The sequence below is a fragment of the Amphiura filiformis genome, chromosome 17, assembly GCF_039555335.1.
Source record: "Amphiura filiformis chromosome 17, Afil_fr2py, whole genome shotgun sequence".
NCBI classification, from domain to species: domain Eukaryota; kingdom Metazoa; phylum Echinodermata; class Ophiuroidea; order Amphilepidida; family Amphiuridae; genus Amphiura; species Amphiura filiformis.
In genome coordinates this window covers 23182401-23304296 of record NC_092644.1, presented here as the reverse complement: position 1 = coordinate 23304296, position 121896 = coordinate 23182401, and the positions used below count along the sequence as shown (strand labels likewise).

General features: G+C 39.3%; 2 protein-coding genes and 1 long non-coding RNA gene across 3 annotated transcripts; all 3 read left to right on the top strand.

Moving 5' to 3' along the window:
* The first annotated feature begins 512 nt into the window (after positions 1-512).
* Positions 513-29876, top strand: LOC140137072 (uncharacterized). The gene is made up of 17 exons (XM_072158730.1): positions 513-1505; positions 1550-2348; positions 3583-3861; positions 4751-4885; positions 6167-6243; positions 9366-9591; positions 10547-10651; positions 11365-11640; positions 12409-12513; positions 14580-14834; positions 15710-15835; positions 23651-23908; positions 25523-25633; positions 26229-26468; positions 27251-27367; positions 28100-28342; positions 29761-29876. Exons 1-17 carry the CDS (start codon positions 513-515, stop codon positions 29874-29876), a joined length of 4461 nt encoding a protein of 1486 aa, XP_072014831.1.
* Positions 29877-38474: 8598 nt separating this feature from the next.
* LOC140138330 (uncharacterized) lies at positions 38475-62612 on the top strand. Its single transcript, XR_011856981.1, has 3 exons — positions 38475-38563; positions 60126-60407; positions 62514-62612. It is a non-coding gene; the product is annotated as an uncharacterized lncRNA (long non-coding RNA).
* A 517-nt stretch (positions 62613-63129) lies between these two features.
* On the top strand, positions 63130-67919 carry LOC140137071 (uncharacterized). Its single transcript, XM_072158728.1, has 7 exons — positions 63130-63142; positions 63271-63495; positions 64585-64725; positions 65143-65445; positions 66309-66550; positions 66929-66998; positions 67583-67919. Exons 1-6 carry the CDS (start codon positions 63130-63132, stop codon positions 66953-66955), a joined length of 951 nt encoding a protein of 316 aa, XP_072014829.1. The 3' UTR covers positions 66956-66998; positions 67583-67919.
* The last annotated feature ends 53977 nt before the right edge of the window (positions 67920-121896 follow it).

Below are 121896 nucleotides of genomic sequence, written 5' to 3'. Positions count from 1 at the left end.
AACTCAAGCGCCACCTTCCGTTACCGGCTTCTACTTTCCGGTGATATCAATCCCAACCCCGGCCCTTTCAATGACAATAGTGAGTCAGTAAATACATATTCTGGCACTCCAACCTCTGCAGGTAGTAGTAAGCAACATATAATTACTTATAGTCGTGAAGCCCTTTTCAACTTGAACGGAACTTATCGCTTGCCTATTAATGATTGGCAGAAGATCAAAGACCTTGAACTTAATGCTAGTCGTCCAACTCGCAGAAAGAAGAACCATTTATGCGTAAGCGAAACAAGAACAATTCTGACTCTAACATAAGGCCTACATGTAATGTAGGGACATCGGTCCTCAATTGTGACTTGCCTGCGCCTAACCTAAATTTAAATCCAACATCATGCTACGATGCCAACGAAGCTACGGACTGGCTAGATTGTGTTCAACAAGCCAAAGGTCTTCGAATTGCTCACCTCAACATTGTGACCGTTCTTGGAGAATTGAACTGTAAAATTGATATGCTTAGAATGGCACTTGCCAAAAAACCTATTGACATTTTATGTTTAAGTGAAACAAGACTCTCAGTAAAAATAGATTGTAATGAGATTGCTATTAATGGGTATACCATCTACCGTAATGATAGAACACGTAGAGGTGGTGGAGTTGCAATCTATGTTTCTAATGATCTCCAAAGTGTATATAAACCTGATTTTGAAAGTGACAGTATTGAAAGTGTGTGGACTGAAATTCAGTTGCCAAAAACAAAGTCTGTTATTATTGGGTCTGTATACAGACCACCATCATCTAAAGTGGGTTATATGGTGTCATTAAAAAGTCACTTATCTCATGTTGTTGATAATTCTGGCAATAGTGACCTGGTTGTAACAGGAGATTTTAATTTAGATCTTTTGAAACCTGAGAAAGCAAAAGTCGCCAATCAACTTTGTCAGCAGTTTGGATGGCATAATGTCATTAACACCCCTACCCGGATTACTGAAAAAAGTGTTTCGTGCCTAGATTTAATAATGGTTTCTAACCAAAATAAGTTGTTTACATTTGGTAATATTGCAACTGGTCTCAGCGACCACAACTTGGTTTATATGTCATACAAAGCATGTCCCATAAAGAGTAAACCAAAGATAATTAAGACTAGGACATACCGTAAATTTGATATTGATTCTTTCCAACAAGATCTGGACAAAATTAATTGGAGGAATTTGTATTCAAGCAGAGATCCAGAAGTGGCTTGGTCAATCTTCAAGGATAATTTCATTCAGGTGGCAGATAGACATGCCCCAAAAGTGGAAATTCGTATTAAAGGCAACCTTCCACCATGGTTTAACAAAGATATTTTGTCTTTATCCAATGATCGTGATTTTTCTAAACGAATTGCTCAAAGAAGTGGTAAATCTAGTGACTGGGATGTGTATCGTAATAAGAAAAATGAAACTAATAATGTTATCAAGAATGCTAAGAAATCAGTATTACAGCAGATACAATTGAGCAGAGCAAACATGATGGTAAAAAGTTATGGAAAACAATTAAATCTATTCTTCCATCAAAGACCCGTGAAAGTGTTAATGAAGTTGTTGTAAATGGTAAAAATATTAATGATCCCAAAACAGTTGCTAATGCCTTTAATGTTTTCTTTACTGAAATTGGTAATAAGCTTGCTCAAAACTTTGAGAATGGAGATGGTGATGATGTTTGCAAATCTGTTGATTACTCCACCGTTCCTTTCAAATTTAAGGAAATTGATGAGGATTTCATTCTGAAACAACTTTCCTCACTCCAATCAGGCAAAGCCACCGGCATTGATGACATTAGCTCCCGGCTTCTAAAAGCAGGTGCCAACAAGATCTCTAAACCTCTTGCCTACATTTTAAATCTTACCATCCTCACCACCTCCATTCCCAAGGAGTGGAAAAAGGCAATTGTTTCACCCATATTTAAAGCGGGGAAGAAGTCAGATTGCAGCAATTACAGACCTATTTCGGTCCTTCCTGTCATCTCTAAAATTCTTGAGCGTGCTGTCCACACCCAAGTGTACGAATATCTTCAACATAATGGGCTCTTAACAACTCCGCAATCTGGCTTCAGACCCAAACATTCTACACTTACTGCAATAACTGATGTTACTGACTATATTTTTAACAACATGGATAAAGGTGAAGTTACTGGGGCTGTATTTTTAGATTTAAAAAAAGCATTCAATACGGTGTCTCATACTGTTCTCCTTCGCAAACTCTCCTGGTATGGAATCAAAGACACTGAGTTGGGATGGTTTTCAAATTATTTGAAAGGTCGTGAGCAAACAACTCTAATTGATGGTATGCAATCTGATCCGCAACCAGTAACAGTCGGTGTGCCTCAAGGCTCAATATTGGGGCCCCTTCTTTTTATTTTATTCATAAACGATCTTCCCAACGCAATCAACAAAAGTAAGGTTGTCTTATATGCTGACGACACTGCAGTTTTGTTTAGTTCAAACAATAAGATCTGAAATTGAGCATGGTTTAAACCAAGATCTAGACCATATTTCTAAATGGATGAACACCAACAAATTAACACTTAATGCCTCTAAAACAAAGGTTATGACTTTTGGAACACACCAAAGAACTAGAAAAATGGGTGACTTGGAAATAAAAATCAATAATGAAACTCTTGAGAATGTGAATGAATTTAAATATCTTGGTATGTGGTTTGACCCATAACTTAAATGGGATAAGCATATTGAAAAAATGGCTGGCAAAATATCACAAAAACTTGGTGTTTTAAAAAGGTTAAGTTGGTATATTGATCAATACACTCGTAATATTTTATGTAATGCTATCATCTTGCCTCACATCGACTACTGTTGTACAATTTGGTCAACTGCCGCAAGTAAATATATTAATCAGATTCAAGTCTTACAGAACAGAGCAGCCAGACTGACTCTTGGGTGTAAAGTTAGGGATTTACATGTGAAGGATTTGTACAAACAACTCAATTGGATGAAGGTAAATCAGCGGGCTGATTATTTTAGAATTATTCTTATGCATAAGTGTATTAATAATGTGGCTCCTGAGTACCTGAGGGACAACATTCATTCACAAATAAACATTCACTCATACAACACTAGATTTGTTGCAAATAAAAATGTTTTTCATTCTTCTGTTCATACTGAAACTGGTAAACGTTCCTTCAGGTACTCTGGAACAACAGCATGGAATAACCTCCCTGACAATTTAAAACAAATAAGCAATATTATTAACTTTAAAAAGTCGCTCAAGGAGCACATTTTACAAACCTAACTAGTATATCCTGTTTATAGTCTCATGTGTTTTAATCTTTTAAATATTTTATAGTATTACTCTGTATATATTATGTAGTTTGTAATTTTATAATATTTATTTGTTTTATATCTTGTATTATTGGTGCAATGACTTTCTAAGTGTATTTTACATTTATTTCCTTGTAAATCATTTGTTTATGTTTTATTGTATCGAGGGCCCCTGTGGAAAGCAGTGCTTGCACTGATCAGGGTTTACCCTCGTTAAAGATGTCATTAAATAAATAAATTAAATAAATAAATTCTTGTTTTCTTGTTTAATGTAGTGCCAACTATACCGCAACAGCTGGAAACCGCACAGATACGTGTTGGTTCATGCGGGCCTACCACACCTGCAAGTACCACCCTAACCGACATCGAGCTACACGCTCAATGCAAAGAGCCTATAGGTACCAATGAAGTCAACCAGGATCGAGCTGGCTATTGGCTATTCAGGGAGTGTGATGAAAACCATTATGGACAATATGTGTACATCCTTAAGGAAAAAACAAATGCGGAAGTGACGTGGTTCTCTCTGTGTGAGCTGGAAGTATGGGGAGTAGTGCGTAAGTGTTTAAGAAATTAGTTGTTGAAAGTATAGGCACATACTGGAAGAGAGCTGTTCTCAGGGATGCCACTCAGATATGACAGCATACACATTTGTGACCAAATTTTTACAAGTTCTCCTCTGTGAGCAAAATTACCCACAAGCAAGTCATTTTGTGTGCGTAACCCCAAAATTTAACACCCTATACAAGTTTTTATCTAAATTAGACCCCCTACAAGTTTTTTTATCTGAATGTGAACCCCCAGGTGTGGACCCCTAAACAAAGGAATGTCTTTTACTCCAAACACATATGTGACCTGGCTCTCTTTTGAAAAGTGGAAATGTGTGGAGTTGATATTAAAGGAGGATTTCGTGATCATAGCATCCTCTTTTATGACATTTTTCAGTAGATATCCACGAAAAAAAGCTTATTTCCAAAATTTCAGTTGATTCCGATTTTATGCTTATGCGAGTTATGCATGATTATGTGTATACACTGCTCCATAGACAATGTGTTGTAATTTCATTCTGGTGCGCCAGAACGAAATTCAAATTTGGCGATATTTTTGCTAAACGAATTAATCTGCAAGAAATATTTGGTACATAAACATTTATGTATCCAGAGGTATCCAGTGGTGTAAAAATCTCAACTTTTTTTGAGAAAAGTGGGGGGATGAGGCTGTGGATCACGAAATGCCCCTTTAAGTTGTTCTTTCCAGACATTCAAGTCTAATGTTGATGTGGTTCTCTCTTTGATATTTAAACTTCATTGTTATCTCCCTGGCTGTAGGCATTAGGCCTAAGGGGAATTATGTGATGGTAGAGTGACATAACTGAAGATATACTGATCATTAATTGAAAAGTTATTTTTTTTGTACATTTTTGTCAAACATTTTGATTAATTTCAGTTGATGATGCTGATAAGCCTAAAATAGGCTTTACACAGGAGGTGGTTACTGATCTAGAAGCTGATATTGGAACAGTTACAGTGTCTGTGACGAAGACTGGTGGCAGTGCAGAACATCCCACTTGTTTCAGTTATAGTAAGTACAGAATTTGTCACTTGGAGAGAATATGTGACGAGTCACAACGAAAGGTACCTTTTGTTGGTTGCTACTGTTTTTCCACATTGCATGCAGGGTTGCCAAAAGATTTCAGCCCGAATCGCGGGTCAAATAATCGAAAAGTCGCCCAAGTTTTCTCTTTACCATTGGTTTCTATGGGGCAGGAAACTAGCGGAAGTCATGCGGAGCCAATGTTGAAAAGTCGCCCAATTTTTTTCTTAACCATTGGTTTCTATGGGACCGGAAATTGTCAAAAGTCGCGGGAAAAATCTTCAAAAGTCGCCCAATTGGGCTACCAAATCGCGGGTTTGGCAACCCTGATTGCATGGAGCAAAATCAATAAATATCAGATCATCAATCATAATTGGCGGTCAATTCAAATCATCCATAAATCAACAAGGGTTCAGGAATGTCCTCCCATTGTTCACGATTAGCTAATATCCGCACCTATACAAATTACAATGCTTTGTTGTCTACCACTTGAGCAGGGTTTATCCAAAGCAAATATCAGAGTTATAATAAAGACATAGACATCCTAGCTATCCTATTATCCTATCCAACAATAGGATTGTTTAAAAGGTGTTTGACATGCATTGCCAAAATGAGCTATATGTATGAACCGACAAGAGGTACCTATCAAATTAATATCAACAGTGCAGTGCTGCTTTTACATTCATTCATTGGCTGTGTCCATTATCAAAAGGATATGATGATATGTATTTTATACAGTATTGGTTGAAAGCAATGCCATTGTCAGGTGATATCAGGGTTGCCAAATCCATGATTTGATAGCCCAATTGGGGCAAATTTGGAAGATTTTCCCCATGACTTTTGACAATTTTCTGTCCAGTAGAAACTAATGGTTAAGAATAAAAATTGAGTGACTTTTCAACATTGGCTTGGCGACTAATGGTGGTTTGGGCTGAAATTTATTGGCAACCGTGGATGATATATGTATATATGTTCCACTCCTAAGACACCTGTTTTCAGCCATTTGCAGTTCTTATGGCCTCTAATTTGCTCTTCTCTGAAATAATTCACATTTTCAGGCTCTATTTGCACTAAATTTGGCTTGGATTCATCTCCAAAGGTCCTGTTATTTTGTGAAATAACAGTTTCCAAGATCCTGCATTTGAAACATGAAACATTATTTTGTCAGTTTTGATTAAGCTGACAATATTACAATTATTTTAATTATTATTCGACTGAAATATCTTACTATTTGCTTATGTTTGTTATGCTATTTTGTGATGATTTCAGCCCTTGGTCTTACGGAAATCACAGCAACAGATGGTGGTACGCCAGATGACTATGGCCATGATGCTATACTTGGAAGTGTAAGTACATGTACTATATTGTCCTTGTGGCCCTTGAACATGTTTAAAACAAAACTGCCAGGAGGTTACATAGGAGGTTTTTCTTGCCCAACGATGACATTTGACCTAATTAGTGCCTCTCCCTAATAAGAGCCACCTGTAAACTTGTCCAACATGCATCTGTTTAAAGGAAGTGTGCGGTAATCACAACATAATGTCGTCTTATATGTTAGAAAAATAATTTTCAAGCACGAATCACATGATCTTATTTCAAACAAACTCATATTAACCATAAAAACAAATAAAAACAGCCATCTCTCTCAACACGCGATATTCAAAATTCCCGAACATTTTCAAGAACATTTCGGCGCAGGAATTTTATGGTTAATATGAGTTTGTTTTAAATAAAGCCATGTGATTCGTGCTTGATAATAATTTTTTAATATATAAGACTTAATGTTGTGATTGCCGGACACTTCCTTTAAGTGCCACCTTGCAACGGACTAGTCCATTTCAAATCTACCAATCCCCTGTGAAAGATTTAAGAAAAGTCTTCAACAGGGGGAGTAAGATTTTCAAATGGAATTAGATAGGGTTAATTATTTTGAAACCCATGCACCCCTGTATAGGGCTTCACATATTTCTTCCACAACCAGGACCCCGACACTCCGGCACTAGTTGGAAGACAGAGTACAGCAGACAGTACATGTACAATTGTGATTTCCGCATTTATAATTAAGATTACGTCATTGCCAGAGCTTGTTTTATTAATGATTGACAGCGGTGGGTGGACTTATACTCTTTGTTTTGTGAGCGGTACAAAATGTGATTCCCTGATAAATTAATAAATTAGAATTCAGACCGTCTCTTCCTCAGACCTTTATGTAGGATTCTATGGTCTCTTCTCATTACACGATTGTAGTAAGACTTGGCCGGCGACGACGCTTGCGAATTACCTGTCTTCAACTGCTGTATAGCATGGTATAGGCAGTTTGTAGAGAGTGTCTTATCTCATAGTATAAAATCTCTGCCACAACTGGAGTGATTTTTTCAAATGGAAGGTACTCTAATTGTCCATTCTATTTGAAACCTGTACTCCCTCTGTGGAAGGCTTTAGCTAAATTTTCTACAGGGGGTGTGTTTTCTAATGGGAAAGCCCTGTGCACTTTATAGCATGAAAAATAATAAAAAACGCTAAATGAATCATTACAAAATTCTCTGCACAGAGTTATAATAGCTATAATTGAGTGTTATTTCTATTTCCATGAACTACAAAAATTGTTTTGCATAAAAAATGTCCAGTTTGACTTTCAAAAATGTCAATTCGTAAGCAGATGACTTCAGATTGGGGGGAATATGGCAACTCAATGTAACAGATGTTTATATTGAGTTTCATGTTTTGTCTTGTGTTGCTTTCCATACCTCATGTATCTTTGTTTCCCCATTTTGACCCTAACTGCTGTCCATACCTAGCATTACATCACCATCCTGGACGCGTAATGTTTTTCTGCAACCATAACAGGATGCAATACGATATTTATAGGTTAATGAATGCGTCTTACTTGTTGAGAGTGAAATTGTACAAAATAATGCATGCGTACTGAGATGTTGATGCGTCTAATGCCCGAGCCCCGAAGGGGGAGTGCATTCGACGCATCAACATCTCAGTAGAAGTGCATTATTTTGTACAATTTCTCGAGCAACAAGTAATGCGCATTTATTAACCTATTTCATACACAAGAAAAAAAACCTGTGATTTTTGCTAATTTTATAAGAAAATTGTCCCTAAAAATGTTGGAAAATACGAGCAAATATAAATGCATCAACCCGCCAGAAAAATGAATCAATCCTACGCGATGCAAATGCGTGTGAAAGCACTGCACGTAGTTCGTGGACGTACTGCGTGCCCGCACAATTATACAATATTAATGCACTAAGCGTATTTTTCTAACGGCTTTTCTGATTGGCTATGTGGTTCTAAGAGTGTATGAATGACACATAGTAGGCCTACATACACGTAAAGTATGAGGCTAGATATACCACAAGTTTATTACCATTATTATTTCCTCTTAATAAAATAAAAATAGATTTACTAGAATAAAAATTCTATGGATTCATAGCCCACTGCCTACACCACTGTGCTATGAGTCGTTGTGCCAGAAAGGTGTTTGTTTATCATACCAGAGAAGATCTTCTCTGATCATACTTATTGATTATGTAATAAAGTGCATACACACAATATACTATTACTAGTATGTCAGTACTAATAAATATGTATATAATCTCCTAATCCTAACCCTAACACCCTAACCCTAAGACCCTAACAATAATGAACCTTGCCTTGGACTATGCGGTTAGTGATATTTTGCATCCCGCTATGGTTGCAGAAAAAATTAAGCATCCTGGACCACCAGCAGGGTGTTAGCTAGCCACCTATCATTTTGGATGGGCAATTTGCTCCTGGTGAAAGCAAAATAAATGCCTGTGACATATATTTGTTAAATTCTAAAAAATAATGCTTGAATAAGTTCTTTGAACTCAAAACAAGACCATACTAATAAATCAAGGCTATGGCAATTGCTATTCGAACTGACTGAACTCTGATGGCGGCAGAGGTCTGGTTTAAGTTTTCAGAGTCAATTTTGGATAAGGAATTTTGTTGAAAATGATACCCCCCAAATTGTGCTACCGTAGCAAATTTAAGTCATGTCCTCTTCACTCCATTGCTGACCACTACTTAGTCACCATGATTCTCCACCATTTGTGTAAGCAACTTTTTAAATCACATCAACTTTCATTTGATCATTACTTTCTTCACCACCCAAATTTCTGTTTACACAAGTGTGGCATACTAACAAAAAAAAAACTCAACATATTCTAATCAATTTTGTTGCTTTTTGTGTTAAAAATATGATTACTCAAAAACACATTTACTTTTTGTGAAATGTTTATTATGCCTGCCAACTGATATATATATACATGGTGCCATTATGGATTCACCTGAATAGGTGATTCCATTTGAAATCTACATGTACACCCCCTGTGTGGGAGATTAAGGACATATGTCTTCCATAAGGTGTAGAGATTTCAACTAAAATAGCCCATTGATTGTAATTTTCCATATATTAATTTTTGTACCACAGGCAGTTCTACCAGGAACCCAAGGACAACGATTCCTTCCAAGTGGTCCGTACACCTACTCTTTTACAGTTACAGTCAATGATGATACAGTACAGGAAGCGGATGAAGAGTTTAATTTCTACATCGCCACAACAAGTTTAGGACTTATTGCAGGAGATCCAACTACACCAACTGATTCACCCCCACCAACCTATGACACCATTACTTTCAACATTGTAGATGATGATGGTAAAAATTTAGATAATAGAAGTATTGCTCTGAGATCCAGACGTGATATCTATCGTTTGGAAGTACATGAGATATACAATTATGCCACAGTGTTCCACTTAAAATAATGGTGGTATCTCCCATGTTATATCAGACGACTTATGGCTGGGTCTCAAAACATAATTCTACTTTCATATTCATATAGATTATATAATTCTAGCCTTCTTTAAATCAAATTTTTTGATAATTTTCATTTCATTTTTTATGGCATTAAGTGACAAGATCAAAGTGCCATCACCCAGCAAAAATGTTTAAAAAATGGCAAACTTATGGAATGCAACCAACATTTATAATATTGATAGATGTACATAAAAGAACACAAGACAGTGCGTGCATGTGTGTAATTAATTTAAAATAGCATTAGTTACACATGTACATGGTATTAATAAACCGTTCTCTATTATTCTAACAGAACACAGTAGGAACCAATGAAATTGCATGAATCTTCTCGGCTGTTTAAGAATGGGCTATAACAGTTTAAATCCATACACCCCCGTAATCTTCCACATAGGGGGTGTATTTTTCAAATGTAGTCACCCGTTCAGGTAACCCCATTTGAAATGCACACTCCCTGTGTGGAAAATTAAGGTCATGTCTTCCATAGGGAGTTTATGGATTTCAACTGGAATAGCCCAATGGGCTATTTTCAGATTAAATATGACTGTGGTTCAATTTGCAGTGACCTAGCCAGTTACCTGCACCCTCCCTAGGTCCCAGGGCAATAGTAGTTGTGTGTACAGTGATGGTAGTAGATAAGTTGTGTTAAAATATTAATGTTGTGAAATGGTGATATATAGATAGATTTACACTGCTGAGCAGTGGTGTGCCTGAAATAAGCGGCGAGATTTCCAGAATTGATTGATTGATCCCTCCTCTTCCTTACTACATCTTCTTTTTTGCATTTTGTGTTTTGCAGTCATTTTCTGTTGGGGTTTTCCCACCCTATCTGTCAGGGAGAACATGCTGCAGGCTACAGCTGTGCTGACAAGAATAGGGTACACAGCCGGCCAAAGTACTGCTTGTAAGTGGATTGATTTGCAATGAATTTGGTTGTAGCAGATTGTAGGCTTGCATATGATAAAGTTGACTATAGTTGTAGTTCGGATTATCAGGCTATGCCATTTAAAATCCACACTCCCCCTGTGGAAGATTTTTGTAATATCTCCCACAGGTGGGAGTATGGATTTCAAATGGAATGAACACATCAGGCATATCAATGTACTAACTTTCAAGGAAAATGAATAAATCCTGCAAGATGTAAACGTACATGGCATACTCCTTGAAATTGGGTGTGAGTGCAATTATTGTACAATATTTATGCATATTTTTCCAACAGCTTTTCTGATTGGCTATTTGGTTCTAAGAGTGCATGAATCAGATTTTAATTCACAAATAGTTGTTTAGTCACAGCTATTTAATTTAGACTTGTAGTAAAAAAAGCTGAAGTCGTGAAACCATAGGAAGTTGTATAGCTTTGCTTATTTTCAGCAAATCCGACTATTTACATAGCTTTAGATGTTGGGTCCTGTGACAAAAAACTTTTATGACCAATTCTCTTGGTCAGGCTGACGTCACAAAGGGGATATAGCCTTGTAAAACCAGTGTGTGCATGTGCTGTTCCCCTTTTTGAGCTGGTTGCTATGTGCGCGCTTGTGCAAAGGGGACAATGTTCCCGGATGTCCGACCGAGTGAATGCAGTCAATACTGTAAAAAAAGTTGATTTTCCTCCCACAGATGTCATGACAATGGATGACGACACTGCTGGTGCTGTCATGGCAACCGCAGATGTAGACTACCAAAGCCTACCGTCAGGAACAGCCGTGGTGTTCGAAGCAAACGAATTATCCAAGACTGTCGTGATTAATTTGTTTGATGACGATTCTTGTGAGATTGACAGCAGTATGGATGAGACTTTCAAGCTGGTTTTGGAAGCAGCGTCAGAAGGGAATCTCTGCGATACAGCCGATGCTACGGATGACTATGTGATTGTAACTATATTACATGATGATGGTGAGACTGTTGCACAATCAATGAGACACTAAAAATTTGAAAATTAGTCCCTAACTTTGTGGGTTTTTTTTCAAAATCTTTCATCCGATTTTAATATTAATTTATTAATGAATTTCTAAGCAAAAGATTGCAAACAAAAACTAAATTGTTGTTCATGTTGTTTACAAATAATATGAAATCACCAAATGTGACACGATCTTGTCCATGGGGCCAAAGGGGGCAAATTTGAAATTGAGATAAAGGAAAAAAAATGGAGAAAAAAACCCAATAAAATACATAAAAAATCAAAACTTCATAACTTTAGAACCAAGTGTGCTACACCTTTGGAGTTTTCAGTATATGATAGCCTAATATTTGTATAAGATAATAATTATAGTAATTCAATTTTCAAAAATGCTTCCTTTGGCCCCCATGGAACAGGTAGTGTTACAAATATCCTATGCAAATCAGTCTATAATTTCCCTAAAACTATTAATTTTCATCTAACCTACTTTGCACTGATTTGACAACAAATGTAAGTGATTTGTCATTTGTGGCACATGGTACCATATATCATGACTCTTAAGAATTAAAAAATAAAATAAAAATGCAGCATTTCGCATTTTGGGCTACCTACAAGGAGACAAACTTGTTATTTTTTTAGCCTCATATCCAGCACTTTTAAAAGTGGCCCAAGATTTATTGTTTCATTGCTGCATGTGTTCACTTTGTTTATGTTCATTTTTTAAAAATTACATCATATTTTGCAATGTCCTTTCTAATTTACAGCAATATTCAGTTTCCAAGTGACATCGTACCCAAAAAATGAGTCTGTAGGCCAGTTTGAAGTAGTTGTGGAAAAGATGGGCTATGTAGGGATAGCCTCAACTGTTGGTATGTTTCTTAATACTTTATCAGCTACATATTATCAGGGACCATGACTGGAAACTGCTTCTACCTATTGTACTGTACGATTTGCTGGTTTACAAATTATCTTTACTTGAGCAAGCATGTATAATACTTTAGAAAATATTTGAATATTTTGATGGTTTTGTGAAGGACAACATGAGTCAGTAATAAGAAATCAAATATATTGCCCTTGGCGCAACTCGCATGTAAAAGATAACATTAAGCTGTTTCCAGTCCCATCGTACACGGTCCCTGAATATACTGTCACATGTGACACATCCTTTGAACAAGATATCAGGATAATGAAAGTTGATTTAAACTGTTTAACTTTTTTGAATAGATTCATAAGGTTTGTTGATTAAAATATACATATGTGACCTGCCACAACAAAATGAGTATAAAGTCGCAAGTTGGTAGTTTTGAGACATCCAGGCTGACCGAGTTGATGGCTTTGTTTGCCGTGCACCTGTTCAAGCCAGAAGTGTGACTGTATGTCCTTTGTGAATGGAGGCACAATGGGCCATTCACGAAGGAAACAATGACCACCAACGCAGTAGCCAGGGCGTTTTGAAATTACCAACTTCCGACTTTATGCTCATTTCGTGGTGGAAGGTCACATATTTCCATTTTTTTTATATAACCAAGTGAATTGTTTACACACTACAATGTTTCATCCTTCACATTGGAGGACTTCTCATCCCAGGAAACCGGTTCCCGGTACTTCTAGTCTCCTTTTCAGTCTTTAAAAGCAGATCGTAAATGTGGCGTAAAAGAGAGCACAGTGATTTATAGTGCGCTACGCACAGGCACAACGCTTAAACGTTGATCCACAAGCCCCAGCACACTTTACAGGTTGTCGCTGACCACTACGGCCCCCATATCATCCACAAACCATTAAACAACAACACTGGGACTAGCAGCTAAGGAGCACACACCTTAGACATTCCACAATTGACCTTCGCAGCCAGGATCAGCTCCCCAAGTTTCGTACGGGTTACAATGAGACAATTAGCAGTAAATTCCTTGTCATGGGGAATTTCAAGCTAACTCAGTTTTCACGAGAGCATACTAACCACCGCCAAGGAAAATATGTATATCCTAAATTTTTGTTTCATACTCTTCAATTTTAGAGAAGGTATAAACTATTTCTTTTTTTTCTTGCACAACAAAGCAAGAGAAATCAGTGGGCATTTCCATTTGAAATTTACCATACCCCTTTGGAAGATTTAAGAAAAGTCTTCCACAGAATTGGCTAGGGTTAATTATTTTGAAACCCATACTCCCCCTGTATGTGACATTAAATATATCTTCCACAACTGGAGTGAGTATATCAAATGGAAGTTACCTCAATTGTCCATTCTGTTTGAAACTCATACTCACTCTGTGGAGGGTGTGGATTTCAAATGTAATACCGTAAAACCCCGTCTACAAGCATATATGGTGTTTTTTATGAAAGCTAAATTAATTCAAAGCAAGCGTAAATATACCAATACAATAGATTGGTCTTAAAATAATTCTTGTTTGTATATGCTTGAATCCGTAATTTATTTGCTCAAACACCATAATGGCGCCTGGATTAATGTAGCTTTCATCAGAAGCACTCTATATGCTTGTAGACGGGGTTTTACGGTAGCCCAACAGATGTTGATTCTACTTAGGGTAGCTAGTCAAGTTAGTGCAGTTGATAGGGTATCAAACTAGTTGCCTAATTGTCTCGGTTTAACCGTATGTTACTTGGGGGAGCTGATTCATGGTAGACTAGGAGAATGTCTATATTGAGCTGTATCCCTGAATGTTGTTGTGTCTTGGGCCACAGTGGTCAGTGTGAAAATCTGTCAGTGTATAGGGCCTGTGGTTTAGCATCATGCACTATAATTCCCCAAATTAATTCTTTCATTAACAAACAGATATCTGGAAAGGTTTACATAAATACCCAAACCAAATTCTTTTTTTAAAAAGGCTGAAATTTGACACAATCTTGAAACTGTTTTCTCATCATTTGCCAAGAGTCAGCATTTCTGATTCATTCAACATGATTTTTTTTCATGTAGGAGTGAAAACTGAGCCAGAGACACCAACCGAGAGTGCCAGTGCAGACGATGACTACACATCATTTGATAGAGTCGTCACCATTCCAATAGGTAGAACCACAGAGTCTGTTACCGTGGAGATCAATGATGACAACATGGTAGAAGATGACATGGAGACTTTTGATTTGATTCTGGTTAAGAGTCCTACTTCCTTACCAGACTGTGTGCTGGATCCTGCTGCTAATGTAGCAGAGGTTATCATTACAGATGATGACTGTAAGTTAGACTTGATTGTCACTGTCTGTCTGTCCTTGTATCTGTCTGTGTCTCTCTCCTTGTATCCCTGTCTCTTTTGATTTGATTCTGGTTAAGAGTCCTACCTCCTTACCAAACTCTGCTGAATCCTACTACTACTGTAGCGCACAGGTAATCATTACAGATGATGACTGTAAGTTCCAATTAATTGACCCTGTCTGTCAGTCCGGTGTCTGTCTGTGTCTGCTGTTGTCTCTGTCTGTCTCCATGTATCCCTATCTCTTGGATTCTGGTTAAGAGTCCTTCCTCCTTACCGGACTGTGTGTTGGATTCTCCTGATAGTGGAGCAGAGATGATGACTGTAAGTTAGACTTGATTATCTGTGTCTGCCTGCTTTTCTATATATTTCTGTCATTCCGTCTGTCTGGGTGCCCTGCCCATCTGTATGTTTCTAACACTCCCATTCTCAGTCTTTCTGTTCCTCTGCCTACTTATTTTTTTTGATATAGGCATATTCTTGACACCATACTCCACAAAAAGTCATATAGAGGGTTAAGAACCAGAGAGCCTTTTTAAGGTAATGTTTTAAACTCAAATTGAAAATCATTGTGAGTTCAGGCTTTCTGGTTGTTAACCCTCAAATTCTTACAGCTCTGTCGACTTTTCTATGACAGTAAATTTGCACACATTTTGCTGGTCTACATTAATGCTGTTGTGAATTTTAACCCGGTCAGTTTGCAGATCGGGATGCTTCTTGAATAGCGAAGAGAGGCCTGCTGCAAAACTTTCAGTGAGCACCATCAGCGAGCAGACAGCAAGTATACTTTAACATGAAATTGCTCACATAAATAGCTAACATATTCCTTTGTATATTACCTTTGTTTATGATATCCTAGGTTTATGGAGTATAACTAGTGGAGACATGACTGTGTATGAGCAATCTGGACCTGTTACAGTCACCTTCACCTGTGTTAGGCCTGGAGGTAGTGCATTAGTACCATTGACTAGACCTGTAACAGCTAGTAAGTCTTAAGTCAGTAGTAAGTTCTAAAACCATTATCATGTAGAATATTTGATAGGATAATGTTTTCTACAGAACTATATAAAATCCCTTTTATCTTAAGTTGAGAGTAACGCCATGTTGGATTTTGCTATGGCAGATTCGAATCATTGCGCTTACATGGTTGCGGCACCAGAATACGGACAAATCGCTCTCCTACATCACATATGTGTATTTGCCCTGCGGGATTAGATTAGAACTTGTGATTCAAATCTGCCACTGCAAAATCACTGAAAGTCAGTTTCAGGTCTTACCATCGTATAAATACACTGTAAACTACTGTTATCACATTTTATAAATACAACTTATTCTTTAAGCTTCATATGGAATTAGGCACATTTACCCAGAACATTAAAATGTTCTCTTTGCATGAGTGCTTGCAAGGAAAACATGGACTCAGTACACGGTCGATCTTACCGCTTCCGATGTTGATTAAGATACTTCTTGCATCGATCCCGAGATGCGGAAAAAACCAATAGTCATTTTGTCCCACATAAATGAATAAATAACAAAAACCCCCCGATCCCCCGAGTGGACTCACCCATTCGGTGACGTCACACGATAATCATCCCTTATCCTCCTTGGTTTCTAGATGAGATAGACGTGTGGATTTTTCTTTACCAACGCTAAGTATCATTACGAACCAAAGGACGAGATATACAGTTTGTTTGTTACACCTGAGGTAAAAACCAACCAGTATAGTACGCTAGGGAGATAGTTTTGACGACATTTTTCGACTAGAAAAGTGACAAAACGATCCAAAAACTTAGCTTGTATGAGTGTTTCCGTCAGATACGGGACACACGTTTTCAAAATGGCCGCCTCTTAGGACGCCATTTTATTTTTTTGATTCTCACGTAAAACAACTATAGCAGACTAGTAAGTTACAATAGATGTTTGTACAGTACTGTGTATACATGTATGGTGAGTGATTATCGCTATGTTTATGGTGTGCTCTATCGTTATATCTTTCAGTACGCCTGATGACGAGTTACTGCTAAGAGTTCGGAGGGTTTCCGAAGGGACCAGCCTGACAAATCTATGCCAAAAGGTTTTCAGTTTTTCATCCCTTTGTACATATATTTTTATATCATACCACTACATCAGCGACAGTCACTGTGCGTGTGGGTCTGTTTATTGGGCTTGAGCTTGTGTTCGGGGGGGTAGTGCTGTACGCTCCCCGATTACTACAATGTCCAGGCCTTGTCAATCATGCCCTTCCCTTGTGGCAGAGTGGGACCCGCATCCACTCTGCTACACCCACAGGGATTGCTCTAAATCAAATAAGTGTGCTTCCTTTTGCATAGGCTTATCGGACATCCACTTCGAGGATTTAGAAAGTAGCGCTGCTTGGGTCTTCGGCACAGACAGAAGACGAAGACTAAGAAACAGAAGCCTACAGGTAAGATTGATATGGTAGGTACTAGCGCCGGCGGCAAGGGCCACGCTAAGGTAACCTCTGGGGCTCCGGTCCCGGCAAGCAGGCGGACCCTCCGGGACTGCTAGCGAGCCCGAAGGCCTAGCAGCCAGCGAAAGCACTGACTTAACGCCTAAGCTAGTAGCAGGCAGCAGGGCGGTACTTGCCCTAACAGGCGAGTACCAGTCTACCAGTGAGATCTCTAGCGAGTTTCTTGCAGGTGGACACCCGCTATTGCTGGCGAACGAGCGGGTCTAGCACCCGCGAAGTAGCCGGCGACGGACAGTATGCCAAGGGTACCCGGCTTGCCTGGGTTGAATCCTAGCATACAGCGTGCAAACGGACCTCCGGCTTGCCTCGCCGGTCTGTAGCACGCAGCGTGCCAGTGGAACCCGGCTTGCCTGGGTTGATCCACGCACGCAGCACGCCTTTCGTTCCCGCAAGGGTCGAATGAAAACGCGTGCATGGGTTTAGCAGAGACGATACCGGGCTAACGCTCGGGTGTAGTCTTAGCAGAACCAACTGGGGTTGTCACACGGCAGCGTTCCATGGCGGGACCGCCGAGTGATGCCCTGGGCCTTGGAATGGCTGCCGGCTGTCCTCCGGGACTGGCTAGCGGCTATACCGGGGCTGGGCTCGCAGTCTCTCACGGGACAGCGACCCAAGTGCAAACGGTGGCAGCTACCGAGACGAGCTACGGCTCGACTTCAGTGGTAGCCACTATGCACGCGCCCATAGCTGCCGTGAGTGGTCCGCCACACACAGCGACCTTGGGCGAGGCTCAAGAGGTTAGGGTAGGTAGTTTGAACAGCCTGGCTGATCAACAACCCACTTATGTCCTCGAGAGCCAGCAGAGCGTGGTGATCCATTACAGTCAATGGGTCAATTACCCTCTTATGATCGATCACTATCTATTCAGCGGAGCATGGCTCCATTGATTGATACTGCCTATTCAGGTAGCGAGGTGACTGATCGAGGGTATACACGCCAGCTACCCGTGATACTAGGCAAGCTCCTTTTAGCCAAGGGACAGCCAGTATAGCGGGGTACCCATACACACGGCTTGATCCTCTAGCGGGAACGCTGTGAGGCATGGGTACAGTGGTACGCAGCCGGAGCCCTACCGGGCACCTCACGCTACAACCACGCAGGTACCGCAGTACTCGCCCCTGGTTACCACAGTCTCTGTGGCAACAGGGGGGGGGGGGGGAGGCGGTACTGGTACTGCCGTTCCGGGGGGGTTCCCTGGGGGCGGATCCTTTCAGGGTCAGCTACCGACAGGGCGTGGCCCGTGGTATCCGCCGCAGGGTGGTTTCTTCCACGGTCTAGCACCGTGGCAAGTGCCGCCTAGCGTTGGGCAAGCAGTACCACCAGTTGTTACCCAGCCTGGGCGGCGAGTGGCTAACCCTGATACAGCTCAGGGTAGGCCGCACGCTGCTATGGCTAGGGCGACAGCAGCGAGAGCGTCGCGGATCCCGGGTGCTATAGCTAGCATCTCGGGTCTAGCGAGTACTCCCTCTTCTGCTGGTGTTCAGTTGGCTAGCCACACGGTGGCGACACCTCCCTGTCCACCTTCAGATGCCCGTCGTCAGATCTCTTCCTCATCAGAGAGTGAGTCAGAGTCTGAAGGCGAGGGAAAGGAGTCGGAAGATGAAACCAGTAGCGACTCACAGTCTGATGAGGCTGTGCAGCTAGCTTCAGGTATCCTTCCCCCGCTTCCCCGTGAGGAACTCGCTAGCAATGGTCTGCCTGCGGACACCGCTGAGGTGATGAGCCGTGTGGCCCAAGGTTTGGGCCTGGCTTTCTCTCAGGAGGAGTCCGTTCAGGAGGACCAGGGCATCTTTTCAGTAGGATGCCCAGCTAGCGCTCCACACAAGGGTCGCCCGCACTTGCATTCCCGGCGGACCTCAAGGGTAGGTTTCAGTGGGCTGTCAGGCTCGCTGGAGCTTGAAGCCGCGTGCTTGCACGCTTCCACTGCGTGTTTCGCAGGAGGACTACTGAAACCTACCTCAGGGTCCCTGACATGGATCCAGACGTTGCCGCCTGCCGCTAGCGTGCCAAGGCGCACGGGTCGTTCTCCCCCAGTGGGAGGAGGAGCTAAAGCTCATCGATAAGCGAGCACGCCGCTTATCAGAGTCTCTAGCGCCGCTACCACGCTTGCCGAGCACCTCGGTAGGAAGGTAGCGAACGACCACGGGCAACGCCGAACTCTTCCATGAGGTTAATCTGTTAGCGGTGCTAACAGCTAACCTCAACGAGAGTTCTATGGGCCTAGCCCATAGGATGTCATCTCGCCGCCGGGAGAATGCCTGTCTGTCCCTCCAGTCAACTTACGGCTCGACTTTGCTGAAGCAATGAAGAAGTCAGACTCGGTGGGACAGGGGCTACTCATTGGACAGGCCTTTTGCGCTACGGTGGAGGACCGGGCAAAGAAGGCCACCAATGAGAGCACTCTGAAGAAGTCAGAGGCTGCCCTGACCAAGGGGAAGGGCAGTAAGGCGAAAAAAAGAAGCACAAGAAGAAGAAGTCTTCTAAGCGTTCTTCAGCGCCAGCTCCGCTTCAGCAGGACGCCAGCACCACAGACTACACCCGAGCCCGAGGTTACTCCAGCACCTCCCAAAAAATCTGGGAAGCGCAAGAGTAGTACTGGATCGTATGGCAAGCCCCTAAGAAGAGCCGTTCTTCTAAGGGTGGCAAACCAGATCGGTCCTGAGGGCACGGGCGGTCGACAGTCCATGCCGGCAGGTTTGGACTTCCCACAGGGATTCCCCTGTGGGCGGCCGCTGTTGCATTACGCCCAGAGATGGCATGCCATCTCACCGGGCGCCTGGGTATTGTCAGTGGTCAGTGGGGGTTACAGGCTGGAATTTACCAGCCACCCTCGTGCGCCTGCACGATTCAGAGGTCCACGGTAGTGCCGCCAGACGGCCCCCAGCGCCGGGCACTACTGTCAGAGGTCACTCAGCTTCTCACGGCAAGCGATTGTCCCGGTCTACCCCCTTTCACCAAGGGGTTTTGGAGCACTTTTTCTGGCTCCAAAGAAGACCGGCGACTGAGGCCCATTCTGAACCTCAAGCCGTTGAACGAGTTCATCAGGCCCAAGAGGTTCAGAATGGAGACTCGCTTCGGTGCTAGCCTGCCCCATCAAGGGTATGTGGGCGGCATCGCTAGATCTCTCGGACGATATCTGCATGTTCGATCGCACCTCAAGATCAGAGAGGTTTCTACGCTTCAAGGTACAGGGTCAAACTTACCAGTTTCGATGCCTGCCATTCGGCTTGTCCACCCCCCCAGAGTGTTTACACTCCTGGTCAGGGCGGTGGCAGCGTACCTGAAGCGCAGGGGAGTCAACATGTGTTGCTACCTGGACGATTGGTTCATTTACGGACGCACCCCACTGGAGACACAGTGTCTCGTGGAGTTAGTAGTCCGTACGGTGCGGGACCTGGGATTTCTGATCAACGCCAAGAAATCCAATTTGGTCCCGACGCAGACACCACTATTCTTAGGGGCCCAGATCAACCTCAAGGAGGGGATCGCGCGCCCTCACCCGAGAGGGTGACGAACATGGCGAGGTGTGCCCGACTCTTGGCCGAGTCAGAGGGGCACCCGCTGTGGCATGGATGAAGGTTTTGGGCTTTATGGCCAGTATGGTAGACCTCGTACCGTATTGCCGCTTTCACATGAGGCCTATACAACTACACCTTCTAGCCTTTTACAGGCCCAGTCGTCACCCAATATCCCTCGCGGTTCCGATGTCGGAGATCGCGCGAGAGAACTCTGGTGGTGGACCCATCAGCCCAATTTGACTCAAGGTGTCAGGTTTCCTGCACCAGCGGTGCGCCACGTAGTGACGACCGACGCGCACAAAGCTGGGCTGGGGGGCCACATCCACGGGACTCAGTCTCGGCCTATGGTCGGCCACGGAGACGGAGTTCCATATCAACCTTCTCGAACTTTGGGCAGTGGAGAGAACTCTCCAGCACTTCGAGAAGGTGATCGTGGGATCTCATATCGTTGTCCAAACGGACAACACAACCGTGGTGGCCTACCTCAACAGACAAGGGGGCACCAGGTCACCACGGTTGTGCCTGCACGCACTACGCCTGATAGGGTGGTGCAAGGCCAGGCAGATTACGCTGAGAGCGATGCACATAGCGGAGTCACCAACATCCTCGCGACGATCTGTCACGAGGAAAGGTGTCGGGACCTACAGAATGGTCCCTTGCTCCGCAGGTCGCCCAGACGCGATCTTCGAGGTGATGTACCACCCCTCGCTAGATTTGTTCGCATCTCATCGAAATCACCAGCTGCCGGTGTATTGCTTAATCGTCGCAAACCCACAGGCATTCGCCGTGGACGCTCTGTCCGTGAGACTGGGAGGAATGACTGCTTACGCTTTCCCCGATCTCACTGCTCGCAAGGGTGGTGACCAAGATCGGGAGGAGGATTGCAACGCCATTCTGATAGCACTTCTGGCCGAAACACCTGTGGTTTCGACCGATGGTGGATCTACTAGCGGCACAGCCGCGAGTACTCCCCGAGTTACCAGATCTACTCCGGATGCCCGGAGGAGAGGTACCAAGTCTACCACTAGAGCACCTGCAGTTAGCTGCATGGCCCTTATCAGGAACGTCGGCGGAGGGAGGCTTTTCATCAGAAGCTGCTTCTCTCATCGCCAGGGGTAGACGAGAGTCTACCCTCCGTGCGTATAGTCAGCGCTTGGCTCCCTACTACGCATGGTGCGATGAGAGAAATACATCTCCCACTAGAGCCCCTGTGCCTCTAGTGGCAGATGTTCTGACAGAAAAGTTCAGGTCAGGACTTCAGCAGGCAACGATAGCCAACTACAAGTCAGCCATTCTCTCGATTCATCGGGATTTGAAGACGGGTCGACTATCAATTCAGATGGGTCCCTAAGTCTTCTTCTCGACGGTATGTTCAACGAGCGCCGAAAGGAAGGTGGTCCTCCATGGGACCTCAACACAGTCTTGAGTATATTAAGGGTCCCCTTTGAGCCCCTGTCAAAAGCGACCCTTAAATACGCCACTCTTAAGGCGGCCTTTCTTCTGGCGTTGGCTATTTCGGACGGCGCTGCTCAGAGTTGCACGCAGTCTCAAGTCAGCCTCCGTATTTACTAACAACGGAGCGACGCTGTTTCTTCGCCCGGATTTCCTTGCAAAAATGAGCGAAGTACATTCCGACACTCGCCCTCTTCCTACCCAGTATTGGGCAGGGTTCGCAATAGTCGAAGACAGGTTGTGGTGCCCGGTGAGGGCGCTACAGCACTACCTTGGCCGAACACAAACCTTAAGAGGGGCTCATGACCGCTTATTTATCACCCACGCAGAACCGCACGGTCCAGCCGCTAAACAGACTCTGGCACGGTGGCTGGTCCAGGTGTTGGTGGACTCGGGGGCGGCAAAAGACGCCGCCCCAAGGCCCACTCAACCAGATCTATCTCATCTTCGTGGGCCTACCATAGGGGGGTCCCCATTGAAGAGATTTGTCAGGCTGTGTCCTGGAAGAACCCGTCGTCCTTTTCCACGGTTTACTACAAAAACGTAAACCAACGACCAGGCGATAAGTTCACCAGGGCTGTTCTGGGGAGATAACATGGTGGTTGGGTATCAGGTGTTTTATGGACAATCAGAATTCCAACATGGTAAGAACCAGTGTTTCTATTCTTAACCACTGCACTTTCAGTGCAGGGGTTTTTGTCTGTTCACGTAGTCTTTCTGTTTCCGGCCGTGAGGGGGGGAAATAGTTTGACCTCGCGATTACCATGCTACCCACTCTCCCGATCCTTATCAGATGCTGGCCAATCTTGTACCTCCATCCGTCGGTTACTTGCTAGATCGATCTTTCAGATGTTGATGCAAGAAGTATCTTAATCAACATCGAACGGTAAGATCGACCGGTGTACTGAGTCTAGTCCCAAACAAAAATGTTTGGTAGACTCATAACCGTGCGATCTTACCTTTCCGATGTTGATTATCCCGACCCCGCCGCCCCTACAAGTTTGGCCGAGTAGGGGCTGCCCAAGTCGGATAAGGGATGATTATCGTGTGTGACGTCACCGAATGGGTGAGTCCACTCGGGGATCGGGGTTTTTGTTATTTATTCATTTATGTGGGACAAAATGACTATTGGTTTTTTCCGCATCTCGGGATCGATGCAAGAAGTATCTTAATCAACATCGGAAAGGTAAGATCGCACCGGTTATGAGTCTACCAAACATTTTTGTTTGGGACTATTATGTCATACATAGAGGTTTTAAAGAATTCCATTTTCCAAATATTGGACCACCTTCCTTTAAGTATCTCACTCTGTTTCTTAACTATCTCTCCCTGTTTCAAGCATTTGCGGTGAATTCACAAGGTGCGGCAACAGAAGAGGGCGTCTTTCCTGCTACAGCTGCCGATGACTTTGTAGGTTCCACGTCAACCTCCGTCACAATACTTGCCGGAGAGACAACAGCTACCAGAACTATAGACATCTTAGATGATGAGATTTATGAGGCTAGTGATGAGTACTTTGATGTGATCCTTGTAGCTTCTGTTGATGGTGAGATTGAAGATCCGAGAAGCGTCCGCATCAAAATTCTTGATAATGATGGTAAGAGCAGTCATTCTCTTGCAAAATTTGAAGGACTGCAACAAAATACAGTAGTGTTTATTTTACATTTGCTCCATAGGTGTAGATCTCGACGGGATGGGGGGGGTAAATCCCCAAGATTTTGCCAGGGGGATTGTCCATACACTTATCCCCCCAATGTTGATGCCTGTATGTGTGTTTATGACCAAATTAACCTCATATTTGGCCATTTTAGCCCCAAAATGCCACATTTTGTGCGCTTCATGCGAATTTATTCTGCTTTTGAACCATATTTCACAAATTTTGCTTCAACATGGCTTCGCGCCCATTTGTACCATAAACTTATTTTGTTGCCAAAAGGTGCTGGATTCACATTACTTCAAGAATTTTTTTCCAACCCCATTCCCCCAATGTCAAAAAGAAATCTACACCAATTATTTGCTTCTTAAAACTGACCAATGGCACTCAACAAAATGTTGGTAGGGGTGTGCGGCACGGTTTGCTAAACTTTGGGAACTAATTTTCAGGCAAAATAGGGGCTGGATGAACTAAAATTTCAACATTTGCGGGTGTCTTGTGAACTAAAATTGGGCCAAATTATAGGCTGTGGAGCTAAAAAAATTCAAAACTTTTCCAAATTTGAGCCAAAGAGCTACAATTGTCACAGGTTGAGAACATGATCCGTGAATGCCGCACATACCCATACAACAACAACAACAACAACAAACAGGTATTTAGGACGCTATTCACAAGGTACCATAGCGTTTACAACAAATAAATGAATTACAAAGTTCTTAAAATAGAAAAGTCTTAAGATTTCCTTGAAAATTTCTGTAGATCCAGCAGTCCGCAGTTGTCTCGGCAAAGAGTTCCAGGCATTTGCAGCGACAACCTTGAAACTTCGATCACCAACAGTGACCAATTCAGACATTGGTATCACAAGTCGATTTGTGTCCATGGCTGATCGAAGGGGCCGGGATGGAACATAAACAGTAAATTGTTCAGCGATGTACTTAGGAGCTAAGTTGTTAAAAGCCTTGTAAAAAATACCATCTTTACATGTACATGTGAGTGATCTCCTACCAGGAACACACAATGTGGCGAAGTATCAACAGACATTTAGATCAGCTTATTTGCGAATATAATTCTTTGTAATAATTTTTATGGAAATAAATGAAATATGATATATATTGATAAGTTTGAGACATGGACATGAAGCTCAGGTTACTTATGGGAAATTCACACTCCCGGTGTGCGAGATTAAGGTCATGTCTTCTGTGGGGGTTTATGGATTTCAACTGGACTAACCCAATACATTTTTCATGAAGCAGCTATACAACTTTACTTCACATAAAATGTACTGTAGAGCAAGAAATTTTCGTACTGTATAGCAAGAAATTTTCGCGAGTTTAATTTTGGTGCTTTTCGCGGTCAAACAGACAGCCGCAAAATTTTAACCCTGCGACAATATTTATTACATATATAGTACTTAATGTGACTATATTTGGAGATGCAAATTAAACACATGTTCAGAATTGATAAAATTGCAACAACAACAAAATAAGCCCAGCAAAAATTTCTCATTATACAGTATACGTACAGTACTCAACTGACAAATGTTTACTTTCTTTACAGTGGTAGTTAGAATCAGTACATGCGACGTGACCGCAAGTGTGTTGGAGAGTGGTACCAAATATACCGTGACTGTGGAGAGAATGGGATTTCTTATGAGGTCTGATTCTATCTGTAAGTTGAAATCCCATCCATTTATTACTGGGAGAAATGAAAGAAAGTTTGAAGGCCTTTGTTTGGATTATAGGTTAAATTCATTAAAGTATTTTGTAATTTCTCAAAAAATAGAGCTGGTTTTTTAGTGTAATGTTGTAGGCTTTACATTGTAAAGACTTCATTCACAAAAAGTAACAAAGTCATTAGAGATATGCCTATAGCTTCAGAACTAGTAATCATAGTCACAATATTTTAAAAAATGGGCAACAGATCTAAAATAACATGGCAGTTAGCATTCCATAGTGGAAAAGGGGAAGGCAGCTACGTCACTGATACAAAGAGTTCATTTAGTATATTTTTCCATCTGATAAGGATTAAGACGCATTTGAATTAGAAGAGTCTGTCTCACAAAGACTCGGCGATCTTACATTTGAATTAATGGGGGTTACATTGGTAAAACAATCTTAAGATTGATGGTAAGGTTTGTGAAATGGGGCCTTGAATCTTATTTATTAAAATCATGATACAATTTTATCACTCAATTTAAGATCAGTAATTACTGGTTACAATCTTTGATTGTGTAACAAATTTTACCATAATACTTTCTATTCAGTACTCTACACCCAAGCTGGAAACGCAACTCCGAACCCAGTCACAGGAGACTACGAAGATGTGAGGTCCATTATCACATTCACAGCGGCACAGGAAACAGCCGACCAGGACATCATCATCCATGATGACAACGAACAGGAACCAGATGAGACGTTCACTGTGTACATTAAAAAAAGTGGTCATGCGACTTATATTGATCCAACAGCAGATACATGCCTAGTTACCATCTTAGATGATGATTGTGAGTACAAATGGCTATTCCACTTGTAATCTGCCTTACCCCTGTGGAAGATTTATGAAAAGTCTTCCACAGAGGGGGTGTGTTTTTTAAATGGGATTGACTGGGGTAATTATTTTGAAATCCATACTCCCTCTGCTTATGGTTTTACATATATCTTCCACATCTGGAGTAAGTATTTCAAATGGAAGTTAGCCCAATTGTCTATTCTGTTTGAAACCCATACTCCCTCTGTGGAAGGTTTTAGCAAAATCTTTAACAGGGTTGATTTCAAATAGAATAGCCCAATAGTCTACAGAAAACAAATATTGTTACAGGGTGTATCAAAATGATTGGTACCCATCAGTTTGCAGTGAAGACTGACACATCAAAATACAACATAGGAGCTGTCTTATTTGTAGAAAAATGCTACATACATTCATAAACTATAATGTACATGTAACGAAAGTCAAAAACAAAATTTATGCTAGGGCTGTGGAGAAAACTTGCACACAGCTTGGCAAGCCACAGACCCTTTACATGAATTTTCTCATTATACAGAACTTTACTTAAAAAGGGATAAATAGCACAAAACTTAAAAATGTTTGAAAACAATTATATCCAAGTGTGCTAACCTATTTTTTTCCTCGATTGTAGCTTAATACATACAAACATTATGGGTGTTTTTTTTAAAAGCATCTCTACATCAAGAACAAAGCACAATGATTACATTTTATTATACATGTACTCCTTATACCAATTGTCTAAGCAAACTCTCATATTATATCTTGTTTTATTTCCCATAGGTACATTTAATTTTACTGTGTCTGAGGATGATTTGATTGTGACAGAAGCTGTTGGAGGTGTTAATATTCTAGTGACTATCAGCAGAGGCGGTAATATAGGCAGAGCAGCATCAATTGGTATGTAGCTTGCATGCTTTTCTATCTACCTGTCTCTGTCTTTCTGTTTGTCTGTCTGTCATGTCTGTTTGTGTGTCTATTTGTCTGAGGAACATTTTGCTTGTCACATTCAAAGTGCTGCATATCATGCCTTTTCACCTGCAGGGCCACAATTCTGGAATGAGTTATTCACCACCGTCTGTGGTCAAGAAATGTCACCACCTTCAAGAACCTTTGACCCACCTCTTTCCCACTGTGTAGCTTTCTTCCTTTTGTCTTGTGTCTTTTAAAGTGCTTTACATACTCTATAAAAGGTGTGTAAGGCCCATTCAGTGATCCCAGCGAAGGGGTAAAAAACAATTGTTGTGTATAAATTGTCTAAAAAGGGAAGGATAAGTTATTCAAATTGGCATAACAAACCATTTGGCAAAAAACAAGGAAAACAGCAGTATTGACAAAGTTGAAACCTCATTAAAATAGATGAAGCTAATTTTTCTGCTTAAGAAGAGAAATTACTATTTTGTCTTGAATATATAGATTTCGACTTAACCACTACTAGTAGGATGTGTTAGCACATCTATGACACTAACAAAGGTACCAAAACCTGAATTTTGATGATTTTTACCATCCTCCTGATGAGCAATAAGTCTCATTGTTTATGTTTATATTTAAACATGTCAGTTTTCTCTTCTGCCAAAAGAGTTCATTTTTCTTAATCCATTAATCCTAACTTTCCTTGAATTTGCTCCCTAGTCTTTAGCACAAGCACCATCAGCACTGGACCACCAATACACCGTGCAAGCTCCACAGTTGATTTTGTGACCGTCTCCAAGACGCTGACCTTTCAAAGTGGTGAATCTACGAAGACAGAAACCATTCACATCCTGGATGATGACATACCTGAAGTGAGGGAGTTCTTTCATATAGGCATTACCAATGCTGACTGCAGTATTGATAGAGGGGATGTTATTAGCATCGGCATTGAGGATAATGATGGTAAGGAAATATTTTGAATGGTAGACATTAACCCTCTGGACACTACTGGTCCTCTAACAGCATTTCTGATTGGTTGATAACTTGAAATGCTCATTTCAATTGCCAATTATGACTAGGCTTTAAACTTTTTATGGTCAAACTTGCATTTGCAGATAATCTTATTAACACCCTCCGTGTTTGGTTCAAAATTGGACACAATATTCATTTTGGCCAATCGGCAGGTAGTCCTCATGGGGTTAATAAGTATTAGAAGTAAATTTCCTAAATATTCAGAGTTAAATGTGCTGTGAGTCAAACATATAGAAGCGTAAATACAAAAGTGGTAAACAGTCATGTTGATTGATTGATCTACAATCATGACATTAAGATGGTTGACTCATTAGTCATCCAGCCATTGGAAGGAGTAGAGATTTGCTCTGCTACACGCTTGATGATAACCACCATTATATTGCGTACTTGGAGCTATAAGCATTTACAAAATATACTGTAAAGCCTAGGGTCCTGATAAGTATAAATAGAGGGGCTGTTATTGCTGCATACATTGAATGATGTCATTGCAAGTAAGTGGTTGTATCACAAAATAAGTCCTAACAGACCTTCAATGGTTGTTAAAAGTGTTGGGACACTTTGATGAAAATAAATGAGCCTGCCATTCCCCCAATCAATGTTGAATCATGCAAATTTGCTCAAGCATTTCATTATAAGTGAATTTGAATGATTGAAGTGGTGCTCAGTCCTATGATTTTTGTCCAATTTTGCCTGACCATACAGGACTTTCTGAGCACTCTCAGAAATGCATGAATATAAAGTGCTGTAACTTCTTATTTATTCATGCATGATATGTAAAAATAATATGTAAATGGAGATTAGTCAAGGAATCTAAATATAAACACAGGTTTGGTGTAAAGACAACAATTATGGAAAAAATCACAAAAACCACATTTTTGCCTCAATGTTTTGTAAACACACTACAGAAAAAGACAAAAGCCAAAATATGACTTTTGTATGTTTTTTGTAATCAAAACACTCCATTGCAGGAACATATTTTTGACATTTTTTTTTTAATGATTGACCAAATAAGGCCAAAAATATAACATTTTACCATTTTTGGTTTTCTTTGGTAAAAAAGTCATTTTTAGTCCAATATTGATTTTACTTAGTCAATAAGTCAAAATGAAGGCCAATATCCAAAAAACTTTTTCTTTAGTGTTTACAAAAATTTGAGGCCAAAAATGTGTTTTTGTGATTTTCTCCAAAATGTGTGTTTTTATGATTTCCATTCCAAAAATGTATATATTTATATATCTTGATGAGTAATTAAAAATACTGGAGCAAGACTTTTGATTAATGCATTTCTGAGAGTTCACAGCTATTAGAACCAAGCTAAGAATTAATCTATTTATTTATTTATTTTGCAGATGTGATCATTTCAATGAGAGAAGCATCAATCACTGTGGATGAGACTGTGGGCTATGCAACAGTTACTTTGCTTAGATTAGGATCACTCTCTAGGACAGACACTGTCAGTAAGTAACTAACCCATAGAAATAAATGGGAGAAGTCAACCCATATAACCCCACCCAGAAGAGTAAGTCACCGTGGATGAGACTGTGGGCTATGCAACAGTTACTTTGCTTAGATTAGGATCACTCTCTAGGACAGATACTGTCAGTAAGTAACTAGCCCATAGAAATAAATGGGAAAAGTGAACCCATATAACCCTACCCAGAAGAGTAAGTCACCGTGGATGAGACTGTGGGCTATGCAACAGTTACTTTGCTTAGATTAGGATCACTCTCTAGGACAGACACTGTCAGTAAGTAACTAGCCCATAGAAATAAATGGGAGAAGTCAACCCATATAACCCCACCCATAAGAGTCAGACACTGTGGATGAGACTGTGGGCTATGCAACAGTTACTTTGCTTAGATTAGGATCACTCTCTAGGACAGACACTGTCAGTAAGTAATTAGTCCATAGAAATAAATGGGAGAAGTCAACCCATATAACCCTACCCAGAAGAGTAAGTCACCGTGGATGAGACTGTGGGCTATGCAACAGTTACTTTGCTTAGATTAGGATCACTCTCTAGGACAGACACTGTCAGTAAGTAACTAACCCATAGAAATAAATGGGAAAAGTCAACCCATATAACCCCACCCAGAAGAGTCTGTCACTGTGGATGAGACTGTGGGCTATGCAACAGTTACTTTGCTTAGATTAGGATCACTCTCTAGGACAGATACTGTCAGTAAGTAACTAGCCCATAGAAATAAATGGGAGAAGTCAACCCATGTAACCCCACCCAGAAGAGTCTGTCACTGTGGATGAGACTGTGGGCTATGCAACAGTTACTTTGCTTAGATTAGGATCACTCTCTAGGACAGACACTGTCAGTAAGTAACTAGTCCATAGAAATAAATGGGAGAAGTCAACCCATATAACCCTACCCAGAAGAGTCAGTCACTGTGGATGAGACTGTGGGCTATGCAACAGTTACTTTGCTTAGATTAGGATCACTCTCTAGGACAGATACTGTCAGTAAGTAACTAACCCATAGAAATAAATGGGAGAAGTCAACCCATACAACCCCACCCAGAAGAGTAAGTCACTGTGGATGAGACTGTGGGCTATGCAACAGTTACTTTGCTTAGATTAGGATCACTCTCTAGGACAGATACTGTCAGTAAGTAACTAGCCCATAGAAATAAATGGGAGAAGTCAACCCATACAAACCCACCCAGAAGAGTCAGTCACTGTGGATGAGACTGTGGGCTATGCAACAGTTACTTTGCTTAGATTAGGATCACTCTCTAGGACAGACACTGTCAGTAAGTAACTAGTCCATAGAAATAAATGGGAGAAGTCAACCCATATAACCCAACCCAGAAGAGTTGGTCACCGTGGATGAGACTGTGGGCTATGTAACAGTTACTTTGCTTAGATTAGGATCACTCTCTAGGACAGACACTGTCAGTAAGTAACTAGCCCATAGAAATAAATGGGAGAAGTCAACCCATACAAACCCACCCAGAAGAGTCAGTCACTGTGGATGAGACTGTGGGCTATGCAACAGTTACTTTGCTTAGATTAGGATCACTCTCTAGGACAGACACTGTCAGTAAGTAACTAACCCATAGAAATAAATGGGAGAAGTGAACCCAAATAACCCTACCCAGAAGAGTCTGTCACTGTGGATGAGACTGTGGGCTATGCAACAGTTACTTTGCTTAGATTAGGATCACTCTCTAGGACAGATACTGTCAGTAAGTAACTAACCCATAGAAATAAATGGGAGAAGTCAACCCATATAACCCCACCCAGAAGAGTAAGTCACTGTGGATGAGACTGTGGGCTATGCAACAGTTACTTTGCTTAGATTAGGATCACTCTCTAGGACAGATACTGTCAGTAAGTAACTAGCCCATAGAAATAAATGGGAGAAGTCAACCCATATAACCCTACCCATAAGAGTCAGTCACTGTGGATGAGACTGTGGGCTATGTAACAGTTACTTTGCTTAGATTAGGATCACTCTCTAGGACAGATACTGTCAGTAAGTAACTAGCCCATAGAAATAAATGGGAGAAGTCAACCCATACAAACCCACCCAGAAGAGTCAGTCACTGTGGATGAGACTGTGGGCTATGCAACAGTTACTTTGCTTAGATTAGGATCACTCTCTAGGACAGATACTGTCAGTAAGTAACTAGCCCATAGAAATAAATGGGAGAAGTCAACCCATATAACCCTACCCATAAGAGTCAGTCACTGTGGATGAGACTGTGGGCTATGTAACAGTTACTTTGCTTAGATTAGGATCACTCTCTAGGACAGACACTGTCAGTAAGTAACTAGTCCATAGAAATAAATGGGAGAAGTCAACCCATATAACCCAACCCAGAAGAGTCAGTCACTGTGGATGAGACTGTGGGCTATGCAACAGTTACTTTGCTTAGATTAGGATCACTCTCTAGGACAGATACTGTCAGTAAGTAACTAACCCATAGAAATAAATGGGAGAAGTCAACCCATATAACCCTACCCATAAGAGTCAGACACTGTGGATGAGACTGTGGGCTATGCAACAGTTACTTTGCTTAGATTAGGATCACTCTCTAGGACAGACACTGTCAGTAAGTAACTAGTCCATAGAAATAAATGGGAGAAGCCAACCCATACAAACCCACCCAGAAGAGCCAGTCACTGTGGGTGAGACTGTGGGCTATGCAACAGTTACTTTGCTTAGATTAGGATCACTCTCTAGGACAGATACTGTCAGTAAGTAACTAACCCATAGAAATAAATGGGAGAAGTCAACCCATATAACCCTACCCATAAGAGTCAGTCACTGTGGATGAGACTGTGGGCTATGCAACAGTTACTTTGCTTAGATTAGGATCACTCTCTAGGACAGACACTGTCAGTAAGTAACTAACCCATAGAAATAAATGGGAGAAGTCAACCCATATAACCCCACCCAGAAGAGTAAGTCACTGTGGATGAGACTGTGGGCTATGCAACAGTTACTTTGCTTAGATTAGATCACTCTCTAGGACAGACACTGTCAGTAAGTAACTAACCCATAGAAATAAATGGGAGAAGTCAACCCATATAACCCTACCCAGAAGAGTCAGTCACTGTGGATGAGACTGTGGGCTATGCAACAGTTACTTGCTTAGATTAGGATCACTCTCTAGGACAGACACTGTCAGTAAGTAACTAACCCATAGAAATAAATGGGAGAAGTCAACCCATATAACCCTACCCAGAAGAGTCTGTCACTGTGGATGAGACTGTGGGCTATGCAACAGTTACTTTGCTTAGATTAGGATCACTCTCTAGGACAGACACTGTCAGTAAGTAACTAACCCATAGAAATAAATGGGAGAAGTCAACCCATACAAACCCACCCAGAAGAGTCAGTCACTGTGGATGAGACTGTGGGCTATGCAACAGTTACTTTGCTTAGATTAGGATCACTCTCTAGGACAGATACTGTCAGTAAGTAACTAGTCCATAGAAATAAATGGGAGAAGCCAACCCATACAACCCCACCCAGAAGAGTCAGACACTGTGGATGAGACTGTGGGCTATGCAACAGTTACTTTGCTTAGATTAGGATCACTCTCTAGGACAGATACTGTCAGTAAGTAACTAACCCATAGAAATAAATGGGAGAAGCCAACCCATATAACCCACCCAGAAGAGTCTGTCACTGTGGATGAGACTGTGGGCTATGCAACAGTTACTTTGCTTAGATTAGGATCACTCTCTAGGACAGATACTGTCAGTAAGTAACTAACCCATAGAAATAAATGGGAGAAGCCAACCCATATAACCCACCCAGAAGAGTCTGTCACTGTGGATGAGACTGTGGGCTATGCAACAGTTACTTTGCTTAGATTAGGATCACTCTCTAGGACAGACACTGTCAGTAAGTAACTAGTCCATAGAAATAAATGGGAGAAGCCAACCCATATAACCCCACCCAGAAGAGTCAGACACTGTGGATGAGACTGTGGGCTATGCAACAGTTACTTTGCTTAGATTAGGATCACTCTCTAGGACAGATACTGTCAGTAAGTAACTAACCCATAGAAATAAATGGGAGAAGCCAACCCATACAACCCCACCCAGAAGAGTCTGTCACTGTGGATGAGACTGTGGGCTATGCAACAGTTACTTTGCTTAGATTAGGATCACTCTCTAGGACAGATACTGTCAGTAAGTAACTAACCCATAGAAATAAATGGGAGAAGTCAACCCATATAACCCCACCCAGAAGAGTAAGTCACTGTGGATGAGACTATGGGCTATGCAACAGTTACTTTGCTTAGATTAGGATCACTCTCTAGGACAGACACTGTCAGTAAGTAACTAGCCCATAGAAATAAATGGGAGAAGTCAACCCATGTAACCCCACCCAGAAGAGTAAGTCACTGTGGATGAGACTGTGGGCTATGCAACAGTTACTTTGCTTAGATTAGGATCACTCTCTAGGACAGACACTGTCAGTAAGTAACTAACCCATAGAAATAAATGGGAGAAGTCAACCCATATAACCCCACCCAGAAGAGTCTGTCACTGTGGATGAGACTGTGGGCTATGTAACAGTTACTTTGCTTAGATTAGGATCACTCTCTAGGACAGACACTGTCAGTAAGTAACTAGCCCATAGAAATAAATGGGAGAAGTCAACCCATATAACCCCACCCAGAAGAGTTGGTCACCGTGGATGAGACCGTGGGCTATGCAACAATTACTTTGCTTAGATTAGGATCACTCTCTAGGACAGATACTGTCAGTAAGTGACTAACCCATAGAAATAAATGGGAGAAGTCAACCCATATAACCCAACCCAGAAGAGTTGGTCACCGTGGATGAGACTGTGGGCTATGCAACAGTTACTTTGCTTAGATTAGGATCACTCTCTAGGACAGATACTGTCAGTAAGTGACTAACCCATAGAAATAAATGGGAGAAGTCAACCCATATAACCCTACCCAGAAGAGTAAGTCACCGTGGATGAGACTGTGGGCTATGCAACAGTTACTTTGCTTAGATTAGGATCACTCTCTAGGACAGATACTGTCAGTAAGTAACTAGCCCATAGAAATAAATGGGAGAAGTCAACCCATATAACCCCACCCAGAAGAGTAAGTCACTGTGGATGAGACTGTGGGCTATGCAACAGTTACTTTGCTTAGATTAGGATCACTCTCTAGGACAGATACTGTCAGTAAGTAACTAGCCCATAGAAATAAATGGGAGAAGTCAACCCATATAACCCCACCCAGAAGAGTAAGTCACTGTGGATGAGACTGTGGGCTATGCAACAGTTACTTTGCTTAGATTAGGATCACTCTCTAGGACAGACACTGTCAGTAAGTAACTAGCCCATAGAAATAAATGGGAGAAGTCAACCCATATAACCCCACCCAGAAGAGTAAGTCACTGTGGATGAGACTGTGGGCTATGCAACAGTTACTTTGCTTAGATTAGGATCACTCTCTAGGACAGATACTGTCAGTAAGTAACTAGCCCATAGAAATAAATGGGAGAAGTCAACCCATATAACCCCACCCAGAAGAGTAAGTCACTGTGGATGAGACTGTGGGCTATGCAACAGTTACTTTGCTTAGATTAGGATCACTCTCTAGGACAGATACTGTCAGTAAGTAACTAGCCCATAGAAATAAATGGGAGAAGTCAACCCATATAACCCTACCCATAAGAGTCTGTCACTGTGGATGAGACTGTGGGCTATGCAACAGTTACTTTGCTTAGATTAGGATCACTCTCTAGGACAGACACTGTCAGTAAGTAACTAGTCCATAGAAATAAATGGGAGAAGTCAACCCATATAACCCCACCCAGAAGAGTCAGTCACTGTGGATGAGACTGTGGGCTATGCAACAGTTACTTTGCTTAGATTAGGATCACTCTCTAGGACAGATACTGTCAGTAAGTAACTAACCCATAGAAATAAATGGGAGAAGTCAACCCATATAACCCCACCCAGAGGAGTCAGTCACTGTGGATGAGACTGTGGGCTATGCAACAGTTACTTTGCTTAGATTAGGATCACTCTCTAGGACAGATACTGTCAGTAAGTAACTAGCCCATAGAAATAAATGGGAGAAGTCAACCCATACAACCCCACCCAGAAGAGTAAGTCACTGTGGATGAGACTGTGGGCTATGCAACAGTTACTTTGCTTAGATTAGGATCACTCTCTAGGACAGATACTGTCAGTAAGTAACTAGCCCATAGAAATAAATGGGAGAAGTCAACCCATATAACCCAACCCAGAAGAGTTGGTCACCGTGGATGAGACCGTGGGCTATGCAACAGTTACTTTGCTTAGATTAGGATCACTCTCTAGGACAGATACTGTCAGTAAGTAACTAGCCCATAGAAATAAATGGGAAAAGTCAACCCATATAACCCCACCCAGAAGAGTCAGTCACTCTGGATGAGACTGTGGGCTATGCAACAGTTACTTTGCTTAGATTAGGATCACTCTCTAGGACAGACACTGTCAGTAAGTAACTAGTCCATAGAAATAAATGGGAGAAGTCTACCCATATAACCCTACCTAGAAGCATCAGTCACTGTGGATGAGACTGTGGGCTATGCAACAGTTACTTTGCTTAGATTAGGATCACTCTCTAGGACAGATACTGTCAGTAAGTAACTAGCCCATAGAAATAAATGGGAGAAGTCAACCCATATAACCCAACCCAGAAGAGTTGGTCACCGTGGATGAGACCGTGGGCTATGCAACAGTTACTTTGCTTAGATTAGGATCACTCTCTAGGACAGATACTGTCAGTAAGTAACTAGCCCATAGAAATAAATGGGAGAAGTCAACCCATATAACCCAACCCAGAAGAGTTGGTCACCGTGGATGAGACTGTGGGCTATGCAACAGTTACTTTGCTTAGATTAGGATCACTCTCTAGGACAGATACTGTCAGTAAGTAACTAGCCCATAGAAATAAATGGGAGAAGCCAACCCATATAACCCTACCCAGAAGAGTAAGTCACTGTGGATGAGACTGTGGGCTATGCAACAGTTACTTTGCTTAGATTAGGATCACTCTCTAGGACAGATACTGTCAGTAAGTAACTAGCCCATAGAAATAAATGGGAGAAGTCAACCCATATAACCCAACCCAGAAGAGTTGGTCACCGTGGATGAGACTGTGGGCTATGCAACAGTTACTTTGCTTAGATTAGGATCACTCTCTAGGACAGACACTGTCAGTAAGTAACTAACCCATAGAAATAAATGGGAGAAGTAACTTATATAACCCCATCCAGAAGAGCCAGTCACTGTGGATGAGACTGTGGGCTATGCAACAGTTACTTTGCTTAGATTAGGATCACTCTCTAGGACAGACACTGTCAGTAAGTAACTAGCCCATAGAAATAAATGGGAAAAGTCAACCCATATAACCCCACCCAGAAGAGTCAGTCACTGTGGATGAGACTGTGGGCTATGCAACAGTTACTTTGCTTAGATTAGGATCACTCTCTAGGACAGATACTGTCAGTAAGTAACTAGCCCATAGAAATAAATGGGAAAAGTCAACCCATATAACCCCACCCAGAAGAGTAAGTCACTGTGTATGAGACTGTGGGCTATGCAACAGTTACTTTGCTTAGATTAGGATCACTCTCTAGGACAGACACTGTCAGTAAGTAACTAACCCATAGAAATAAATGGGAGAAATCAACCCATATAACCCCACCCAGAAGAGTCTGTCACTGTGGATGAGACTGTGGGCTATGCAACAGTTACTTTGCTTAGATTAGGATCACTCTCTAGGACAGATACTGTCAGTAAGTAACTAACCCATAGAAATAAATGGGAGAAATCAACCCATATAACCCCACCCAGAAGAGTCTGTCACTGTGGATGAGACTGTGGGCTATGCAACAGTTACTTTGCTTAGATTAGGATCACTCTCTAGGACAGATACTGTCAGTAAGTAACTAGCCCATAGAAATAAATGGGAGAAGTCAACCCATATAACCCCACCCAGAAGAGTCTGTCACTGTGGATGAGACTGTGGGCTATGCAACAGTTACTTTGCTTAGATTAGGATCACTCTCTAGGACAGATACTGTCAGTAAGTAACTAGCCCATAGAAATAAATGGGAGAAGTCAACCCATGTAACCCCACCCAGAAGAGTCAGTCACTGTGGATGAGACTGTGGGCTATGCAACAGTTACTTTGCTTAGATTAGGATCACTCTCTAGGACAGACACTGTCAGTAAGTAACTAGTCCATAGAAATAAATGGGAAAAGTCAACTCATACAAACCCACCCAGAAGAGTCAGACACCGTGGATGAGACTGTGGGCTATGCAACAGTTACTTTGCTTAGATTAGGATCACTCTCTAGGACAGACACTGTCAGTAAGTAACTAGTCCATAGAAATAAATGGGAGAAGTCAACCCATATAACCCCACCCAGAAGAGCCAGTCACTGTGGATGAGACTGTGGGCTATGTAACAGTTACTTTGCTTAGATTAGGATCACTCTCTAGGACAGACACTGTCAGTAAGTAACTAACCCATAGAAATAAATGGGAGAAGTCAACCCATGTAACCCCACCCAGAAGAGTCAGTCACTGTGGATGAGACTGTGGGCTATGCAACAGTTACTTTGCTTAGATTAGGGTCACTCTCTAGGACAGATACTGTCAGTAAGTAACTAGTCCATAGAAATAAATGGGAGAAGCCAACCCATATAACCCACCCAGAAGAGTCTGTCACTGTGGATGAGACTGTGGGCTATGCAACAGTTACTTTGCTTAGATTAGGATCACTCTCTAGGACAGATACTGTCAGTAAGTAACTAGCCCATAGAAATAAATGGGAGAAGTCAACCCATATAACCCCACCCAGAAGAGTCAGTCACTGTGGATGAGACTGTGGGCTATGCAACAGTTACTTTGCTTAGATTAGGATCACTCTCTAGGACAGATACTGTCAGTAAGTAACTAGCCCATAGAAATAAATGGGAGAAGTCAACCCATACAAACCCACCCAGAAGAGTAAGTCACTGTGGATGAGACTGTGGGCTATGCAACAGTTACTTTGCTTAGATTAGGATCACTCTCTAGGACAGATACTGTCAGTAAGTAACTAACCCATAGAAATAAATGGGAGAAGTCAACCCATATAACCCCACCCAGAAGAGTCTGTCACTGTGGATGAGACTGTGGGCTATGCAACAGTTACTTTGCTTAGATTAGGATCACTCTCTAGGACAGATACTGTCAGTAAGTAACTAACCCATAGAAATAAATGGGAGAAGTCAACCCATATAACCCCACCCAGAAGAGTCAGTCACTGTGGATGAGACTGTGGGCTATGCAACAGTTACTTTGCTTAGATTAGGATCACTCTCTAGGACAGACACTGTCAGTAAGTAACTAGTCCATAGAAATAAATGGAAGAAGTCAACCCATATAACCCTACCCAGAAGAGCCAGTCACTGTGGGTGAGACTGTGGGCTATGCAACAGTTACTTTGCTTAGATTAGGATCACTCTCTAGGACAGACACTGTCAGTAAGTAACTAGCCCATAGAAATAAATGGGAGAAGTCAACCCATGTAACCCCACCCAGAAGAGTCAGTCACTGTGGATGAGACTGTGGGCTATGCAACAGTTACTTTGCTTAGATTAGGATCACTCTCTAGGACAGACACTGTCAGTAAGTAACTAACCCATAGAAATAAATGGGAGAAGCCAACCCATATAACCCCACCCAGAAGAGTCAGTCACTGTGGATGAGACTGTGGGCTATGCAACAGTTACTTTGCTTAGATTAGGATCACTCTCTAGGACAGACACTGTCAGTAAGTAACTAGCCCATAGAAATAAATGGGAGAAGTCAACCCATATAACCCCACCCAGAAGAGTAAGTCACTGTGGATGAGACTGTGGGCTATGCAACAGTTACTTTGCTTAGATTAGGATCACTCTCTAGGACAGACACTGTCAGTAAGTAACTAGCCCATAGAAATAAATGGGAGAAGTCTACCCATATAACCCTACCCAGAAGCATCAGTCACTGTGGATGAGACTGTGGGCTATGTAACAGTTACTTTGCTTAGATTAGGATCACTCTCTAGGACAGATACTGTCAGTAAGTAACTAGCCCATAGAAATAAATGGGAGAAGTCAACTCATACAACCCCACCCAGAAGAGTCTGTCACTGTGGATGAGACTGTGGGCTATGCAACAGTTACTTTGCTTAGATTAGGATCACTCTCTAGGACAGATACTGTCAGTAAGTAACTAACCCATAGAAATAAATGGGAGAAGTCAACTCATACAACCCCACCCAGAAGAGTCTGTCACTGTGGATGAGACTGTGGGCTATGCAACAGTTACTTTGCTTAGATTAGGATCACTCTCTAGGACAGACACTGTCAGTAAGTAACTAGCCCATAGAAATAAATGGGAGAAGTCTACCCATATAACCCCACCCAGAAGAGTTGGTCACCGTGGATGAGACTGTGGGCTATGCAACAGTTACTTTGCTTAGATTAGGATCACTCTCTAGGACAGACACTGTCAGTAAGTAACTAGCCCATAGAAATAAATGGGAGAAGTCAACCCATGTAACCCCACCCAGAAGAGTCAGTCACTGTGGATGAGACTGTGGGCTATGTAACAGTTACTTTGCTTAGATTAGGATCACTCTCTAGGACAGATACTGTCAGTAAGTAACTAACCCATAGAAATAAATGGGAGAAGTCAACTCATACAACCCCACCCAGAAGAGTAAGTCACTGTGGATGAGACTGTGGGCTATGCAACAGTTACTTTGCTTAGATTAGGATCACTCTCTAGGACAGACACTGTCAGTAAGTAACTAGCCCATAGAAATAAATGGGAGAAGTCAACCCATATAACCCTACCCATAAGAGTCTGTCACTGTGGATGAGACTGTGGGCTATGCAACAGTTACTTTGCTTAGATTAGGATCACTCTCTAGGACAGACACTGTCAGTAAGTAACTAGTCCATAGAAATAAATGGGAGAAGTCAACCCATATAACCCCACCCAGAAGAGTCAGTCACTGTGGATGAGACTGTGGGCTATGCAACAGTTACTTTGCTTAGATTAGGATCACTCTCTAGGACAGATACTGTCAGTAAGTAACTAACCCATAGAAATAAATGGGAGAAGTCAACCCATACAAACCCACCCAGAAGAGTAAGTCACTGTGGATGAGACTGTGGGCTATGCAACAGTTACTTTGCTTAGATTAGGATCACTCTCTAGGACAGATACTGTCAGTAAGTAACTAACCCATAGAAATAAATGGGAGAAGTCAACCCATATAACCCTACCCATAAGAGTCTGTCACTGTGGATGAGACTGTGGGCTATGTAACAGTTACTTTGCTTAGATTAGGATCACTCTCTAGGACAGACACTGTCAGTAAGTAACTAGTCCATAGAAATAAATGGGAGAAGTCAACCCATATAACCCCACCCAGAAGAGTCAGTCACTGTGGATGAGACTGTGGGCTATGCAACAGTTACTTTGCTTAGATTAGGATCACTCTCTAGGACAGACACTGTCAGTAAGTAACTAACCCATAGAAATAAATGGGAGAAGTCAACCCATATAACCCAACCCAGAAGAGTTGGTCACCGTGGATGAGACCGTGGGCTATGCAACAGTTACTTTGCTTAGATTAGGATCACTCTCTAGGACAGATACTGTCAGTAAGTAACTAGCCCATAGAAATAAATGGGAGAAATCAACCCATATAACCCCACCCAGAAGAGTCTGTCACTGTGGATGAGACTGTGGGCTATGCAACAGTTACTTTGCTTAGATTAGGATCACTCTCTAGGACAGATACTGTCAGTAAGTAACTAGCCCATAGAAATAAATGGGAGAAGTCAACCCATATAACCCCACCCAGAAGAGTCTGTCACTGTGGATGAGACTGTGGGCTATGCAACAATTACTTTGCTTAGATTAGGATCACTCTCTAGGACAGATACTGTCAGTAAGTAATTAGTCCATAGAAATAAATGGGAAAAGTCAACCCATACAAACCCACCCAGAAGAGTCAGTCACTGTGGATGAGACTGTGGGCTATGCAACAATTACTTTGCTTAGATTAGGATCACTCTCTAGGACAGATACTGTCAGTAAGTAACTAGCCCATAGAAATAAATGGGAGAAGTCAACCCATATAACCCTACCCAGAAGAGTCAGTCACTCTGGATGAGACTGTGGGCTATGCAACAGTTACTTTGCTTAGATTAGGATCACTCTCTAGGACAGACACTGTCAGTAAGTAACTAACCCATAGAAATAAATGGGAGAAGTCAACCCATATAACCCCACCCAGAAGAGTAAGTCACTGTGGATGAGACCGTGGGCCATGCAACAGTTACTTTGCTTAGATTAGGATCACTCTCTAGGACAGACACTGTCAGTAAGTAACTAGCCCATAGAAATAAATGGGAGAAGTCAACCCATATAACCCAACCCAGAAGAGTCAGACACTGTGGATGAGACTGTGGGCTATGCAACAGTTACTTTGCTTAGATTAGGATCACTCTCTAGGACAGACACTGTCAGTAAGTAACTAACCCATAGAAATAAATGGGAGAAGTCAACCCATACAACCCCACCCAGAAGAGTTGGTCACTGTGGGTGAGACTGTGGGCTATGCAACAGTTACTTTGCTTAGATTAGGATCACTCTCTAGGACAGACACTGTCAGTAAGTAACTAACCCATAGAAATAAATGGGAGAAGTCAACCCATATAACCCCACCCAGAAGAGTCAGTCACTGTGGATGAGACTGTGGGCTATGCAACAGTTACTTTGCTTAGATTAGGATCACTCTCTAGGACAGATACTGTCAGTAAGTAACTAGTCCATAGAAATAAATGGGAGAAGCCAACCCATACAAACCCACCCAGAAGAGTCAGTCACTGTGGATGAGACTGTGGGCTATGCAACAGTTACTTTGCTTAGATTAGGATCACTCTCTAGGACAGATACTGTCAGTAAGTAACTAACCCATAGAAATAAATGGGAGAAGCCAACCCATACAACCCCACCCAGAAGAGTCTGTCACTGTGGATGAGACTGTGGGCTATGCAACAGTTACTTTGCTTAGATTAGGATCACTCTCTAGGACAGATACTGTCAGTAAGTAACTAACCCATAGAAATAAATGGGAGAAGTCATCCCATATAACCCTACCCAGAAGAGTCAGTCACTCTGGATGAGACTGTGGGCTATGTAACAGTTACTTTGCTTAGATTAGGATCACTCTCTAGGACAGATACTGTCAGTAAGTAATTAGTCCATAGAAATAAATGGAAGAAGTCAACCCATATAACCCTACCCAGAAGAGTCAGTCACTCTGGATGAGACTGTGGGCTATGCAACAGTTACTTTGCTTAGATTAGGATCACTCTCTAGGACAGATACTGTCAGTAAGTAACTAGCCCATAGAAATAAATGGGAGAAGTCAACCCATATAACCCAACCCAGAAGAGTTGGTCACTGTGGATGAGACTGTGGGCTATGCAACAGTTACTTTGCTTAGATTAGGATCACTCTCTAGGACAGACACTGTCAGTAAGTAACTAACCCATAGAAATAATAATGGGAGAAGTCAACCCATATAACCCCACCCAGAAGAGTCAGTCACTGTGGATGAGACTGTGGGCTATGCAACAGTTACTTTGCTTAGATTAGGATCACTCTCTAGGACAGATACTGTCAGTAAGTAACTAACCCATAGAAATAAATGGGAGAAGTCAACCCATATAACCCCACCCAGAAGAGTTGGTCACCGTGGATGAGACTGTGGGCTATGCAACAGTTACTTTGCTTAGATTAGGATCACTCTCTAGGACAGACACTGTCAGTAAGTAACTAGCCCATAGAAATAAATGGGAGAAGTCAACCCATATAACCCCACCCAGAAGAGTCAGTCACTGTGGATGAGACTGTGGGCTATGCAACAGTTACTTTGCTTAGATTAGGATCACTCTCTAGGACAGATACTGTCAGTAAGTAACTAGCCCATAGAAATAAATGGGAGAAGCCAACCCATACAAACCCACCCAGAAGAGTCAGTCACTGTGGATGAGACTGTGGGCTATGCAACAGTTACTTTGCTTAGATTAGGATCACTCTCTAGGACAGATACTGTCAGTAAGTAACTAACCCATAGAAATAAATGGGAGAAGTCAACCCATATAACCCCACCCAGAAGAGTCAGTCACTGTGGATGAGACTGTGGGCTATGCAACAGTTACTTTGCTTAGATTAGGATCACTCTCTAGGACAGACACTGTCAGTAAGTAACTAGCCCATAGAAATAAATGGGAGAAGTCAACCCATACAACCCCACCCAGAAGAGTAAGTCACTGTGGATGAGACTGTGGGCTATGTAACAGTTACTTTGCTTAGATTAGGATCACTCTCTAGGACAGATACTGTCAGTAAGTAACTAGTCCATAGAAATAAATGGAAGAAGTCAACCCATATAACCCTACCCAGAAGAGCCAGTCACTGTGGGTGAGACTGTGGGCTATGCAACAGTTACTTTGCTTAGATTAGGATCACTCTCTAGGACAGATACTGTCAGTAAGTAACTAACCCATAGAAATAAATGGGAGAAGTCAACCCATATAACCCCACCCAGAAGAGTCAGTCACTGTGGATGAGACTGTGGGCTATGCAACAATTACTTTGCTTAGATTAGGATCACTCTCTAGGACAGATACTGTCAGTAAGTAACTAACCCATAGAAATAAATGGGAGAAGCCAACCCATACAACCCCACCCAGAAGAGTCTGTCACTGTGGATGAGACTGTGGGCTATGCAACAGTTACTTTGCTTAGATTAGGATCACTCTCTAGGACAGATACTGTCAGTAAGTAACTAACCCATAGAAATAAATGGGAGAAGTCAACCCATATAACCCTACCCATAAGAGTCTGTCACTGTGGATGAGACTGTGGGCTATGCAACAGTTACTTTGCTTAGATTAGGATCACACTCTAGGACAGACACTGTCAGTAAGTAACTAGCCCATAGAAATAAATGGGAGAAGTCAACCCATACAACCCCACCCAGAAGAGTCTGTCACTGTGGATGAGACTGTGGGCTATGCAACAGTTACTTTGCTTAGATTAGGATCACTCTCTAGGACAGATACTGTCAGTAAGTAACTAACCCATAGAAATAAATGGGAGAAGTCAACCCATATAACCCCACCCAGAAGAGTAAGTCACTGTGGATGAGACTTGTGGGCTATGCAACAGTTACTTTGCTTAGATTAGGATCACTCTCTAGGACAGACACTGTCAGTAAGTAACTAGTCCATAGAAATAAATGGGAGAAGCCAACCCATATAACCCCACCCAGAAGAGTCAGACACTGTGGATGAGACTGTGGGCTATGCAACAGTTACTTTGCTTAGATTAGGATCACTCTCTAGGACAGATACTGTCAGTAAGTAACTAACCCATAGAAATAAATGGGAGAAGCCAACCCATACAACCCCATCCAGAAGAGTCTGTCACTGTGGATGAGACTGTGGGCTATGCAACAGTTACTTTGCTTAGATTAGGATCACTCTCTAGGACAGATACTGTCAGTAAGTAACTAACCCATAGAAATAAATGGGAGAAGTCAACCCATATAACCCCACCCAGAAGAGTAAGTCACTGTGGATGAGACTGTGGGCTATGCAACAGTTACTTTGCTTAGATTAGGATCACTCTCTAGGACAGATACTGTCAGTAAGTAACTAGCCCATAGAAATAAATGGGAGAAGTCAACCCATACAAACCCACCCAGAAGAGTCAGTCACTGTGGATGAGACTGTGGGCTATGCAACAGTTACTTTGCTTAGATTAGGATCACTCTCTAGGACAGATACTGTCAGTAAGTAACTAACCCATAGAAATAAATGGGAGAAGTCAACCCATATAACCCCACCCAGAAGAGTAAGTCACTGTGGATGAGACTGTGGGCTATGCAACAGTTACTTTGCTTAGATTAGGATCACTCTCTAGGACAGATACTGTCAGTAAGTAACTAACCCATAGAAATAAATGGGAGAAGTCAACCCATATAACCCCAACCAGAAGAGTCAGTCACTGTGGATGAGACTGTGGGCTATGCAACAGTTACTTTGCTTAGATTAGGATCACTCTCTAGGACAGACACTGTCAGTAAGTAACTAGCCCATAGAAATAAATGGGAGAAGTCAACCCATGTAACCCCACCCAGAAGAGTAAGTCACTGTGGATGAGACTGTGGGCTATGCAACAGTTACTTTGCTTAGATTAGGATCACTCTCTAGGACAGACACTGTCAGTAAGTAACTAACCCATAGAAATAAATGGGAGAAGTCAACTCATACAACCCCACCCAGAAGAGTAAGTCACTGTGGATGAGACTGTGGGCTATGCAACAGTTACTTTGCTTAGATTAGGATCACTCTCTAGGACAGACACTGTCAGTAAGTAACTAACCCATAGAAATAAATGGGAGAAGTCAACCCATATAACCCCACCCAGAAGAGTCAGTCACTGTGGATGAGACTGTGGGCTATGCAACAGTTACTTTGCTTAGATTAGGATCACTCTCTAGGACAGACACTGTCAGTAAGTAACTAACCCATAGAAATAAATGGGAGAAGCCAACCCATATAACCCTACCCAGAAGAGTAAGTCACTGTGGATGAGACTGTGGGCTATGCAACAGTTACTTTGCTTAGATTAGGATCACTCTCTAGGACAGATACTGTCAGTAAGTAACTAACCCATAGAAATAAATGGGAGAAGCCAACCCATACAACCCCACCCAGAAGAGTCTGTCACTGTGGATGAGACTGTGGGCTATGCAACAGTTACTTTGCTTAGATTAGGATCACTGTCTAGGACAGACACTGTCAGTAAGTAACTAGCCTATAGAAATAAATGGGAAAAGTCAACCCATACAAACCCACCCAGAAGAGTCAGTCACTGTGGATGAGACTGTGGGCTATGCAACAGTTACTTTGCTTAGATTAGGATCACTCTCTAGGACAGACACTGTCAGTAAGTAACTAGTCCATAGAAATAAATGGGAGAAGTCAACCCATATAACCCCTACCCAGAAGAAGTAAGTCACCGTGGATGAGACCTACCCAGAAGAGTCTGTCACCGTGGATGAGACTGTGGGCTATGCAACAGTTACTTTGCTTAGATTAGGATCACTCTCTAGGACAGACACTGTCAGTAAGTAACTAGTCCATAGAAATAAATGGGAGAAGTCAACCCATATAACCCCACCCAGAAGAGTCAGTCACTGTGGATGAGACTGTGGGCTATGCAACAGTTACTTTGCTTAGATTAGGATCACTCTCTAGGACAGACACTGTCAGTAAGTAACTAACCCATAGAAATAAATGGGAGAAGTCAACCCATATAACCCCACCCAGAAGAGTCAGTCACTGTGGATGAGACTGTGGGCTATGCAACAGTTACTTTGCTTAGATTAGGATCACTCTCTAGGACAGACACTGTCAGTAAGTAACTAGCCCATAGAAATAAATGGGAGAAGTCAACCCATATAACCCCACCAGAAAAGTCAGTCACTGTGGATGAGACTGTGGGCTATGCAACAGTTACTTTGCTTAGATTAGGATCACTCTCTAGGACAGACACTGTCAGTAAGTAACTAACCCATAGAAATAAATGGGAGAAGTCAACCCATATAACCCCACCCATAAGAGTCAGTCTCTGTGGATGAGACTGTGGGCTCATGCAACAGTTACTTTGCTTAGATTAGGATCACTCTCTTAGGACAGACACTGTCAGTAAGTAACTAACCCATAGAAATAAATGGGAGAAGTGAACCCAAATAACCCAACCCAGAAGAGTCAGTCACTGTGGATGAGACTGTGGGCTATGCAACAGTTACTTTGCTTAGATTAGGATCACTCTCTAGGACAGACACTGTCAGTAAGTAACTAGCCCATAGAAATAAATGGGAGAAGTCAACCCATATAACCCTACCCAGAAGAGTAAGTCACTGTGGATGAGACTGTGGGCTATGCAACAGTTACTTTGCTTAGATTAGGATCACTCTCTAGGACAGACACTGTCAGTAAGAAACTAGCCCATAGAAATAAATGGGAGAAGTCAACCCATATAACCCTACCCAGAAGAGTAAGTCACTGTGGATGAGACTGTGGGCTATGCAACAGTTACTTTGCTTAGATTAGGATCACTCTCTAGGACAGACACTGTCAGTAAGTAACTAGCCCATAGAAATAAATGGGAGAAGTGAACCCATATAACCCCACCCAGAAGAGTAAGTCACTGTGGATGAGACTGTGGGCTATGCAACAGTTACTTTGCTTAGATTAGGATCACTCTCTAGGACAGACACTGTCAGTAAGTAACTAACCCATAGAAATAAATGGGAGAAGTCAACCCATATAACCCTACCCAGAAGAGTAAGTCACTGTGGATGAGACTGTGGGATATGCAACAGTTACTTTGCTTAGATTAGGATCACTCTCTAGGACAGACACTGTCAGTAAGTAACTAACCCATAGAAATAAATGGGAGAAGTGAACCCAAATAACCCAACCCAGAAGAGTCAGTCACTGTGGATGAGACTGTGGGCTATGCAACAGTTACTTTGCTTAGATTAGGATCACTCTCTAGGACAGACACTGTCAGTAAGTAACTAGCCCATAGAAATAAATGGGAGAAGTCAACCCATATAACCCTACCCAGAAGAGTAAGTCACTGTGGATGAGACTGTGGGCTATGCAACAGTTACTTTGCTTAGATTAGGATCACTCTCTAGGACAGATACTGTCAGTAAGTAACTAGCCCATAGAAATAAATGGGAGAAGTGAACCCAAATAACCCAACCCAGAAGAGTCAGACACTGTGGATGAGACTGTGGGCTATGCAACAGTTACTTTGCTTAGATTAGGATCACTCTCTAGGACAGACACTGTCAGTAAGTAACTAGCCCATAGAAATAAATGGGAGAAGTGAACCCAAATAACCCAACCCAGAAGAGTCAGACACTGTGGATGAGACTGTGGGCTATGCAACAGTTACTTTGCTTAGATTAGGATCACTCTCTAGGACAGACACTGTCAGTAAGTAACTAGCCCATAGAAATAAATGGGAGAAGTCAACCCATATAACCCCACCCAGAAGAGTAAGTCACTGTGGATGAGACTGTGGGCTATGCAACAGTTACTTTGCTTAGATTAGGATCACTCTCTAGGACAGACACTGTCAGTAAGTAACTAGCCCATAGAAATAAATGGAAGAAGTCAACCCATATAACCCTACCCAGAAGAGTAAGTCACTGTGGATGAGACTGTGGGCTATGCAACAGTTACTTTGCTTAGATTAGGATCACTGTCTAGGACAGACACTGTCAGTAAGTAACTAGTCCATAGAAATAAATGGGAGAAGTCAACCCATATAACCCTACCCAGAAGAGTCAGTCACTGTGGATGAGACTGTGGGCTATGCAACAGTTACTTTGCTTAGATTAGGATCACTCTCTAGGACAGATACTGTCAGTAAGTAACTAACCCATAGAAATAAATGGGAGAAGTGAACCCAAATAACCCAACCCATAAGAGTCAGACACTGTGGATGAGACTGTGGGCTATGCAACAGTTACTTTGCTTAGATTAGGATCACTCTCTAGGACAGACACTGTCAGTAAGTAACTAGCCCATAGAAATAAATGGGAGAAGTCAACCCATATAACCCCACCCAGAAGAGTCAGACACTGTGGATGAGACTGTGGGCTATGCAACAGTTACTTTGCTTAGATTAGGATCACTCTCTAGGACAGACACTGTCAGTAAGTAACTAGCCCATAGAAATAAATGGGAGAAGTCAACCCATATAACCCCACCCAGAAGAGTAAGTCACTGTGGATGAGACTGTGGGCTATGCAACAGTTACTTTGCTTAGATTAGGATCACTCTCTAGGACAGACACTGTCAGTAAGTAACTAGTCCATAGAAATAAATGGGAGAAGTCAACCCATATAACCCTACCCAGAAGAGTAAGTCACCGTGGATGAGACTGTGGGCTATGCAACAGTTACTTTGCTTAGATTAGGATCACACTCTAGGACAGACACTGTCAGTAAGTAACTAGCCCATAGAAATAAATGGGAGAAGTCAACCCATATAACCCCACCCAGAAGAGTAAGTCACTGTGGATGAGACTGTGGGCTATGCAACAGTTACTTTGCTTAGATTAGGATCACTCTCTAGGACAGACACTGTCAGTAAGTAACTAACCCATAGAAATAAATGGGAGAAGTGAACCCAAATAACCCTACCCAGAAGAGTCAGTCACTGTGGATGAGACCGTGGGCTATGCAACAGTTACTTTGCTTAGATTAGGATCACTCTCTAGGACAGACACTGTCAGTAAGTAACTAGCCCATAGAAATAAATGGGAGAAGTCAACCCATATAACCCCAGCCATAAGAGTAAGTCACTGTGGATGAGACTGTGGGCTATGCAACAGTTACTTTGCTTAGATTAGGATCACTCTCTAGGACAGACACTGTCAGTAAGTAACTAGTCCATAGAAATAAATGGGAGAAGTCAACCCATATAACCCTACCCAGAAGAGTAAGTCACCGTGGATGAGACTGTGGGCTATGCAACAGTTACTTTGCTTAGATTAGGATCACTCTCTAGGACAGACACTGTCAGTAAGTAACTAGCCCATAGAAATAAATGGGAGAAGTCAACCCATATAACCCCACCCAGAAGAGTAAGTCACCGTGGATGAGACTGTGGGCTATGCAACAGTTACTTTGCTTAGATTAGGATCACTCTCTAGGACAGACACTGTCAGTAAGTAACTAGCCCATAGAAATAAATGGGAGAAGTCAACCCATGTAACCCCACCCAGAAGAGTAAGTCACCGTGGATGAGACTGTGGGCTATGCAACAGTTACTTTGCTTAGATTAGGATCACTCTCTAGGACAGACACTGTCAGTAAGTAACTAGCCCATAGAAATAAATGGGAGAAGTCAACCCATATAACCCAACCCAGAAGAGTAAGTCACTGTGGATGAGACTGTGGGCTATGCAACAGTTACTTTGCTTAGATTAGGATCACTCTCTAGGACAGACACTGTCAGTAAGTAACTAGCCCATAGAAATAAATGGGAGAAGTCAACCCATATAACCCCACCCAGAAGAGTCAGTCACTGTGGATGAGACTGTGGGCTATGCAACAGTTACTTTGCTTAGATTAGGATCACTCTCTAGGACAGACACTGTCAGTAAGTAACTAACCCATAGAAATAAATGGGAGAAGTCAACCCATATAACCCACCCAGAAGAGTAAGTCACTGTGGATGAGACTGTGGGCTATGCAACAGTTACTTTGCTTAGATTAGGATCACTCTCTAGGACAGACACTGTCAGTAAGTAACTAGTCCATAGAAATAAATGGGAGAAGTCAACCCATATAACCCTACCCAGAAGAGTAAGTCACTGTGGATGAGACTGTGGGCTATGCAACAGTTACTTTGCTTAGATTAGGATCACTCTCTAGGACAGACACTGTCAGTAAGTAACTAACCCATAGAAATAAATGGGAGAAGTCAACCCATGTAACCCCACCCAGAAGAGTAAGTCACCGTGGATGAGACTGTGGGCTATGCAACAGTTACTTTGCTTAGATTAGGATCACTCTCTAGGACAGACACTGTCAGTAAGTAACTAGCCCATAGAAATAAATGGGAGAAGTCAACCCATATAACCCTACCCAGAAGAGTAAGTCACCGTGGATGAGACTGTGGGCTATGCAACAGTTACTTTGCTTAGATTAGGATCACTCTCTAGGACAGACACTGTCAGTAAGTAACTAGCCCATAGAAATAAATGGGAGAAGTCAACCCATATAACCCTACCCAGAAGAGTAAGTCACCGTGGATGAGACTGTGGGCTATGCAACAGTTACTTTGCTTAGATTAGGATCACTCTCTAGGACAGACACTGTCAGTAAAGTAACTAGCCCATAGAAATAAATGGGAGAAGTCAACCCATATAACCCCACCCATAAGAGTCAGACACTGTGGATGAGACTGTGGGCTATGCAACAGTTACTTTGCTTAGATTAGGATCACTCTCTAGGACAGACACTGTCAGTAAGTAACTAGCCCATAGAAATAAATGGGAGAAGTCAACCCATACAAACCCACCCAGAAGAGTCAGACACCGTGGATGAGACTGTGGGCTATGCAACAGTTACTTTGCTTAGATTAGGATCACTCTCTAGGACAGACACTGTCAGTAAGTAACTAGCCCATAGAAATAAATGGGAGAAATCAACCTATATAACCCCACCCAGAAGAGTAAGTCACTGTGGATGAGACTGTGGGCTATGCAACAGTTACTTTGCTTAGATTAGGATCACTCTCTAGGACAGACACTGTCAGTAAGTAACTAGTCCATAGAAATAAATGGGAGAAGTCAACCCATATAACCCTACCCAGAAGAGTAAGTCACCGTGGATGAGACTGTGGGCTATGCAACAGTTACTTTGCTTAGATTAGGATCACTCTCTAGGACAGACACTGTCAGTAAGTAACTAGTCCATAGAAATAAATGGGAGAAGTCAACCCATATAACCCTACCCAGAAGAGTAAGTCACCGTGGATGAGACTGTGGGCTATGCAACAGTTACTTTGCTTAGATTAGGATCACTCTCTAGGACAGACACTGTCAGTAAGTAACTAGCCCATAGAAATAAATGGGAGAAGTCAACCCATATAACCCCACCCATAAGAGTCAGACACTGTGGATGAGACTGTGGGCTATGCAACAGTTACTTTGCTTAGATTAGGATCACTCTCTAGGACAGACACTGTCAGTAAGTAACTAGTCCATAGAAATAAATGGGAGAAGTCAACCCATATAACCCTACCCAGAAGAGTAAGTCACCGTGGATGAGACTGTGGGCTATGCAACAGTTACTTTGCTTAGATTAGGATCACTCTCTAGGACAGACACTGTCAGTAAGTAACTAGTCCATAGAAATAAATGGGAGAAGTCAACCCATATAACCCTACCCAGAAGAGTCAGACACTGTGGATGAGACTGTGGGCTATGCAACAGTTACTTTGCTTAGATTAGGATCACTCTCTAGGACAGACACTGTCAGTAAGTAACTAGTCCATAGAAATAAATGGGAGAAGTCAACCCATATAACCCTACCCAGAAGAGTAAGTCACCGTGGATGAGACTGTGGGCTATGCAACAGTTACTTTGCTTAGATTAGGATCACTCTCTAGGACAGACACTGTCAGTAAGTAACTAGTCCATAGAAATAAATGGGAGAAGTCAACCCATATAACCCTACCCAGAAGAGTAAGTCACCGTGGATGAGACTGTGGGCTATGCAACAGTTACTTTGCTTAGATTAGGATCACTCTCTAGGACAGACACTGTCAGTAAGTAACTAGCCCATAGAAATAAATGGGAGAAGTCAACCCATATAACCCCACCCATAAGAGTCAGACACTGTGGATGAGACTGTGGGCTATGCAACAGTTACTTTGCTTAGATTAGGATCACTCTCTAGGACAGATACTGTCAGTAAGTAACTAACCCATAGAAATAAATGGGAGAAGTCAACCCATATAACCCCATCCAGAAGAGTCTGTCACTGTGGATGAGACTGTGGGCTATGCAACAGTTACTTTGCTTAGATTAGGATCACTCTCTAGGACAGACACTGTCAGTAAGTAACTAGCCCATAGAAATAAATGGGAGAAGTCAACCCATATAACCCTACCCAGAAGAGTAAGTCACCGTGGATGAGACTGTGGGCTATGCAACAGTTACTTTGCTTAGATTAGGATCACTCTCTAGGACAGACACTGTCAGTAAGTAACTAGCCCATAGAAATAAATGGGAGAAGTCAACCCATATAACCCTACCCAGAAGAGTAAGTCACCGTGGATGAGACTGTGGGCTATGCAACAGTTACTTTGCTTAGATTAGGATCACTCTCTAGGACAGACACTGTCAGTAAGTAACTAGCCCATAGAAATAAATGGGAGAAGTCAACCCATATAACCCCACCCATAAGAGTCAGACACTGTGGATGAGACTGTGGGCTATGCAACAGTTACTTTGCTTAGATTAGGATCACTCTCTAGGACAGACACTGTCAGTAAGTAACTAGCCCATAGAAATAAATGGGAGAAGTCAACCCATACAAACCCACCCAGAAGAGTCAGACACCGTGGATGAGACTGTGGGCTATGCAACAGTTACTTTGCTTAGATTAGGATCACTCTCTAGGACAGACACTGTCAGTAAGTAACTAGCCCATAGAAATAAATGGGAGAAATCAACCTATATAACCCCACCCAGAAGAGTAAGTCACTGTGGATGAGACTGTGGGCTATGCAACAGTTACTTTGCTTAGATTAGGATCACTCTCTAGGACAGACACTGTCAGTAAGTAACTAGTCCATAGAAATAAATGGGAGAAGTCAACCCATATAACCCTACCCAGAAGAGTAAGTCACCGTGGATGAGACTGTGGGCTATGCAACAGTTACTTTGCTTAGATTAGGATCACTCTCTAGGACAGACACTGTCAGTAAGTAACTAGTCCATAGAAATAAATGGGAGAAGTCAACCCATATAACCCTACCCAGAAGAGTAAGTCACCGTGGATGAGACTGTGGGCTATGCAACAGTTACTTTGCTTAGATTAGGATCACTCTCTAGGACAGACACTGTCAGTAAGTAACTAGCCCATAGAAATAAATGGGAGAAGTCAACCCATATAACCCCACCCATAAGAGTCAGACACTGTGGATGAGACTGGGCTATGCAACAGTTACTTTGCTTAGATTAGGATCACTCTCTAGGACAGACACTGTCAGTAAGTAACTAGTCCATAGAAATAAATGGGAGAAGTCAACCCATATAACCCTACCCAGAAGAGTAAGTCACCGTGGATGAGACTGTGGGCTATGCAACAGTTACTTTGCTTAGATTAGGATCACTCTCTAGGACAGACACTGTCAGTAAGTAACTAGTCCATAGAAATAAATGGGAGAAGTCAACCCATATAACCCTACCCAGAAGAGTCAGACACTGTGGATGAGACTGTGGGCTATGCAACAGTTACTTTGCTTAGATTAGGATCACTCTCTAGGACAGACACTGTCAGTAAGTAACTAGTCCATAGAAATAAATGGGAGAAGTCAACCCATATAACCCTACCCAGAAGAGTAAGTCACCGTGGATGAGACTGTGGGCTATGCAACAGTTACTTTGCTTAGATTAGGATCACTCTCTAGGACAGACACTGTCAGTAAGTAACTAGTCCATAGAAATAAATGGGAGAAGTCAACCCATATAACCCTACCCAGAAGAGTAAGTCACCGTGGATGAGACTGTGGGCTATGCAACAGTTACTTTGCTTAGATTAGGATCACTCTCTAGGACAGACACTGTCAGTAAGTAACTAGCCCATAGAAATAAATGGGAGAAGTCAACCCATATAACCCCACCCATAAGAGTCAGACACTGTGGATGAGACTGTGGGCTATGCAACAGTTACTTTGCTTAGATTAGGATCACTCTCTAGGACAGACACTGTCAGTAAGTAACTAACCCATAGAAATAAATGGGAGAAGTCAACCCATGTAACACTACCCAGAAGAGTAAGTCACCGTGGATGAGACTGTGGGCTATGCAACAGTTACTTTGCTTAGATTAGGATCACTCTCTAGGACAGACACTGTCAGTAAGTAACTAACCCATAGAAATAAATGGGAGAAGTCAACCCATGTAACACTACCCAGAAGAGTCAGACACTGTGGATGAGACTGTGGGCTATGCAACAGTTACTTTGCTTAGATTAGGATCACTCTCTAGGACAGACACTGTCAGTAAGTAACTAACCCATAGAAATAAATGGGAGAAATCAACCCATATAACCCTACCCAGAAGAGTCAGTCACTGTGGATGAGACCGTGGGATATGCAACAGTTACTTTGCTTAGATTAGGATCACTCTCTAGGACAGACACTGTCAGTAAGTAACTAGTCCATAGAAATAAATGGGAGAAGTCAACCCATATAACCCTACCCAGAAGAGTAAGTCACCGTGGATGAGACTGTGGGCTATGCAACAGTTACTTTGCTTAGATTAGGATCACTCTCTAGGACAGACACTGTCAGTAAGTAACTAGTCCATAGAAATAAATGGGAGAAGTCAACCCATATAACCCTACCCAGAAGAGTCAGACACTGTGGATGAGACTGTGGGCTATGCAACAGTTACTTTGCTTAGATTAGGATCACTCTCTAGGACAGATACTGTCAGTAAGTAACTAACCCATAGAAATAAATGGGAGAAGTCAACCCATATAACCCCACCCAGAAGAGTCAGTCACTGTGGATGAGACTGTGGGATATGCAACAGTTACTTTGCTTAGATTAGGATCACTCTCTAGGACAGACACTGTCAGTAAGTAACTAGTGCATAGAAATAAATGGGAGAAGTCAACCCATATAACCCCAACCAGAAGAGTCAGTCACTGTGGATGAGACTGTGGGCTATGCAACAGTTACTTTGCTTAGATTAGGATCACTCTCTAGGACAGACACTGTCAGTAAGTAACTAGTCCATAGAAATAAATGGGAGAAGTCAACCCATGTAACACTACCCAGAAGAGTAAGTCACTGTGGATGAGACCGTGGGCTATGCAACAGTTACTTTGCTTAGATTAGGATCACTCTCTAGGACAGACACTGTCAGTAAGTAACTAACCCATAGAAATAAATGGGAGAAGTCAACCCATATAACCCCACCCAGAAGAGTAAGTCACCGTGGATGAGACTGTGGGCTATGCAACAGTTACTTTGCTTAGATTAGGATCACTCTCTAGGACAGACACTGTCAGTAAGTAACTAGTCCATAGAAATAAATGGGAGAAGTCAACCCATATAACCCCACCCAGAAGAGTAAGTCACCGTGGATGAGACTGTGGGCTATGCAACAGTTACTTTGCTTAGATTAGGATCACTCTCTAGGACAGACACTGTCAGTAAGTAACTAGTCCATAGAAATAAATGGGAGAAGTCAACCCATATAACCCTACCCAGAAGAGTCAGTCACTGTGGATGAGACTGTGGGCTATGCAACAGTTACTTTGCTTAGATTAGGATCACTCTCTAGGACAGACACTGTCAGTAAGTAACTAACCCATAGAAATAAATGGGAGAAGTGAACCCAAATAACCCTACCCAGAAGAGTCAGTCACTGTGGATGAGACCGTGGGCTATGCAACAGTTACTTTGCTTAGATTAGGATCACTCTCTAGGACAGACACTGTCAGTAAGTAACTAGTCCATAGAAATAAATGGGAGAAGTCAACCCATATAACCCTACCCAGAGGAGTAAGTCACTGTGGATGAGACCGTGGGCTATGCAACAGTTACTTTGCTTAGATTAGGATCACTCTCTAGGACAGACACTGTCAGTAAGTAACTAACCCATAGAAATAAATGGGAGAAGTCAACCCATATAACCCTACCCAGAAGAGTAAGTCACTGTGGATGAGACTGTGGGCTATGCAACAGTTACTTTGCTTAGATTAGGATCACTCTCTAGGACAGACACTGTCAGTAAGTAACTAACCCATAGAAATAAATGGGAGAAGTCAACCCATATAACCCCACCCAGAAGAGTCAGTCACTGTGGATGAGACTGTGGGCTATGCAACAGTTACTTTGCTTAGATTAGGATCACTCTCTAGGACAGACACTGTCAGTAAGTAACTAACCCATAGAAATAAATGGGAGAAGTCAACCCATATAACCCCACCCAGAAGAGTAAGTCACTGTGGATGAGACTGTGGGCTATGCAACAGTTACTTTGCTTAGATTAGGATCACTCTCTAGGACAGACACTGTCAGTAAGTAACTAGTCCATAGAAATAAATGGGAAAAGTCATCCCATATAACCCCACCCAGAAGAGTAAGTCACTGTGGATGAGACTGTGGGCTATGCAACAGTTACTTTGCTTAGATTAGGATCACTCTCTAGGACAGACACTGTCAGTAAGTAACTAACCCATAGAAATAAATGGGAGAAGTCAACCCATATAACCCCACCCAGAAGAGTCAGTCACTGTGGATGAGACTGTGGGATATGCAACAGTTACTTTGCTTAGATTAGGATCACTCTCTAGGACAGACACTGTCAGTAAGTAACTAGTCCATAGAAATAAATGGGAGAAGTCAACCCATATAACCCTACCCAGAAGAGTAAGTCACCGTGGATGAGACTGTGGGCTATGCAACAGTTACTTTGCTTAGATTAGGATCACTCTCTAGGACAGATACTGTCAGTAAGTAACTAACCCATAGAAATAAATGGGAGAAGTCAACCCATACAACCCCACCCAGAAGAGTCTGTCACTGTGGATGAGACTGTGGGCTATGCAACAGTTACTTTGCTTAGATTAGGATCACTCTCTAGGACAGATACTGTCAGTAAGTAACTAACCCATAGAAATAAATGGGAGAAGTCAACCCATACAACCCCACCCAGAAGAGTCTGTCACTGTGGATGAGACTGTGGGCTATGCAACAGTTACTTTGCTTAGATTAGGATCACTCTCTAGGACAGATACTGTCAGTAAGTAATTAGTCCATAGAAATAAATGGGAGAAGTCAACCCATATAACCCTACCCAGAAGAGTCAGTCACTGTGGATGAGACTGTGGGCTATGCAACAGTTACTTTGCTTAGATTAGGATCACTCTAGGACAGACACTGTCAGTAAGTAACTAACCCATAGAAATAAATGGGAGAAGTCAACCCATATAACCCCACCCAGAAGAGTCTGACACTGTGGATGAGACTGTGGGCTATGCAACAGTTACTTTGCTTAGATTAGGATCACTCTCTAGGACAGACACTGTCAGTAAGTAACTAACCCATAGAAATAAATGGGAGAAGTCAACCCATATAACCCTACCCAGAAGAGTCAGTCACTGTGGATGAGACTGTGGGCTATGCAACAGTTACTTTGCTTAGATTAGGATCACTCTCTAGGACAGACACTGTCAGTAAGTAACTAGCCCATAGAAATAAATGGGAGAAGTCAACCCATATAACCCCATCCAGAAGAGTCTGTCACTGTGGATGAGACTGTGGGCTATGCAACAGTTACTTTGCTTAGATTAGGATCACTCTCTAGGACAGATACTGTCAGTAAGTAACTAACCCATAGAAATAAATGGGAGAAGTCAACCCATATAACCCCACCCAGAAGAGTAAGTCACTGTGGATGAGACTGTGGGCTATGCAACAGTTACTTTGCTTAGATTAGGATCACTCTCTAGGACAGATACTGTCAGTAAGTAACTAGTCCATAGAAATAAATGGGAGAAGTCTACCCATATAACCCCACCCAGAAGAGTCAGTCACTGTGGATGAGACTGTGGGCTATGCAACAGTTACTTTGCTTAGATTAGGATCACTCTCTAGGACAGACACTGTCAGTAAGTAACTAGTCCATAGAAATAAATGGGAGAAGCCAACCCATATAACCCTACCCAGAAGAGTAAGTCACTGTGGATGAGACTGTGGGCTATGCAACAGTTACTTTGCTTAGATTAGGATCACTCTCTAGGACAGACACTGTCAGTAAGTAACTAACCCATAAAAAATAAATGGGAGAAATCAACCTATATAACCCTACCCAGAAGAGTCAGTCACTTCTTGCACATTCTGCACACAGAAAGTTATGTTACAAAGAATCAGGTGAATCTCACTTGAGTTTCCAAGTTCCAGAAAAATCTGTTGAAAAAATCACAATGTTCACCACAATATTGTTATGATTTTTGCATTATGTTGAATAACAGGTTTCTATTTATTTAACACAATGAAGTGCCTATATAAATTTGGTCCAATCTTGGTTCATTATACACCAAAATTTGTTTGAAATTTCAGTCCATCAAGCCTATGTTTTGCCGAAAATTGGTTCCTGGTTCCCAAAGTTCAACACCACACACCTCTACCAAAATTTAAGTTAAGTGCCCCCTGGGGTGACCACAACAATTTGTAAAAGTATAAAAATGGCTACTTTAATCATTTCTGTGAAATCATGTTTCAAAATACTCTTTTTTTCTTATTCTTAAATTCCTCAGCTCTTAGATTAATACCAGAAGCTGTACCAGGTACATCCATTGCAGCCACTCCTAACAGCGATTTCAAAAATGATGAAATAACCGTTCAGTTTGATGTGGATGAAGACGAAAAAACTGTCCAAATTCTGATATACAATGATACTATAGAAGAGCCCAGCTTGGAGAGTTTTGTGGTGCGAATCAGCAGTGTATCACCACAGAGTACTCAGGGGCCATCGGTTCTAGATGCTTCCATTGATAATGATAACAGAGAGACTATTGTGTTCATCCGAGATGATGATGGTAGGATATTGGGCTGTTCCAATTGAAATCTATACACCATGGAAGACATGGTCTTAATATCCCACAACAGAGGGTGTGTAGATTTCATATGGAGTTGGCCATTTAGGTAACTCCATTGGAACACTCCCTGTGTTGAAGATTAAGGTCATGTCTTCCATATAGGGCATATGGATTTCAACTGGAATAGCCCATGATAAATAATTTAGAATCTGTTGAGCCCACAGGCTACTACAGACCATGTATCAACAGTCAAGGACCCCGTGTATTGTATGCTGTGAATCCTCGCATATGCATGAGGGCAGAATGTTCGATTGTGCTGTGTCTAGCAATCACGCCAACGTTGCATGCCTTTGCGATTATGCGGTAGAGCTTTGCGTGCCTTACGCGATAGACCATAAAAATATGTGGTAAGTGTGTAGCAGTTTTGCCTGTCGCATTTCATGGAACAATCGGCCCTCATTATCGGGTGATGCTGAGACTTTGACTGCTTGGACGTGGTCTGTTATCTTTTTCATCCATGGTTGAGCCACTTAGGACTGCCAATGTTGTAATCATATAAATGGCAAGTAACATAATGAAAAGTCACAGATCATTCACACAGTTGTCAATGGAGGAGATTGGAATGTTTATCTCAGGGGTTCTCGACAATTTTAAAAACCTAGATAATTTCGCAGGCCAGTAACATCTTGCATAATGTGTGGGGTGTAGGGGTCCGCCTTATAGGCCCCTGGTTCACCTCCTGAAGCTCTAAACAAAATTTAGGTTGAACAATGAAGTGATTTTTATAGGACATAGAGGCTTCTGAAATCCATGAAAGAAATCAAAATTTCATTGACTTGAACTTGCAATCAATAAATATCAAATTGAACATGTTTCATTAAGGTTGGTCTGAACCCTGGAATTATGAAAACTTTTAGGACTCATAACTGCTAAATTGTTGGTGTAATGTATATAAAAGTATACATATTTAGAATGGCAAAGACTTGATAAGTTCATCTGTGAGGTCAAATTTGTCAAAAATCCCCCAAAACGGTTTTTTTTGCCCACTTCTTTTTCGTAAATCGTAACAAAAAAATTCTTGGGCCCAAAATTTTTTTTTATTCATTTTTAAAAACTATTGAATTTTGACCAACTTCACCAAAAATATTTGAAATTGGAGCGAAAATCAGGCTTTTTTATGATTTTTTTTTTTAATTCAGCATTTTCTGACCATTTTTGGTGCAAATTTCGTAAAGTTGGTTGAAATTCAAAAAAAATAAAAAAATGGCTCCTAGATATTTTTATCTAATTTTTAAAAACTAATAAAAACAATTTTTTGGCCCAAGAATTTTTTTGTTACGATTTACGAAAAAGAAGTGGGCCAAAAATGAACATATTGGGCCAAATTTGACCTCACAGATGAACTTATCAAGTCTTTGCCATTCTAAATATGTATACTTTTATATACTTTACACCAACAATTTAGCAGTTATGAGGCACGAAAGTTTGCATATTTCCAGGGTTCAGACCAACCTTAAGGCCTGGTATGTCTGTTCCATTTTTGTAAATATAATGCCAAATAAAAGAAAAGCAGATTGTTTCAATTTGCCATATTTTTGGATCAAAAGTAGAATTTTTTTCAGAATTTAAAACAGACATTACCACAGAAATAAAGCATGTAGTAGGGATTCAATCATGTTTCACAGTTGTTCATCACTATTTAACAATGATGCTTCTGTGTGGTTTACTTCGCGAGGGCAGCTATTACTAAAAGAACGTGTTTTGTTAAACGGTGGTGAGCAACAGTGAAACATGATTGAATCCCTTTCAACAGCAAGCTAAAGATCGTCTAATTCACATGATTATTTTATGAGGAATGTCAGTAAAGTCATTGCCACTCAACATTACAAGAACATCAATGATTTCTCTGTTGATATCAACAATAAAACTACAGAAGAAAACAGCAATGTTTAGCCGCTTCCTCCAAAAAAATAAATTCAACATGTAAGCATGTATAGGCACACAAATGTTGACAAATTTTACCTGCTCACGTGTAACGTGTATGCACACTTCCCGTATCCACAGTATAGGAAGAGTTGTTGAAATTCTGTTTGATCTCTTCTTTAGGAACATTCCAACTTGTAAGCAGTAGCCGGCATGTATCAGAATCTGTAGGGAGTATTACAGTCATCGTTGAAAGGACTGGACCAGCTCAAGATAGACAGATAGCTTGTAAGTACAATGTGCTGCTGGGTCAGCAATATATAAAAAAAGAAGCTTAGTGACTTATAGTGCGCAGACACAAAGGCTAGACCTTGATCCACAAGCCTTGGCACACTTCATAGGTTGTTGCTGACCACTACAGCCCTATATCATTCCATAAACCATTAAACAACAACACAGGAATTTTTAGCTAATAAGAAGCGCACACCCTAGACATTTCACATTTGACCTTCACAACATTCTGATTGGTTAATCATATAACATATTCATCTTGAGTGACCAATTAAAATACAGTTTCTAAACATTTAAAGGCATACATTGGAATAACAGATGTGGAAATAGGAGTATGAACTGGCCAGTAGATACAAGTTGTAGTCCTACTGTATATGGCATATTGGATGGCCTAGGGGAAAGTTAACCCATATTTGCAAGACTAACCTTGCCTTCAAGGTGAAACAAACCTACTCATTTTACCCTCTGGCCATGGGCTGGCCTGGTATCAGATCTTACCCAGGGAAAGATGACATTCCAATGTATGCCTTTAAGCTCAATTCATACCATGTTGCTGATTGGCTCAATAAATCATAATAATCTTCTTGTACCCAATCAGTAGATAGAATTGATGAGAGTTAAATTTATAGACACCTTTTTCCTCCTTCAGATCTATCTACAACGGATGCAGGTGCTACTTCCCCTGCAGACTATCAAGGTCTATCTGGCGAAGCCCTGGTATTTGATGCCAATGTTAAGACAAGGTCATACACGTTGAGGATCAACAATGACCAAGAAACAGAATCCAGCGAAGATTTCTTCATCTACCTGTCATCGGATTTAGGCAATGATTTGGGACAACGGGTGGAATTGGTTACCATTGAGGATGACGATAGTAAGTGCTTCTGTTTTCAGAAAAATATGACTCAATTGAACATTTCATGTGATACATGTTGTATCAAAATGATTGTTAAGGAAAATAAGTCTGTGAGGTGATTTTGGTCCCTGCCAAAAAAAATTTAGAGAGGGACTATAAAATGAGCTCCAAAGTCTGTAGGGTGGGTGGGTGTGTGTGTGGAGGGGTGTCGGGATATGGGGATGCAGAAAATGTTAACCTATTGCAAAAAATGTTAATCCTCAGCTTCTTTTGTTTTCTCCCACATGTTTTGATATGTTTCAATGGAACTTGGACACAGTGACCCTTGGGTACATTGACATGTGTAATGTCAACAGGTGTGAGGTCAAAGGTTATCTCTGGGTCACTTTAGGTCATTTTGCAAATAGGTTAAATGTCTTAACATGTATTTTGATATTGTCAAACAGAATAATTTTCAATCATTACTTTTGACAGGAATTCTATATGATGTTGATCTTGTCATCAAATTGTTAACTAATTAATCCAGATTACAATAATTATGAACAACTCAGTATGCCTCATTTACTCATGTTGGATCATAATTTATACAATCTATTATTTACATTAATCTACAAATGCGGTGGATCTTATATATTGGATTCTTATGTGGCAGTCTTGGCCATAATCATTGGCATATGATGGGTATAATCATTTTGATACAACCTGAATAACTTAACTTAGCTCAACTGTTTTTCATGTTGCACTGGTTGCAGTTAGTGGTGTCCGCAGGATTTCAAAAGTGGGGGAGGGCATTATAAGGATGGATTTGTATTGTGTATAATGAAAGTTGGGTATAACATTTTGGAAGGCTATACGATTCCTTACGGCCTGGTGCTTATGCCTGCCTAATTATTCAAAATCACTCTCCTATGATGTGAGTTTGAAAGGTTAGATAGTAGTAAGCACTGAATGGTAAGAAATATCAACCTCTCAAGTATTATCATAATCATGTTGATTAAACTTAAAATTAAACTTTGAAGTACCATGAAAAAGAAAATAAGGACAAATTTTTTCCAAGATAATATACCATTAAAAGTACATCACTTAATCTCCTTTGTTTGTTTATAGATCAGATCAAGTTTGTCGCTACACCAGGAACAGATGGTACAGACACATCCGTCATAGTCATGGAATCGGTAGGGACAGCTCGTGTGACTGTCCAGAGGTCTGGATATGGCTCAAGCATAGCAAGTGGACAAACAAGTGTCCGTAAGTACTGCAGTTAAAAATAGAAATTCCAAGCCAAGAAGTGACCACAAATATGCAGCTTGAGAAGAAGGGGTGTGGGCCACGGAGGGGGTTGACTTGAATTGGGTGTGGGATATGCAGCTAGAATATGTTAAAAACTTTAACCCCCAAGCATACAAAATTTGATGAAAAGGCCAACTCAGAAATGTACTAATTTGAATGAAGACAATAACTCTGTTCAAAATTTTGGTAAATTTGCCAAATTCTGGAAAATATTCTTAAATTTTCCTAAAAAACAATGAGGCTTTTAGTTTCTCTTTTGGCCAAAATCTTGTGTGCCATTGATCGAAGTTGAAAATCCTTTATAGAGGGAACAGAGGTACCAAACAACTAGCTGTAAAGTTTCATTTAATATTCCATTTTTTCTTTCAATATCAGGTGTAAGCTCACGCATCATCACAGTGAATGATTTTGAGGTAGACTCTGCAAATCAGACTGATTTCACCAGCGTCAACACAATTCTAAATTTCCAACCAGGGCAGTCAAGACAAGATGTCCTCATCGCCATAGCGGATGATGAAATTGGAGAGAGGAAGGAGGTATTTGAGTTGTACCTATCTGATCCGACACCCTCTAGCAATAACGCTGTTATCTATCCTAGTACAATAACGGTTTGTATTGTTGATGATGATGGAGGACTCCCAGATATCGTAGACACTCCAGATGGGGGTGGTGGAACAGGTGAGTTGGGAGCTAAAGAGATAAGACCAGTAGTATGGGGGCAGAGTGCCCCTTCCCCCGCAAAAAAAGGAAAAAGAAAAGCTCCCCTCTGACAAAAAAATGAAAAGAGAAAATCAGGAACGTGAAGGAAAGGAAAACTGCAAAGGAGCCTGTTTCCCATCAAAATTCACCCTCATAAGCCAAAAATAGTGTAAAATACCAAATTGTTGGATGCTACATGCACACATTCTCCCATTAAAGACCATTTTTGAAAGTTTCAAAGACTTTACCCCTCAACCAAGAAGCTGGCTACACATTTTGCCCCCACCCCCAACTAAGAAGCTGGCTACACCCCTTGATAAAACTTAAAGAGTGTGGACTCTGTCATGTTTGTATTGTTAATGAAAAGCAAAATAGTGTACCTCTGAATTAGTTTGCCAAGCATCTGGCAAACTTCAATTTCAAGTGTGTGATTTTTTTGTGTTCTGTGGGTCATAATGTGTTGTGCTGATAGCACACACTATTAGCACTTGTTGCTCTACATGCAGACTACTGCAGACTACCCACAAACAAAGTCCCAGCATCAACTGGTAATGAGGGCCGATCTTCCCATGAAGTGCGATAGGCCAAACTGTTAAGCACATATCGCATATTTTATGGTCTTTTGCGTAAATGCAAAGACAAGCAACGCGTATACGCAAGGTACTCAACACTGGCATGATTTTTAGATGTGCGCGATCGACCCTCATGAATATTAGAACATTCACAGCATACAAAGCACAGGGACTTTGACTGTTGATGAATAATCTGTAGTGGTCTGTGGATTTACCACAGCATTACACACAAATCATCAAATTCATTCTGTTTAAAATTGACTTGTCCAGGTAACACAGGAACAAACCTGGATACAGCTGCTATAGTTGGTATAGGAGGTGGAATAGGTCTGTTGCTACTTCTTGGTGTTCTAGGCCTTGTTGGTTGTGTAGGAATGTCACGCTTTGCATCCACCAGAGCTTCAGGTGCATCGTTGCCTCTGGCAGCGCCACCACAAAGACAGCTTGCGCCACCTGCGTACTACCGAACCAACCCAGCAGGTGTGCAGTTTGGAGGTCGAGGTCCAACCCGGGTAAGAAAACTTAATTAGCTGTAATAGTGTGAGTAAGGGAACAAATCAAAACATCAATGAAGTCCTATACACATAACTAGTTTTGTATCACAGCTAACCTCCTCCCTCCACATCTGTAATGAAACCAGAAGTGGCTAAAAAGTAATATTGATGCTTTCAGAATGTTGCAGAGATACCTCCCTAACAAAACTTTGTAGGACTTGATTGATATTTTGGTTAGTTCCACAAGTGTAACTCTGGTGTTACAAAGGTAATTTTGATTAGATACTTTATTAACCCATGTTGTTGAGTAAAATATTACATGTCTTCTTGAGGGAGGGGGGGGTGCAGTTAATTTCTAGAACAGCCAAATAATTAATACCATTTTGTTGTTACCAGGGTGCAATCAGGGCTGTTCGCTATTGATGCTTGAAGAGATCACATACATTGGAAACATAATATTTTAATAGTAAGTATACTCTATTATGGAAACGTAATCTATTTTTGTCATAATTTTGGTGAAATAAAAGAATCCCCAGAACAAAATATATTCATAACATTTTCAAAAGGGTGTACAAATGTTGTCAAAAATGTTAATTGTTAGGGTTACATGTATATTAAGGTTATTAAACGTTATGATAAGATTTTTAACATTTGTAAAATTTTATATTGTAACATAACCATATACATTGTTATGCAGTAACATAGTGGACATGGAGTAATTTTTATAGGTGCCCCCTGAACAGAGACAATGTTATTTATACACTCTTATTTGCCAAATATTTTACTCACATGCGAAGGGAGAAACCTCCCTCAGGCTCCCCAGATATCCTTGCCCCAGGCACTACAAAACCTAGCTGTGCTCTTCTTGAAAAGTGAGTAAAATTCAGGATTTTTACAACATAATCCTTCATATTTGTAAGTCATAAGTAGACAATGTGCACTTGCATGAGAGAAAAGGTATTTGTCATTTGTAGAGTTCCTTCATGTAACTTCTGTGAATATTCATATCTTTTGTCATTGGTTTTTTTTTCTTGTCCTTTTTATTTTCAGATCAGATGAATCATCCCATAACATGCAAGAATATGTGAATATGCAAGTACTGAAATACCCAGGGGGTACAAATGACCATACCCTGATGTGCTGCAAACATGGGTTGCATTTTCGGCCTATTCTAGGCCGATTTTGGTATATGGATGGGTCCTTTTTTTTAAATTTCCTCAATAGCCCAATTTTGTCTCACTGTAGCCAAAATTTGAACCTCATTTGGAGATGACCTTGCAAAGGATCAATACCATTAACCTATAGTCTGTCTCGTCGCAAGTTGAGAGCAACGGCATGTTGGATTTCGCAGCGGCAGATGTAAATGAGTGTGTTTACGCAGTTGTGTCACCACTGCAAAATCTAACATGGCGTTACTCTTCACTAGAGACAAGATAGACTATAGGTTTTGAACAGTGTTAATAGAACATGCAGTGTTGTGGTAAACAATCAATTTTCTTTCAAAATGCCCATCAATTTATATACATTAATTATCTGTTTTCACTCCTGACAAGAATGACAGTTGTGAGTTACCAAGGTTACTTGTGACATTTTAGTCACATAATTGATGGCCCAAATTCAATTGTAGTTTGGCCTGTTCGTATAGGCCACCAGAGTCTAGGCCTGACAATATATTTAGGGGATTTGGACTTAAGGTCTGGCTTGTTAGCATCCAGTATAAATGTCTTTCATAGAAAATAATACAAGCACCTCCATCAAATAATGTGTCATGAGAAATAGGATCCAAAAGTGTGTATTAAAGAACAGAAATTACTTAATGCTTAAATATTAATGCAGGCATCATTGGGAGCCTTGAACTTACCCTCTTCAAGCCTTCAGCCTTATTCACTTTTGCTTTAAAATAATGCCAAGATTCAACTTCCAATCATCGTTCTTTGGAAAGTTTAGGTCAAGAGTCACACTTTGGTATTATTTATTAGCCACAGATTCACAAACCCCCTGAAAGGATAGGCAAAAATTCACCACATGTTTGACATATATATTTTTGTACTCAATGGCACATTAAAAAATATTTGTACAGAGATGTCCCAAATAAAAATTAGGTGAAGTTTCACAATGTCTCAAAGAAAATACGATTCTTCATGCCCTAATTTTTTAGATCCAAAGATTTGATGTCAAGATGGTATCAAATGTTTGATGAACCTTGAGGAGGGCAAGTTCAAGACCTGCATAATGCTTGTTTCACGCTTTACTGCTGCTTGCCATTGAGCAGCATGACACTTCATCATACCACTTGCATTTTTTCTGCAAGAGGCAATCACCAAGCGGCATGACTCTGAAAGCCAATGTTGCCACTCGGTGCTCATTGGCCAAAAATCATGTCCAGTTCTTATACGTCTTTACAAAACCGATCCCGAGTTGACCTGAACTCAACTTGTAGTGATCCACCGCTTTGGGCAAAGTGGTGGAGTGATTGATATATCGGCTTTCTGCTGGTCATCGCCAGCGTTTCTGGTGTGACAATGTAGTGAAGCAAAATCAGCGTCAGAAAAGCAGCAAGCGGTAGGAAAGTATGAAACCAGCATAAAAAAGCGAAAGCATTCATGTGTAAAAAGTTTGTATGGCAAATGTTATAAAGCAGATTGCATGCAAACATGTCAGGCTGTATAGTTGCAATAAGAACATAGTTTGTTGACTTAAGAAGGAAAAAAAATCTAATTTATGGAAATGACAAAAGTGGTGAAACTTAGATGTTAGAGATTCCAGAAGAAGCAATAACAATGATAGTAAATATAGAGATATAACATATAACTTGATACAGGGTATATGTTACTGGCTTCTTATCTTCAGAAGATAATTGTTTTTTTGACAAGTATACCAATAAGGTCACACTTACGCAAGTAAGCCCAAAATTTCTATCAGGGTAGGTAGTAATGAATTGCTATTTCTTTACTTAAAATTAGATAGAGAAATTATAAAAGCACACATAATTTGAATTGTATTCTTTTCTTGTGAATATAATATAGAATACAATATAGAAAAGTTAAATTTTTGTGAATACAAATAATATAGTAAAAGTTATATTTTTGTGATATAGGAATTATAAACAGTTATCAATATTAGAAGAAAGTGACTAAATGCCCACACAACTTCAGCATTGTGGCTATAAAAGTATGTGCCCTTTGGCATGGTGCACAATTCAATGTAATTTCAACTGGCCAATGAGAAGCTGGAATTCAATGATATATTATTAAATCAGTCAATCATGAAAATAATTCTATATTTGAACTTATAATCTTTAAAATCTCTAAAAAGATTTTTGTGGCAGTAATTTGATCTTATTTACCCCTTGTGGTATGTATCATTGGGCTATTCCAGTTGAAATCCATACCTGAAAGTCACCCTTTCAGGTAACCCCATTTGAAATTCACACTCCCTCTGTCGTGGAGGTCATGTCTTCTATAGGGATTTCAACTGGAATAGCCCTGGGGGAATAGCTCATTATACAAGGTGTTATGGGATTTGTAACATATATGTTAATAAATGAATATATATATTTCTTAGATATGAACTGTATGTCTGTTGGTGGCTCATTTACTTAAAAGTGTCTCAATATGTGGCACTACTTGGACCAAAGTAGGAAAATTTTAATTATTGCCAATACTAACTTGCTCAGTACCTAAGCTGATGTTGATATTTCTAAGGCCCTAATATACTTGATTGTAAAGTTATGAACTTTTTATATGTTTTTATTTTCTTACATTTTTATTGTATTTTTGCTCAGTATTCTTGCCTGTTTCAATTTCATTATTACTGAATTTAGTCTGATTTGCATACTTGTAATGAGTCATGACTCGAGACTTGACTTTTCATAAATGGAATGACTCGACTCAGATCTTGAAATCTTCCCCAGAGAGATTGTACAGTGACTCAAGTCATTTGACTTGACTCGACTTGAGGTATTGCTAGTAACATGAAATGACTTGACTCGTTACAACTCTGCTGATTGGATCAGATCATGTCACATATTATAAAGTAGAGTAAAGCTGGGTAGAGAAGTGGAGAAGAGTAGAGTTAAGTAGAGAAGAGTAGACTCGGCTGTAGAGTAGAGTAGACCTGAGTAGACTAATGATGTAGTTCAGTGCAGGAGAGTAGGGCAGTTTAAGTTTCGTAATGAGCTATTCGAGTTGAAATCCATACACCCCATACTATGGAAACCATGATCTTAATCTCCCACACAAGGTGTGTAGATTTCAAATGGAGTTGCCCCAGGCCGTTGCAACTCATATACCAGCGCAATGCAAAAAGGTGGCGACACCGTCGGCTTCCCCCGTGTATTACTCGCCAGCGCCATTGATAATTCACGGCCGCTGCCATTAATAATGAATATTGCTACAATTCATTTGTTTCTGTTTCTTATATTCTTTCTTTTATAACTACGACCATTTACACATGTACTTTAAATATTAACTGTCATGACTATCCGTTTGTTTGGTAAATTTTCATGAAATATTGATAAATTGAAGAATACTAAAAGCTACCTAAAAAATATGCGTAATGCTGTGGAGACTTACGTTAACATGACGTCACAAATATGCTGATTAAAGAAAAATGCTGCTGCCATCTACGTCCACATGTTGCAAGTGTTGATGTCGCTGACCTCACATCGACGATCGGAGTTGCAATTCCATCGCACTTTGTGCTCTATTCTTCTTCCATGGTTGCCCAGCCAGCCCTATTTGAAGTTTACACCTCTGCATGGAAGATTAAGTTCATGTCTTCCATAGGGATGTATGGATTTCAACTGGAATAGCCCAATTATACCTTCAAAAAATATGCCGCACTAATAAGGGACATAACACATTTGTTACACAATCTGATTCACAAGCGTGTGAGAACAAAAGTGATGTAAACAAATACCAGTAATCTACCAACATGTTTGGTGCAGTAGGACTTCAACCCACCAATACATTGGAGACATCCAACCAATTGCTGCTTCACGTGCTTGGATTGCATATGGAGGGAGTAAGTAAGTCATGTTCACAGGGTTGATATAGACATACCTGTAAATATGGCTGACTTAATCTTTCATTGTGCTATGCATCATGGCTACAACACCAGTCACCAGTGGTTACTTGGAAAATATGTGGTGAGCTCTTGAACCCGGGAAAGGTGATTTGCAGCATAATGAAAATTGCATCAAGTTAAAGTATTCTGCGAGGTCATTCAGTGGTTACTGACCGCTCTTCCTGATTATCGTGTAAAAAGAACTACAATCCCGGTCATTATTGATCGAACACTTTAACATGGGTACTTCAAATATGCCCCCCATTCCCCCGATCAATGTTGTTAGTTGTTTTTTTGGTCATGCACCCCTAGAAACATTCAACATTGATTGGTGAGGCAGGGGGAGGGTTGTAGTAGTAGGAAATGGTTTAGACTTCACACCAAAGAAAGCGAAATTTTAATATGTCAAGTATAACAGAAATACGGTTTCAAACAGTCCTACTTTGACACAAGTGTTCGAACTATTTATGTCCGGGATTGTAGATCACATGTTGCTATACTCTGTATAGCTTCCCCGAGTCAGTAATGTCCGGGATTGTAGATCACATGTTGCTATACTCTGTATAGCTTCCCCGAGTCAGTAATATAGATATTGTTTTGTATTGTATGAGAAGTATATAAAAGTATATATTTTCAGAAAGGAAATAGTGCCAGGAATCCAACTAGCATAACAGATATCTGCAAAAATTAAGTTCTTGAGAAAAAAATCATAATTTGATTTTACATTACTGACTCGAGGAAGGTATTGTATTGTATGAGAAGTATATAAAAGTATATATTTTCAGAAAGGAAATAGTGCCAGGAATCCAACTAGCATAACAGATATCTGCAAAAATTAACAGTTCTTGAGAAAAAAAATCACAATTTGATTTTACATTACTGACTCGAGGAAGGTATTGTATTGTATTGTATGAGAAGTATATAAAAGTATATATTTTCAGAAAGGAAATAGTGCCAGGAATCCAACTAGCATAACAGATATCTGCAAAATTAACAGTTCTTGAGAAAAAAAATCATAATTTGATTTTACATTACCGACTCGAGGAAGGTATATGCAGTTTGATCAGCAAATGAGGTGCTGATGTGATGACGACATGATTTCAATTTATAGCCAAGTTTACACTGTAAACAACACCAAATCTGTAGACCGCTGAAGAACTTTACCGTAAACTATATAGCTATTGGGTTCAGCATCAATATGTGTTACTATGCACACAGAGTCATACGCGTATACTGGGAGGGGGGGTACTTGAATTGATTTTGGACGGGGGTGTGCAGCGCTAGCCTCAAAACCCATACCCACTTCTAAGGGTCATTTTGCAGGAAAGGGTACCCATGTCCAAGGATTTTTTTTCAGATGTAGACCCATGTTGATATTGAAAAACACCGTCAGAACAATGGACTCAAATCTGACCCACTGCTAAAGGCTAGTGTAAAAAACAGGACCCATGTGTAAGGATTTTTCAGTTGAAATAGCCACCCATGGCTAAGGATTTCTCATGAAAAACTGACCTGTTGGAGCGGCACATCCCTGTATGCCTGGCATATGTGAGTACCCCCCTCCCAAGTCATAGGGGTGGGGAGCCGAAGGCTGAACCTAGTATGACAGACACTGAGTACTTGGTAACTCCCATATAACAAGTCAACACTGAACCCAATAACAAATTTATCATACCATAAAATTATTCTTGATATTTCAAAAATAATATTCTTAGACATTATAATCAAATGAAAAGAAAAAATTTAAAATTTCCAAAATAGTGACCAAATTTTGTAAAATCAAACTGGATATATGTAATGGATATCACATAATACTCCACAAGTTTTGTACAGCAAAAAGTGTGTAGCAGGCAAGAGGATCCAGAGGGTTCAGTGAGAAGATTGGCCCAACTATGATATTTTCTCAGAGCTCTCAATGTTTAAATGCGATGAAATTCTTAAGGAGGAAACGATCCTGGGGAAACGATTGATAACTTGCAGTTTTGTATACGAGATCAAGAATCTACAGTAATTGGAATCAAATGAACTTGCTACTTAAGAGGAATGACATTTTGTGTAAGGAGTGAGTAAGTAAGCCTGAAGTTCACAGGTTGATTGTCAGAAAACTGTGAACTTGGCTTCACTTAATCTCTCTGTTCATGTATCAACATAACAAGGATGTCACAGCAGGAACTAACCAGACAGCAGAAATCCAAATGTGTATCAAGTTGTCATCTTTCCTCTGGGAATGCACCTTTTCAAATCGAAGTTTTCTGAAGACAGCTACAGTTTGTTTATGGATGATCCAGTTTATAATTATGGGTCATCAACGCTATAATAACACAACCAGTAGTTTTCACTGCTACGATGGTGTTCACATGACTGTGAGGGGGAGGGTTTACAAGTAAATTTGAAGGGACAATACTATGATCATCAATGTTAGCAACCAATTCTAACTTCCAAGAGTTATAGCATTTGAGTATGCATGACATGTTGATGGAGTTAACCAGGGTTGCCAACCCTGCAATTGGTGATTTTTTGAAGATTATCGCTGAGACTTTTTGACAATTTCCTGCCCCATATAACCAATGGTTAAGAAACAATTTTTTTTTCAACATTGGCCTCGAAATCAATGGTTTTAGAAAACTTGGGTGACTTTTCGATTATTTAACCCACAATTTGGGCTGAAATTTTTGACAACCCTAGAGTTACTAATAACTATATGCGGGAAAAAACACAGTTTATCATTGCAGCATATGATCAGAGGGAGGAAGCAGATCTGAACTGACAGCATCACATACCATTTGATAAGCAGCAACTTCAAAGATGGCATAGCAGTATATGGACAGAGGGAGTAAGTAAGTCAAGTTTACAAGTTTGTATCAAGAGAACTGTGAACTTGGCTTCACTTAATCTTTCTGTTCATTAATCAACGACACCTAGAGTTGACATGATTATTGCAAGTGAATTTGGCCAAATGGCGGGGCAACTGGTATCATTCTCAAAGGCTGATCAGTGATATTGTTAGTGTGTTATTAGGTTCTACTTTGGAGTATTTTGTGATCCTAGCAGCATTCTTTTTATGACATTATGTCCACAAAAAAAGCTTATTCCCAAAATTTCAGGTGATTCATTTTGCATTTGCAATACACATTTAAGTGTATTACACACTGCTCCATATAGACAGTGTGTTGTAATTTCGTTCTGGTGTAATTCAAATTCACAATATTTTTGCTAAACAAATTAATCTGCAAGAATTTGTTTATACATAAACATTATTTAGCCAGAGGTTTCCAGTGGTGTAAAAGTTTCAACTTTAAAAAAAAAAAAAAGTGGGGGATGATGCTGTGGATTACAAAATGCCCCTTTAATGACACAAAATTGGATCACTCGGTGACCACTGAGCACTTGATTCTGATCACCTCTGAATTTGTGACATGCAGAAAGCCTATATTGCAATAAAACTAAACATCTCAAAAAAAGTAACTAACCCCCTTAAATAATGACCATTATTCAAAAACAGATAACTGTATTGCAAATCTGTAAACTGCGTTGAAAGCAGAATTTATTTCTGCACATTTTGACACCTCATTTGTAGCAATTGACTAAATATTGACGTCACAGCATACATTTAAATCAATGTAGCCCAAGATTTAAAAGTTGCAGTAAATTCTATTGATTTTGCATTCAATGTAATGGAAGGAAATCTGTGTAATGATATCTGAGTGTTTTTGTATTGTAAAAATTTGTATGTAAATGCAACTTTCAAATCTGGACCTCACTACATTAAATCCACCGGTGTTTTCTGGGCTATCGTACCAAATGAAGTGTCAAAATGCGCAGAAATAAATTCTGCTTCCAACGCATTTTACAATACAATAGCCCCTTTTTGAATAATAGTCATTATTAATTTGAGGGGGGGTTAGTTACTTTTTTTGAGATGGAATTGTGAAACCTGGTAAAAAGAACTTGAAAAAAAAAATCAACTTGCATAATAAATCAACTTGCATAATAATGTACTTCATTGTCGGTGTGACTGATGTAAATGTGTTCAGTTAGGGCATAGATAGTGAAGGGGACCCTTTACTATCTATGGTTTGGGCTGTGCAATAATTATGAGCCCCGGGGGTAAAAATTCCAAACGGTGTGCCAAAAAATGCTTGACCCAAATATTGCTTACCCCCCTCTCAGCCTGCCCAAAAATCTTTGTGCCTGCCCCTTTGCACATGCCCAATTTCGGGGATCCCAATTTGCAAACCTTTAATGCTATAGTAGAAGCATATTGGGAATACAGCGAGCAGGAAAATGTGCTACTCCAAAATCGGAGGGTTGACGTCCGTTTTAAATATTGTTAATAATGTTAAATACTCCAATTTCGAAGTTTTTGCGCCCGCTGCAAACTCTCCGATTTTGGAGTTTTTGCGTAGCATCCGAAATTGGGAGTATTTTAATAAAACATTATTAAAAATATTTAAAACGGGCGCAAACCCTCCGATTTTGGAGTTTTTGCGCCCGCCGCGCCGCAAACCCTCCGATTTTGGGAGTTTTTGCGTAGCATCCGCAAAAACTCCGAAATTGGAGGTTTTCAATTTGCGGCGGGCGCAGAACCTCCGAAATCGGAGTAACTTCATACATGTAAACTGGTGCGAAAGTGGAATAAATTCCCAGGATAAATTCGCGCGAAGCGTTGAAGGGAAAAATTGGCACTTTAGGATAAAATGGCAAAATATAGGCCTAGGGTTTATTTGGTTAAAACCCCACGTACAGGTGCGGCGCGCGTCAATGTTGGGGGATGGTTGCATGGACCACTCCTGAATATTGGCGGATTTACACTTATGCCAACAATTTAGCAGTTAGGCCTATGAGGCTTAAAGGTCTTTTCAGGTGAGCATTGTTTTACGAAATCAAAGACGTCTTGGAGTAAAAGTTTTTGCGTTACCTTAGTAGGTAACAAATCATCCTAGATTGTGCAATCCTATCTTATTTGAAGTGTTATATCAAAACGAACATTTTTAAAATCAGAGAATAATATTTTGGACCCCATAGAGCCAAAAGTTTGAACTTCTTTGGAACGGTACATCATAGATCGGTAAAACCATTTTTTAATCCTATAGGCCCTAATGATAATGATGACTAGATGAATATACATTATGGTTTGAACAACTTTCACGCAAATTTAATTTTTGACCCCTGATACAAACTGGAAATTGACCCTTGACCTGTAACGGTACATAACTTCCTAACCATAGGCCTTATTGAGAAAAAAATGACATATTGGCATAGACGAATAATTTGATAAGCCTACTTTGAAGTGATATTTGAATGATTGACCAGCGATATGCAGTAGATAAAGGGTGAGAAACTTCTGGTAATGGTCTGTTTTGAACCGTTTATCTTACATATACGGCGAGCAAAATTAAATTGTTTGCATCAAAATATGTATATATAATTGTTTAAAAATAAGTTTAATGCCAAACTGTACTTTCTTGAATTAAAAACACTAACACCTCAGACGCCAGCATTATCAAATCAATAATAGTTATTGATCTCAATTTACATTTGTATTTTAAGTGATTTGGTAGGTTATTAATCCGCTGGAGTGTATTCACCCCGTGACCGTTGTTATTCAAATGATTAGTGAATAATGCAAAGAGTTGTCAACGTTTGTTCTAGGGTTTCAACACCATGAAATTTATATTTGAGAAAAATGTGAGTAACCAGATATTTGAAACACCTAGTAACGTGTGTCCAATGGTGCTCCCCATTATGGGTAGGTCACAGTAAGGCTTTGCACTCCCAGCCTCTTGACTTGTAATGAGTACCGCAGGTTAGTTGCGAAGCTCCCCTGGTCAGGTAGTATCCCGGGGGTTCTTGCCTAGTAGCTAATTAGCATGGACCGTTGAGCGTTTTGGGGTTGGGCAAGGATAAAGACAGATTCCCTTCTAGAAACTAATGGCAAGTTTATATACATGCACTGAGTATACATTCACAAAACGGTTACTTTTCATTTATGAGTATTACCTCGTTATGCTAATTAAATTTTAATTTGCATAAATTTAACTATATTTATTAATTGAGCACCAGTGGTATTCTATAAAATAGTATTGTTAATGTTATACGGACTGCAGTAGCCCTCTATAATTTTCTCTTGCCATGTAACATTTGCATTTAAATTGAGCTGTAAATGCATTTGTTTTCTAAGTCTACCTGAGACTATAGTTAGGGGAAAAAGTTCACTTTGGTGACCACTCTCTGGCTAGTAAGGTTTGACGATTGATTCGACTTCTATGGACCATTTAGAAAAAAATAGCCACCATGTCCCTCGCGAAAATCCCGGCATTTTTCGCTAGAGGCCAAAATCAAAATGGCCGCCACCACCATTTTGAAAATTTAAGTTTTGAACCAGAGCACCTATAATCATGCACAAAGACACTTTTTCGGATATGTTTAGTACAAGGATTCCGATTCTGACATTAGTTTGACATTACGGCATCATTTTCACCCAGAAATCCAAGATGGTGGCCGGCACTATCTTGAAAAATTTAGTTTTGAACAAGAGGACCTTAAATCGTGTACAAAGACACTTTTTTTTTAAGTCCACCACGAGGATTTCAAACTTGACATTACTTTGACATTACGAACTCATATTTACCCAGAAATCCAAGATGTTGGCCGCCGGCGCCATCTTGAAAAAAATAAGTTTTGAACCAGATTACTTAAAATCGTGTACAAAGACACTTTTTCCGGTAAGTCGACCCCAAGAAATCCGAATCTGACATTATTTTGACGTTACAAAATAATTTTTGCCCAGAAATCCAAGATGGCCCCCATTTGGTAGAGCGTAAATGTGATTTTTGAATGAGAGCAGAAGCATAAGTGTGTCATTTCCGCCTTATCTGGGGTTCATGTCTCTTATATATTCAACTGCCTTATCTTGGGTTTACATCCCTTACCTAGGGATAAGGCGCCTTATCTGTGGTTTAGACGGCCTTATCCTTGGTTTACGTTCCTTACCTGTGGCTAAGATGACTTAACCTTAGCATATCGCAGTCTAAACCCAGATAAGGCATATAAACCCCAGATAATGCTCCGTAACCCCAGATAAGCGACGTAGACCCCAGATAAAGCAGTCTAAACCCCAAATAAGGCGCCTTAACCCTAAATAAGGAACATAAACCCCAGAAAAGGCATCTAAACCCCACATAAGGTGCCTTAACTCTAGATAAGGGTTGTTAACCCCAGATAAGGGTGGTAAACCTCAGATAAGGCATCTAAACCCAAGATAAGGCGCCTTAATCCCAGATAAGAGACGTAAACTCAGATATGGCAGTCTAAACCCCAGATAAGGCGCCGTCTGGGGTTTATGTTCCTTATTTATGGTTAAGGCGCCTTATTTGGGGTTGGGACTGGTTTATCTGAAGTGTACGTCCCTTATCTGGGGTTTAAACTGTCATATCTAAGTTTACGTCTCTTATCTGTGGTTAAGGCGCCTTATCTTGGGTTTAGATGTCTTATCTGAGGTTTACGACCCTTATCTGGGGTTAACGACCCGTATCTAGAGTTTGGGCACCTTATGTGGGGTTTAGATGCCTTATCTTAGGTTTATGTTCCTCATTTAGGGTTAAAGCGCCTTATTTGGGGTTGGACTGCTTTATCGACGGTCTACGTCCCTTATCTGGGGTTACGGCGCATTATCTGGGGTTTAGATGCCTTATCTGGGTTTAGACTGCGATATGCTAAGGTTAAGGCATCTTAGCCACAGGTAAGGAACGTAAACCCAGGATAAGGCCGTCTAAACCACAGGTAAGGCGCCTTATCCCTAGATAAGGGATGTAAACCCAAGATAAGGCAGTTTAAACCCCATATAAGGGACATGAACCCCAGATAAGGCGGAAATGACACATTTATGCTTCTGCTTTCATTCAAAAATCACATTTACGCTCTACCAAAAATTTCTGGGCAAAAAATATTTTGTAACGTCAAATTAATGTCAGATTCGGATTTCTTGGGGTCGACTTAGCGGAAAAAGTGTCTTTGTACACGATTTTAGGTAATCTGGTTCAAAACTTATTTTTTTCAAGATGGCGCCGGCGGCCACCATCTTGGATTTCTGGGTAAATATGAGTAGGTAATGTCAAAGTAATGTCAAATTTGAAATCCTTGTGGTCGACTTATCCAAAAAAGTGTCTTTGTACACGATTTAAGGTCCTCTTGTTCAAAATCTAAATTTTTCAAGATGGTGCCGGCCACCATCTTGGATTTCTGAGTGAAAATGATGCCGTAATGTCAAACTAATGTCAGAATCGGAATCCTTGTACTCGACATATCCGAAAAAGTGTCTTTGTGCATGATTATAGGTGCTCTGGTTCAAAACTTAAATTTTCAAAATGGTGGTGGCGGCCATTTTGGATTTTGGCCTCTAGCGAAAAATGCCGGGATTTTCGCGAGGGACATGGTGGCTATTTTTTTCCTAAATGGTCCATAGAAGTCGAATCAATTAGCCAGAGAGTGGTCACCAAAGTGAACTTTTTCCCCTAACTAGGCCTACTGGTATGGTATGGTATGGTGTCCGTCAAATGACGAACTTTTATTAATCCTTGTCGACCCCTTCCGGGGTATGAAAGATGCATAAACATTACAAAGACAACAGAGGGCGCAATGGCGCCAAATAGTGAAGTAAAAAAAGATACATACATGTACATGTAATTTCTTAGAGCTACAATGTATTATGTAATACAGATTTTACTTGTTAAAAACTAATACTAATTAAGGTTGTTTGCTATAAAAGAAAATAAATACATTTCTGAACAAATATAAATAAAATTTTATGTACAGGGTGAAGATAAAAATAAAATATTTAAGCACACAAGTAATAATACCAATTTTTAAACCATACAACAATATTCACAAAAGGATGAAAGATAAGTGAGTTGAATCATGAAAATTTTTTTAATGATAATTTTGATGAATTTGCATAAATTTTTGAGCTCGGTATTGTTTGTAGAATTTAAAAGTTTGTGCATTTTCAGAGTATTTGGGTTTTTGTAGTATTGTCTACTGATATACTTTTCTCTATCACTTTTAAAGAAACTACAGGTAAAGAGATAATGCATTTCATCACCCACTAAGTCTTTTGAGCAAAGGTTACAAATGTCGTTAACTTCATTGTTAAATCTTTTAGATTTACAGGTATTCTAATATTACTACATCTAAACTTACACAATGCTAATCTATTACTATAATCTAAGTTAACAAGGTAATATTCAAATGATTTGTTTTCTTTGAATATCCTGTAATTGAGGCAGATTCTGTTACTATTTACATCATTGAGCCAATTTTGTTCATCAATATCACTGATACGCTGATCAAGAGCACCTTTAAGCCAAGTTGAATTATGATTACCTTGATTCAACCAAATGTATCCAAAACCATTTTGATTCAGAATGAGTTTGATTTTGTTAATCCATCCAAATTGATGTGTATTATCATTCTTTTCATGTATAGTTTTGATAAGACAATACAATGTTAAAGAATATTTACTCTTTTTACCAGTTACAAGTCTACTCCAGAAGTTGATCATTTTTTATCAATTATGCTTTGCAGTTTATATTTACCGGTTTCTCCATATAACATACAATTAACAGTTTTCTTATTTACATTGAGAAGCCTTCTGAGAAAGTTTCGATAAAATATCTCAATTTGGTTAATATTTTCTACACCCCAAATTTCGCTTCCATAAAGTAATATTGGCAAGACCAGTGAGTCAAAGAGTTTGCAAGTGATATCAATTGGTAAATGAAGTCTGATTGACTTGGTCAATAAAGCAAACATAGCATGCCTTGCCTGGCTGACTTGTTTATTAATACTTTTTTTAAACTTTCCGTTATAATTAAAAACTATCCCATGATAATTATAATCATCACAAACAATTAGCTTCTCATTACCATAGTGGAATAATGGTTTTCTTCTGATTTTCCCACGAGAAAATATTACAACTTTTGTTTTGCTTGAGTTAACAGCAAGATTCCATGTTTGACAATAACTATACAGAGAATTGAGAGCATTTTGAAGATCTTGTTCATTATCAGATAAAATAATTGTGTCATCAGCATATAATAAGACATATAATTTAAGCCATATTTCAACATCATCGTTGCTTAAATTATTTAATACCATTTTGTTAAGGTTAATTAATCCTTGAACTCCATCTCTTCTGATAGAGGTTTCTAGGTCATTGAGAAAAATAGAGAATAATAATGGAGACAAGTTTTCGCCCTGGCGAACACCAACTTTACTACTGAATACATTAGATAAAGAGTCGTTTAACTTGATACATGACTTGGCCTGAGCATACATATTATAGATAACAGTTATTACTTTACCATTAACACCATTAGAAATTAACTTCGACCATAATGCGGATCTATTTACCATGTCGAAAGCCTTTTTATAGTCAACGAAAGCACAAAAGAGTTTTTTCTTTTGCTTTAAATACATATCAATAATAGCATGAAGTGTGAAAACATGGTCAAGTGTAGAATAACCTTCTCGAAACCCGGCTTGTTCTTCGCCAAGGACACCGACACCTTCAATGTAGCTAGAAATGCGAGAATTTAGCACAGAGGTGAACATCTTACCAATACAGCTAAGAAGTGTGATGCCCCGATAGTTGTTTGGGTCATTTGTAGCACCTTTATTTTTATAAATTGGAATTATATATCCTAAACACCAGGACTCTGGAATTAACCCTGTATCCAGCACAACATTGAACAATTTTGTAATTAGAGAAATTACAGAGTCCGGACAGTACTTAATAAATTCGTTGATAATGAGATCAGGTCCACAAGATTTGTTGTTTTTCAGTTTATTTTTTGCATTATGGACTTCATCAGGCAATATTGGGCTGTTGATAAAATCATTAATAGAGTGATTAATAGTTCTAGGATCAAAATTACTTTTATTTACATTTACATCATTACCAAGATTACTAAAGTATTCATGTAATTCATTAATATCAATATTAATATCACATTTGTTTGTCTTGCAGTCAGCTTTGTTAATTAAATTCCAAAATTCCTTTGGGTTATTAGTATTCAAATTTCTAAGTTTAGATGAAAATTTATTTAGAAAATCTTTTTTTGCTCTTTTGATGAAATTTTTATACTTTTTAGTTTCAATCTTCAGCTTTAGTTTGGATTCATTTGTTTTGGTTTTTGACAATTTATTTTTAAGTTTAATAAAATCAGCACGTTTTTGTCTACACTTCAAATCAAACCAAGGTTTATTATTTGAACTGGACCTTTCAATTCTGTTAGTTTTAGTTTGCCTACTCTTTTTTTTTTTGAAATACCTGTTTTAACAGCAGGTGCGATAAGTAATTCACAAAATTCATCAGATAATTTATCAATATCTAGTTGAGTTGTATCCTCAAAGCAAATGTCATTCAACTTCTTGTGAAATTCATTAATTTTATGGATGTCAAAATTATCTTTGTATTGACTATGTGAACTTGAACACCATTTTGTAATTAATTTTTCATTATTTTGTTTCTCATCGTCCAGTATTACCTTACCAGTATTAATTTTATTTCCTTTATTAGTGTTTATAACTTCAATATTAATATTACTAGGTTTAAACAGTACATGAATAAGCTTATGTTTATCTGAAATACATGTGTCTAAATCATGAATCACAAATTGTTTAACAAGGGGAAGTAAACATGGAGAGACAATAATATAATCAATTGTGCTGCTACCATTCGTACTGACACATGTGAACTCACCATTAACTGCGTCATCTCCCATTCTACCATTAAGAAATCTTAGATCAAAATTCTTACACATGTCTACTAGTTTATAACCATTGTTATTTACCTTAACATCACAGTTCTTACGTGTACAATTTAAACCAAGAGTTTCTAGATTCTCTAAAGTATCAAGATTTTTACGGTTAACAAAAGATAAATCAATGTCGTTAACATGATCCTCAACATTAATAAAGTCCTCAAGTGATCCTGTTCTTGCGTTAAAGTCACCAAGTAGAATTATTGGTAAATCATAATTGCTGTTAAGGTCAATTAAATCCAGCTGAACATTTTCGAAAATATCACAGTCATAATGAATAGAACCCTCATGTGGAATATAAGCTGCACCAATCAAGCATTCAAAACCGAGTAATTCCTTTTCAATTTTAAACCACATAATTGAGTCAGAGTTTGTAGTTTTATCAAATACATTGACAAGATGAAAAATGCTAGATTTTACAAATATGCCAATACCATGTGTTCCTCCATATTTGAGTGAATCTTTGCTTTCATCGGAATAAACTTATAACCTGCAATATTGATATCATCATAATTTGATGCACTTATTTTAGTTTCTGTTACACAAATACAATCAAAATCTTTCACAGTTTCTTCCAGAATACCAAGTTGCAGTTTACTTCTTAGTCCGCACACATTAATTGTTGCAATATTAAATCCTGGTAACGAGGCTTTAGGTGAAATACAGTAGTTATGATCAATATGATTATTCAAGTTAATTCCAGTTTTGCAGTTGTTTATATCATTGAGTCATTTAATGCATTGCTGCCATTGTTATTGTTACTGATATTTACATTTTCAAGATGAGAGTCAAAGGGGCCGTGCCTGTCCTATATTGCGTATTCCTGTAGACCCAGCTTCTCAAGGTTCAGCTCATCCACACCCAACTTGAACAAATCATCTGGTGATTCAAGGATAACATGTTTCCCATTTGCCAGATTGCAATGGATCTTCCCATTTGCACTAGTAACGAACTCAGATTCTACATGTATGTTGTGATCCTTTCCATAGTGTTTCTAGAATGTCCATGGTATTCCTTTTGTTTAGCTCGCAGCCAGAGACCGTTATCTTGAGCTATTGTGTTGATAATGGTCTCTGGGCAGCTAGCCACCTCCATTACTCTAGGTAATGGTGTGGGCAGCGAACCTTAAACAAAAGAAATACAATGGATAATCTGTGAATAGAAAAGGGCTAGACGTATATAACACAATAAAACATTGTGCGGAAGCTACAGGGACCAGATATATGGAACGTTTGGGAATTTTGGCCTATCATATCATTTCAAAGTGCGCGGAGCACCATAAACTGGAAAGTCAACGTACATACTGACGTAGCCTAAATACTGGATATTCGAGGCACCTGATTCCAAGCACATAATATAGGCCTACGAGATTTAGACCTCAAGATGATTCGCATACTAGGCAAAACCGGGCTCGAAATATTGGAACATGAATAGGCCTAGGCCTAGCAGTAATTGACCAAAAGTTGGGGACCGTTCAATATTTAGGCCTACGCCAGGGGTAGTGGGAGGTGTTTTTTTTTGGGGGGGGGGCTCATAAGGGCTCTGAATGTTTTTGTTTAAACCTGATTTTTTGGCATACCGTAAAACCCCGTCTACAAGCATATAGTGTGCTTCTGATGAAAGCTACATTAATCCAGTCGCCATTATGGAGTTTGAGCAAATAAATTACGGATCCAAGCATATACAAACAAGTATTATTTTAAGACCGATCTTTTGTATTGGTAGGCCCTATATTAACGCTTGCTTCTAATTAATTAAGCTTTTATAAAAAAAACACTATATAGCCAATGCTTGTAGACGGGGTTTTACGGTATAGCCTAGGCCTATTTGCACGTATACCAAATGGGGAAGGTGGGGCATAACGGACCCCCGAGGCAAAACGGAACCACATGGAAAAATAGGCCTTGGCAATACTGCCGTCTATGCTAATTATATTGAGGAACACACGTATGGCTACGAGGATTTACAACAAAAATTTTATCTGAAACAAGCAACTGACATTCGAGCAAGATCGAGTCAAAAAATTACTACCCGTCTGGTGTAAGATATGTTGATGTTTAATGTGCTGAAATTTTACTTCATTAATATCGGATTCCCAAATAATTGTGTATATTGTAAACACGAAGGTACTAATGAGCTGTATTAAGTGCATGGCCTATATGCTACGATGTATTATGCATGCAACCTATTTCTAAAAAATCGGGTATGAACATATAATTTTTCCAGTCATATTACTTATGGTGACGTCACAGAGCATCTTCAAAGTTAAGTGTTCCGTTATGCCCCACCTTACCCTACTTATGTAAGATAAGTCCAATGAAATAAATAAATTACACCAAAATGGAATCTGCCAAATTTGTGCAGGTCAATAATTTTGACATAGGCTTAAAGTCAGAATTCATGAATGAAGTCCACCACAGAACTCAATGTTAAACGGCAAAAATAGCATTCACCTCAGATTAAAGGAGTATTTCGTGATCCTAGCATCCTCTTTTTATGACATTTTCAGTACACATCCCCGAAAAAAGCATATTCCCAAAATTTCAGTTGATTCCGATATTGCGTTTGCGAGTTATGCATGATTATGTGTAGGCCTATTGCACTGCTCCATAGACAATACGTTGTAATTTCGTTCTGGTGCACCAGAACGAAATTCAAATTTCACGATATCTTTGCTAAACGAATTAATCTGCAAGAAATATTTTGTACATAAACATTATGTAGCCAGAGGTTTCCAGTGATATAAAAATCTCAACTTTTTTGAAAAAAGTGGGGGATGAGGTTGTGGATCACGAAATGCCCAAGTCTTATATAGGCCTAAATAAAAGGAAGTCGCTAAATCTTGTCCAGAAGCAGTCTCCGAGATGCTTTCACTTTCAGCTCTGATTTATTCGTACATTGATCGGGTACATGTTGCCATTAAACCATCTGACGTTCATTTTTGCAAAACTATTCAGTCACTATGGAAATAACAAAAAAAATGTTCGGTTGCTAGGCCGTTGAGGTCAATAACCTTATGGATCAGGTCATGACAGCAAACGCGTCAAATGCAAGCAGTGTCCAACACGCGCGGTAAGTGGCGAGTCACGCACCTGCGGGTAGGTCTACACCCCAGACAAACGAGAACCTAGACCTATCACACCACCTCAATGCCTTCGGCAAAATATTTCCCTAAAATATCGCAAAGTAGTTTGATTGACAGATTTCACCTCTGACCTCGATCACAAACATGGCTGCGCCCAGTGGGACATTCACACACACACAAAATGCAATACACACGATAATTGTGAAAATCAATCGCATTATTTGCCTCGTTTAAAGACGTGCTTTGACAAGTTTCAATTCATCATGTATCAGAGAAGCAAATAATATGGACCGTTCATACATACTCGCTATATAACGGCGCGCGTGATTGGTCGAGAGCCGGGCATAAACAGCGTTTATGCCCGGTGACCCGGATGTGCGATCTCGGGGTAATGAAAACGAAGGAAATTCATCGTTTTTTATGATGTTCCTTGTTATATTTTGTTATTATTTTGATGAAATAAGAATCACAAAATGTTCTGGTATGTATGAACGGGGTTCATTCATATATTTTCATGACTAAACGGTTGTTTATGCCCTCGGGCCGCAAGCGGCCCCTCGGGCATAAACAACCGTTTAGTCATGAAAATATATGAATGAACCCCTAATTCACAAACACTTGTTAGGGGGCATGATGCAAAAAGGGTGGCCCTGAATTTTTTTGACCCTCTCTACTAAGGGGGGCTGGGGGACCTGAAAAAAATGACCAGGTGATGACCACAAATTTTCTGGGAAAAATTTAGTTTATATGCTTTTCTATGGAGTTGACCCATAATTTTCATGTCAAAAAGGGAGGTCCCTGAAATTTTCGAGGTCTGTAAAGTCCCCCCTTACAAGTGTTTGTGAACGGTCCTTTACATTTAATTATTTTGTTTAAAAAGGTGATGATTTAACTCAAAAAATGAGGGGTCTTGCCACCATGTCTGTTAGTATCAAAAATTAGCTAAGTTTATGGGCAAATGACTGTTTTCAAATTCTGCATATTTCTGCAGCCATCATTGACATAGGGGCTGTGCAATAATTATGAACTGGGGATTTCCAAACGGCTCGCCAAAATCACTTGCCCCCTTCTTGCCCCGCCAAAATTTGCTTCCCCCCCTCGGCCTGCCAAAATTTCTTTGCCCCCCATGCGTATCATGCCAAATTTTTGGGATCCCAATTTACAAACCTCAAATGGTCTAGATATATGTTGCGAGCGCAGCGTGAAGGAACATTTACGTATTTAAGCGTTTCCGTCCTGTTTTCCATAAGCCTTTTATTTAAAAGGCGCCCCATGAACGTGTGCCAAAAATCGTTTGCCCCTCCCTCTTGGCTTGCCAAAATTGCTTGCCCGGCCCCCCCTCTCTGCTCGCCAAACATTTCTTGCCCCCCCCCCCCAATTTTACCCTCCCCAGGGCTCATAATTATTGCACAGCCCCTTACTCAGTTACTGTACAAAAATTTATTCTGCAACCTACTACAGGAATTTTTAATAAATCGTGGCAATGTGATTTTCAATTTTAAAAGCGAGTGCATCCGAGTGAAAAGAATGAAACTAAAAGCATCGCTGGATGCTGTCCATGGTAAAAGGCAGTCTATAATCCTGATACATGGATAATAATTTGTAATTTATCATTGGCTAATATTATTTTACATTTTATTTCATTCTCATTTCCAGGTGCAGTAGAACAACTGAGAATAATGGCGCAATTCTTGAAAGACCGAAAAGATAATGATTTGGAAGTGAACAGCTGGCATCTGTAAACTATCTGTTGCATGCATTTAAATCTCTCCCAACATGCTGCTGGACCGATAAAGTCAACAATTTAATTTTTGAAGAAAAATCTTATCTGGAGGTTTAACATTTTAAAAGAAATTAAAAACTTGCATAGCAATACATGTTGTGCATAAACTAACTACATGCACGATGTAGTAGTAATTTAGTAAATATGAACTCCAATTATAAAAACAATAAGGACCTCAAAAAGTGACACTGACAAGTGATGCCTACAAGTACAATGCAGAGTTCCTTGTAGACTGTAAATTATAGCACAGAATGATTGGAAATGTTCAATGTGCAGGCATTTTTATTTGGTTCGCCTCAAGTTCTGTAGGCCTAATGACATCAATGTCTTTTCGCGGTTGTGCCATTACAAACCAACTAAGGCTCTCACCAATTCTGAGTTCCCGCCTGTTCTTGGCCTACCCGGGTCAAAGTACCTGAAAAATGGCAATTTTTTTGTTACAAAATTTGAAAAAATAACCTGGCAGTTAACCTGGCCTTAAATTACTAAGGTGTTATTCGAGGTTGGAAACCAGAGAAATACTGCTATATAAAAAAAATTAAAAATTGGATGAAGTTGTACATTTTAATTACTTTTGCTTCTATTGAACAGCTAGCAATGCATACTAATTCAATGTGTCCCTGCCTGTTCAATAGAAGCAAAAGTATTTTTTTTTTTCGCAAATTAAATCAGGTACCGGTACCCAAGTACATAATTACCTGTTAGTTGAGAGCCCTAAAACCAACATTGTACATGTGCGCTCTACGCAATTAACTTTACGAGTGCGATTCAATACTACACCACGGCCCAAAAAATTTTGCACCAACGTCACTACCGAACTTGAGTCAAACTAGGGTTCCGGTGAGTGTGTGTTGGGGGTGGCAGTGATGGGTAAGGTGTACCTTCATTCCAATAATTAAAAATCTGGATACTGCAAATATGATGAGTATCCACTTCAAGGGTTTAAGTCCAGAAGGCCCCAATTGCAATAGCTGCCATGTAGACATCTCAGTAATTTTTGCATTATGTAGTGTACATATCTAAAATATGACACCTGGCAGCTATTGCAGATAGGGCCTTCTGGTCCTAAATCTTCGACTTGTAAATGCTTTATTATTGGCAGACAAACTATTTCTTTCATGAAGACTAGCATTGGAAGGTGTCAGTCAATACTAGTCTTTTGTGAAAGTACCATATTAAGTAGGGCTTGAATTGCAGTGAGGCCACCAAGACCATTGCCTGCCCTATTTCAGTTTTGGCCTTGGTGCCCCATATCTTTGTCATTTTCAAGGCATTCTTCATCACTTGTTGGCCTTGGTGCCCTTGCTAGTCTTTTGGGAAATTGGGAAGGCTTGTGTGCAGGCCTCGAATTTCAATGTGCTTTTTTTTTGGGGCACCCATTTTCAAGCCCCCCCCCCAAAAAAAAAAACATTGAAATTCGAGGCCTGCACACAAGCTTCCCAAAAGACTAGTGACTGCCAATAGACAAACAAATGATCTTTTGTACTTGCAATTCATTACTAAAGTTATTTTTACACTATATAAAAAAGCCAAGAGTTCATGAAAAAACACAACAAGAAAGCATGGTGAATACGGCCGATATGTAGTTTTGATCACTGTTTATTTTGAGATTTGTAAGAAATTTAAAAAAATAAAAAGCACTATTTTTTAATTAAAAAAGTATGAAGTTCTGTGTTTGCTTGTGTTTGGCATCAATAAACAATCAAACCAAAATAGTTCATCACACCTACTAAATAGAGAATAAATGATGGTATTTTTTTTTACTAGCCTCTACTATTGTGTGATGGAAGAAGATATCCAGTATACGTTCCCTACAAATTCCTCAATCAGTCTACTAGTGATTGTAATCAGAGACAAGTCCAAAATTGGATTAAAACATTTAAATGAAATTTAACTGAATTCTAATCTATTCTTAAACACTTGAGAATGTTCCTGCAATCTTATTGGTTCTTACCCGTGTGATACGACATGATATCACACGGGTTAGCTGCGTGTGCATCGACACGATAGGCGTACTCGCTATTTGAACCAATTGGAGGCGCATAGCAACAATGGGACTGATCGATTTTAAGCCCTAGGTATAATTCCTTGCAAAATGTAGGATTTAATTTGATTAAAATTTGTAATTCTTTTGATATTTTTATTTGAATTGAAGTGTTTAAGAATGAGAATAAAGGTATTGTTTTTAGCCGCTGTCATGTATCTATCATCTCATATAACATGGGCGAGTTCGGGCGACATCATTATTTTTGTTTTACTTAAAAAAATGATGTTGCCCGTGTTATATAAGACGATAGATGCACTCCAGCGGTTAAAAACAATACCTTTATTCTAAACATTCAATCTAGAATTCAATCTAATTGGATTTTTAAAATCGCTTTGATTTTTTAAAATCCAATTCGATTCAATCTAATTTGATTTTTATTTAAGGGGTTTAAAATCAATCTTAGCAATTTTTAATTCATTAAATTAAAATTAAATTATATTCTAATCTGTCTAGATTGAATATTTCTAATACTAGATCTGAATAATTTTTACACATTCCATTACACCTAATTTATGAGTCCCGACTTTTAATACTAGTATTGTTCTTCAATTAGCAACATAGTGAAGTGCGTTTCTGAACTCCGTTATTTCAGTCCTTTGTTTTGTCTGCCTCTGCTGCAAAAACCGACTTGGTCAATGGTGACTGGCAGTTGGTTGTTACTTGTACAGTAGCTCTCATCTTTTGGCAGGTCTGAACCGGGGGTCTGTAAAGGAAAATAGGATTTTAGAAAATTTGTTAGGGTGGAGCTGGGACAGTGGCACAATACCTCCAGCATGTTACAGCAGCTTCGTTTGAAATCCTTGCCCCCACTCACACTTCCCCAAATGAACACATTCTTTAATAAAAAATCAGCATTTCCCCAGCCCCTTTTGGTGGTGGTGGCAGATTTACCCCCAGCTACATGTAACTGTTCTCTTGATTGCGGAAGCCTAGTTTCGTCACTGGAGAATGTTACCCCTGCACCCCCCTGTGGTGCGGTGTCATTGAGCACTGAGTGATTTCATTTATGGGGAAAATTATTAACCCCCCAGTTGGTCGCACACCACAGGGTTCATTTAGGTGTCATATTTGGGAACGTTCACAAACACTTGTAACAGGGGGGGCCTAATGCCCAAAGAAAAATTGCCGGGGGGGCTTTAAAATTTCACCTTAATTTTTCTTGTAGAACATTATTACACCATTTTCTATAGGGTTGACATTCATTAATCATGGCCAAAAAGGGGGCCCTGAAATTAATATTAGGTCTGAAAAAGGGGCCCTCAAAAATATTTCCGCCCCCCGAAGCTGAGGGGGGGGAATGATTTTGTCACACATTCTTGGGCGCCTTTTAAATAAAACGCTCTAAAAGGCTTAGGAAAACCGTGACGGAAAAGCTTAAATATGCCAATTTTCCTGCTCGCTGCATTCGCAACATGTAGGCATATAGACCATTTTAAGGTTTGCAAATTGGGATCCCAAAAGTTTGGCATGTGCAAAAGGAGGGGGGGGAATATTTTTTGGTGGGAGGTGGGGCAAGTGATTTTGGCATGCCGTGGGGGGGGCAAGCAATTTTGGCAAGCCGTTTGAAATCCCCCTGAGGGAGCTCATAATTATTGCACAACCCCTAAATGCAGTTTTAAAAATATTTAACAAGCAAAAAATTACACGTACAGTAGTAGTATAAATACATACTTCATCAAAGAGGTAAACAAATCAAGTGTTTTGTATTTTGAAGGTGGTTAGGGGGCTGGCATTTTCTTCGGAAGGGGGGTCCCAAAAATACAAGGGGGTCATCGAATTTTCAGACTAAAAATAGGGGGTTATAATTTTGTTAACACCCAAAATAGGGGGGTTATAGAATTATTAAGGGCTGAGTGACTCAAAATTTTAGCGCGCTACGCGCGCATTCTTTGACTTCACAATCGAAATGTGCGCATAATCTATGCAAAATGTTTATGCAGCAACGCTACCTTGTTTACACTTACAATAAAAATTTTAACACGCTCAATGCACTTTCTTCACTATAAAGTTTTGGTGCGTGCCGCGCCTTAGTTCCGGCAATAAATAATTTGTCTTGAGTCTGTGTAGATGGAAGGGGGGGGTCATAAAAATTTTCAACCAAATTTAGGGGGTCGTAAAATATTTGCCCGCGATAGGGGGGTCATAAATTTCTCCGGTCACCGACATATTTGGGACCCCCCCCCATTTCCGAGGAAAATGCCAGCCCTAGGCCCCTTATGTGTGGAATTCTCTTAACTAAAATCTAAATTAAGGGTGGTGCAATAATTATGTGTACCCCTGGGGTGAATTCTCAAAATGGTCTGCCAAAATCGCTTCCCCCTTCTGGCCGTGCCAAAAATTGTTGCCCCCCCTTCGACGTGCAAAAACCTTTGCCCCCCTTTTGATGTGCCAAAAATCTTTGCCCCACCCCCCTTACACATGCAAGATTTTGGGGAACCCGAATTTAAAACCTTAAATTGCCTTATCATATAGTGCGAGCGCAGCGAGCAGGAAATTTTGCATATTTGAACGTATTCCTAACGTTTTCCTATGCCTTTTTAGGGCGTAATATAGAGACGGTGCCCAAAGGCAAATATCTGTGTCAAAAATTGCTTGCCCCCCCCCTTTCGACCTGCCAAAAAATCACTTGACTCCCCCTTTGACCTGCCAAAAAATGCTTGCCCCCCCTTTTAGCCTGCCAAAAAATTTTTGCCCCCCCCCCCCTATAATTCCCCCCAGGGTACACATAATTATTGCACCACCCCTAACAGGTTTGGACGTTTTCTTTTGTAATGAAGACATTTGATATAAATAAAAAACACTCGTTGGGAGACACTCAGTGATAAAGTGCATTTTAGGGTATGAACTCGTGAAAATACTATCTCGACATTGCCGAATTCCACAGTCTTGCACTACTGGCGAAGGAACAGAATCCGAAACCGCGGACAAATACCTCGTAATTGTTACACTCGTAAGGCCAAAATTTCCATTCTTAACTATTTAAATGGAAAAGAGAGTGTATACCACACATGGACGAGTCGATTTACGAGAAAAATTTACAAAATATTGTTGTATAATGCCGAGACTAAAGTTTAGCCTAGCCGAAAGCTTGAGATTCCCATTGAGTTTAATACGAACCCGTCAATTCAATTGACCATTATACCAAAAACATGCCCACATTTCAACTCGATTTTCTACCAAACTGGTAGTAGATCTCCTACAATTTTTTTGATATTACATAAATGAAAGTGTTATTTACCTAATATATCCATTTCAGTCGAGATCTACGACTGGAATTCCTGTAATTCGTTGCCAAATATTGGTAATTTCCTCATTTTGCACCACACAAACCAATGGAAAACGTTACTTCCGGGTCGCCGAGAAGGAATGAAAAGTAGGCGGGGCTTGTGAGAAAAACTTCTAGAATCGTTTGAGCCTGGTTTGAGCCGGGACGGTAGAAACACCGAGTGCATTAAAAGTAACGAACCCAATGTGGTGGTGTGTAGACCTATGACTTTGACTCGCGTAGTGAAGCCGACACTGCTTAGCAACGAATTTGATAAGGACGCATACCTGGACGCAAACAAGCAGACATGTTCGCGTCTACGGAACATGTTGCATTTAACGCGGGCGATAACAGCGCAGTAACCACGCAAACGAGCGCGTCAGAATGTACGCGTTATATCTCCGCGCCTAGTAACCCCGTCAATCCGTCAATATCACCTTGGATACGGGGCTTCACCTCCCGCTGTGGCAAGGGAAGGGCAGTGATAGGTCTAGGTTGGTATGTCTATGGTCTACACGGCACTATGGTTTCACGCGCATTGCGGCGCATGGTATGGACGCATTTAATGTTGGCTTACCGCGCGTAGGCCTACGTATGTTTGTCTGGGTGTGTACGTGACTGACTGCTTTTCTGAGACAGTGGCGGATCCAGGGATTTGGGAAGGGGGGGGGGCACACTCGGAAGTTTTTTGCCGTCACCTTTTTGAATGGCCACGAAACACCATTGTGTCGCCCGCTGTGCAGCCGGCTGTGTCCCTCAGAATTGGAAACTGGGTCAAAGCAAAGGCCTTGAAGACATTTCGGGGGGATCATTGGGTGTAAGCTGATGAAAAGGGGGGGTTATTGGGTGACAGATTTGCAAAAAAAAAGACCACTTTTCAGATGGAATGTTAAAATATAGCCAACAGAGTCGTTCAACTGTTCAGTATAGCCCGAAAATATTAAATGATAGGGGGGTGGGTGAGCCCACTTTAGTGCAACTTGAAAGTCCACATTTTGGAAATTCTGCGACACCCGCAAATAAATCCTGGCTATAATGTTACTGTAGGCCTAGCTATTAACACGGGCTCGCTTAAAATGTTTTGCTGCAACTTTTAAACATGTTGCTTATATGTTTTATACCATTATAACCCGAAATTGAAACGTTTTCTAGCAACCTCTTCTAACATTAATGTATATGTTTGTTGGGATAAAGTTAAAATCAACCATTTTGTTTGAGTGAGTAACAACATTATCACAGGTCTGGATATTCATTTAAAGTTATTTAGCTTCTTTAATATGACAGGAGCTAACATATGATTATCAAGCTAACATGGTCATTACTATTAGGCCTACTTGATGAATAATCTACACCAAGACACCATGATTATCATAATCACCGTTTACCATGTTTACTAGCCACTCCCGTGTACTAACCGCTCCCGTTTACTCAACTAGCGGGGACCCGCGCGAAGCGCGGGTCTCCCGCTAGTTTGGAATAAAATAAACACACTTTCTGTGGGCATCTTGCGACTCCCTACATTTTGGTCATTGTGACCCCTCCCCCTATTTTTCTTTTCTTTTATGATCCGCCGTATATTTGAGACCCCCCTTCCGAGTAAAGACGGATATCGTACATTACATGGCTTTAAATCCTATCCCTGGGTAACATTGATCAGCTGATTGACCGACATTGACAGGTGCATATGCACCTGCGCTGCCGCATATCATTATCTGCCGGTGCACCAATATTCTTGTGATTACGCACGAAAAAAAGTGCCTCGAGATTGACAAGGGCTGAATTGAAAGTTATTCTATACCCATTCTATAACAACTGCTTACTGTCGCAACAAATTGGAAAAGGATCTTTTACGTAAATTTGTGTATGTTTCTCGTAAAGTATAATTTCTGTTTAGGTTAAATACCATTGCGCCCGGTTATTAGCCTACTCGCAGACGACACGAAGTGATGCGGTCGAAACCATTTTCGTAAAGTTTGTGCTTCACAAACTGACTGCTTGATACAGAGCATTCGTGTTTTAGCATTTTTTGCCTGGTATGAAATTGTTTTGAAATTTGCTCTATCAAGAATATTGATCAAGGGAATTCATTGGCCGGACAGTAGACAATGCAGATGTGGTACAAAAAGTAAGTGTTTTTCGTTTATCGTTCTTAATTTGATTCCAGATTTTATAAATTCATAATGAGATTGAGGCTACCCGAGCTGCCGGAAACCGAGGGCTATGGTTGGGTGAAATGCATGACAGGGTGACTTAGGATTTCGTGATCCTAGCATCCTCTTTTAATGACATTTTTCAGCAGATAGGCCTAGGCCTATCCACAAAACAAAAACATATTCCCAAAATTTCAGTTGATTCCGATTTTGCGTTTGCGAATTAGGCCCCTATGCATGATTATGATTATTACACTGCTCCATAGACAATGTGTTGTAATTTCGTTCTGGTATACCAGAACGAAATTCAAATTTGACGATATTTTTGCTATAAAACGAATTAAAAGGGCATTTCGTGATTCACAGCCTGGTCAGCCTCATCCCCCCACTTTTTTCAAAAAAAGTTTTATGCCACTGGAAACCTTTGGCTACCTACATTACCGGTAATTCGTTTAGCAAAAATATCGTCAAATTTGAATTTCGTTCTGGTATATGGAGCAGTGTAATACACATAGGCCTAATCATGCATAACTCGCAAACGCAAAATCGGAATCAAATGAAATTTTGGGAATAAGCTTCTTTCGTGATTATCTACTGAAAAATATCACAAAAAGAGGATGCTAGGATCACGAAATCCTCCTTTAATCCGCAAGAAATGCCCTTTTAATTAAATTCGTGTATTATATACTAGGCATGTAGGTAGGCTTAATTTGGTTGAAATTTGCATTAGACCTTTAGGTATTCAACAATCAAGAAATGTTCAATTTTAGAAATAAGTCTACCTCACTGCACTGGTAAAAAAAGGCCGTTAAAAATTCCTTGGATGAAGACCGCTAAAATACAGCAGCAGCTCGTGCTACCATGCTAGTTTGCTACATGCAGAATTTTTATGGACATGGTAAACATGATTGACAGCCTCATGCCCCACTTTACCCCCATCAAAATGCAGATTTTGGTATCAGATGAAAGCCCATAGTCATATTTTTTCTCTTTAACATATTGAAATTAGGCGTTCCAAATCGGTATATATCCGGAGAAATCGTCAAAAACTATTGAATTAGTCTTGACTGTATACCACTAGGGATGACCAATGAACCATCAACTTGATTAGAACACACCCATAGACATGCAGAGAGCTCAACTGTGCACTGCTTGCACAGACATTTCTAAATCATATCCTTGATCTTCGAGATTTAAAAGAACATCAATGACAAATGAAATGACAATATCATCTGTGACATCCTTGATCTTCATTTTTTATACCAAAATTCACTTGAAAGAATTTCGTAATATTCCCATCACATCCTTAATCTTCATCTTTTCATATGATACGATTCACTTGAACAATTTCATAATATTCCCATCACATCCTTGATCTTCATCTTTTCATATGATACGATTCACTTGAACAATTTCATAATATTCCCATCACATCCTTGATCTTCATATTCCCATCACATCCTTGATCTTCATCTTTTCATATGATACGATTTACTTGAACAATTTCTTAATATTGAAACGGAGAGCCAAAATGCGATTTCAGATTTTTGGCCTGTTTTTAAGCTTACCTCCCGTGTAGCTCCGTGTGTTGTCAATGGCCAAATTTAGCTCTTGTCAAATTCACATTTAGAGAAAAGTCACGATGCTCACGTGTTCGTGGTAGTTTTTGATTGTTATTATGAATTTAAAAATGATTGCATGGCTCTACACAAGGTATATTTTTGTAAATATTTGGATTTGTTTACCTGCCGATCGTCTGTTGTTGTCGAGTGTTGAAAATACGGCAGAGAAAATTTGTCATGTCGTACGTGCGAAATTGGCCTCAAATTTCACGATTTCCGCTATTTTAGCTTATATTGTACAGTGATCTTATAATATTGTGTAAATAATTTTGTCAGAGCAAAATAAGGTATTACATACCGTCTACGAGTAAATATTCAGGACAAAATTCAGGTTTTTCTTGTTTGTTTACAGAATTTTGGATTTCAACATTTTGAAACTCCCCGGCCAGCAATCGTCTGGGAGACGTAAACAAGTTTTCCTAAAAATTGTAAATTTCCTTAAAAACGACTTTTGTTGATCAAACTTTGGATTATTTAAGATGTAATTGTTTAAGGATGTAGAATTTTAAGATATTTGTGAGTATTTTACTGTTTTACATGGTCAAAAAAGGGGGTCATCAGTTTGATTCCTGATTTAAAAACACTTTAGCAATTGTTCTAGTTATTAAATTGTTGATTTCGTCATGTTCAAATCTTTTCGAAAGTGAGCGCCTGACGCGGAGTGACTGCGCGATATCCATAGTAACGGAGCTTACGCTTTGAACGCAGCCGCCAAAAGGTTCCATGAACGCGTTCAGGAAAGTATATAAAGGCCGTGCACGACGCAAATTAATCAGATTGCTTGGTGGACAATAGTCCACCCAAACCTTCACTCAGTTTGAAGGTAAGCACTGCCAACCAAAGCAAATACGCCCTACTCTGGAGCTCAGATTGAGCTAGGGGCAGCTTGGCTACCACAATAGTGGCACTGGCAACACCAGGGTGGTTATGCACTCCGGTGATTTGGCCTAGCGCCTGTGCCTAATTTGGGGCAAGTGACTTGCCACACACATGCACAAGTCCAATGGAAATTATGCACTGTATTTTGTGTGCATTCATTGTTGCATAGCAAGTTCGTATTTGGTGTACAGGCATGGATACTCTGCAGTATAGGCCTACTAGGCCTTGGCCTAGCCTACGACTATGTCATGTGATGAGAGATTCTGTTGATTAAATTGTATTTTTATGCTTCTCGATTATTCAAGCAGATAGTATATACTTTTCGGCAGCATTTATTGGTAATTTATTTGGATTTAAAAGAGAGAAATAAGGAAATATCGTCATGATCATCAACAGAGATTGTGTATTTACCAGTGTTTACTTGTATTTATGAATTGTGATGTGATAAGACAAATATGAAAGCAAAATAACAATACATGATATAACAAAAGAAGCAAATATAAAACAGAATTGTCAAGTGTCATTTTTACCTGTTACTTCTCCTTTCATGCATCACTGATTCCACATATCTTGGGGAGAATTCTAGTCTTACGCACACGCTACCACTTGTATGTTTAGAAGGCTAGTCTTCTCCCTCAGTCGTTTACAAAAGTATTAGGGGCAAGCTCGGTCCCGTTACAACTGGTGTCTGGCGGTGGGATAATTCAAAATTTTAACAGATTTTGGCTCACGATTTATTATGGCAGCGACTGAAGATAGTGTTGATACTTCTCCAACCGATACCAGCTCAGAAATATTAGCTGGTGATGAATTTAATGTTCATGAAAGTGATGAGTCAGTGAGAAGTAGGCCTAAATATACTAGCAATGACACTCAGTCTGGAGTGAAAATAAAACCTCAAACTTACGATGGGACCACTTCCTGGTCAGACTATTTGATACAATTCGAACTTGCTGCTGAATGGAATAAATGGAATGAGTATACCAAAGCCATTTGTTTAGCAACTAGTCTGAGAGGTGTTGCTCAGAGTGTACTGGGATATTTGGATTCGACTGAACGGCATGATTACCACTCACTTGTGGCCTGTTTGAACCTGAGGTTTGGAACCGAAAATCAGGAAGAGCTATTCTGGGTAAAACTTAATAACAGAGTAAGGCACCCAGACGAGTCATTACCTGACCTAGCTCACAACATCAGGAAGTTAGTCAAACTAGCTTTACCAACAATACCAAGTCCTTTCTCACAGGAGATAGCAAAGAAATACTTTATAAGTGCGATCAGAGAAAGCGAGTTGCGGTTAAATATCCTGCGTGCAAAACATGTTACTTTTGATGATGCAATTAAGTTTGCAGTGGAAACTGAAGCTTTCTACAAAGCTGAAAAGTACAGGAAGCATCAAGATGATGCTAGTGCAGATGGAATTGCTGAAGTGCAATTTGTAGATGTGAAAAATAAGACTGAGATAACATCGAGAAAGCACAGGAAGTCTCCCTCATCACAAATGCGAGCCAGGAGAAGGTTAGCTTTCTTAAAGATCCAGAAAAAGTTAACCAGGCCTTATGCTCCCTTAATTGGGAAAGACTGTGATGATACATCCTGCCAAATGGCATGCTCAAGCAGTTCAAAGAAGAAAGGGAGGACTCGGAAGTCTCCATCATCTAGAAGGCGAGCCAGGAGACGATTAGCTGTAAGGAGACAGTTCACTGGTGGTCAGGACACTCCCTTGATAAATGGGGAAGACTGCCAACTAGCAGGTACCCCGAGTGATAATCAGACGGTATTAGTTGACCGTATAGGCGTAGGTGAATGGAATTCATCTGGTCAATACGCCGACACTCTGAGAAAGTTGTCATCTCAGATGAGTCTTTGGAAGAGGTCAGCCATGCTACTTGATGGCGGTCATGATGGTATAGGCACACGATCAGGCCTATACACCAACTCATTAGCACCAGCAGGAGACTTGCCATAGCAGAAGGATAGTCTGCAGGAAGAATGGCATGTTCATGGCTCAAAGATCATGCAGGATCATGACATAAGGAGAGTGATAATATCTGATTGTAAATATAATTTGTAAATAGCTTTACGAGGAAGATTTAAGGAGACGATAATCAAATTTGGGATAATGATATGCGGAAAAGCCCTCGCCGTATAGTCATTGATCCTTGTGGTGTATGAAGTCCGGAAAAGGGCTCACCGACGTCTTGCACTGCCTGCTCACAGCTCCTTGCCGCTAAAATATGAAATTACTGTTTTATGAAGTTGAAGTCAGGTATAGGCCTTGCCGACATCATCATCATATAAACGTGTTTTATAGCGGATTGTCTACTCGACGTGTAGACCCTGTATATAAAAATTGTTTTCATTTGAAATTGTTATTATGTAATCATAATAACTCGACTCTGAGAGGAACAGCCTCCCATAAAAAAGAACTTAATGAAATTTGATTTCTGGCAAAACGTGATTAGAAGTTTGATATGGCTTTACTGACTGCAGCGGTATTGACATGACAATCTTTTGATCAAGTTTTGTCTCTGGGAAATTCTTGTTCTTGTAAAAAGAGCAATATCTGGATTTCTTAATTTAGATAAAGTGAAAGACACCTCACTTTATTTCGACACAACTATTCTTACAATCATTTGGAATGATGGATATGGGGACATCACCGTGAAAAATATGGACAGTGTTGACTGTCGGGCACTCATGTTGTTTTACATGAGAATTCATGCCTTAATTCTGAATTGAATGTCAGATTTTGAGAATTACGAAGACAGATGAAGAAAAACAAAATGAAGATGGAGATGGCTACAGTGAATAACATACATCGATTTCAAGCCTACAATAATGGTTGCTTAATTGAATAACCATGTCTGTACGTGCTATCTACTGAAGATAGCAATAAGTTTCGTCGTATACGGCATGTGCTCTTAAGAAGATTAACAAATGAAAATCAACTAGATCTCATCATGTGTTCTCTTACTGATACTGTTGAGGCATCACCACGGACTGGTTATGCAGATCTTATGATTTTGGAACTCTGGTTGGTGCGACGGTGACTCACTGATTGCAGTCATGATGTTTTCAGAGCAATGTCAGACTATGTAGGCCCATCGGCAACAGAAAATCAAGTTTCGCTCTTGGGTGGATTACCAACTGAGAAAGTCTTCAAGGACTTTTTAGAACTCAGGTGCAAGAGTGAATGGCAAAAGTGATATTTGACTAGTCAATGGTTATTCTTTACCAGGTCAAATGTTTTATCGGATGATGTATGGTTTCTTTACACCTTGCATAATTGATGTAAGGGCGGCGCAGTCAACATTTCCTCTCATGATCGACGGTGAACCAATCTGGCAGTTTCTCATGAGAGTTGCGAAAGAGGTATGATAATGTAGATTCTCAGATGTTGAAGATATCAAAATGAAGACTCGAACTGAAGACAAGGTCCATCGGAAGAAAGGACGCTGAGGAATATAGAACTTTATAATATCTGAACTTAAATCAATTGATCGTTAATTGTTGGAAAATTTTAAAATGTTAAAATGATGTTTTGTTCAACTTGATGCAGAGATGGTTCTTGTAAATTAATATTTTATTGGTGAAGAAGAGTATGCATAAAAACCAGATGCTTAAATGATTAATATGCTAGAGATACTGTGAAAGATTTGTATAAAACTTGTAAACATAGGGCCTAATAATAATTTGCACGTGAAATAGAGTTGTATATAAAATGAAATTGTTTTTATAATGTATGTAGTTGTAAATCTGCCGAATAGCCAATCAAATTTTTAAAAACTTTTTGAGGTCACGAGGTCACGACAATGTTATTGTCAGCCTGTCACCAAACAATGGTTGAGTGAAATTACCGTTCTTGTTACTGTTAAAGTTTTGTCAAGGAAATGCTCTGGTTTTTTTTATTGTAATTAAGTTAAATAATTATACATGTTACATTTCGGGACGAAATAGTCTCGAAGAGGGGGTAGTGAAACGGAGAGCCAAAATGCGATTTCAGATTTTTGGCCTGTTTTAAGCTTACCTCCCGTGTAGCTCCGTGTGTTGTCAATGGCCAAATTTAGCTCTTGTCAAATTCACATTTAGAGAAAAGTCACGATGCTCACGTGTTCGTGGTAGTTTTTTGATTGTTATTATGAATTTAAAAATGATTGCATGGCTCTACACAAGGTATATTTTTGTAAATATTTGGATTTGTTTACCTGCCGATCGTCTGTTGTTGTCGAGTGTTGAAAATACGGCAGAGAAAATTTGTCATGTCGTACGTGCGAAATTGGCCTCAAATTTCACGATTTCCGCTATTTTAGCTTATATTGTACAGTGATCTTATAATATTGTGTAAATAATTTTGTCAGGAGCAAAATAAGGTATTACATACCGTCTACGAGTAAATATTCAGGACAAAATTCAGGTTTTTCTTGTTTGTTTACAGAATTTTGGATTTCAACATTTTGAAACTCCCCGGCCAGCAATCGTCTGGGAGACGTAAACAAGTTTTCCTAAAAATTGTAAATTTCCTTAAAAACGACTTTTGTTGATCAAACTTTGGATTATTTAAGATGTAATTGTTTAAGGATGTAGAATTTTAAGATATTTGTGAGTATTTTACTGTTTTAAAAAAAAAAAAAAAAGGGGGTCATCAGTTTGATTCCTGATTTAAAAACACTTTAGCAATTGTTCTAGTTATTAAATTGTTGATTTCGTCATGTTCAAATCTTTTCGAAAGTGAGCGCCTGACGCGGAGTGACTGCGCGATATCCATAGTAACGGAGCTTACGCTTTGAACGCAGCCGCCAAAAGGTTCCATGAACGCGTTCAGGAAAGTATATAAAGGCCGTGCACGACGCAAATTAATCAGATTGCTTGGTGGACAATAGTCCACCCAAACCTTCACTCAGTTTGAAGGTAAGCACTGCCAACCAAAGCAAATACGCCCTACTCTGGAGCTCAGATTGAGCTAGGGGCAGCTTGGCTACCACAATAGTGGCACTGGCAACACCAGGGTGGTTATGCACTCCGGTGATTTGGCCTAGCGCCTGTGCCTAATTTGGGGCAAGTGACTTGCCACACACATGCACAAGTCCAATGGAAATTATGCACTGTATTTTGTGTGCATTCATTGTTGCATAGCAAGTTCGTATTTGGTGTACAGGCATGGATACTCTGCAGTATAGGCCTACTAGGCCTTGGCCTAGCCTACGACTATGTCATGTGATGAGAGATTCTGTTGATTAAATTGTATTTTTATGCTTCTCGATTATTCAAGCAGATAGTATATACTTTTCGGCAGCATTTATTGGTAATTTATTTGGATTTAAAAGAGAGAAATAAGGAAATATCGTCATGATCATCAACAGAGATTGTGTATTTACCAGTGTTTACTTGTATTTATGAATTGTGATGTGATAAGACAAATATGAAAGCAAAATAACAATACATGATATAACAAAAGAAGCAAATATAAAACAGAATTGTCAAGTGTCATTTTTACCTGTTACTTCTCCTTTCATGCATCACTGATTCCACATATCTTGGGGAGAATTCTAGTCTTACGCACACGCTACCACTTGTATGTTTAGAAGGCTAGTCTTCTCCCTCAGTCGTTTACAAAAGTATTAGGGGCAAGCTCGGTCCCGTTACAATATTCCCGTCACATCCTTGCTCTTCATCTTTTCATATGATACGATTCACTTGAACAATTTCATAATATTCCCATCATATCCTTGATCTTCATCTTTTCATATGATACGATTTACTTGAACAATTTCTTAATATTCCCGTCACATCCTTGCTCTTCATCTTTTCATATGATACGATTCACTTGAACAATTTCATAATATTCCCATCACATCCTTGATCTTCATCTTTTCATATGATACAATTCGCTTGAACAATTTCCTAATATTCCCATATCATATCCTTGATCTTCGAGATTTAAAAGAACATCAATGACAAATGAAATGACAATCTCATCTGTGACATCCTTGATCTTCATTTTTTTTTATACCAAAAATTCACTTGAAAGAATTTCGTAATATTCCCATCACATCCTTAATCTTCATCTTTTCATATGATACGATTCACTTGAACGATTTCTTAATATTCCCATCACATTCTTGATCTTCATCTTTTCATATGATACGATTTACTTGAACAATTTCTTAATATTCCCATCACATCCTTGATCTTAATCTTTTCATATGATACGATTCACTTGAACAATTTTCTAATATTCCTTGGATGAAGACCGCTAAAATACAGCAGCAGCTCGTGCTACCATGCTAGTTTGCTACATGCAGAATTTTTATGAACATGGTAAACATGATTGACAGCCTCATGCCCCACTTTACCCCCATCAAAATGCAGATTTTGGTATCAGATGAAAGCCCATAGTCATATTTTTATCTTTAACATATTGAAATTAGGCGTTCCAATTCGGTATATATCCGGAGAAATCGTCAAAAACTATTGAATTAGTCTTGACTGTATACCACTAGGGATGACCAATGAACCATCAGCTTGATTAGAACACACCCATAGACATGCAGGGAGCTCAACTGTGCACTGCTTGCACAGACATTTCTAAATCATATCCTTGATCTTCGAGATTTAAAAGAACATCAATGACAAATGAAATGACAATATCATCTGTGACATCCTTGATCTTCATTTTTTATACCAAAAATTCACTTGAAAGAATTTCGTAATATTCCCATCACATCCTTAATCTTCATCTTTTCATATGATACGATTCACTTGAACAATTTCATAATATTCCCATCACATCCTTGATCTTCATCTTTTTATATGATACGATTCACTTGAACAATTTCATAATATTCCCATCACATCCTTGATCTTCATATTCCCATCACATCCTTGATCTTCATCTTTTCATATGATACGATTTACTTGAACAATTTCTTAATATTCCCGTCACATCCTTGCTCTTCATCTTTTCATATGATACGATTCACTTGAACAATTTCATAATATTCCCATCATATCCTTGATCTTCATCTTTTCATATGATACGATTTACTTGAACAATTTCTTAATATTCCCGTCACATCCTTGCTCTTCATCTTTTCATATGATACGATTCACTTGAACAATTTCATAATATTCCCATCACATCCTTGATCTTCATCTTTTCATATGATACAATTCGCTTGAACAATTTCCTAATATTCCCATATCATATCCTTGATCTTCGAGATTTAAAAGAACATCAATGACAAATGAAATGACAATCTCATCTGTGACATCCTTGATCTTCATTTTTTTATACCAAAATTCACTTGAAAGAATTTCGTAATATTCCCATCACATCCTTAATCTTCATCTTTTCATATGATACGATTCACTTGAACGATTTCTTAATATTCCCATCACATTCTTGATCTTCATCTTTTCATATGATACGATTTACTTGAACAATTTCTTAATATTCCCATCACATCCTTGATCTTAATCTTTTCATATGATACGATTCACTTGAACAATTTTCTAATATTCCTTGGATGAAGACCGCTAAAATACAGCAGCAGCTCGTGCTACCATGCTAGTTTGCTACATGCAGAATTTTTATGAACATGGTAAACATGATTGACAGCCTCATGCCCCACTTTACCCCCATCAAAATGCAGATTTTGGTATCAGATGAAAGCCCATAGTCATATTTTTCTCTTTAACATATTGAAATTAGGCGTTCCAATTCGGTATATATCCGGAGAAATCGTCAAAACTATTGAATTAGTCTTGACTGTATACCACTAGGGATGACCAATGAACCATCAGCTTGATTAGAACACACCCATAGACATGCAGGGAGCTCAACTGTGCACTGCTTGCACAGACATTTCTAAATCATATCCTTGATCTTCGAGATTTAAAAGAACATCAATGACAAATGAAATGACAATATCATCTGTGACATCCTTGATCTTCATTTTTTATACCAAAAATTCACTTGAAAGAATTTCGTAATATTCCCATCACATCCTTAATCTTCATCTTTTCATATGATACGATTCACTTGAACAATTTCATAATATTCCCATCACATCCTTGATCTTCATCTTTTCATATGATACGATTCACTTGAACAATTTCATAATATTCCCATCACATCCTTGATCTTCATATTCCCATCACATCCTTGATCTTCATCTTTTCATATGATACGATTTACTTGAACAATTTCTTAATATTCCCGTCACATCCTTGCTCTTCATCTTTTCATATGATACGATTCACTTGAACAATTTCATAATATTCCCATCATATCCTTGATCTTCATCTTTTCATATGATACGATTTACTTGAACAATTTCTTAATATTCCCGTCACATCCTTGCTCTTCATCTTTTCATATGATACGATTCACTTGAACAATTTCATAATATTCCCATCACATCCTTGATCTTCATCTTTTCATATGATACAATTCGCTTGAACAATTTCCTAATATTCCCATATCATATCCTTGATCTTCGAGATTTAAAAGAACATCAATGACAAATGAAATGACAATCTCATCTGTGACATCCTTGATCTTCATTTTTTTATACCAAAAATTCACTTGAAAGAATTTCGTAATATTCCCATCACATCCTTAATCTTCATCTTTTCATATGATACGATTCACTTGAACGATTTCTTAATATTCCCATCACATTCTTGATCTTCATCTTTTCATATGATACGATTTACTTGAACAATTTCTTAATATTCCCATCACATCCTTGATCTTAATCTTTTCATATGATACGATTCACTTGAACAATTTTCTAATATTCCTTGGATGAAGACCGCTAAAATACAGCAGCTCGTGCTACCATGCTAGTTTGCTACATGCAGAATTTTTATGAACATGGTAAACATGATTGACAGCCTCATGCCCCACTTTACCCCCATCAAAATGCAGATTTTGGTATCAGATGAAAGCCCATAGTCATATTTTTCTCTTTAACATATTGAAATTAGGCGTTCCAAATCGGTATATATCCGGAGAAATCGTCAAAAACTATTGAATTAGTCTTGACTGTATACCACTAGGGATGACCAATGAACCATCAACTTGATTAGAACACTCCCATAGACATGCAGGGAGCTCAACTGTGCACTGCTTGCACAGACATTTCTAAATCATATCCTTGATCTTCGAGATTTAAAAGAACATCAATGACAAATGAAATGACAATATCCTCTGTGACATCCTTGATCTTCATTTTTTATACCAAAATTCACTTGAAAGAATTTCGTAATATTCCCATCACATCCTTAATCTTCATCTTTTCATATGATACGATTCACTTGAACAATTTCATAATATTCCCATCACATCCTTGATCTTCATCTTTTTATATGATACGATTCACTTGAACAATTTCATAATATTCCCATCACATCCTTGATCTTCATATTCCCATCACATCCTTGATCTTCATCTTTTCATATGATACGATTTACTTGAACAATTTCTTAATATTCCCGTCACATCCTTGCTCTTCATCTTTTCATATGATACGATTCACTTGAACAATTTCATAATATTCCCATCACATCCTTGATCTTCATCTTTTCATATGATACAATTCGCTTGAACAATTTCCTAATATTCCCATATCATATCCTTGATCTTCGAGATTTAAAAGAACATCAATGACAAATGAAATGACAATCTCATCTGTGACATCCTTGATCTTCATTTTTTTATACCAAAAATTCACTTGAAAGAATTTCGTAATATTCCCATCACATCCTTAATCTTCATCTTTTCATATGATACGATTCACTTGAACGATTTCTTAATATTCCCATCACATTCTTGATCTTCATCTTTTCATATGATACGATTTACTTGAACAATTTCTTAATATTCCCATCACATCCTTGATCTTAATCTTTTCATATGATACGATTCACTTGAACAATTTTCTAATATTCCTTGGATGAAGACCGCTAAAATACAGCAGCAGCTCGTGCTACCATGCTAGTTTGCTACATGCAGAATTTGTATGAACATGGTAAACATGATTGACAGCCTCATGCCCCACTTTACCCCCATCAAAATGCAGATTTTGGTATCAGATGAAAGCCCATAGTCATATTTTTCTCTTTAACATATTGAAATTAGGCGTTCCAAATCGGTATATATCCGGAGAAATCGTCAAAAACTATTGAATTAGTCTTGACTGTATACCACTAGGGATGACCAATGAACCATCAACTTGATTAGAACACACCCATAGACATGCAGGGAGCTCAACTGTGCACTGCTTGCACAGACATTTCTAAATCATATCCTTGATCTTCGAGATTTAAAAGAACATCAATGACAAATGAAATGACAATATCATCTGTGACATCCTTGATCTTCATTTTTATACCAAAAATTCACTTGAAAGAATTTCGTAATATTCCCATCACATCCTTAATCTTCATCTTTTCATATGATACGATTCACTTGAACAATTTCATAATATTCCCATCACATCCTTGATCTTCATCTTTTTATATGATACGATTCACTTGAACAATTTCATAATATTGTAACGGAACCCCCAGTAGGCTCCTCAGTAGGCCTACTAATATTGAAAAGCATCATTTAAACTTCGGCAGCGCTAATCATATTTTTATCATATTTTATAATCTATTCATTTAAATCTATATTTTCATTTGCTCAGGTATTGCGTGCTTGCTTTGCAGGCGCAGCGCGTACGCAAATTGCGCGACCAAATTGTTTGCGCGATATAGAAATGAAATGCCGTTTGTGTATCTTGGAACGGCTGAGTTGCGACCCAGGCTTCGTGCCGGACAGACGTATTTTTTCGTTTGTGCAACTCACTTTGACATGACATTCGAAAGATTCGCTGATCCTTTTAGGATCAGCTACATGTACGTGAGTGTTGTAATAATTCGTAATGATTCGTATTTAATATAATATCTGACTAGAAATGTGCTTTTAATTCACTTATAATTTTTGTATACTTTTGGATCACGGAGACTCAGTAAGCGCGGATTAATTCCGAGTGAGTTCTCGCTTTAAATGGCGTGATCAGGTTTTTGGCTTTTCTATTTCTATTTTTAACTTCAGTCAGATAAACAAAATACGCATCATCGATAAAACATAAATCATTAATTTCTTTAGTTAATTCATCTCATTAATTGTCACGATTTTCTAATCAATACTTCGGCCTTTTAAATAGATAAATAATATAATAAATGTATTCGAGAGATCGGCGATAGAGTCCGATACTCTAAATTTCATCATCAATTTGAGCGTGGGAAATTACAGCAATCAGCTGTTTATTTGTAAACAAGCCCACGATGATTTAAGCTTTTATGCCGATGCACTCGTGACTTTTACAGGATGAAGTGACTGGTTTTAATGATTAAATAATGTCGTTATTTTGCTGATAATTTCAGTAATGAGATTGGAATTGTAAACTTGATACGTGAATATTGAATATATTGTTGTGCATTGTGAAGCTATAGTTTACGCTGGGAAACCAGTACAATATAATATTGATAAATTTATATGTTGTCATGAGTCACCTTTATTGATCTCATTTCTTTAATTAAATTACTTAAATTAATTAATTCACAATCCGTGGCAAATCACAATCAATCTTACAACCATTTCATAATCAACGACGACCAGGTATTTATGCTATTCATGATCCTGACATTTAGGCCTACATTTCACATCGATCCTTTGGGACTTTCACGCTACCATATTTAGTCCATATTTGTATTTGTAGGCCAAGGCACATCCGTTTCATTTGGGGGCAGCGGTGGGATAGAAAGTCTTTTTATCAGATTTTCGACCCGCATAAAATTGGCTACAAATAGTGTTAGTAAAGGATCAAGTAGATTTAAACGATGGATCAATAAGTTAAGCATAAAAACCTCATGTTAAAGAGCAATTAACCTCAACAACTTCGAAACTCGAAAATCAACTTCGAAATTCGATACGTGACTCGAAACTTGAAAATCGGAATCGAGATCACAATGAGGTGTTCTTTGATACCGACTTGACACAAAGTTAAGGGCATTTGACGACAAATCAAAGGTTGAAGAGTGCACTTACTGAGGGCCCCGGTAATGGCATGATTTTTCTTTTGATTTGGTATGATGCAGTTCAAAAGTATAAAATGCTTTTGAACAAACAATATTGTTCAAAAACAACAAGAACAATGTATTTTATAATTTAACCTCATCAGATTTGTACAAGATTTTCATTGTACACCAAAACTTGCAATAATTTGATTGCAAATGGTAATTTAACTTACCTGTATAATACTGCTGCTCTAAAAATGACTGAAGCTACATGGCTTCAGTGTAATTTTGTATGCATAGCCATAGACCTGTTGTATGGACACAACAACGCATAGGCCTACATTGTACGATTGAGCAGACTAAACTGAAATTTGAGGTGTCCGCTGACTCATAAAGAGAGAGTCAAGAACTCTCTAATCTAACACTACAGCAGACATAAAACCCTCAGATATTGTCATAGAATACAGAAAGTAACAAACCAAAATTACTTTCGACATTCATGTGGCACCTCACTGGCATCAGATGTTTAAAACTACCAGGCGACAACGATGGTGTGATGTTTCCAGATGGATGTTCGACCAGTTCTACCGACTCAATCTATGAAGACGAAGTTTGAAAGCAGGCTGTTCTACGACTCATTCTCACAGACATTTTCACAGACATTTTAAAATTACTGTGGAAACCTCAAAACTGAGAACTCTAAATAACAGCACCTACAAGCCATGCACCACAACTACAAGCAGAAGAAGAAACTACCAAGAGCAATTTATCATTTGCAGAACTAATGAACTTAAATAATTTCTTCTTGTGTTGTGTGATTCCTGATAGAAGTGCATCGGAGTGGCAACGAAGACAACGACGAAGTCAAAGACATTGGCGAAGAAGATTACAACTTCAGTGCAAGTGTTCCAGAATACAGTTGAAGTTCAAGATTGGACACAGCCTGACACAGTGCATGAGTGAGTCAGAGTGACAGACGTCATCAACCAGGAATGATGGAAGGATGGATAAACCTTTTTTATATTGTTGATGAAATGAATTTGTATGTTTACTTTTATAAGCTTACATGTCTGTATATTAACCTGTACAAAATTGCATTAATTTGTCAACACTTTACCTTTCAGTCTTCAATGTTCACCATGTAAAATACCATTCTCACAGTCAACTTTATACAGAGAGACATTATAATATTCCACAGAGACATGGATGGACGTCATCAAGCAGTGTTGAAAATTTCGCATTTTTGTTATTTATAAAATTATAATCCTGGCTGGAAAACATTGCTGGAAATCTTTCAATTTATTATGGTTGAACATCAACCATGCAAATTTGTTGATGTAAAAATTTAACTGCTCGCCACAACAGTCGGCACATTTCTATTGTAAATATCGTACAACTGTTTTGACAGTTCATTATCGATTTTCAAATGTTATTGTTTGGCGAACAGCTGATTCAATGAATGAAATTACATGTACGTGTCCGACGAACTCTTCATGCTGACGCACATGTGTGTACATGTTTACAACTGTACATGTTTGTTTCCAAGGTAAATAGCGCAAATTGAATGTTTCTGGAGATAAATTTATCTCACATGTTTAAAATGTGTTTATTCCTCAACATAAAAAGATTAATTCTCTTGAATTATTATTTGTCTTTACAAACACGTTTAAAAATGCGTTTATGTGGGTGTAAGAATCAGAATTCGTACCAGAATTCATTATTTTGGCTGCTCAATTTTGCAAATTCTAAAAACGCGCCGAAAGTAGTTCCTGCTTATGGGATACGGGCTGTCAGTAGCAGCTCAAACATTTTGCGTGCATGTAAACATTGGAAATAATTTGTGCATGAACTGTTTTGTTATTGTTTCAATCATTCGTGTATTTCATAATTCTGGATACAGTTCTCGTGTGCATTTAACGAAATTCAACTGAATTGATTGTTTACCCAGGAAGTTAACGTAAGCACTAATTAACTCTCGTTCTTCATGACTTTTATACTGTTGTTTTATTTTTTTAGTAAGCTTAAAGATATCTGAATGTCAATGAAATTTACGAGGAACCAGGAGATGACTGTAGATTTGTTATGCAGTGACATTATGATGTTGGATGTCCGTAAATAGTCCTGATTCCTGAGATGAGACTGGATGATGGTGGATTCCTTTGCTCAGGAATGGCATTACTGGTAATTGTGATGTAGGACTTGGTTTTGTATAATGTGGCAGTAGATCTACAGTCTGAAAACTGGTGTTTATTTATGTATTTTTTTCCGTGTATATCTTTTCAATATTACCTCGTATTTTGAGGACAAAATGTTTTCTTAGAAGGGGGTAATGTAACGGAACCCCCAGTAGGCTCCTCAGTAGGCCTACTAATATTGAAAAGCATCATTTAAACTTCGGCAGCGCTAATCATATTTTTATCATATTTTATAATCTATTCATTTAAATCTATATTTTCATTTGCTCAGGTATTGCGTGCTTGCTTTGCAGGCGCAGCGCGTACGCAAATTGCGCGACCAAATTGTTTGCGCGATATAGAAATGAAATGCCGTTTGTGTATCTTGGAACGGCTGAGTTGCGACCCAGGCTTCGTGCCGGACAGACGTATTTTTTCGCTTGTGCAACTCACTTTGACATGACATTCGAAGATTCGCTGATCCTTTTAGGATCAGCTACATGTACGTGAGTGTTGTAATAATTCGTAATGATTCGTATTTAATATAATATCTGACTAGAAATGTGCTTTTAATTCACTTATAATTTTTGTATACTTTTGGATCACGGAGACTCAGTAAGCGCGGATTAATTCCGAGTGAGTTCTCGCTTTAAATGGCGTGATCAGGTTTTTGGCTTTTCTATTTCTATTTTTAACTTCAGTCAGATAAACAAAATACGCATCATCGATAAAACATAAATCATTAATTTCTTTAGTTAATTCATCTCATTAATTGTCACGATTTTCTAATCAATACTTCGGCCTTTTAAATAGATAAATAATATAATAAATGTATTCGAGAGATCGGCGATAGAGTCCGATACTCTAAATTTCATCATCAATTTGAGCGTGGGAAATTACAGCAATCAGCTGTTTATTTGTAAACAAGCCCACGATGATTTAAGCTTTTATGCCGATGCACTCGTGACTTTTACAGGATGAAGTGACTGGTTTTAATGATTAAATAATGTCGTTATTTTGCTGATAATTTCAGTAATGAGATTGGAATTGTAAACTTGATACGTGAATATTGAATATATTGTTGTGCATTGTGAAGCTATAGTTTACGCTGGGAAACCAGTACAATATAATATTGATAAATTTATATGTTGTCATGAGTCACCTTTATTGATCTCATTTCTTTAATTAAATTACTTAAATTAATTAATTCACAATCCGTGGCAAATCACAATCAATCTTACAACCATTTCATAATCAACGACGACCAGGTATTTATGCTATTCATGATCCTGACATTTAGGCCTACATTTCACATCGATCCTTTGGGACTTTCACGCTACCATATTTAGTCCATATTTGTATTTGTAGGCCAAGGCACATCCGTTTCATTTGGGGGCAGCGGTGGGATAGAAAGTCTTTTATCAGATTTTCGACCCGCATAAAATTGGCTACAAATAGTGTTAGTAAAGGATCAAGTAGATTTAAACGATGGATCAATAAGTTAAGCATAAAAACCTCATGTTAAAGAGCAATTAACCTCAACAACTTCGAAACTCGAAAATCAACTTCGAAATTCGATACGTGACTCGAAACTTGAAAATCGGAATCGAGATCACAATGAGGTGTTCTTTGATACCGACTTGACACAAAGTTAAGGGCATTTGACGACAATACTGTAAATAAGCAGGTCAAACCCTTCATGCCAAGAGCATACAGAATCTGTCAAATAATTTGGCTGAAGTCAAGAAAATTGAACTAATGCCATGACAGTCACCACTGCCAATTGCAACGAGTCTTCGGACTCAGACATGCAAGAAAAGCATGAACAATGGCACATAGCCTCTTTACACAGTAAAGTTGGTCAGATTGAAGCAGCTATAGAATGCATTGTCAAAATGTTGACTGAAGCTCGTTTCAGTGATCCAAATGTGTCGGCTTCAAAGTACCAAAATAGTAACGAGCAGGATAACATGGCATCATTCAGTGAAGCCACTGCACACTCTCAGTCTAATGACTATGAGCATGCACCAAACAAGCCTGACATCAAACTAGATAAATATGATGGTACAACATCATGGTCCAATTACCTGCTACAATTCGAACTGATAGCAGAATACTATAATTGGAACGATTATGATAAAGCTATGCATTTAGCTGCAAATTTAAGAGGTACGGCACAGTGAGTATTAAGTGACGTGAACGTTTCAAAAAGACACAACTTCCAATCACTGGTAACTTCCTTGAACCTAAGGTTTGGTCATGAAAACCAGGAAGAATTATTTTGGATGAAATTAAATAATAGAGTCAGAAACCCTAATGAAACTTTACCTGATCTGGCTCATGATATTCGCACAATGGTTAAAATAGTCTTTCCTACAATGCCGGATTCTTCCACACAAGCATTGGCAAAGAAATACTTTGTAAATGCAATACAAGATAGCCGGGTAAGACTGAACATTTTACATGCCAAACCTGCCTCTTTTAATGCCATGATACAAATAGCAGTGGAAACTGAGTCTTTTTACAAGGCTGAAGAACTCAGAAAATGTCATGTACATGTAGAGTCAAAAACTATCATTGACAAAACAATTACTGACTTGATAAATGACATTACGGAGGAAATAAATCAGGTACAAATAACTCCTGAACGAGCAAAGAGAAAATCTCCTTCAGCTCAAAGGCGAGCCTGGAAAAGGCGAGCTATCCGTTAATTTGATGGAACATTTGGTGGCTTCACATGTGTAACATGCGCAGTTACACAAGTTTCATGGTAACACCTCAACCATGTTAAGAATTGTCACCACAAGAAATAATGAAAAGAGGTTTAGTGACTTCACATGTGGAAAGTAGCACGAGTTTCATGATGTATTTCATGTTAAGAATTGTCACTATAATTAATTAATAGCAAATCAAAGGTTGAAGAGTGCACTTACTGAGGGCCCCGGTAATGGCATGATTTTTCTTTTGATTTGGTATGATGCAGTTCAAAAGTATAAAATGCTTTTGAACAAACAATATTGTTCAAAAACAACAAGAACAATGTATTTTATAATTTAACCTCATCAGATTTGTACAAGATTTTCATTGTACACCAAAACTTGCAATAATTTGATTGCAAATGGTAATTTAACTTACCTGTATAATACTGCTGTTTAAAAATGACTGAAGCTACATGGCTTCAGTGTAATTTTGTATGCATAGCCATAGACCTGTTGTATGGACACAACAACGCATAGGCCTACATTGTACGATTGAGCAGACTAAACTGAAATTTGAGGTGTCCGCTGACTCATAAAGAGAGAGTCAAGAACTCTCTAATCTAACACTACAGCAGACATAAAACCCTCAGATATTGTCATAGAATACAGAAAGTAACAAACCAAAATTACTTTCGACATTCATGTGGCACCTCACTGGCATCAGATGTTTAAAACTACCAGGCGACAACGATGGTGTGATGTTTCCAGATGGATGTTCGACCAGTTCTACCGACTCAATCTATGAAGACGAAGTTTGAAAGCAGGCTGTTCTACGACTCATTCTCACAGACATTTTCACAGACATTTTAAAATTACTGTGGAAACCTCAAAAACTGAGAACTCTAAATAACAGCACCTACAAGCCATGCACCACAACTACAAGCAGAAGAAGAAACTACCAAGAGCAATTTATCATTTGCAGAACTAATGAACTTAAATAATTTCTTCTTGTGTTGTGTGATTCCTGATAGAAGTGCATCGGAGTGGCAACGAAGACAACGACGAAGTCAAAGACATTGGCGAAGAAGATTACAACTTCAGTGCAAGTGTTCCAGAATACAGTTGAAGTTCAAGATTGGACACAGCCTGACACAGTGCATGAGTGAGTCAGAGTGACAGACGTCATCAACCAGGAATGATGGAAGGATGGATAAACCTTTTTTATATTGTTGATGAAATGAATTTGTATGTTTACTTTTATAAGCTTACATGTCTGTATATTAACCTGTACAAAATTGCATTAATTTGTCAACACTTTACCTTTCAGTCTTCAATGTTCACCATGTAAAATACCATTCTCACAGTCAACTTTATACAGAGAGACATTATAATATTCCACAGAGACATGGATGGACGTCATCAAGCAGTGTTGAAAATTTCGCATTTTTGTTATTTATAAAATTATAATCCTGGCTGGAAAACATTGCTGGAAATCTTTCAATTTATTATGGTTGAACATCAACCATGCAAATTTGTTGATGTAGAAATTTAACTGCTCGCCACAACAGTCGGCACATTTCTATTGTAAATATCGTACAACTGTTTTGACAGTTCATTATCGATTTTCAAATGTTATTGTTTGGCGAACAGCTGATTCAATGAATGAAATTACATGTACGTGTCCGACGAACTCTTCATGCTGACGCACATGTGTGTACATGTTTACAACTGTACATGTTTGTTTCCAAGGTAAATAGCGCAAATTGAATGTTTCTGGAGATAAATTTATCTCACATGTTTAAAATGTGTTTATTCCTCAACATAAAAAGATTAATTCTCTTGAATTATTATTTGTCTTTACAAACACGTTTAAAAATGCGTTTATGTGGGTGTAAGAATCAGAATTCGTACCAGAATTCATTATTTTGGCTGCTCAATTTTGCAAATTCTAAAAACGCGCCGAAAGTAGTTCCTGCTTATGGGATACGGGCTGTCAGTAGCAGCTCAAACATTTTGCGTGCATGTAAACATTGGAAATAATTTGTGCATGAACTGTTTTGTTATTGTTTCAATCATTCGTGTATTTCATAATTCTGGATACAGTTCTCGTGTGCATTTAACGAAATTCAACTGAATTGATTGTTTACCCAGGAAGTTAACGTAAGCACTAATTAACTCTCGTTCTTCATGACTTTTATACTGTTGTTTTATTTTTTTTAGTAAGCTTAAAGATATCTGAATGTCAATGAAATTTACGAGGAACCAGGAGATGACTGTAGATTTGTTATGCAGTGACATTATGATGTTGGATGTCCGTAAATAGTCCTGATTCCTGAGATGAGACTGGATGATGGTGGATTCCTTTGCTCAGGAATGGCATTACTGGTAATTGTGATGTAGGACTTGGTTTTGTATAATGTGGCAGTAGATCTACAGTCTGAAAACTGGTGTTTATTTATGTATTTTTTTTTTCGTGTATATCTTTTCAATATTACCTCGTATTTTGAGGACAAAATGTTTTCTTAGAAGGGGGTAATGTAACGGAACCCCCAGTAGGCTCCTCAGTAGGCCTACTAATATTGAAAAGCATCATTTAAACTTCGGCAGCGCTAATCATATTTTTATCATATTTTATAATCTATTCATTTAAATCTATATTTTCATTTGCTCAGGTATTGCGTGCTTGCTTTGCAGGCGCAGCGCGTACGCAAATTGCGCGACCAAATTGTTTGCGCGATATAGAAATGAAATGCCGTTTGTGTATCTTGGAACGGCTGAGTTGCGACCCAGGCTTCGTGCCGGACAGACGTATTTTTTCGTTTGTGCAACTCACTTTGACATGACATTCCGAAAGATTCGCTGATCCTTTTAGGATCAGCTACATGTACGTGAGTGTTGTAATAATTCGTAATGATTCGTATTTAATATAATATCTGACTAGAAATGTGCTTTTAATTCACTTATAATTTTTGTATACTTTTGGATCACGGAGACTCAGTAAGCGCGGATTAATTCCGAGTGAGTTCTCGCTTTAAATGGCGTGATCAGGTTTTTGGCTTTTCTATTTCTATTTTTAACTTCAGTCAGATAAACAAAATACGCATCATCGATAAAACATAAATCATTAATTTCTTTAGTTAATTCATCTCATTAATTGTCACGATTTTCTAATCAATACTTCGGCCTTTTAAATAGATAAATAATATAATAAATGTATTCGAGAGATCGGCGATAGAGTCCGATACTCTAAATTTCATCATCAATTTGAGCGTGGGAAATTACAGCAATCAGCTGTTTATTTGTAAACAAGCCCACGATGATTTAAGCTTTTATGCCGATGCACTCGTGACTTTTACAGGATGAAGTGACTGGTTTTAATGATTAAATAATGTCGTTATTTTGCTGATAATTTCAGTAATGAGATTGGAATTGTAAACTTGATACGTGAATATTGAATATATTGTTGTGCATTGTGAAGCTATAGTTTACGCTGGGAAACCAGTACAATATAATATTGATAAATTTATATGTTGTCATGAGTCACCTTTATTGATCTCATTTCTTTAATTAAATTACTTAAATTAATTAATTCACAATCCGTGGCAAATCACAATCAATCTTACAACCATTTCATAATCAACGACGACCAGGTATTTATGCTATTCATGATCCTGACATTTAGGCCTACATTTCACATCGATCCTTTGGGACTTTCACGCTACCATATTTAGTCCATATTTGTATTTGTAGGCCAAGGCACATCCGTTTCAATATTCCCATCACATCCTTGATCTTCATATTCCCATCACATCCTTGATCTTCATCTTTTCATATGATACGATTTACTTGAACAATTTCTTAATATTCCCGTCACATCCTTGCTCTTCATCTTTTCATATGATACGATTCACTTGAACAATTTCATAATATTCCCATCATATCCTTGATCTTCATCTTTTCATATGATACGATTTACTTGAACAATTTCTTAATATTCCCGTCACATCCTTGCTCTTCATCTTTTCATATGATACGATTCACTTGAACAATTTCATAATATTCCCATCACATCCTTGATCTTCATCTTTTCATATGATACAATTCGCTTGAACAATTTCCTAATATTCCCATATCATATCCTTGATCTTCGAGATTTAAAAGAACATCAATGACAAATGAAATGACAATCTCATCTGTGACATCCTTGATCTTCATTTTTTATACCAAAAATTCACTTGAAAGAATTTCGTAATATTCCCATCACATCCTTAATCTTCATCTTTTCATATGATACGATTCACTTGAACGATTTCTTAATATTCCCATCACATTCTTGATCTTCATCTTTTCATATGATACGATTTACTTGAACAATTTCTTAATATTCCCATCACATCCTTGATCTTAATCTTTTCATATGATACGATTCACTTGAACAATTTTCTAATATTCCTTGGATGAAGACCGCTAAAATACAGCAGCAGCTCGTGCTACCATGCTAGTTTGCTACATGCAGAATTTTTATGAACATGGTAAACATGATTGACAGCCTCATGCCCCCTTCTTTACCCCCATCAAAATGCAGATTTTGGTATCAGATGAAAGCCCATAGTCATATTTTTCTTTTAACATATTGAAATTAGGCGTTCCAATTCGGTATATATCCGGAGAAATCGTCAAAAACTATTGAATTAGTCTTGACTGTATACCACTAGGGATGACCAATGAACCATCAGCTTAATTAGAACACACCCATAGACATGCAGGGAGCTCAACTGTGCACTGCTTGCACAGATATTCTAAATCATATCCTTGATCTTCGAGATTTAAAAGAACATCAATGACAAATGAAATGACAATATCATCTGTGACATCCTTGATCTTCATTTTTTATACCAAAAATTCACTTGAAAGAATTTCGTAATATTCCCATCACATCCTTAATCTTCATCTTTTCATATGATACGATTCACTTGAACAATTTCATAATATTCCCATCACATCCTTGATCTTCATCTTTTTATATGATACGATTCACTTGAACAATTTCATAATATTCCCATCACATCCTTGATCTTCATATTCCCATCACATCCTTGATCTTCATCTTTTCATATGATACGATTTACTTGAACAATTTCTTAATATTCCCGTCACATCCTTGCTCTTCATCTTTTCATATGATACGATTCACTTGAACAATTTCATAATATTCCCATCATATCCTTGATCTTCATCTTTTCATATGATACGATTTACTTGAACAATTTCTTAATATTCCCGTCACATCCTTGCTCTTCATCTTTTCATATGATACGATTCACTTGAACAATTTCATAATATTCCCATCACATCCTTGATCTTCATCTTTTCATATGATACAATTCGCTTGAACAATTTCCTAATATTCCCATATCATATCCTTGATCTTCGAGATTTAAAAGAACATCAATGACAAATGAAATGACAATCTCATCTGTGACATCCTTGATCTTCATTTTTTATACCAAAAATTCACTTGAAAGAATTTCGTAATATTCCCATCACATCCTTAATCTTCATCTTTTCATATGATACGATTCACTTGAACGATTTCTTAATATTCCCATCACATTCTTGATCTTCATCTTTTCATATGATACGATTTACTTGAACAATTTCTTAATATTCCCATCACATCCTTGATCTTAATCTTTTCATATGATACGATTCACTTGAACAATTTTCTAATATTCTTTGGATGAAGACTGCTAAAATACAGCAGCAGCTCGTGCTACCATGCTAGTTTGCTACATGCAGAATTTTTATGAACATGGTAAACATGATTGACAGCCTCATGCCCCACTTTACCCCCATCAAAATGCAGATTTTGGTATCAGATGAAAGCCCATAGTCATATTTTTCTCTTTAACATATTGAAATTAGGCGTTCCAAATCGGTATATATCCGGAGAAATCGTCAAAGAACTATTGAATTAGTCTTGACTGTATACCACTAGGGATGACCAATGAACCATCAACTTGATTAGAACACACCCATAGACATGCAGGGAGCTCAACTGTGCACTGCTTGCACAGACATTTCTAAATCATATCCTTGATCTTCGAGATTTAAAAGAACATCAATGACAAATGAAATGACAATATCATCTGTGACATCCTTGATCTTCATTTTTATACCAAAAATTCACTTGAAAGAATTTCGTAATATTCCCATCACATCCTTAATCTTCATCTTTTCATATGATACGATTCACTTGAACAATTTCATAATATTCCCATCACATCCTTGATCTTCATCTTTTTATATGATACGATTCACTTGAACAATTTCATAATATTCCCATCACATCCTTGATCTTCATATTCCCATCACATCCTTGATCTTCATCTTTTCATATGATACGATTTACTTGAACAATTTCTTAATATTCCCGTCACATCCTTGCTCTTCATCTTTTCATATGATACGATTCACTTGAACAATTTCATAATATTCCCATCATATCCTTGATCTTCATCTTTTCATATGATACGATTTACTTGAACAATTTCTTAATATTCCCGTCACATCCTTGCTCTTCATCTTTTCATATGATACGATTCACTTGAACAATTTCACATTATTCCCATCACATCCTTGATCTTCATCTTTTCATATGATACAATTCGCTTGAACAATTTCCTAATATTCCCATAT

Excerpts from the sequence above, each read along its gene's own strand:
- LOC140137072 (XM_072158730.1), top strand. The coding sequence starts at position 513 with ATGGCACTTGCCAAAAAACCTATTGACATTTTATGTTTAAGTGAAACA. Across the intron at positions 1,506-1,549 it reads TGAGCAGAGCAAACATGATG|ACCCGTGAAAGTGTTAATGA; the intron begins GTAAAAAGTTAT and ends CTTCCATCAAAG. Across the intron at positions 12,514-14,579 it reads AGGGATAGCCTCAACTGTTG|GAGTGAAAACTGAGCCAGAG; the intron begins GTATGTTTCTTA and ends TTTTTCATGTAG.
- LOC140137071 (XM_072158728.1), top strand. Across the intron at positions 63,496-64,584 it reads TACCATTGAGGATGACGATA|ATCAGATCAAGTTTGTCGCT; the intron begins GTAAGTGCTTCT and ends GTTTGTTTATAG. Across the intron at positions 65,446-66,308 it reads AGATGGGGGTGGTGGAACAG|GTAACACAGGAACAAACCTG; the intron begins GTGAGTTGGGAG and ends TGACTTGTCCAG.